Source organism: Oncorhynchus nerka, linkage group LG19, assembly GCF_034236695.1.
Source record: "Oncorhynchus nerka isolate Pitt River linkage group LG19, Oner_Uvic_2.0, whole genome shotgun sequence".
NCBI lineage: Eukaryota > Metazoa > Chordata > Actinopteri > Salmoniformes > Salmonidae > Oncorhynchus > Oncorhynchus nerka.
Window position 1 is genome coordinate 29,144,722 of NC_088414.1, and position 144,179 is coordinate 29,288,900.

Below are 144,179 nucleotides of genomic sequence, written 5' to 3' on the forward strand. Positions count from 1 at the left end.
TAAAAAGTATCCCAATGCCCCAGGGTAGTGGTTGGGGACACTGCCCTGTGTAGGGTGCTGTCTTTCCGATGGGATGTTAAATGGGTGTCCTGACTCTCTGAGGTCATTAAAGATCCCATGGCACTTATTGTAAGAGTAGGGGTGTTAACCCTGGTGTCCTGGCTAAATTCCCAATCTGGCCCTCAAACCATCACAGCCACCTAATAATCCCCAGTTTAAAATTGGCTCTTTCATCCCCCTCCTCTCCCCTGTAACTATTCCCCAGGTTGTTGCTGTAAATGAGAATGTGTTCTCAGTCAACTTACCTGGTAAAATAATGGATAAATGAAATTGTGACTGATGTGGTAAACTATGTAATCGGATGAATCCTGGAACATATTCCAGTCTGCGCTAGTGAAACAGTCTGACCACTTCCATATTGAGCGTGTCACTGGTATTTCCTGTTTGAGCGTTTGCTTGTAAGCAAGAATCATGAGTATAGAGTTATGGTCAGATTTGCCAAATGATCAACAACCTGTGTCAGTGCAGTGAGTATGAACTTTTTTTAACAATTTATTTCCCCATTTTTAATTTCCTTAAGTGTTCTTAAGTGCAAAAGGTTGCAAAATGTGTTGATAAGACATATTACATGTTGTTTTTCTCATTTCAGGTATGTAGTTTGTTAATTGAAGAACTGAGAAAAGATGGTTGTATGCAATATAATTCTAAATGACTGTTATTCATTCTCAGTGTGCCACTGTATCTTCATTGTCCTTCATTTACTGACAGTCATCTTTCCGTTCCTCAGGAAAACAATAAAAATGCTGGAAATTCTCTCACACGCATGCACACACAAAATATTCTGATTATTTTAAAAATGTGTTGTTTATTTTACAGAACAGTTGTGTGTAATACATTCAAAGAATAATACTCACAAATATATACAATGGCATATGCTGTACACAGTGCACACAGTAATAACGTCACTAGTGTAATACTTAGGCTAAGGTCATGCAAGACCAGATATGGTTATTGGCAGAGACTGGATTTACTCGTGCCTTGAATTGGAACTTTCCTATTATATACACCAAAGCTTTGTTCTCTAAAGTTTGGGCTCTAGACATTCAGGGACAAATTCATTATGGGAGAGTTATTATCATAAGGCTTTTTTCCCCTAACGGCAAAAAATATAAATTGATTCAGAGTATTAAAAAAAATACAATGCATGTTGATGTGCTTCACTGCTTATTATATCCAGAGAAAACAGGGCTTTGCAGTTTCATGATTGCCCAGTAGGGAGCGCTCACTCCATAAGCAAACATGGATAAGTGGGGCACATAAGAGTGTGTTCCTTATTAAAATGCTACGAAGGCAACATCAGGTTAAAGGAAAGAAGTGACATGGTTAAGTTTTGTTAGGATTATTTGAATAAGTCAATCTGCTTTTACATCAAGGCTCACTCCCTATTTGAATCAGGCATACACACACTCAAACTATGTTTATGAAACATGAACAGTGTAGTGAATAAAACATAATCAATCAGGTTCAGTTCTTCCCACAACTTCTTCTTCCCTTCACCCCTAAAAAGAGCAGAGTCAGGGATTTTCTAGCTTGACAGTTTCATAATTTGTCTTTTTTTCCATATGTTTATCCATTTTCAACATGCTCTGAAAAAACATACAAACTCACCTTTGAGCATTTGGTTCATCTATCCTTCGGTGGCGGTGGATTTTCAGGGGGTTTTATGTCTCCATTGGGCTCTTTCTTCTCAGGCTTGGTAGGGCTAATTTTAGGGCTCTTCTCTGGGGGTGGCCTTCTGGGCCGTCTCCTCTTGGGCTTTCGTGAGCGTGTAGAGACGGGCTGTGTTGGATCTAACAGGGGATCCAAATGTAATTTTCCACTAACTGCATCTGAGGACTCATCAATGTATGCCAGGTTCTCTCCAAAGTAGTCCAGAGGCTGGGAATACAGGGATTCTGGGAAGGCATTCTCCTTATCGACATCCTTCTCTTTTTCCTCTACTACCCGCTCATGCTGCGAGACCTCTGACCCTGTCGCAGATCCAGACTCTGACTCGTTGGATGAGTAAGAGTATGAGGACGATCCAGTCTCTGATTGACTGTTCAGCTGGCCATTCTCCATCACTCTGCCCCCCTTCCCAGGGGCCCCAGTCCCAGACACATGGCCTCGGCTGCGAGGGCCATGTCGACGCTTTCGTCGTCGTCGTTTGAAGGGGTCGTCTGGCATGTGGAAATCCACGGACATGTTCTGAATGTTCTGACCCCAGTCAGTGGTACGGGCTCTGAGCTCCTCCATCTGGGAAGAGAGAGGAAAGAGATCAAATCACTATTTAAAGAGAATCTAATGAAGTCACAACACACTTGAGAGTTTATAAGAGAGGAAGGGAGGATCATTGAGAAATGGAACAGGTGGCTATAGGTGACAAAGTGTAGAGTGCAGCCCATTTGCTTGTAGGTTGTACTCTCCCATTTTGGGCCCGATCAGTTTTTACACACCTCAGCCCTGGTCTTCTTGGACAGGACCCGAAGCCAGTTTGCAACCATGGACAGGATGGAAGCAAAGTAGGCCAGGCCCAGCAGGATCCAGAACCACACCAGGGGCTTGTACCAGTGGTCTTTACCACCATCTCCACTATCACCTGACAGAGATAAGCAATAGGATAGGTATAGATAGGGGTTTACAGGTGTAGACAATGGAGAATCAGCAACCTTACAGGTCTAAAGGTTAGTTTACACATGACAGATCTGCTGTTAAAATCCCCTAGAATCTAAGCCTGGGTGGGAACCAAATAAATAACCATTTAAGGTTCTAGATAGCATCTTTTTTTCTAAGAGTGTACAGTCTAATAAGCATGAACCAATCACGTCTCACTGGAGCAGACGAGCCTATTGTTGATTTTTGGTGGCATCATGTTTTAAAATGATCATACCAAGGATAATTTAGCTATTTGATTTTGAATTTTAGTACCCCTTTAGGTATAAAAAACATATTTGATGAAACATTGAATTTGGCCAAACTGTGATTAGCCCATAGAAACACATTGAATAACAGATTTAGACATGGAAAAACAGTCTCATCTTTCCATAGTGGGGTCATAATAGTTTTTAGGCCAAAACCGCTAAAGACGTTTTCGGGAGAAGACCGATTTTCGGGATGTCTCATGGTCTGCTCTGCCACCTTTCACCACAGATGCGGAAGGCCGACATCGGCGGATGAGGTGAATTAAGACGCAGCCCATGCAGAGAGATATCTCTAGATTAAACTGTTCTCCCGAGTGGCGTAGCGGTCTAAGGAACTGCATTGCAGTGTTAGAGGTGTCACTGCAGACCCTGGTTCGTTCCCAGGCTGTGCCACAACCGGCTGTGATTAGGGCGTCGCACAGTTGTCCAGGGTAGGGTTTGGCCGGGGGTTTTAGCCGTCATTGTAAATAAGAATGTGTTCTTAATTGACTTACCTGGTTAAATGTCATTTTAAAAACAGATTTTTATATGTTTTATTATGCTAATTAGATTTCAGCGGGGGCGCGGACATCGACTCTAGGGGTTTATTAAATTAATCTCACATTAGTGAACATTACAGACTGAGCTGCCGGAAAACTCTATGGGTTCAATAATTAAACTTTCATTCAATGATTAAATTATTCACAAAGAGTAAAATAAATGTCCAGTTTAATGAGTGACTGTATTTTATCACTCAGGCCTCCTAAACTACATCAATCTGGAGTAGCAGGTGTTTGTGTCTGTTAATGTGTCTCAACACTGAAAGAGAGAGTTTCAACACTGAAAAGAGTTTCAACAGGGAAAGAGTTTCAACAATGAAAAGAGAGTTTCAACAATGAAAAGAGAGTTTCAACAATGAAAAGAGAGTTTACATTTACATTTTACATTTAAGTCATTTAGCAGACGCTCTTATCCAGAGCGACTTACAAATTGGTGCATTCACCTTATGACATCCAGTGGAACAGTAGTGCATCTAAATCTTTTAAGGGGGAGGGGGGGTGAGAGGGATTACTTTATCCTATCCTAGGTATTCCTTAAAGAGGTGGGGTTTCAGTTTCAACAATGAAAAGAGAGTTTCAACTAGGAAAAGAGAGTTTCAACTAGGAAAAGAGAGTTTCAACTAGGAAAAGAGAGTTTCAACAATGAAAAGAGAGTTTCAACTAGGAAAAGAGAATTTCAACTAGGAAAAGAGAGTTTCAACTAGGAAAAGAGAGTTTCAACAATGAAAAGAGAGTTTCAACTAGGTAAAGAGAGTTCCAACTATGTAAAGAGAGTTTCAACTATGTAAAGAGAGTTTCAACTATGTAAAGAGAGTTTCAACAATGTAAAGAGAGTTTCAACAATGAAATGTGTGTTTTGACCTTTTGAGACAGATTCCTTGACCCAATCCTAAATGCAGTGGCGGAAGTACCTGCAACATAGTCTCCAAAACCCACTGTAGTCAGGGTGATGACAACAAAGTAGGACGCCTCCAGGAGAGTCCACTTCTCCACCTCCTGAAACACCAGCGTTGGCACTGCAACGAAGAGTGCTACCCCCAACAGGATGGAGAGTATGGCTGAGATGACTCGAACAATAGTAGGACTCACCTTCCATTTCTGAGAGGAGACAGCAAAACATGAACGAGAGGAAAGAAGGAAATGGAGGGACTGAAATACTGACAGGCCGAGAAAGACAGAGGAAACACATTCAACCAAATATTTAGTGTCTCACCGCTAAGAGAAATTCAATTTTGAGGATGGCCTTCCTCAGCCCGGTCCCCAGATGGTCTCCAACTCCAGCCAGCAGGATACCAAACAGAGGGATCCCCACCAGGGCATAAAAGATACAGAACAGCTGCCCCCCTTCTGTCTTTGGGGAGATGTTCCCAAAACCTGAGGATGATGGTTTGTAGAGCTTTAGGATTGGGATAGGTAGTGTCAGTGTGTAACAATGGATTAAACATAGGGGAGATCAGCCTGCTGATTTACCAATGGTGGTGACGATGGTCCCAGAGAAGAAAAAGGCGCTGGCCAGGTCCCATTGGCTGGTGAAGGTGGAGGAATTGCTGCTAGGATCCACACCCGCACCCACAGCATCTGCCACCTCCTGGGATGGGACAGTCAGAAAGTTAAAGTGATAAGAGAGAGAGAGAAGAGAAACAGTGATTGTAGTGTTTGGACCTGAATATTTCTGTATTTGCATTGTACAACTTGTTTACATGCTGCTGTGTGTTTTGTTGCTTACCTTACTTGCTACCTGCCAACTTTACGTTTCTTTATTTTTTATTACCATTTAGTTCCCTGAATTCCTATCAGCCCTTGTAGTCATTGCAGATAATATTCCAATTTTTGGTGACTTTAATATTCACATGGAAAAGTCCACAGACCCACTCCAAAAGGTTTTCGGAGCCATCATCGACTCAGTGGGTTTTGGACAACATGTCTCCGGACCTACTCACTGCTACAGTCAAACACTGTACCTAGTTTTACCCCGTGGAATAAATGTTGTGGATCTTAATGTTTTTCCTCATAATCCTGGACTATCGAACCACCATTTTATTACGTTTGCAATTGCAACAAATAATCTGCTCAGACCCCAACCAAGCATCACCAAAAGTCATGCTATAAATTCTCGGACAACCCAAAGATTCCTAGATGCCCCTCCAGACTCCCTCCACCTGCCCAAGGACGTCAGAATACAAAAATCAGTTAACCACCTAACTGAGGAACTTAATTTAACCTTGCGCAATACCCTAGATGCAGTCGCACCCCAAAAAACATTTGTCATAAGTAACTAGCTCCCTGGTATACAGAAAATATCTGAGCTCTGAAGCAAGCTTCCAAAAATTGGAACGGAAATGGCGCCACACCAAACTGGAAGTCTTCCGACTAGTTTGGAAAGACAGTACCGTGCAGTATCGAAGAGCCCTCACTGCTCCTCAATCGTCCTATTTTCCCAACTTAATTGAGGAAAATAAGAACAATCCAAAATGTATTTTTGATACTGTCACAAAGCTAACTAAAAAATAAGCATTCCCCAAGAGAGGATAGATTTCACTTCAGCAGTGATAAATTCATGAACTTTTTTGAGAAAAAAAAAAGATCATTAGAAAGCAAATTACGGACTCCTCTTTAAATCTGCACATTCCTCCACAGCTCAGTTGTCCTGAGTCTGCACAACTCTGCCAGGACATAGGATCAAGGGAGACACTCAAGATTTTAGTACTATATCTCTTGACACATTGATGTAAATAATCATGACCTCTAAACCTTCAAGCTGCATACTGGACCCTATTCCAACTGAACTACTGAAAGAGCTACTTCCTGTGCTTGGCCCTCTTATGTTGAACATAATAAATGGCTCTCTATCCACCGGATGTGAACCAAACTCACTAAAAGTGGCAGTAATAAAACCTCTCTTGAAAAAGCCAAACCTTGATCCAGAAAATATAAAAAACTATCGGCCTGTATCGAATCTCCCATTCCTCTCAAAAAAAAAAAGCTGTAGCGCAGCAACTCACTGCCTTCCTGAAGACAAACAATGTATACAAAACGCTTCAGTCTGGTTTTAGGCCCATCATAGCACTGACTGCACTTGTGAAGGTGATAAATTACCTTTTAATGGCGTCAGACCGAGGCACTGCATCTGTCCTCATGCTCCTAGACCTTCGTGCTGCTTTTGATACCATCGATCACAACATTCTTTTGGAGAGATTGGAAACCCAAATTGGTCTATAGGGACAAGTTCTGGCCTGGTTTAGATCTTATCTGTCGGAAAGATATCAGTTTCTCTCTGTGGATAATTTGTCCTCTGACAAATCAACTGTAAATGTTGGTGTTCCTCAAGGCTCCGTTTTAGGACCACTATTGTTTTCACTATATATTTTACCTCTTGGTGATGTCATTCGGAAACATAATGTTAACTTTCACTGCTATGCGCATGACACACAAGCTGTACATTTCGATGAAACATGGTTAAGCCCCAAAATTGCCCTCGCTAGAAGCATGTGTTTCAGACATAAGGAAGTAGATGTTGGCAAATGTTCTACTTTTAAACTCGGGCAAAACAGAGATGCTTGTTCTTAGGTCCCAAGAAACAAAGAGATCTTATGTTGAATCTGACAATTATTCTTGATGGTTGTACAGTCGTCTCAAATAAAACTGTGAAGGACCTCAGCGTTACTCTGGATCTTGATCTCTCTTTTGACGAATATGTCAAGACTGTTTCAAGGACAGCTTTTTTTCCATCTACGTAACATTGCAAAAATCTGAAACTTTCTGTCCAAAAACGATGCAGAAAAATTAATTCATGCTTTTGTCACTTCTAGGTTAGACTACTGCAATGCTCTACTTTCCGGCTACCCAGATACGGCACTAAATACATTTCAGTTAATGCTTACTTAACACGGCTGCTAGAATCTTGACTAGAACCAAAAAAAAGATCATATTACTCCAGTGCTAGCCTCTCTACACTGGTTTCCTGTTAAAGCAAGGGCTAATTTCAAGTTTTTACTGCTAACATTACATGGGCTTGCTCCTACCTATCTTTCCGATTTGGTCCTGCCGTACATACCTACACGTACGCTACGGTCCCAAGACGCAGGCCTCCTTAAGGGAGCTGGAGGCAGGGCTTTCTTCTATAGAGCTCCATTTTTATGGAATGGTCTGTCTATCCATATGAGAGACGCGGACTCGGTCTCAACCTTTAAGTATTTTATTGAAGACTCATCTCTTCAGTAGGTCCTATGATTGAGTGTAGTCTGGCCCAGGAGTGTGAAGGTGAACGGAAAGGCACTGGAGTAACGAACCGCCCTTGCTATCTCTGCCTGGCCGGTTCCCCTCTCTCCACTGGGATTCTCTGTCTCAAACCCTATTACAGGAGCTGAGTCACTGGCTTACTGGTACTCTTCCATGCTGTCCCTGGGAGAGGTGCGTCACTTGAATGGGTTGAGTCACTGGCGTGATCTTCCTGTCTGGGTTGGCGCCCACCCTTGGGTTGTGCCGTGCTGGAGATCTTCGTGGGCTATTCTCGGCCTTGTCTCAGGATGGTAAGTTGGTGGTTGAAGATATCTCTCTAGTGGTGTGGGGGCTGTGCTTTGGCAAAGTGGGTGGGGTTATATCCTGCCTGTTTGGCCCTATCTGGACGGGGCCACAGTGTCTCCCGACCCCTCCTGTCTTAGCCTCCAGTGTTTATGCTGCAGTAGTTTATGTGTTGGGGGGCTAGGGTCAGTCTGTTTTATCTGGAGTATTTATCCTGTCTTACCCGGTGTCCTGTGTGAATTTAAGTGAACTCTCTAATTCTCTCTCTTTCTTTCTCTCTTTCTCGCCTTTCTTTCTTTCTCTCTCTCAGAGGACCTGAGCCCTAGGACCATGCCTCAGGACTACCTAGCCTGATGACTCCTTGCTGTCCCCAGTCCACCTGGCCGTGCTGCTGCTCCAGTTTCAACTGTTCTGCTTGGGGCTATGGAACCCTGACCTGTTCACCGGACGTGCTACCTGTCCCAGACCTGCTGTTTTCAACTCTCTAGAGACAGCAGGAGTGGTAGAGATACTCTGAATGATCGGCTATGAAAAGCCAACTGATATTTACTCCTGAGGTGCTGACCTGTTGCACCCTCGACAACCACTGTGATTATTATTATTTGACCCTGCTGGTCATCTATGAACATTTGAACATCTTGGCCATGTTCTGTTATAATCTCCACCTGGCACATCCAGAAGAGTACTGGCCATCCCTCATAGCCTGGTTCCTCTCTAGGTTTCATCCTAGGTTCTGGCCTTTCTAGGGAGTTTTTCCTAGCCACCGTGCTTCTACACCTGCATTTGCTTGCTGTTTGGGGTTTTAGGCTGGGATTCCGTACAGCACTTTGTGACATCAGCTGAATTTAAATACATTTGATTGATTGATTGTACTGCAACCCAACTATAGAGGTCTCATTGGATTTCATGACCGTTGCCTTGGACACCCCGAAAGTCTAATATCCCAGTCATTCAGTCATTTTAACCTGTTTGTTCTGTAGGTGTGTGTTTAGCCTATGTAGGGTACCTCTATGAGGGCCTGCAGGATGTCTGGGCTGACGCAGGTGTAGTTCTCCAGGAAGGCTCTGCGTGTGTCCTGCAGCTGTATGTGCTGGCCCTCCTCATGGGGAGCCTCCAGGGCCTGGAACACCACAGCCCCCAGCACTAGGTAGAGCAGCACCCCCGTCAGGATACACAGGAGGGTGGAGCAGCGCATGCTTGCACCTTCGTTAAGCCCCAAAGAAGCACGCTTCTTCCCCCCGCTGCCAGTGCTGGAGCGCTCTGGGGCCCAGCTGCAGAACAAACAGACCAAACACAGACAGAAAGCCCATGAAAACAGATGTCACCCACATTAGCTAAACTGCAAGGTAATCATTAACCGGAAACTAAACGTAATACAGACTGTAGCCCCCACCATATTACTGACCGGAAACTAAGTAATAGAGACTGTAGCCCCCACCATATTACTGACCGGAAACTAAACGTAATACAGACTGTAGCCCCCACCATATTACTGACCGGAAACTAAGTAATACAGACTGTAGCCTCCACCATATTACTGACCGGAAACTAAACCTAATACAGACTGTAGCCCCCACCATATTACTGACCGGAAACTAAGTAATACAGACTGTAGCCCCCACCATATTACTGACCGGAAACTAAGTAATACAGACTGTAGCCCCCACCATATTACTGACCGGAAACTAAATGTAATACAGACTGTAGCCTCCACCATATTACTGACCGGAAACTAAGTAATACAGACTGTAGCCCCCACCATATTACTGACCGGAAACTAAACGTAATACAGACTGTAGCCCCCACCATATTACTGACCGGAAACTAAACCTAATACAGACTGTAGCCCCCACCATATTACTGACCGGAAACTAAAGTAATACAGACTGTAGCCCCCACCATATTACTGACCGGAAACTAAACCTAATACAGACTGTAGCCCCCACCATATTACTGACCGGAAACTAAACGTAATACAGACTGTAGCCCCCACCATATTACTGACCGGAAACTAAACGTAATACAGACTGTAGCCCCCACCATATTACTGACCGGAAACTAAACCTAATACAGACTGTAGCCCCCACCATATTACTGACCGGAAACTAAACGTAATACAGACTGTAGCCCCCACCATATTACTGACCGGAAACTAAACCTAATACAGACTGTAGCCCCCACCATATTACTGACCGGAAACTAAACCTAATACAGACTGTATCCCCCACCATATTACTGACCGGAAACTAAACCTAATACAGACTGTAGCCCCCACCATATTACTGACCGGAAACTAAGTAATACAGACTGTAGCCCCCACCATATTACTGACCGGAAACTAAACCTAATACAGACTGTATCCCCCACCATATTACTGACCGGAAACTAAACCTAATACAGACTGTAGCCTCCACCATATTACTGACCGGAAACTAAACCTAATACAGACTGTAGCCCCCACCATATTACTGACCGGAAACTAAAGTAATACAGACTGTAGCCCCCACCATATTACTGACCGGAAACTAAACCTAATACAGACTGTAGCCCCCACCATATTACTGACCGGAAACTAAACCTAATACAGACTGTAGCCCCCACCATATTACTGACCGGAAACTAAACGTAATACAGACTGTAGCCCCCACCATATTACTGACCGGAAACTAAAGTAATACAGACTGTAGCCCCCACCATATTACTGACCGGAAACTAAACCTAATACAGACTGTAGCCCCCACCATATTACTGACCGGAAACTAAAGTAATACAGACTGTAGCCCCCACCATATTACTGACCAGAAACTAAACCTAATACAGACTGTAGCCCCCACCATATTACTGACCGGAAACTAAACCTAATACAGACTGTATCCCCCACCATATTACTGACCGGAAACTAAACCTAATACAGACTGTAGCCCCCACCATATTACTGACCGGAAACTAAGTAATACAGACTGTAGCCCCCACCATATTACTGACCGGAAACTAAACCTAATACAGACTGTAGCCCCCACCATATTACTGACCGGAAACTAAACCTAATACAGACTGTAGCCTCCACCATATTACTGACCGGAAACTAAACCTAATACAGACTGTAGCCCCCACCATATTACTGACCGGAAACTAAAGTAATACAGACTGTAGCCCCCACCATATTACTGACCGGAAACTAAACCTAATACAGACTGTAGCCCCCACCATATTACTGACCGGAAACTAAACCTAATACAGACTGTAGCCCCCACCATATTACTGACCGGAAACTAAACGTAATACAGACTGTAGCCCCCACCATATTACTGACCGGAAACTAAAGTAATACAGACTGTAGCCCCCACCATATTACTGACCGGAAACTAAACCTAATACAGACTGTAGCCCCCACCATATTACTGACCGGAAACTAAACCTAATACAGACTGTAGCCCCCACCATATTACTGACCGGAAACCGAAAACATGTTGCTGATGGTTAGACTATATGTGTTGGCTGCACTCTTTAAAAAAAGGGTTTCAAAGGGGTTCTTCAGCTGTCCCCATAGGAGAACCCTTTTTGCTACCTGTAACCAAAAGGGGTTTTCAAAGGGTTCTCCCATGGGGACAGCCGAAGAACCATGTAAGGTTCTAGACAGCATCTTTTTTTCCAAGAGTGTCCTGTATAAAGTCTAATAAGCATGAAGCAATCATGTCTCACTGGAGCACACAAGCGTAGTGTTGTTTTTCGGTGGCATCATGGATGTGGTATGAGTTGAAACCAGGAATGGACTTGAATTCTACCAGAGATGTGTGTAAGTAAAGGATCGTTACTAACTACCACACTACTCTTCATCACTTGGTTACCTCTCTCTCTCCTTCTCTTCCTCCCTCTTCCTCCTCTTCCAGCTGCTCTTCCCTCTGCGGCTGAGGATGGAGATTCTGGACCCGTAGCTGCGGGGATGGCCGTCCTCCTCACAACCCGAAGGTGGGGACACTGGGTGGGTTTTACCAAGACGTTGGTGTTGAACAAAATAACCATTGTTATTGGACCACTAGTTACTGAAGAGATTACTCATTCATGTTTGACAACATTACAAATATCATATTAAAGGTTAGTTATTATGTATGAGATCAATCAACTTTGAACACGACAATTCCCTGTTGTTCAGAATGATTTGTTGTTTGTTTTCCATTGATGAGAGGTTCCCTGTGTGACAATGAAACATGTGGTTCAGCACTGCTACATGATGCTTTTGATTGTAAACGTAACGTCACCAAAACGACAGAAAATGAGCTGTCAACCAAAACCCTGTGTGAGAGAGAGAACATACAACAGATGCACATCTCTAATGGATCACATTGGGGAGAGAAAAAAATCATCAAGGTGATATAATGGTGGATGGAGCAAGATACACAAACATACAGAATGCAGAGTCAATAAACATTAAAAAAGGCTGTGTTCAAGACAACTCGCAAACTCTGAATCTCAGGTTAAAGTTAGATACGTTTTTGTGGCGTAGAGCTTCCTATTGGTTGACTCAGTTACTTTCCAAGTGGGAAATTATGACCTTATCTTTCTACAATGAACTTCCAAGTTCCGAGTCGTCTTGAACGCGGCAATAGACAAATAGAGGGGTGCTTCAGCCAGCAGAGTGGGTTAGAGCCCGAAAAAGGTGTGTGTGTGTATGTGTGTGTGTATGTGTCTGCACGTGCCTCCGGCCATGTCTGTCCATTAACACAGGGGAGAAACATTAGCAGGCTCGGCTGTGTGAAGAATTAATACCCCATGATTCTCAGGTCCCAGATGTGATGTGACTGAGCTGAATTACACATTCAGTGTAATGTCCTTTCCAAGCTGCTGAGTGATTGGGTAGTTTAGTCCTTGACACAGCTTTAGATTTTTAGTCAGCCCAGGTTCAAGACTGCAGGGACACACTAATGCTGTATATTTACATGTAGGTGTAATATTGTCTTCTGTCTGATTTTCTCTATTGACGTTGTGCAGTAGGCCTACACTGAATGTACTGTGAGTGTGTGACAGGTTACATCTGTGCTTTTTCTCTCTCATCTAAGATATAACATTGCTTTTGCAGTCAGCAAGTCCTCTGGGCCTTATTTAACCTGAGACCAATAACCTGTCACCCACACAGTGAAATTTACACTACTCAGCCAAACAACTTCAGCAGCTGCTCGGGATACACAAAAAAATGCATAGACAGACAAGCCTTTCATCCTAACGTGTAGCTATTTTGCACATGCTCTCAGATCAAAATAACTGCCCTTCAACCTCCCTTTTAGTCATGTGCATTAGCTGACATCAGTCACTAGTGACAGTCAAGTTATGTTTTTATAAAATTACAAAAGCTGTCAAAAAGGCCTTGTCGGTGCCACCAAACAATAATTTGAAACTTTAACAAGGTTTAATTTGAATTGTTCTTAATTACAATCTCTCCATTTTAACACAACTGCACAGTTATAGAAAACCATGAACAGATTTAATGCCTAACTGTCATATGAAGACGACATCCTTGAGATACCTATCACGCTCAAGTCATGGCCCTTCTAAGGTACAGATACTTCACACAACACAGTCAAAATGCCTGAGAATACATCCTTCCATTACACAGAATCAAGTTAATTTGGGGTACTTTATCTGTAACAATGAAACAATTGCAATGTTCATTATCTCATCCAATGGAAGCAGGATTTGTGGTCTCTCTAACACACAGGGGGGTGAAGCCTGTGGACATCTCTTACCTCAAAATGAACGATCTTAAAAATCCAGGATATCAGCAGCCATAGGAAGGGTCTCTTTCACACACTCACACTAGACGCTAGGAGAGTAAACGTGCACGAGCGTGCATGTGCATGAGCGCGTGGGAGAGGCTGTTGCTGAGTGTCCAAGAAATGAAAAGGTACTCCATCAAATTGACTTTGAAGAGAGAGAGCTAGGGAGAGAGGTGGAATCAGAGGGAGAGGTGGAATGAGTGAGAGAAAGGGAGCGGGAGAGATGGAGGGAGGGGTCAATGCAGATACACTGAGCTAGAATTAGCTTATTGCTTTTTTTTGTTTCCTCTACCCTGATTTGGATCACTCAGTTTCTTCAAGGCAATAAGTGGAGAGGAGGGTAGGGACTAACAGTGTCTCTTGTGGAAATCGGACACAGGCTTTTGGTGGCACCTTATTTGGTGAGGAAGGGCACCTGGAATAGGTGGAAAGGTATCAACAACATAAACCACATGGTTTCCATGTGTTTGATGCCGTTCCATTTGCTCCATTCCAGACATTATTATGAGCCGTCCTCCCCTCAGCAGCCTCCACTGGTATCGACATTGTGGTGTAGGCTACATCATGTATGTGTGATAATGAGCAATTCCACTATTCAGACATACAGTGTAACACTTTTTCATACTCCTACAATATACTGTAGTCGTGTAGCTCTCTCTATGGGTATGAGTAGCAGAGTATCAGTGTCTCAGTCTGACAGTGCCAGGATCAATTCCTCTAGTGGAGTTTACGAGGTCTGCTGGCGTTACACTGCCGACTCCGCAATGGGCAACAGGCTCCCCCTCCCTCTGCTACCCTCAGCAGAGCCCGTCAAAGAACCCAGCCGCACCCTGGAACTGCTGCTGCTGTGTGTGGTGTGTGGGCATTTGTGTGTGTGCAGCAGTAAGGTTGTGGTTATACTTCCCAGGGCTATGCAGTTGATGGGAGTGAGCTCCCAGAATATCCCAATCAAAGATGTGATGGGGGGGCAGGTAGCCTAGTGGTTAGAGAGGCCGGGCGGCAGGTAGCCTAGTGGTTAGAGTGGAGGGGGGGCAGGTAGCCTAGTGGTTAGAGAGGAGGGGCGGCAGGTAGCCTAGTGGTTAGAGAGGAGGGGCGGCAGGTAGCCTAGTGGTTAGAGAGGAGGGGCGGCAGGTAGCCTAGTGGTTAGAGAGGAGGGGCGGCAGGTAGCCTAGTGGTTAGAGAGGCGGGCCAGTAACAGGAGGATTGCCAGTTCAAATCCCAGGTCTGACGGAAAAAATCTGTTGAGAAGTGAGCTGGCAATTGGAGGGTTGCAAGGCACTTAACCCCACACAACAGCTCCCAATGTGGCAGCCCCCTGCACCTCTCCCAAAACCTTGATGTGTTTTTGGGTTAAAAGTGGAAGTTAAATTTTGGTTGGACCTTGTGTGCAATTGGCCAATAAAGTGATCTTAATTCTTACCACCCTCCTATCTTTCCTGTGTATATATCTTTTTCCATACTACTGCTTTCCTTCCTCTCTTCCTCTCCAAACCAACTTGAGAAGTGCAAGTTTATTTCTGCATCCACACAGCTAATGAAACATTTGAAATGTATGAGGTATGTATTTTGTACTACAGTTGGACTTTCTACACATACAGCTGCCAGGTAGCATATTAGGTATCTAGAATACCTTTAACTATTTTTCAGAACTATGCTGTATCAAATAGATGTTATTGCTATCGCAGCATCACACAGAATGGGTGAAATTTGTTGGACTTTCACAACCGCAAGGAGAGGGCATCAGGAATGGGACTGACACAATTTACCAAACATACAGTGGCTTCATCAACTTTATACACTTCAAATATGGACTTCTACGCATGACCAATGCTGTTTTATTATTCATGACAATACCAGACTGTTTTGGGGTGACAGCAACAACAAGAACACCATTGACATGCACTTTAATCACCATTAGCACTCTCTCTCTTTCTGTCTCTCTCTCACTGTTGGGTCAAATCAATGCCAATTAACTGATGATTGAGTGAACAAAATGTATTTGACTAATGAGGTGTTTAAATATTGAATTGGAATAAATGTTACTATATTTTGAGGGAATGAAAATTCTGTACTGTGTTCTCGTACACTCTTCCAAAAAAAGGTGTTATCTAGAACCTAAATAGGTTATTCGGCTGTCCCCATAGGAGAACCATTTGAATAACACTTTTTTGCTCCAGGTAGAATCCCTTTGGGTTTCATGTAGAACCCTTTTCACAGAGGGTTCTACACGGAACCGAAAATGGTTCTACCTGGAACCGAAAAGGGTTCTCCTATGGGGACAGCTGGATAACTCTTTTGGAGCCCTTTTCTAAGAGTGTACGATTCAAATCCTAAATTCCCTAATGGACTCTTAGCTTGGTCTCACTAACCAAAAAGACCCCTCTGATGAAATCTGGATGAAGCATGAGACACCTTCAGAGACTGTGTTCCTCAGAGTGGCCCTGTTTGTCAGAGAAGGAGTCTCTAAGATCAAAAAGCCCAGTTTGCAATTAACTGATGTACCTATACACTGTTAATTCTGGGCCTATTGCCATCATTGTCAGTGAGTATGAAATATATTAGTCCCCTACTCAGTTAAACAAGCTTTGACAGGAAAACATAAACTTTCTCCCTCTCTCACTGGCCAGATCAGCTTCCCGGTGCAGTCTCTTCCTTTGTCACTGTGTATACTGTAGTCATTTAATCAATGTACACTATGTTAAATGAAACCGTTTTAAGGCAAAATAAGCATAAATATAATACTTGCATGCAAATGATAAGACAGTCTATCAAGAAAATTCTTGGAAGTTATACCAATCTTTCTTCTATACTGTACTACTGGTGCACTGGCAGACAAGGATCATTTGATTAGCTATATACACCCACCAAAGGAACTTTGAGACACATTCAGCTTCGTCAATTCAATCTGTGAGAGAGCCTACAGATCCCCTTTGCTCACAAAAAAACTGAACTGAGTCCAACTGCTATGAAACAGGAGTCTTATTACTCAGAGGGCTGGGAGCCAGTAAATCAAGGCCAAGCACAGGCAGAGGCATACAGGAGATATACTGCATATACTGAGAATCTTGAAGTAAACATACAAGAGGAACTGATTACTCAGACAAGGAAACAGACAGGAATATACAATAATGAATAAAGTGCTGACAAGAATCAGAATATCTGGTCTGAGTGGAAACTGGACATTTGACGATGAAAGTACAGAAGAGGGAAGGGGTGAAACTAAAGTGTTAGAATTGTTAGAATTGCCTTGAGCCAACCGGTGGCCAGAAGACCATCAACCAATATAGACACCCTTCAATAAACTAGAGATTCAATGGTGTAGAAATAGTGATGTATTGCTGACAGATTTGTCACAGCCCCTGATTCATTTCAAGACATCAGCATGGAAATAATAACTGAATTGGAAGATAATTTTTTTTTCAATTAATTAAAAATGATTCTCAAAATGTCAATACTGTCAAACACCATTTTTGTTGTCATCAACACCATTGCAACTTACCTTGTAATTTCTACGAGGAAAAGATAAGAAAATGTAAAAGTCCTTACTTATGTTCCCTCAGAGATGACTGCAGGACTCAGATTCTCATTTGTTCTTCTCCTCCTTGGTTTCTTAGTATTCTCTGTCTTGGCAAGATGTTTACCTAAACAAAGACAAGTGAGACAAAGCAGCAAGAATACAGAGAGAGAGAGAGAGAGATGAAGAGAGAGTTGATCAGAGAGATAAGGGGCAGATATACAAGGGATGGGCAATGGAGTGAAAAACAAGCTTCATTGGGATGAAATGTCTACATTGATTTAACTGATGGCAAATTGACCGGCAATTACATGTGAAAAGGAGAGAGTGGGTGGTGGCGAGGGGAGAAACGAGGAAAGGGAGGGATGTGAGAAGTAAAGAAGAGGTGGATGATGACTTGACTTCCATCATGAGCACTTTTTTCAATTAGGGCCTTTTTACATCTAAGCCCCCTTTCTGCCATTTTTGATGATGCATGGACTTCTGGGTCTGGAAATGGATTTGTTTGCAAGCGTCTGCAATTTTGTCCCATTTAGTGGAAGACGGGCTTGCCACAGTGCACTGATAACAAGAAGTCAAATATTGTTACAAGGCGGCTTAGCAAAAAAGTACAACAACGTAGTAACTGCCGTGTAGGTTGGTCGTTTCATATAACTTGTGATAATGTTCTCACACATGTTCTCACACTCAGAGACTTAATTTCACCATTTCTATCAAATTGAAGCTTGCCAGTGACAATTGATTTAAAAACATTACAGTCAGTATCCAATAAATACATTTTACTATGGTTTTCTCATATTCCTCCAGTCCATACAGTGTTCAGTGCATGACATTACAGAATTGTGGCCATGTATGGTAGCTGACTGAGGCTGAAAGACGTTTCCCCATAGGTCCAACACACCACCTGCAAACCACCAGCACACTCTTATACTGTAATCGATATGCCTAGGAACTTTACACTTTAATCTAATCGCATCTTGTCCAGAAAGGCTTTTAAACAAGGGTAAGAGGGGAGAGAGAGAGAGAGAGAGAGAGAGAGAGAGAGCAAACGAGCCACTGTTGAATCAATTTACAGCGGCCAAGGCAGAAACCATCTGTTTGCGACCATGTGTGAGAGGCTGGGTATGCACAAGATCGGTATGACGCCATTTCACCCACAAAGCAATGGTTTTGTGGGGGTTTTAATAATCTCTGCCAAACACAGCGTGACTAGGAAATACATCTGCCCATGGTTCTCTTGGCGTGCTTCTCCGCTGTCCAGGATTCCACCTTCGCAAGCCTGTCCTACTCATGCCCTACTCATGCTACATGGTCGGCCCCGTGACAGCCCTGCCGTACCCCCGGGGCCGGGGTACGCCAGGAGACAGCCCACATCATCAGCAGAGAGAACAGCTGTTGAACGCATGATGTGCACACCCGGGGAAGGCACTTTGAGGCTGGGGAGCTGATCTGGGTCTTAAGCCCCCTGAGAAAGAAAGGACAATGCCCCAAGCTGGACAGTCACTGGTGGGGCCCTGCAGGTTCCTGGCGAGGATGGGAGAGGTGGTGTACTGGGTCCAGCTGTCTCCCGGGGGGAGAAAATTGACACTGCACCTGGACAGGTTAGCCCCATACAGACGGGCCTCTAACCCCAGGAAGCCCCACAACCCCTCCCTCCACACACACGTCCAGGCCCTGCAGACAGGGCTCGAGGTGGCCCACTCACCCAGTCTGTCCTGTGCCACTGCATGGTTCCCTAGAGCCACAGACTGTATCCCCCGTGCCCACATCGTTTCCCTCCATTTCTCTGCCTTCATCTCGTGCATCAGAGGGACAGCCCCCTACCACAGACTGTATCCCCCGTGCCCACATCGTTTCCCTCCATTTCTCTGCCTTCATCTCGTGCATCAGAGGGACAGCCCCCTACCACAGACTGAGCCCCCTGTGCCCACGAGTGGACACTCTGCCCCCATCACTCCTGCACAGACAAATGAGACCTCTGGTTCACTTCCGAGACTTTGTGTGTTCTGTTGTTTTTAATGTAGTCATGATTTGGCCTTAACCCTGTACATGTGGTGGTTTGGCTACTAAAATGTTATTTATTTCTATTCTAAAATCCCCCTAATAAATCAACTGGAGATGGCGACTGTGCTCCTGCTCAGACGGTGGCAGTTATTTCCAAACTGAATCAAGGCACGTTAAGCTGCCAGTGACAGGGGAAATGCTGATCACATCAATAAAGGGCTCACACAGAGTTCTATTAACAGCGGATTAGAATTTAGACACACGCTTCTGTACTCACTTAATAGAGGCTATCACAGGATAAAGTATACTGTCATACATTGTCTCCCATATTGGATCAGTCACTTATTCTTAGTTACTCCTGATTATTTATATTAATTGAACACTCACTTTAATTGGATCAACAAAATATAATGACTTGTCCCATCAACATAATTATGATTCTACTTATTTGTTTATGAATGTATTTCAAGATAGAACCATATTTTGATCTGTGGCCTTGTTTGTAAAATACATGTAATTTGGGTAAAACTGTTTGGAACTTTTACCTGTTTTGTTCTCCTGGCAAACATACCCTATCTACTCTGAACTATCAGCACACTGTGTTCACTTAACACTCTCCTCTAGTTTGCAACCTTTCCCTTTCTCCTCGGATGTTCTGCTGGACATATGTGTTCTCCTCCACATAGCCCACCACAGTCCCAGCCCAGCACTCCCCAGAGGAGCTGGTCGCCCACACCCTGGTGCTGGAGTTTGGAGCCCTGCTGAAACACACTGACCGTCTCCACCAAGAGAGGTTGACAGAAATATGCAGACATTTACTACAGCTGACTAGGACCGTACCCGAGGGAGACATACACTGTTACCCCTGGGAAACTAATGGAGCTCCAGGACCTTTGTCTGTAATGCAGTTATAAACAGTAATTAATGCAGAATGCAAAGCGCTATGTCTGCAGGAAACCATGCACAGCTCATCACCCATATAACACCATCTCTACCGTGAAGCTTTGTGGCAGCATCCTGCTATGGGGATGCTTTTCAGCAGCAGGGACTGGGAGACTGGTAAGGACAGAGGGAACGAGGAATGTAGCCAATAAGAGGTAAACCCTTGATGAGAACCTGCTTCAGAGTGCAAACGACCTTAGACTGGGGCGAAGATTTTACATTCCAACAGGATAATGACCCTAAGCATACAGCCAATGCAACGCTGGAATGGCATCAGAACAAGAAAGTGAAAGTCCTTGAGTGGCCCAGCCAGAGCCCAGACTTCAATTCCATTGAAAATCTGTGGAAAGACTTGAACATTGCTGTTCAACACCACTCCCCAACTAACTTAAGAGAGCTTGAGAAAATCTGTAAGGAAGAATGGAGAAAATCTCCAAATCCAGATGTGCAAAGCCGATAGACATGCCCAAGACGACTCAAAGCTGTAATCGCCGCCAAAGGTGCTTCTACAAAGTATTGACTCAGGGGTGTGAATACTTATATAAATGAGATATTTCTGTATTTCATTCTCAACAACATTTGGTAAAATGTCTGAAAACATGTTTTCACTTTGTCATTATGAGGTATTGTGTGTGTGGATGGCTGAGGGGGGAAAAAAACTGTTGTATTTAGGTTGTAACATATCAAAATGTGGAATAAGTCAAGGGGTGTGAATACTTCCTGAAGACACTGTATATGTTCTGTTTCTTAATGGAGGATTTCATTATTCTGAAAAACAAGGCTATGTAAATAAACTGTTCAGCTTCCAAAGAATGCAAACAAACTGTTTGACTAATTTAGAATGAACCCTAAACTTGACAACAATAAACCTATATGTCAGTGTTATGGTGGTGACTACACTAAAACAAACACATTCCTGTTGACAATGAAAAACAAAACTTTTACAATTATTTTTAATTTTTGCTTACACATTTGCAGTTTCTACAACAAAAGCTTATGATAAAATACAGAAATTAGGGGTATCAATAAAATTAGCAGTGACCTACAATACTTCCTCCAAGATATCCAGAGACAGAGGAGAGCAAATGTGTGAAACAGTTTAAAAAAATGTCCATTCCAATATTTCTGGGTTCCAGAATATTACCAGTTTGTATATTTGAATATTTTTTTGGTGTCTCCAAGTCATTCTCTTGAACAAAAAGGAGAGACATAACAAATTTGAATTACAATTAATTTACCTTTACAGATACCTCAGAGACATAGATAAAACAGAGATTTAGTCCCAGAAAATGTGTGAACATTGAACATTTATGGTGTGTGTGTGTGTGTGTGTATTAGGGGAGAGGCAGGGGGTGAAAAATGTAGAACATCTGTCTGTAAAACACCACTCATTTGGTGTTATGTGCAGACTCTGATTGAACATCATTTAAATAACCAGTTTATTGAAAATAATGTATCTTAATTCAAAGATATTCTATGGTAGCTGTAAAAGGCAAAGCAGTTGTGCACATACAGTTCAGTATCTGACTAGAGAAAATAAAAGCACCAGAAGTACTGGCAATGCTTCACTTACACAGTACATTCATCTATCTCAGGTCAACCACGGCAAGTTGACTATCATGATGGATGTCCTTTCATGTGCATGATATCATTGTGGGACACAATGCACGTACAGTTTAGGTTAAGAGTGGCCAAACATTTCCCATCAGCTTTCCTAACCATCAAAGAAGAGATTGAAGGTCAGAGGTCATTCACATGGCCTTATCAATCAGCCCTAACATCCTAACGGAGGTATTACTGCTGGCAGTGAGGTGCATTGTGAGGAGTAACGTCCCTCAGAGATTCAGCATACAGGTCTTTTAAGGCCAAATTAATCTACCAGTTTCCTATTCCGACTCAATTTCTCTTTGGATTGACCCTGTCCTTCAAGGAGTAGGAATGTTTTCTACAAATTACAGAAAGAACACATGAAGACAACAGAAGAGAGTTTCAATCCAACTGCAATAGTCTTCTATCGTGCATCATAGATTTAATCTATTTACTCCATTTAATGGATGGTAATAAGAATAATCATATTTTTCAACTTCTTTCTACCATACAGCTATTCATTATCAACATAACCACATCTTAGCATATGCAGAATTGTGTGTTAGTAGTGGTATTTTCTTTAAACCACAAGGAGAGAAAGTATGAAACATAAAGGAGAAACTGCTCTCCTCCAGCACAATCCCTCCCTCTCTCATCCTTAGCCAAGTGCCCCCCTGCTCCTCAAGCAAAGAAGACCACAAAGACGATGAAGAAGACTATGAGGACGAGGAAGATTTTGACCATGAGCCAGCGGTTGGATGAGACAGACTGAAAGTACTTGAGGATCTCGGAGTGTGCCATGTCCACGTTGAGCTGGGTGTCCTCCACATTGGCGTCAATTCTGCAGGAAAGAGGATGGGAAATGGGAGGTCAATGAGTGTCAGAGGTTTCATTAACCGGCTTACCACTGCATGCCCTGTCTGATCATTGCTGGATATGCAAGCTCAACAAAACATCAGAACAACAATGTTATATCAGGGGAAAAGCATCTTAACTAGTGGCTTGATCATCTCTGGCTCTCTCTTCATGTCTCCCTCACCTCTGCACTGTCTCCTCCTGCTCCTTCACCATGTGGGCCAGCTGCTGGAAGATGGAGCCCAGCTCTACGATGGTGGTCTCTATGTTCTGCATGGTGTCTGAACGGCTCTGGATGTACGAGTCCTATACAAACACACCATAAGAGTGACACCACTTAGAATGAATGCAAATTATTAAGCAACAAACAGTATTATTGATTGACACATGACTCCAGAAACAAGTCTCAGTCAATAAAAGCATTTGTATCGAATGAGGACACTGCGTCAAAGTGTGTTTTAAATGTCACTGTTATTGTCACAATCATTATAATGCTTCTCATCATCAAGAGGATTGGAGGTAATACCTGTTCATTGACAAGCTGCAGCTGTTGGCTGGCACGGAAGTCCATGTCTATAGAGACTTCAGCTGTCCTTTTAGAGTCATCCTGCATTAACAATGAGTTACCTGCAAGAGAGAGTGAGAGTGAGAGTGAGAGAGAGAGAAGGGAGGAGAGAGAGAGAGAGAAGGGAGGAGAGAGAGAGAGAGAGAGAGGAAGAGAAGGAGAGAGAGAAGGGAGGAGAGAGAGAGAGAGAGAGAGAGAGAGAAGGGAGGAGAGAGAGAAGGGGAAGAGAGAGAGAGAAGGGAAGAGAGAGAGAGAGAAGGGAGGAGAGAGAGAGAGAGAAGGGAGGAGAGAGAGAGAGAAGGGAGGAGAGAGAGAGAGAAGGGAGGAGAGAGAGAGAGAAGGGAGGAGAGAGAGAGAGAGAGAAGGAGGAGAGAGAGAGAGAGAAGGAGAGAGAGAGAGAGAGAGAGAGAGAGAGAAGGAGAGAGAGAGAGAAGGGGGAGAGGAGAGAGAGAGAGGGAGAGAGAGAGAGAGAGAGAGAAGGGGAGAGAGAGAGAGAGAGAGAGAGAGAGAAGGGGGGAGAGAGAGAGAGAGAGAGAGAAGGGAGGAGAGAGAGAGAGAGAGAGAAGGGGGGAGAGAGAGAGAGAGGTCAGGTTGTACTTTTTAGTGCTTGTTTTGTACTGTGGAGCTGATAATAGTTTATCTCACCGAAGTTGCTGGCATGTAGATGGGAGGAGGATACTGGGGCTTGAGAAAATTGATCTCTTCTACTCTTCTGCTCTTTGAGGTTCTGCAGAGGGAAAAGAGTGTGGGGGAGTTGAGAAGAAAATCTGTATAAAACGGTTTATAAATCAACAAATATACATGGAACATCCAATCAAAACTAGTCTGGTCAAAATATTTACTGTGAAAGATGCGTGTCTGTCTTACCTCTGTCCTGACCTCCAGCACCGACTTGAAGTCGTTTGACATTGATGCCAGTTTGGACTAGAACAGAAAAGGGCTGTTATAAAATGAACGCTACATGGAAAAGTGACATGCACTATTCTTCATTGGATAAAACCAATGGACATGAATGTCAGAGCATGGAAGTTACCTGGAGGGAGACAACGATGGTGTTGGAATGTGTCTGTAGGTGTTTGCCATTCTGACTCTGTCTGGAGCGCACAAGACCCTGCAGCTGTGCTATCTGTTTATTCAGACTGTTTATGTCCTGGACAAAGAAAAGAAAAAACAGACAGCTTGCTTTTACTTTCACATCCCAACGGTCATCTAATAAAGTGTTCCTGAACAGCATCCTGTACATATAAACTCTGTAGAGTAACAACAAAGTATAGCAGCTAAATCTACTATACATATCTCCTCACCTGTTTAACAATGTAGGTTAACTCCTCAATCTCCACAGCTTTGTCATCAAAAAGAGATTTCCTTTTGGCAACTAGACAAGATAAGAGTCAGTGAGTTCCAGATGCACAACCACATTGTGGACGCAAAAACTCAAAAAGTTGCTTCCTTACGTATTGTGAGTTTTTCCAGTTTGGCGAAAGTGTTACTCAAGTCCTTCCCAATCCTCCTGTTAAATAGAAAGAAACATAACAAACAGTTGAGTATAGGGATACCAATAGAAGGCTATACATAAAATGTATCTGTTCTCAAAATCATCTACTATTCTCATTCAATAACATGTTAATAACACAGTGTAATGCTCCTAACTTTGCCATGAGTGTAAAGTCACTGCGCTGTCTGACGGCACTGAGGGCTGGCTTGCTGGACTGGACCGCATTCTGAAGAAAACAGAAAGAATAAGGAACAATCAACCAACATTGATCAGTGTGCAAATGTCAAGCACAACTATTTTGGTGTGCCTGAATGTTATGATTCGACAGTTGGTGCTCGTTCAAAACATACAGTACCAGTCAAAAGTTTGGACACACCTATCTATCAAGGGTATTTCTTTATTTGTACTATTTTATACATTGTAGAATAATAATGAAGACATCAAAACTATGAAATAACACATATGGAATCATGCTGTTCACAAAAAAGTGTTAAACAAATATTTTAAATTCTTCAAAGTAGCCACCCTTAGCCTGGAAGATAGCTTTGCACACTCTTGGCATTCTCTCAACCAGCTTCACCTGGAATACTTTTCCAACAGTCTTGAAGGAGTTCCCACATATGCTGAACACTTGTTGGCTGCTATTCCTTCACTCTGCTGTGAAGTAAAACTCATCACAAACCATCTCAATTTGTTTGAGGATGGATGATTTTGGAGGCCAGGTCATCTGATGCAACACTCCATCACTCTCCTTCTTGGTAAAATAGCCCTTACACAGCCTGGAGGTGTGTTGGATCATTGTCCTGTTGAAAAACAGATGATAGTCCCACTAAGCACAAACCAGATGGGATGGCATATCGCTGCAGAATTCTGCAGTAGCCATGCTGGTTAAGTGTGCCTTGAATTCTAAATAGATCACAGACAGTGTCACCAGCAAAGCACACCCACACCATCACACCGCCTCCTCCATGCTTCACGGTAGGAACCACACATGCGGAGAGCATCCGTTCACCTAATCTGCGTCTCACAAAGACGAGGCGGTTGGAACTAAAAAACTCAAATTTGGACTCATCGGACCAAAGGACAGATTTCCACCGGTCTAACGTCCATTGCTCAAGTTTCTTGGCCCAAGCAAGACTCTTCTTATTATTGGTGTCCTTTACTAGTGGTTTCTTTGCAGCAATTCGACCATGAAGGCCTGATTCACAGTCTCCTCTGAACAGTTGATGTTGAGATGTGTCTGTTACTTGAACTCTGTGAAGCATATATTTGGGCTGCAATTTCTGAGGCTGGTAACTCTAATGAACTTATTCTCTGCAGCAGAGGTAATTCTGGGTCTTCCTTTCCTGTGGCGGTCCTCATGAGAGCCAGTTTCATCATAGCGCTTGATGGTTTTTGCGACTGCACTTAAAGAAACTTTCAAAGTTCTTGACATGTTCCATATTGACTGACCTTCATGTCTTAGAGTAATGATGGACTGTTGTTTCTCTTTGCTTATTTGACCTGTTCTTGCCATAATATGGACTTGGTCTTTTACCAAATAGGGCTATCTTCTGTATATCCCCCTACCTTGTCACAACACAACTGATTGGCTCAAATACATTAAGAAGGAAAGAAATTCCACAAATTAACTTTTAACAAGACACACCTGTTGATTGAAATGCATTCCAGGTGACTATACCTCATGAAGCTGGTTGAGAGAATGCCAAGAGTGTACAATGCTGTCATCAAGGCAAAGCTGGCTACTTTGACAAATCTCAAATATATTTGGATTTGTTTAACACTTTTTTGGTTACTACAAAATTCCATGTGTGTTATTTCATAGTTTTGATGTCTTCACTATTATTCTACAATGCAGAAAATGGTAAAAATAAAGAAAAACCCTGGAAAGAGTAGTTATGTCCAAACTTTTGAGTGGTACTGTACATAACAGTAATAAATAAACATCTCTCTATGGTGCTAATCTGTCACATCTATTTTGGTAAAGCTAGTTAATACTAATTGAGAACATACATATTATTATTAAAAGACATACGGTCTCTCCATGTTGCTCACCTGTCTCCCCTGTAGTGACCTGCAGACTGACTGGAACTCATTGGTGCGGTCCCTGCCCGACATGTTGCTTATGTCCACCAGTGGGGCAGGTGGCGGTGGACTGGGGGCTGTGAGTTGTGGGTCCTGCAACTGGATCAGCGGTGACTGGGTCTGGGCAGGCCCTAGGTACACCCCTTCCTGGCTGTTCCTAGGACCGTGGCGACGACGCGTGTTCATGGATGCTCAGGCACATCACCTGAGAGGAAAACGGAGTCAGATTTCAGTACGAATAATGTTAAAGATCCATCAAAAACACTTGTGTACTCACAACATGACAAGCTCCTCAAAAACTGTCCCGGAAAGCCCTGGGTCTGAAATGAGACAGTAGCTACTAGGCAGACAACAAGGAGATTGTTTCACTTGAGTTCTTGAAGATAGAATAAACCCACAGACCAACTGGTGTGAATGTATACAGACACTCTGCAAAGAAAGCAAAAGAGACACATCCTCTTCAAGAACTTTCTGGGTTTGAGAGTAGCAATCAGTACACTGATAGACTAGTCTACTAGACTTTTTCAACTTCTAGACTTTTCTTCGTGTTCTCTTGTTTACTAAAAGATAAAAGAACAGAGTAGTCGATGAAAAATGTGATAACCAATGTTTGGGGTAAATAACTGTTAGGTAAAACCGTTTTTTTCTTAGCTACCACCAAATCCTGATTCCCAGAAAAAGCATCATGTAGTGTTACATAATGTGCCCGATTGTAACCCATAGCTAAATGCAATCATTACAATCAAGGGGTTTACTCACAACTCAACCAAGAATCTTCTGGTCAAGAAAATTGTGCTTGCTTAAAAAAAATCTACAAAACCCAGGATTGCAAAATGAACAATCCAACAAACCTATACTGGTTGAGGTACTAGCTGTTTATCCACTGAATGCCTTGCACATGTTTGATTGTTAGTTCATTCTTTATTTAATCTTTATTTAACCAGGTAGGCTAGTTGAGAACAAGTTCTCATCTACAACTGCAACCTGGCCAAGATAAAGCAAAGCAGTGCGACACAAACAACAACAGAGTTACACATGGAATAAACAGACATACAGTCAATAACACAATAGAAAAAGTATATATACAGTGTGTGCAAATTAGGTAAGATAAGGGAGGTAAGGCACTAAATAGGCCAAAGTGGCAAAATAATTACAATTTAGCAATTAAACACTGGAGTGATAGATGTGCAGAAGAAGAATGTGCAAGTAGAGATATTGGGGTGCAAAGGAGCTAAAAATTAATAATAAATAACAGTATGGGGATGAGGTAGTTGGGTGGGCTATTTACAGATAGGCTATGCACAGGTGCAGTGACCTGTGAGCTGCTCTGACAACTGGTGCTTAAAGTTAGTGAGGGAGATTTGAGTCTGCAGCTTCAGTGATTTTTGCAATTCGTTCCAGTCATTGGCAGCAGAGAACTGTAGAGAGAACAGGATCACATTCATTGGGCACAAACAAGAGATAAGTGGACTAGCATCCCTAACCAGAAGCAGACCAGAAAGGAGGAATTGGTTTTGGGGATACCTGCTGGAGCACGTGCTATGGGTGGGTGCTGCTATGGTGACCAGTGAGCTGAGAAAAGGTGTGGCTTTACCTAGCAAAGACTTCTAGATGACCTGGAGCCAGTGGGTCTGGCGACGAATATGTAGCGAGGGCCAGCCGACTAGAGCATACAGGTCGCAGTGGTGGGCAGTATATGGGGCTTTGGTGACAAAACAGATGCACATCTTCTTCTGCATCCAATTTGCTGAGTAGAGTGTTGGAGGCTATTTTGTAAATGACATCACCGAAGTCAAGGATCAGTAGGTTAGTCAGTTTTACGAGGGTATGTTTGGCAGCATGAGTGAAGTATGCTTTGTTGCGAAATAGGAAGCCGATTCTAGATTTAATTTTGGATTGGAGATGCTTCATGTGAGTCTGGAAGGATAGTTTACAGTCTAATCAGACACCTAGGTATTTGTAGTTGTCCACATATTCTAAGTCAGAACCGTCCAGAGTAGTGATGCGGGACAGGTGCTAATAATGTGTAATAATAAATAACAGTATGGGGATGAGCAGATGGGCTGTTTACAGATGGGCTGTGCACAGGTGCAGTGATCTGTGAGCTGCTCTGACAGCTGGTGCTTAAATCTAGTGAGGAGATATGAGTCTCCAGCTTCAGTGATTGGCCAAACAGTCCAAAATAGCTCAGGTTACTCTCAGAATCCAGTATTGTAATGAAACAAGCAGGGAGCGCGAACCCTCGAACTTCTAGCCCGAAGTCCAGCGCGCTATCGAATGTGCACCAAAAGTATGCTCAACTGGTAGAGTCGATATCCGCGCTTATAAACCCAGGGTCGTTACAGTATATTATATCGGACAAACGGCATCAATATTGATAAATAATGTTATACATATGTAGGAGAATATATGTAACACGCTAGCACTAACAGAAAATGGAATGGTTTTGTGGATGATGAGTGAACGGCAAATGGGCTAGTTCGTTTCACATGACCCGGTGCCCAGGGTGGGTGTAGATTTCACTTAAGGACCAATGGAATGGTTTAAAATGTTCCAACCCGTACACCCGAGGCAATCGGGCCATGCAAAACGAATACGCCCAATAGTCATAACAAGCCTGCTGCTATTAGTAGCTAGCGTTCTGTCTTCCAAAGCTGAATAAGCTTAACGTTAGCTATAAAACATTGGCACGACAAAAACAGAGTAGATACATGACTAAGCAAGTGTTATCAGGATATCTTTTCGAGACATAATCAAGTTTCAAATACCAACAATCTCTTACCGGTAAATAAATAATCTTTATTTGATCACTCCACTGCCTACGAAGGAACTGGTCCTTCCGCTAAACGCTGACGTCAGCGCCACGTATACGTCTAGTTTAGCGCATTACGTTGTAAGGGTGCCCAGTTGGACAAATTCAGACCAGTCCATTCATCATGCATGTCTTTGCTGTAGATCCCAAATAGAGAACAGAGAATAGCCCTTATGAGAATTCAACCTAAAATCATACATGTGATCAAATAATTATGTACTAGTTTGGATATTTTTTTCACATTATCAAATGGATGTAACCAGGACCGTTTGCAGCTTGAATGGCTCTGCTCATTTGTGTGAAATGTCAGTGTGATGTTGTCTGTGTATAGACTGGTCACAGGTCGAAGAGGTGATGAACACCAGAGAAAAATGAATGTAAATGTAAATGTAAAAAGGGGCCGAAATAAGGCTTGTTCGACATTGCAGGCAACAGCCAATTGACTGGCCTACAAATCACATTGCATCATAAATAACTACTTATTGCAATCACATTGTATTGATCACATACACATTTAACAGATGTTATTGCGGGTGTAGCGAAATGCTTGTGTTTCTAGCTTACAACAGATTTGTCGCTCAGTCAGCTACCATTTACCCACAATGCATCATGGATTTGATGGTCAAGAACACGGCTAGTCTTGAAAATGGACTTGTTCCACATTGCAGACAACTGCCGACTGACCTACAAAGAACCTTGAATCATAAATAACTGCTCATAATTTGATCAATAAGTCAATTTATGAACAACTATACATTACGCTTATGATCCTCTTGAGCAGGGCCATTGACAAAGAGGGAAGGGAAATTACTGCTTTTATTGGACAGCAGACCAAATCCTCCAGAGAAGAATATGCACATGATACTAATCAACAAAACAGCAATGACACTTAGAATTTTATTGATAATTGTAGGGGAGAAGCATATGGTTTACTTCATTACACCGAAAGAAATATTGGAAAACATTTGTATATACATTAAGTGGAGTTCCACCCAGGTTCTAAACATCAGCAGGTGTGTTTGTGTGCAATCACAAGTTCTTGATCTTAAGAGGTTAAGGATCTTTTTTTCCTATTTTCACCTAAAATGACATACCCAAATCTAACCGCCTGTAGCAAGGATATGCATTTTCTTGCTACCATTTGAAAGGAAACACTGAAGTTTGTGGAAATGTGAAAGGAATGTAGGAGAAAAACACATTAGATCTGGTAAAATACAATATATTTTATATACTGTATTTTTTGTACCATCATCTTTGAAAATGCAAGAGAAAGGCCATCATTTAACCAGCCCAGGTGTCATCTGGATATTGGCCACTAGATGGCAGTGTATGTGCAAAGTTTTAGTCTGATTCAATGAACCATTGCATTTCTGTTCAAAATGTTGTATCAAGACTGCCCAAATGTGCCTAATATGTTTATTAATAACCATGTTCAAAACTGTGCAATCGCCTCAGACAATAGCATGGTATTCTTTCACTGAAATAGCTACTGTAAATTGGACAGTGCAGTTAGATTAACAAGAATTTAAGCTTTCTGCCAATATCAGATATGTCTATGTCCTGGGAAATGTTTGTTACTTACAACCTCATGCTAATCGCATTAGCCTACGTTAGCTCAACCGTCCCGCAGGGGATCCACCAATCCTGAACAAGTTTTAATGATCAATAGGAAATCAAGGCATTCAGACAGCATCCCTTTAGAATCTAAAATCCTGACAATAATTCCTTCGTACAACAGGCCAGCTCATCCAAAGACCTAATTATGAGGCCTCCTTAAAAACATTAGCCTACTATCGCAACCCTTAAGCAAAGATAGTGTAAAAAATAACTGCAAGGTGAAGTAATTTTAAAATCTTGTTTTAAAAGAAAGCAAACAAAAAACAACCCAAACAGTTGTAAAAACATATTACTACTTCAATGAAATGGTTGATGAAAGCCTGGTATGGTTACCACAGTTGTTTAAGATTTAATACCCGTCTGTCCATTACACACAGAGGATGAACATAATGGTCAATATATTGTCTTGTCATATCAGAAGAAAAGAAAGCTATAGAATGCAGGTTATACATTTCACTAATAACGTTGCTGGTGAAGTTTTTGCTTTTCTGCAGAACAGATTTTGGGACTTTAACCCAAGGTTTATGGTCATCCAAGTATTCAACATCATTCTTCTCCCAATATGCTGTTGTAATGGCAAGAAAACCAAAAGATATCAGTTCCCAAACTGATCAGAACAGCTTGATCATGCTTTCTCTGGATTTCCCAACTCCAACCCATTTCACTGCAAATAAAATCAAATTCACGGTGAATATATCATCAATTATCAAAACAAGGTTGGTTTTCAGTAAGGCTGCTTAATCACCATAAATACTTGTTTCTTGACTAACCTGGCACTTGCAAGAAGTCCTCGATGAAGCGGATGTAGCTCTGTGCCTGAGGGGGCAGCTCCTCAAAGCACCGCACATCCTCAGTGCTGCAGCACCATCCAGGTAGTGTCTCATACTTCACTGACACCCGCATCAGCATGTCCATATTGGCTACAGTGGGAAAGACAGGGAATAAGATGGGAGTCAGCATGCAGGGCAAGCCAAATCAAATGTGTAAGGGTCAAGTGAACAGAGCAACTGTATAAAATAAGTCCCCCTAGACAGGGAGAAACTTACCAGGAAAACTGGGAAGGGATTCGTCATCTACAGTGTAGGACACACCCACTTTGATCTCTGGCAGCGTGTCGAGGACGTCAAGCTTGGTCAGAGCGATGCTGTCGGAGAGAAACAGTGGTGTCAAACACAGTTATGCAATAAATAGACAGCAACTGAACATAGTGGAGGCATACACAAGTACAACAGACTGAACACGGTGATCCAATAATTACAATGCATACAGTTTGGAACACATCCAGAAAGAAGGACAAGCAGGAGGCGAGACCGAGCCTTACGCAGTGAAGCCGTTGACCATGTGGGCGTATCTGACAAGGATCAAGTCAAGCCAGCCACAGCGGCGCCGCCGGCCCGTCGTCACACCAAACTCCCTCCCTCTGGACTGCAACAAGTTGCCAATCTCCTGGACCACAATCAACACAGCAGTCAGATCTGGGATTCACTATAAACTGAATGTAAATATGAAGTACTAGAAGAGACGGTTCCTAGACAGTAAGTTTACACCCCTACAAATTCATACTATATGACTTAAGACAATTCTGCAAAACACTATCCACTCACATTGTCCTGCTCAGTGGGGAAAGCTCCAACGCCCACCCGGGTGGTGTAGGCCTTGACCACACCATACACTCTCCCCACATAGGACGGGGGCACACCCAGGCCAGTGCACACCCCCCCAGCAGTGCAGTTAGAGGATGTCACAAACGGGTAGGTGCCTGAAAAAGACAAATGATTTGATTTCCTTCAAATTATATTCCAATGGCCATTACTAAATAGCATAATAATTTACCCCCCTCAAACCCTTCTGTTCTCACCAAAGTCAATATCCAAGAGGGCTGCATTGGCTCCCTCCACCAGAATCTTCTTACTGGGACCAGTGAGGGCCTTGTGCATGAAGTACACCCCATCGGTGACAAGGGGCCGCAACCTCTCAGCATACACCTGGAAAAGGTGGAGGAGGAGAAAAAAATAAATAAAAAAATCAGTGACCACCTACCTACATAGAGAAACATCTCAGTATCTTAAGTTTTCTAGCTCCCCCTGAAAGACTAACAAGAGCTGTTCTGCATGGAATCAGCTCAATTGAGACAGTAATTGTCTGTAGAGAGAACAGGATCACATTCATTGTGCACAAACAAGAGGTAAGTGGACTAGCATCCCTAACCAGAAGCAGACAAGAAAATACTCATCCAGAAGCGGTGCTCCAAATGGTCAGGGACTTTATCCGCAGGCAAACTTAAATCCGTTTGACCTAACTTCTACCTGTATATCACGTGTCACATTTTTAAAAAACATTTTTATAATAACTCTAGACCACGTTTACTCCACACACAGAAGCATAAAGCTCTCCCTCCATTTGGCAAATCTGACCATAATTATATCCTCCCGATTCCTGCTAACAAGCAAAGGTAGGAAGTACCAGCGACTCACTCAATACGAAAGTGGTCAGATGACTACAGGACTGTTTTGCTAGCAGACTGGAATATGTTCTGGGATTCATCCAATGGCATTGAGGAGTATACCACAGTCACTGGCTTCATCAATAAGTGCATCGACGACGTCATCCCCACAGTGACAGTAAGTACATATCCCAACCAGAAGCCATGGATTTACAGGCAACATCCGTACCGAGCTAAAGGCTAGAGTTGCCGCTTTCAAGGAGCGGGACACTAATCCAGACACTTAAAATAAATCCTGCTATGCCCTCATACAAACCATCAAACAGGCAAACCGTCAATAAAGGACTAATATTGAATCCTACTACACCGGCTCTGACGCTCGCCAGCTTCCCAGTGACGCGAGCAAACCACACAAGCTATATTCATTTTAAGCATTACCAGGGTGTGTACTCACAGCAACTATCTCCCTGACCAAAGCTAATACCTACATGTTTCAAGCAGACCACCATAGTACATGTCACCAAGAATGCAAAGGTAACCTGCCGAAATGACTACCGCCCCGTAGAACTCACGTCAGTCACCATGAAGTGCTCTGAAAGGCTGGTCATGGCTCACATCAACACCAGCATCCCAGAAACCCTAGACCCACACCAATTTGCATACCGCCTAAACCAATCCACAGACGACGCAATCTCAATCGCACTCCACACTGCCCATTCCCACCTGGACAAAAGGAACACCTGTGTGAGAATGCTGTTCATTGACTACAGCTCAGCGTTCAACACCATAGTGCCCACAAAGCTCATCACTAAGCTAAGGACCCTGGAACTAAACAGGAGGTCAAGAGAGCTGGCAGTGTGGTGCCCGAACAACAACCTCTCCCTCAACGTGATCCAGACAAAGGAGATGATTGTGGACTACAGGAAAAGGAGGGTCATGTCCACATCACCAACAAACTACCATGGTCCAAAGACAGTCGTGTTGTCGTGCCATCTTCACCTTTTCTCCCCTCATGAGACGGAAAATATTTGGCATGGATCCTCAAAAAGTCCTACAACTGCACCATCAAGAGCATCCTGACCAGTTGCATCATCCCCTCATACGGCAACTGCTCGGCATCCGATGGTAAGACGCTAGAGTTTAGTGCGTATGGACCAATACATCACTGGGGCCAAGCTTCCTGCCATCCAGGACCTATACACTAGGCGGTGTCAGAGGAAGGCACAATTTTTTGGGTCAAAGACTCCAGCCACCGTAGTCATAGACTGTTCTCTTTGCTACCACACAGCAAGCTGTACCGGAACGCCAAGTCTAGGTCCAAAAGGCCCATTAATAGCATCTACCTCCAAGCCATAAGACTGCTGAACAATGAATAAAACGGCCACCCGGACTATTTACATTGACCACCCCCCCCTTTGTTTTAACACTGCTGCTTCTCGCTGTTTATCTATGCATAGTCACTTTACCCCTACCTACATATTACCTTGACTAACCTGCACATTGACTTGGTAACCCCTGCATATAGCCTCGTAATTATATCATCTTAAATGTTACTTTCAACTCTATATACTCAATATTTTCTTAACTATTTCTTGAACTGCATTGTTGGTTAAGGGCGTGTAAGTAGGCATTTCACGTTAACATTTGATTTGACTGCAACCTGGGCAGGTGATTTATGGCTCAGAACAAAGATTTTTTTTAAATGTTTTAATTAAGCTAGGTATAATACACACACACTACCGTTCAAAAGTTTGGGGTCACATAGAAATGTCCTCTTTTTGAAAGAAAAGCTTTTTTTGTCGATTAAAATAACAGCAACTTGATCAGAAACACAGTGTAGACATTGTTAATGTTGTAAGTGACTATTGTAGCCGGAAACAGACAATTTATTTTTAATGGAATATCTACATAGGCCCATTATCAGCAACCATCACTTCTGTGTTCCAATGGCAAGTTGTGTTAGCTAATCCAAGTGTATCATTTTAAAAGGCTACTTGATCATTAGAAAACCCTTTTACAATTATGTTAGCACAGCTGAAAGGCCAGCATCCCCGGAGTCGCATCTTCACTGTTGAAGTTGAGACTGGTACTATTTAATGAAGCTGCCAGTTGAGGACTTGTGAGGCATCAGTTTCTCAAACTAGACACTAGTGTACTTGTCCTCTTGCTCAGTTGTGCACCAGGGCCTCCCACTACTCCTCTTTCTATTCTGGTTAAAGCCAGTTTGCGCTCTTCTGTGAAGGGGGCAGTATGAGATCTTCAGTTTCTAGCATGGAATAGCCTTCATTTCTCAGAACAAGAATAGACTGACGATTTTCAGAAGGGCTTTGTTTCTGGCTATTTTGAGCCTGTAATCGAACCCAGGACAGTTTTATTGCTTCTTTAATCAGAACAAGTTTTCAGCTGTGCTAACATAATTGCAAAAGGGTTTTCTAATGATCAAATAGCCTTTTAAAATGATACACTTGGATTAGCTAACAATGTGCCATTGGAACACAGGAGTGATGGTTGCTGATAATGGGCATCTGTAAGCCTACGTAGATATTCCATTAAAAAAAATAAAAAGCCGTTTCCAGTTACAATAGTCATTTACAACATTAACAGTGTCTACCCTGTATTTCTGATCAATTTGATGTTATTTTAATGGACAACTTTTTTGCTTTTCTTTAAAAAACAAGGTCACTTCTAAGTGACCCCAAACCTTTGAATCGTAGTGTATATTGGGACATTAAAGCAGTGTTCTTTTCACCTTCAGTTGTTGCAGCTCATTGTCAATGTCAACATTTAGGTCGGGGTACATAGTCAGGAATTGCCCTGCCAACACACGGAACCTGTGGACGAAGAAATGCCATCAGCTACCAATCAACATCAACTTTTTTAGTGATCATTAAAATCATTAAGGTTCAAAAGTGTATTTCAGGTAAATTACATGCATTCTTACAAACAATAATTTTGGTACTAACTTCTCCGCAAAGACAGTGAAATCAGACACAAGGTCACAGACTCGCAGTCCATTGCGAGCAGCTTTGGAAGAATAGGCAGGTCCAATGCCCTTTTTGGTGGTTCCCAAACTGGAAAACAATCAATCAAAATCAGAAGAATGGACATTCAGGAATGCCATAGCATTAATGAACACTGCCTTTGCAGTAGCCCTAAAAGGCTACCATGACTTCAATATTTTGTTGTTGTTGCTACAACCACTTTCACCACATAGTAAAATGAAGAACAGGGCGTCGTCTTCAAAGAGTCTCAGATAAGCGCTCCAAATTGGAGACGCTTCATGAACACAGTCACCATCACTTCCTCATACAATAAAACCCACGCACTTGTTTCCCGCCTGTAGCTGTCTCTGTTGTTCCTGGATCCCATCAACAGCTTGGTGGAAGTTGAACACTAAAAGCAGATACACAAAAAAAAAAAACATACATTCATAGAATTGCAAGACACTAGACCAAAGACATGTAAATCAAACAGCCATGTCTTACCAATGTGTGCACGGTCAGATATCTTTAACCGCGTCTCCCATCCTTGCAGTCCTGGACAATGACAAATACAAATAGCAGGTCAAGTGTCATCAGTGGAATCCACTTCCTTCATCCTTTTTATCACCATCATCTTTCCTGCAGGCCTCTTCAATTGCCAATACTCACCGTTGCCTTTCTGCAGGTTCTTTTCAGCCTCCTCGAAGAGGCCAGGCAGGTGTATCACAACCCCGTTCCCTGTGGATGAGCAGTTCAGTTACGGATGGTTTGAACAGGAAACCAAACCAATGAAAACATCGTGGAGGCTGAAGTGTAAGAGGGTCAACTCACCAATAAATGAGACAGCCTTCTTGTTGAGCACTCCACTGGGCAGCAAGTGGAAGTCGTACTCCACAGAGTCCACCACCACTGTGTGGCCTGCGTTGTTGCCTCCCTGAAAGAGACAACATTTACATGAACAACAAGAGAAGGAGCAGAAATTGAGTAACTACCTGTTAACTGGAAAAGCTTTGTTTCAACAGCTATAAAACTTCAGTTTATTACAAAATACAGACACGTTTGTGTAGTTAACAGGAGATACCGGTTTATTACTCACCAGTTAAAACTAGTCGAATGAAACCAATGTAGGCAGTATTTTACCAGGGGAGCCGACAAAAGACATTTAGCGAACTGCAATTGTTACTGTAGGGTGGGGATAATTTGTGGAACTTTCCAACAGGAATCTGTCCAAAACTTTAACAAGGATGCCAACAAACAGCACATAAAGTAGGATGATCAATTCACCTAGCTAAATAGATGCCGAATAGGCATCAACTCACCACATAGCTTATACTTAAAGCTTGTCCATAGGCTACCAGAGTGATACGTTTTTCAATCACCACGTTTTATTCGGAAAAATGTAACAAATTTACCCACTCCCTACCTGGTATCTTATTCTGCCCACTATACAACTTTGTATGCGTTGTTTGTTGGCAACCTTATTATTTACGAAGTTTTTGCAACAGATTCCGGTTGAAACGTCCCAAACTTTACCCACTCGTTACTGTAGCTAGATAACCCATTTGTTGTTGTGGGTTGTTACCCACTACCACCAGATAAGATGCTTAGCTAGCAATGCTAACGTTCGCATGATAAATTGCTAAATAGCTAAAGTTATCTAGTAAGCACATTTCCTAAATATTATATACACTAACTAGAATTGGTTTTGCCTAGCCAACGCAGCAGAACGACTGGCGTACTTTTGTCAAGTTCAAAATGCCTTGTTTGCTAGCTAGTTAGAGTAGCTACGTACCTGACACCGGCAGACTAAATCCGCGTCCAGTGCTAGCAGGTCAACCACTTTCCCCTTTCCCTCGTCTCCCCATTGCGCACCGAGGACCACGGTTACTTTATTCCGAGGTTCCTTCGGAATCCGCAGGGACTCGACCTGTCCACTCTCCCGATGTCGCTTGAAAGATGGCTCTCCGTTCATGGAGGCCGTTTCTTGGCCATTACACATTGTGCTATCTGCTGCCATGAGCCTTGCTTAAATCCGGAGGATAAAAATAGCGGGAAACAAGGTTGCCAGGTTTGGTTAAAAAAAAGTGCGTATTGTCCATACAAAACCCACCCACAAGCCCTGAAAACTAGCCCCTTTCTCGTAGTAATAGGGGAGTTTGACACATTAAACCTAATAAACCCCTTTTCCATAACATAATACAGCGAATTAAGAATTAATATCTACTTAACTTGTAACGACGAAATGATCAAAATTCAGTTTTCCATCAAAATAATATTGCGAGCTACCGTGACATAATACATTAATTTGAATATGTTGCAAGACAAAATATAATTCGCCTTTATTAAACTCGCCAGATAAATCGACATGTATTGATGTAAAATTAACTCGTTTGAACGCTGTTATTATAAATAAATCCATTTTGGCATGTACATAACTACATCAGATTTACAGGTAACATTGCTTTTTTTGTTGGAATTTCAATCACCGAACGTATATTAATAATATGGATATGACTATGATCACGAATGATAACTTACAATTGTATTAACTAAACAAACACAGCCATTAATAGTTGGCACAAATTGATTTGCAATGACTCACACAGCCATTAATAGTTGGCACAAATTGATTTGCAATGACTCCAGAGATAACATCATTTCAACATATGTATTGTGGCAAATGGTAGGATAAGGCCACATTAGCATATAAATTAATAGGCTAGGCTACTTGCAGGCCAACATATCCAAATCAAATTTTGTCACATGCGCAGAACACAACAGGTGTAGGTAGACCTTACAGTGAAATGCTTACTTACAAGCCCTTAACCAACAATGCAATAACAACAAAAAATACCTACAAAAAGTAAGAATAAGAAATAAAAGTTACAAATGACTAAAGAGTGGCAGTAAAATAACAATAGAGAGGCTATGTACAGGGGGTACAGAGTTAATGTGCAGGGGCACCGGTTAGTTTAGGTAATATGTACATGTAGATAGAGTTATTAAAGTGACAGCGTAAAAGGGGTGGGGCAATGCAAATAGTCTGGGTAGCCATTTGACTAGATGTTCAGGAGTCTTATGGCTTGGGGGTAGAAGCTGTTTAGAAGCCTCTTGGACCTAGACTTGGCACTCCGGTACCGCTTGCCATGTGGTAGGCAATCCGGTACCGCTTGCCATGTGGTAGCAGAGAGAACAGTCTATGACTAAGGTGGCTGGAGTCTTTGACAATTTTTAGGGCCTTCTTCTGACACGCCTAGTATAGAGGTCCTGGATGGCAGGAAGCTTGACCCTCTGTAGTGCCTTGCGGTCGGAGGCCGAGCAATTGCCATACCAGGCACTGATACAGCCAGTCAGGATGCTCTCGATGGTGCAGCTGTGGAACCTTTTGAGGATTTGAAGACCCATGCCAAATCTTTTCAATCTCCTGAGGGGGAAGAGGGGGCGGCCTGTCAGGAAGTCCAGGATCCAGTTGCAGAGGGACGTTTTTAGTCACAGGGTCTTTAGCTTAGTGATGAGCTTTGAGGGCACTATAGTGTTGAACGCTGAGCTGTAGTCAATGAATAGCATTCTCACATAGGTGTTCCTTTTGTCCAGGTGGGAAAGGGCAGTGTGACGTGCAATATAGATTGCATCATCTGTGGATCTGTTAGGGCAGTATGCAAATTGGAGTGGGTCTAGGGTTTCTTGGATAATGGTGTTGATGTGAGCCATGACCAGCCTTTCAAAGCACTTCAAGGCGACAGACGTGAGTGCTCTAACGCACATGTATCATACTCCACATTTAATGTCAGTTTCATTGTGGACTTTTCTCCACAACAGAAGCATGCGAGGGAGTTCCATAACTTCCATTTCAAATGTCCACTTGCGCAGCGCTAGAACAGAGCATGCCTAAAACCCATCGCTTGGTACGATTTTCCATAAGATTTTCCATAAGTAAATTCGACATTAGAATGCAAAACACCTCCGACCGAATTCATCTAATGCGCTTACATTTGTATTCCAGTAATGTCAGGTTATGTCTTGATTGTGTTTATGGGAAAAGGTTTGGAAATAGGTGTTTCCATAATGTCAATCTAAATAACTTACCTTCGCGTGCTTTATTGTTGTCTCAACCTTGTTGCCCTATGTGCTGTTCTCTGTGCCCAATAATGTTTGTGCTGCTGTCATGTTGTGTTGCTACCATGTTATTTAAGTTGTTGTTGTTGTTTATGTAGTGTTGTGGTGTCTGTCTTGTCGTAATGTGTGTTTTGTTTGGAATCCCAGTCCCCATCCCCGCAGGAGGCCTTTTGGTAGGCCGTTATTGTAAATAAGAAATTGTTCTTAACTGACTTGCATAGATAAATACATCAAATAAAACCTACAACTGGTAAGCGTGCTTCTGTCTTCAGCTGCCTGCTGTAGTGCTCTCTTAACACCACACCCCTCCGGACCTCTGAGGTCATGGCTAAAAGGCTTCGGCCCTCCTCACTCAATCAGAAACTGCCTGACAGTCAGCAGCAGCAGATCATATTGAAATACATTTTTTGAAATGCAATGGCGGCCGCGGTGTAACCTAGAAGGAGCCCAAAACAGCGCAACCTATACAGACCAATTTTCTGGAACCTATATGGCAACTCTGGCGGGAAAGGAAGTGAAACAGGCACTTGTCTAGTGGTGCACGGGTCAACTGTTTGTTCACCCGCCTGCAATTGCTTATAAAAACCCAGCCCCAACCGCTTTATTCATAAAGAAAAATGTTTTTTTTTAAATCCTCAGCAATGTACACACAATACCTCACAATGACAAAGCGAATAAAGGGTCTTTTGAAATATTTACAGCAGTTTTTTTTTTTTTTTTTACATTTGCAAAAAAACATACCTTAGTATTCAGACCATTTGCCATAAGATTCAGGTGCATCCTGTTTCTATTGATTATCTTTGAGATGTTTCTACAACTTGATTGGAGTCAACCTGTGAAAAATTCAATTGGTTGGACATGATTTGGAAAGGTACAAACCTGTCTATATGAAGTCGAAGGAATTGTCCGTAGAGCTCCGAGACAGGAGTTTGTCGAGGCATAGATCTGGGGAAGTGTACCAAAAAATATTTGTAGCATTGAAGGTCCCCAAGAACACAGTGGCCTCCATCATTCCTAAATGGAAGTTTGGAACCACCAAGACTATTCCTAGAGCTGACCACCCGGCCAAACTGAGCAATCAGGGGAGAAGGTCAGGGAGGTGACCAGGAACCTGATGGTCACTCTGAGAGAGCTCTAGAGTTCCTCTGTGGAGATGGGATAACCTTCCAGAAGGACAACCATCTCTGTAGCACTCCACCAATCAGGCCTTTATGGTAGAGTGGCCAGATGGAAGGCACTCCTCAGTAAAAGGCACATGATAGCCAGCTTAGAGTTTGTGAAAAGGCATCTAAAGACTCTCAGACCATGAGAAACAAGATTTTCTGGTCTGATGAAACCAAGATTCTACTCTTTGGCCTGAATGCCAAGCGTCACGTCTGGAGGAAACCTGGCACCATTCCTATGGTGAAGCATGGTGGTGGCAGCATCATGCTGAGGGGATGTTTTTCAGTGGCAGGAACTGGGAGACTGGATCGACGCAAAGAGGAACATCCTTGATGAAAACCTGCTCCAGAGCACGCTGGACCTCGACCCTAAGCACACAGCCAAGACAACACAGGAGTGGCTTCGAGACAAGTCTCTGAATGTCCTTGAGTGGTCCAGCCAGAGCCTGGACTTGAACCTGATCAAACATTTCTAGAGAGATCTGAAAATAGCAGTGCAGCGACGCTCCCCATCCAACCTGACAGAGCTTGAGAGGATCTGCAGAGAAGAATGGGAGAAACTCAAACCCAAATAGAGGTGTGCCAAGCTTGTAGCGTCATACCCAAGAAGAGGCTGTAATCCCTGCTAAACGCTGTGTCTCAGCGTGGTAGCATAGTACCGATGACCCCACGGCTTCCCTGTTCCATCTATTGCTGTTCACTGGACCTTATGATCACTTGGCTACATAGCTGATGCCTGCTGGACTGTTCGAGCTTTTAATTTTAAAAATGAATCTCTCCAGAAATAAGTCTCTCACTGTTGCCGCCTGCTATCGACCCCCCTCCGCTCCCAGCTGTGACCTGGACACCATTTGTGAATTGATCACCCCTCATCTAGCTTCAGAGTTCGTTATGTTAGATGACCTAAACTGGGATATGCTTAACACCCCGGCCGTCCTACAATCTAAGCTAGATGTCCTCAATCTCACACAAATCATCAAGGAACCCACCAAGTACAACCCTTAATCCGTAAACATGGGCACCCACATAGACATTATCCTGATCAACTTGCCCTCCAAATACACCTCCGCTGTTTTCAATCAGGATCTCAGCGATTACTGCCTCATTGCCTGTATCCGCTATGGGTCCGCGGTCAAACGACCACCCCTCATCACTGTCAAACGCTCCCTAAAACACTTCTGCGAGCAGGCCTTTCTAATCGACCTGGCCCGGGTATCCTGGAAGGATATTGACCTCATCCCATCAGTCAAGGATGCCTGGTCATTCTTTAAAAGTAATTTCCTCACCATCTTAAATAAGCATGCCCCTTTCAAAAAATGTAGAACTAATAACAGATATAGCCCTTTGGCTAACTCCAAAAAGTTTTGGCACACTTTAAAGTCCATGGAGAATAATAGCACCTCCTCCCAGCTGCTCACTGCACTGAGGCTAGGTAACACTGTCACCACTGATAAATCCACAATAATCGAGAATTTCAAGAAGCATTTCTCTACGGCTGGCCATGCTTTCCTCCTGTCTACCCCAACCCCCGCCAACAGCTCCGCACTCCCCGCAGCTACTTGCCCAAGCCTCCCCAGCTTCTCCTTCACCCAAATCCAGATCGCAGATGTTCTGAAAGAGCTGCAAAACCTGTACCCGTAAAAATCAGCTGGGCAAGACAATCTGGACCAATCGAGACCCCTCCCACAGCCCCCCCCCCTCCGGAAGAAAATAAGTAAAAATAATGAATTCCCTTCCCCACCCCCAAGAACCCCCCAATGCAACAACCAAGAGAACTAAAGAGAAAAAAGAAAAAGACAGAAGAAAACAGCAAACAACAATGCAAAAAAAAAATATATATATATATTTTTTTAAACAAAGGACATCAAGGGCTTCTGAAATCATAACAGCAATGCCAACTGTTTGTGTGCATGTCTGGCACTATTACATGCATGTGTGTGTTCTTGTATGTGTTTATTTGAATGAGAGAGTGTGTATATGCATGTGTACAAACACTTGCACGGCATCAGCCTCAGGCAAACTAGCATTAGTCGTAAAAACACTTTCACCTAGTGTCATTCAAATGTACTTTTATGTTTTATGGTGACTTTTTTTCCCCCTAACTCCCCTCCCACTTGTCTCCAATTCCACATACCAACCCTCAGCTTCCCTCAGCCCATCCCATCTATCTCTGCTGGCCACCCTCTTCGTGTTCCTACGCAACACATATCTTTCAACTATGCTATGATGTTTAACGTACAATTTCAATCTAATCTACAGATTGCGTCTCAAAGATAAATACTTTTACTAAGAGTATTAGTAATTCACCGACCCGGTCTTTCCAGATCTCCTAACAGTACTATTTCTAGCGTCAATTTTAGATCAATGCTATGCATTTTCAGCCATTCCTGAACCTGAGACCAGAAACAGGCTACCTGAGGGCAATACCAAAATAAATGGTCTATTGATTCTGTATCCTCACAACAAAATCTGCAGAGCTTCAATGATTTTATGCCCCAAATATTCAACATTTTGTTGGTGGTAAGAATTCAATATAATAATTTTAGCTGAAAAGCACGAAGTCTTGAATCTTGCGTTGTTTTATATATCAACTCATAAACCGATTCTATTGTACAGGGTGTATCAAAAACCTCTTCCCAACTATTTTGCAATCTGTATGGCACAGTTGTCAACATCTTGGTCCTCAAATGAAACTGGTCTACTTTCCTATTTATGCTATTTTTATTCCTCTGCTAGTTTTGATTCTTTATATTGGGCAGACAGACCTGCTCCCTACCTCCTCCCGCTGCTACCCGCCTCCTCCATTTTTGGGGCAATGCTGTAATCAATTGGTTGTACTCTTGGATTGAGCAGACCTCTCCGTACAATTCTGATAACTCCATGAAAGACATAACTCTACCATTCCAATTTACAATATCATTTAAGAACAAAATACCCTTTTCAAACATCTTTCCCATAAATATAGGTATTTTATAAACCAGCACATTTGAGTTCAGCCATAATTTGTTCTATCTTTTCAGGGGGATGAAATTGAAATTGTAGCCAGCTCTGCAATGCTTGTTTGAAAAAGACAGATACTTTGAAAAAAGTATAATTTTCAGTTAATCGAAAATGAGACATGGCCATCTGCACAAAGGGTGAGCTTTTCTTGTTAATCTACTTGAGAACCATTTAAGGTTCAAATAAAACTTTTGAATGAGTGAAGCTTTTAGAAAGAGGTTTAGTGCTTTTATATTTAAGAATCTCAACCCACCCAATTCATATTCATTATAATAGATAGGCTCATTTTATTTTGTCTGGTTTAGCGTCCCAGATAAAGCGAAATATATTTTGCTCATATGATTTGAAAAACTAATCATCAGGAGTAGGCAGCGCCATAAGTAAGTGAGTAAACTGAGATATGACTAAGGAGTTGAATCAGGGCAATTTTTCCATAAATAGACAGGTATTTACCTCTAAGGTTGCAGGATCTTGTCTATTTTTACAAGTTATCTATTTAAATTCATTGTGGAGAGCTTATTTATATCTTTTGTGATATGAATACTGAGTATGTCTACTTCACCATCAGCCCATTTTATAGGTAAGCTGCAGGGTAATGTAAAAGTTGTATTGGATCCTTAAAAAATACATAATATTGTACACTTATCATAATTAGGTTTTAGTCCAGAGAGTACAGAAAAGTTTAGATCTTTAATGAGACATTGCAGGGATCTAGCTTGCGGACTTAACATAAAACTTGAGTCATCGGCATACATGGACTCCTTTGTTTTAAAGCCTTGGATTTCTAATCCTCTGTTGTTATTGGATCTGATTTTAATAACTAGCATTTCGATGGCCATAACGAATAGATATGGTGACAGTGGACACCCTTGTTTAACTCCTCTTGACAATTCAAAACTCTGAGAAGTATCCGGTATTTACTATTTTACACCTGGGGTTGCTATACATTATTTTTACCCATTTTATAAGAGAATTGCCGAAATTGAAAAAATCCAGGCATTTATAAATAAAATCCAGTCTTTCTTTATCAAATGCCTTTTCAAAGTCCGCTATAAATACCATTCCTGGCTTCTTATGTTTCATGATGTTCTATTATTTCTAGTAGTGGTCGTATATTATCTCCAATGTATCGTCCATGTAAAAAAACTGATCAGGATGAACAATACCTGGTAAAACTCTTTTAATTCTGGGTGCTATGCATTTTGCTAGTATTTTTGCATCACAACATTGAAGTGTAAGGGGCATCCAGTGTTTTAGATAGACTGGGTCTTTATATTTGCCATCTGGGTCTTGTTCTAATACTAGAGAAATCAGACCTTCCTGCAGAGTACCTGACAGACTACCTTTTCTATGAGTAGTTAAAACAAATATTTGTATGCCATCAAGCCCTGGGGTTTTTCCAGACTGAAAGGATTTAATAGCCTCAAAAAGTTCTTCCTCTGTAATTTGGCCTTCTCACTGATCTTTCTGTACATTTGTTAATTTTCCATTTTTTATATTATTTGGAAAGAATTCCTTACCGTAATCTTCATTCAGTGGGAGAGGATGAGATGGAAAAGAGAACATCTGCCTAAAATAATTATCTTCCTCTTTTAAAATCTAATTCGTAGAATCATAGATGATCAGTAACGAGTTTCTGCAAATTATTTTTGTTAGATTCAGGAATAATTTTGTGCATTTTTCTCCATATTCCATCCAGTTTGCTTTATTTTTGTAATAGATTACATTAGATGGTCCTTGAATAATTTCAAGTTCTTTTTGTATCTCTGTAGTATCGTTTTTGCCATCTACCTGTACTATTAGTTCATGGATTTCCTTTGATAGTCTTGTTTCTTTAGCCAGAAACTGCTTTTTTAAATTATTGATGAATATTGAATTGAATGACCCCTGAAGGTACATTTATTTAATCAATTTTAGAATAAGGCTGTAACCTAACAAAGTGGAAAAAGTCAAGGGGTCTGAATACTTTCCGAAGGCACTGTATATGACACGTATTAATGCCAAAATAACATGCAAAACAGGCAACAAAAAACAAGTGTCTTTTATCTAAACAGGTGGGGCTCAAAACAGGTGGCTCTGCCCCACCTGCCCTGAATGACTGATTGCCACTGGTATTGATACACCATCCAAAGTATTTTTAATATAATTAATAACAATTCTCAAATGGATTTTGAATGTCTGCTTTAAAAAAAATGTTTTACCTATCTACCAACAGGTGCCCTTCTTTGTGAGGGATTGGGAAACCTCCCTGGTCTTTGTGGTTGAATCTATTATTGCACGTAAAGTGAGTCCACAGAAATTATGCGACTTGTTAAGCAAATTTTTCCTCCTGAACTTATTTAGGCTTGCCATATTAAAGGGGTTGACTCAAGAAATATCAGGTTTTCGTTTTAAATTTTTTTTTTTTTAATGCATAATTATTTTCAAATAAATACAATGTTATTGGTCACATACACATGGTTAGCAGATGTTAATGCAAGTGTGGTGAAATGCTTGTTACTGCATAGTTTCTTAAGGACCTGAAGCGAGGTGCCCATCTCTGTCGGCGCCATATTTTGCCCCATAAAGGGAGGGTGTATTGCCCCACTAACGCCCCCTTTCTAAATATGTTTTTATTGAATAACAGAGAATTCTGCTAACTTATTTCCCTTCAAATATGTTTGCCTACGGATAGCCAGTATGCACAAAGCTTTTTTTCCTGTCAGAAAAAAATGACTTTTCCCTTAAGGTTAGTTTCCATTTTAACCATCTGAACAGTAGGCTACAGTTCCCTTGACGTGCCTTAGGCCCTTTTGAAGTCCCCGTCTTGTGAATAATTTTTATAGCATCTCACATTTTATTTTTTATTTTACTAGGCAAGTCAGTTAAGAACAAATTCTTATTACGGCCTAGGAACAGTGGGTTAACTGCCTGTTCAGGGGCAGAACGACAGATTTGTACCTTGTCAGCTCGGGGATTTGAACTTGCAACCTTTCGGATACTAGTCCAACGCTCTAACCACTAGGCTACCCTGCCGCCCCATAACATAGCCTATCATCCTCTTTTACCACTTCACCAAATCTTTCCCAAACATTACTTTTATAACAAATTCTTATTTACAAAGGACGGCCGACCCATATGACGAAATTGTGACGTTTTTGTTATATTTGGACTTCGGTGAGTGTTCTGTTCTGACTGGGCAAGTCAGTTAAACTAATTATTATTTACAATGACGGCCTACCCTGGCCAAAACGTAACTTGGGCCAATTGTGCGTTGCCCTATGGGACTCCCAATCACAGGCGGTTGTGATATGGAATATAACCAGGGTCTGGAGTGACGGCTCTAGCACTGAGATGCAGTGCCTTAGACCGCTGCACCACTCATGAGCCAAGTCTACGCCTCTTCATCAGTGATTTGTCAACAGCAGGGATTATTCAGTAAAGTATTTTTCATTCAATGAGAGACAATGACAATACAATATAAATAACAGAATTATATTATGACAGGGAGATGGATAACGGTTCCAAAATGGCAGCATCCATGGAATTGTTGCTCGAATCTGAAAGTGCGGCAAGTGAAGTGTGTGACAATGAATGGAGAACAAGCAAAAGTTGTAGAAGACAAGGACCGGTACAATAATGAATTTCGTATTGCGTTTTTTTAGACGAGGTTCATTTGGGAAATTGTACTATCGAGGACTGTGAAGAGAGCAGTGGGAAAGGTGGGTTCAATCAAGGTGACTAGAAGCGGCCTTGTTTAGGTTAATTGTGTCGATGAAGAACAGAAGAATCTGCACTGGATCTGGCAAAATTGCCCACATCAGAAGTAACATGTATTGATCTTCAGACCAGGGTGCCTGCCAAAGTTGTTATAGCTGGAGTCTCGTTAGATAAAGATGACTAATACATTATTCAGAAAATCCCAGGTGTGGTCAGTGCACCTTATGGTAAATGGAAGAAAGGAGAAGCGCCTATAGATACTGTTTGAGGAAACCACCTGAACAGAGACAATGTGTTCAAACCACTACAGTGTGGGAATTGTAAAGGTTATGGTCACGTGTGAAACGTTTGCAGACGGCAGAAGTATGGTATTGAAGAATCTCTGAATAGAACATGTTGCCACTGTGCTGGGATTCATACTCTGGACTTCCTTGAGTGCCCTGTTAGGGTGAAAGGGGTTGAGGTGTCAAGGATCAGGGCTGTACAGCAGATCTTCAATGTGGAGACGGTGAAGAGAGTTGAAAGGGCAAGAGGCCTTTGAAGATATGGCGGTGGATGCATTGCAACCAGTTGCTGATGTTTTAAATCAATCAAGCGAACTGTCCAAGAAGGTGGACAGATCTGCAGCTGATACGTTTTTGGTGCTCCAAGACTTCACAGCAGAAGCACTGCATGGACTATTGTCGCTAGGAAATGTTCCGCCCTCACAGAAGACTTCTGAGCATGTGTAGGATCTGATTAGAAAATGTTGTTTTTTTTACAAAAAAAGCAGGTAGATTTTGTTAATTTAAAATACATTTGTATATTTACATTCCCCCCCCACACTATTTCCTTTTCGGAATCCTTATTATCCACCCGCACAGTAGGTTGTGGATTGCACATCCAATTATTTGCAAATGCCATTACACTATAGAAGAGACACGTCTTCGTGCACATTTTTTTCATTAAAATACAGCACTAAACATCTTAGTTTGATGTAAAATTGAACAACTAAGACATCTTCCAAATTAGTAACAGATTTCGGTTACCTTGGAAGTGTATACTGGCTACGGTGTATCAAAATGGACAAACTGTACTATTGTCGCTTTTTTAAGTTAAGGTCAAGGGAGTATGCAAACAAACTTGTTCGGTTAGCCGCCAGCTGAACTGAAGCATGCTGACGCTGTCAAACCGTGCATCACTACAAGCTAACATTGGCTGCATGAGCTCACATGTTCCCACTGAACATTTGGCAAAATTAAAGCATATTTGTACAAATAGTGTATTTTACTAATGCATTTGAACAGTTAGTACATTTTCAAATAGTTAATAAGGACTACAGCACTGGAATGAACAAGGACAATTTTAGCAATGTTTTATCCAGTCATTTCAAAACAGACAAAGTCTATGAAAAACAAAATGTATTATAATACAATTTTATTTCAAAATAGACTAAAAACAATGTACATATGAACATTTAAGAGCTGTAAAGTTGAGGCACTTCTACAAAAACGTCTACAGCGCCTGTCATTAAAGGCTAACCAAAGATGTGACTGCCAGGGATCAAAATGGGATTTTGAAGCTAGTCTGTCCCCTAAAATCAGATAATTGGTTTTCCATAAATATATTTGATCAGACATTTTGTTAATTCATACTGTATGCCCAACTAGATCTGGACAATATCAGAAAAAAAATCCATATGATAAATTGACTGAAAAATGGCTAAATGTAGCTTAAATGTCACATATTTCATAATTTGACAAAATATGGTTTACAGGAGACAGCTGTTAAAGACACCAGGAGCTAGGAAATGTTGTCCAAGACAAACGTTTGTCTGTGATCTAATAAATCTACAAGTCCGTGACAATATGAGGCACAACAATCTGAACTTATTAGTCAATTAATGAGAAGTTCAGATAATGTAAGGTTGATGTACCATCTGCATGTCAGTTGAGTCTACACAAGAGAACAAAGCAGAAGTGTTTGGCATGCTGGGAAGAACACTAATACCTTGTCTATTGTTATCATTCATTATGGGGTGACCAATATTTGCCCTGCCAACAGGTAGCCCTATATTTGTACTTCTGCAACTCTGGTCTTCAGACTTTAAAGCCACAATTCCTTTGAGGACTCCAGTGTTTTACCCAAAAGGCTCAGACTTTTCTCTTTCCATGGGTGCCTGTGCTTCTGCAACTCTTGTTTTCAGACTCAAAGAACACTTTGCTTTATAATGGCTTTAGAAAAGCTAAACATACACATTGTTTTGATTAGAAATTATATATTTTGATTAAATGTTTGTAAGTAGAATAAACAATAGACTAAACTCGAACTTAATGGAAGACAAGGATTAAATACAATTTTCCCCAGCATATATTTGTTTTGAGCGTCCCTTGTTTCTTTAATCGTTTGATTTGTTGAGTGACCTGTATAAGTATACAAACCCTCTTATACGAGACATTTTTTATCAAAGGAATAAATTGAATTCACTTTTGGACATGGCCCAATGAGAAAAATTTAAATGTGATTGTACTGTGAGCACAAATGACATCAAAGGCCTTATGATAAGGATGAGAAATATAAGTAATAATAAAGATCAGGGATTCACAGGTGATGAATAAGTTAAACATGTTTATTTCTCTTTCTATTTTTGAATGGACTATGCCAATTGTCATATACAGGCTAACATTACTTTAACCCCAACACCACAATTTGTCACATTCCCATACCCCACAACACCTTATCTAGGCGGTTTGCTATCAAACACCCACTTAACAGTCACATTTACCCTGGCCAAAAATACTAACCCTTTCCCTTTTAGCTCATCCCATCCACCCACCCAGCTCTCCCAAACACCTCTAAGCACCATTCTACTTGTTCAGGCCTATTCCAATGCCATATATGACAGATTTCCAATTCTACAGTCCCCTTTTGGAGGGGGGGATAAGGTGTTCTGGCAGGTCAGTGGGAAGCTCGTGACCCTCAAGCTTCACCTTGATCAAGTGATTGGCAAGGGAAAACTCTTCGTCGTCCAGGAAACCGTCCTTGTCTACGTCAGCCAGCTTCCAGATCTTTCCCAGCACTGTGTTGGGCAGCTTGGACTTCACCATTTCCTTCTTGGCCATGGCACCAGACACTTTGCCGTTGACAGGAGACAGGGTGTAGAAGATCTCATCGTAGGTGGGTTTGTCTCGTGCCACTACCCACTCCAGCTCATCAATGCCCTCGCCTGCACCCTCGCCGTAGCCATGGCCGAAGGGCCCATTCATGGTGCCCTCGAAGGCACCACCTTGGACTGACTGGCTGGGCATGGCTGCCTCCTCCTGGCGGACGAGGGTCATGAGTTTGGCGATGTCATTGGCTAGCATGTCCTCAACGGCCTCCAGCAGCTTGGGCTTCACCACCTGGAACTTACTGAAGTCCTGGTTTGCCAAGATCTCCTGTGTGTTCATAAAGTTGAAGAGGTCAGGGGAATTCTAGTCAAGTAAAAAGGTATCTGCAATGCTCATCACTACTACCGCTATCATTACTTACATGGCCACTTTGGTTAACAGAAGTACTACCTCCACTAGAAAAATAATGCATATTTATGTACCTGCATCTTAGCTAGTTTGGGGAAGTCTCCAGGTGAGATCTGGTGCTCTTTCTCAATCCTCGTGTAGATCTCCCCCAGGTTGGCGATCAGCTCCTTCTTCTTATTATCCTTCCCAAACATATTGGGCATCTCCTTCTTTAGAGAGCTGATAATGTAAGCGTGGACCTGGAGGGAGGGAAGACTAAATCACATCTGGACCACTGATCAATTGATTTCAGCACAATGAGGATGATACAATAATGCAGTATAGTAATTGCTTTCTGAGATTAATGTTACTGTTAACAAGCCCCAACATTTGAGACCTAGGTCTCACCTTGGCGAGGCGAGCCCGCTTGATGAGGTCATTGAGCTTCCTCAGAGCAGCATTCCGAGGCAGCCCCTGAATATCCTTGAAAAGGTCCTGTTCCTCAGCCTCAAAAAGCTTCCGGTTGTCTGGGACCAGGAGCGGCTGAGCCCAAAAAGAACCGATATACACCCGGATCACCTCTGGAGTGCCAACAATTTTACCAAGAGACCACATGAGGGCGCCATAGACCCTCATCAGCTGCTGCGTACCAATCTGGTCAGCCTTGTTCAGAACCACCCGCATCTTATCCTCATGGTTCTTCAGGGCGCGGATCACCTCAGAGAATTCATCTGAGATGTCCAGCTTGTGGGCGTCGAAGAGCAGGATGATGCGGTCAACGCGTTCTGCAAACCACTCCAGCACTGCAGCAAAGTCATAGCCTGAAGAGAGGAAAGAGAATTGTTCAAATAAAAAAGGGGTGTGAAATCTTCAAAACATCAATGTGAACTAAATCCTTTTATCAAAAAGGTTATGATTTAAATCATATGAAAATTGTGTGAGACGCGTTCAAACAAATTCCAGTCCAATAAGTTTATGGCATCTGATTATGTAAGGAGTGGAAATATTCACATAAATCAACACCAATTTGATTTCAATTGGTGTGAGCTGCTCCTAGTAGTCCATGGGCCACCCACCAAAAAAAGGCTTCGGAAAAGGCATTCTGTGACCCAGGAAACATCATTACGTAGATCAAAGTTGTAAGTTTAACATCAATAGTTTTAGATCTTTAATCAAAATTATATGATCCAATATGTTAACTATATACAGTGATTTTCTGAACAACATTTTGGGGGGTGACCGTTAGACTAGACCATAGTAAGAGTGTGGTTGTTTCTCTATGCAAATCAAACTCAGATTCCAGCTTATCCTGTCTCCATGGTCTCTCTCCACACAGCAACAGACACCCCCCAGCTACAGAGCCAAAAACAGGTATATTTCACAATGAGACACAAAATGTGTTTTTCCTGTGCCAGGAAAACCTTAACCAAACACCCTCCATCTTCCTCTTCTCAGTGTGACACCGACACTGACCCTTCACCCATGACCTTCTGAGCATAGAAATGGATAAAGCAGAATCCAGTTCATTGTACGTGACACACCTAGTAAAGCCTTATGAAATTGATGTGATGCAAACGAATTTGGGCCTCACATTTCACCCTCATGTTCTAAAAGATCGGCATCAGGTCTTATTCATAGTTGTTTTCTGGAGCACAATGTTGAACACTAGGTCTAGCCTACATAAAACACAACAAAAATATAAAACATGCAACAATTTAGATTTACAGTTCATAAGGAAATGAGTCAATTGAAATACATTAGGCCCCAATCTATGGATTTCACATGACCGGGACTGGATACAGATATGCATTGGATGGTTGATTGTGGCATGTGTAATGCTGTCCCACTCCTCTTCAATGGCTGTGCGAAGTTGTTGGATATTTGTGGGAACTGGAACAGGTTGTTGTCCACGTCAATCCAGAGCATACCAAACATGCTCAACGGATGACAACTGGTGAGTATGCTGGCCATGGCAGAACTGGGACGACTTCAGCTTCCAGGAATTGTGAGAAGATCCTTGTGCCGTATAATTTTATGCTGAAACATGAGAGTTGATGGCGGCAGATGGATGGCACAACAATGGGCCTCAGGATCTCATCATGGTATCTCTGTGCATTCAAATCGCCATCGATAAAATACAATTGTGTTCATTGTCCGTAGCTAATGCCTGCCCATACCATAATCCCACCATGGGGAACTCTGTTCACAACGTTGACATCAGCAAACCGCTCTTCCACACAACGCCATACACAGCTCTGGTGGACATTCCTGCAGTCAGTACTCCAATCGCACACACACACACAACACGAGACATCAGTGGCATTGTTGTGCGTGACAAAATTGCACATTTTAGTGGCCTTTGTCCCCGGCACAAGGTACACCTATGTAATTTGGTTTAATCATCTGCCACACCTGTCAGGTGGATGGATTATCTTGGCAAAGGAGAAATGCTCACTAACAGGGATGTAAACATTTGAGATAAGGTTTTTGTGCATATGGAAAGATTCTGGGATATTTTATTTCAGCTCATGAAACCAACACATTACATGTTGCATTTATATTTTTATTAAGTGTGTAATTAATATACATCTCACTCCAAATAGAAAATGTTTAAGCATTGGTTTACAAACATTCAAAAGGAAATAAGAAATTCTTGGTTCTGAATGAGAACAGACGCTTTATACATTAATTTGTCCCATCATACTTGACATTCACACTTATCTTTTAAATGAACGAAAGTCCATTCTATTCACTCCATTTCTACGACAGGTTTGACTTCGCCCCACACAATATCCTCCCCTGAATGACAAACAGGAAAGAGCCTTTGGCGCATTAATTGTGCAGCGGAGAGACACTGGGACCACAAAGAGACCTCTTCCTCACCTCTGTTTAGAACAGTTATTTATTTGTTCATTCTGAATTGAACTAGAGGGCAGCAGGGCACTGACTCTGCCTTGACACGCTGTGCTGGAGACTTAAAAAAAACTGTTTAAAGGGAAAGGCCACTATTACTATCAACGTCCACAGTTTTTAAAATGTGCTTGGGAAGGACAATGCAGAGAACAGTCTGACTCAGCGTTCCATTTGAGCAGCGAGAAACAGCTGTCTTCAACCGATCATTGTTTCTCTCGCACATACATTAAAGAGATCCATTATAAAATGGTGCAGAGCTGTTCTTTTATATGCAATAGCTAGGCTACTTAAAGCCTAGTAAAAAGTAATTGATTAAATCACATTTCTGCTGATTAAACCAGAAGAGAAGCCTGTAAGGCGTCGACCTGTGTACGTAGAGCCCGATCTTCCTCTGTCGAAGGATTGGTGCTCGACTAATATCACTTTACCTAATTGTTGTGTCTATAGATTTGTTCAATGTTGTGTTAGTATGTATGTACAGTTGAAGTCAAAGTCTACACACACACACACACACACACACTAGCCAAATACATGTAAACTCAGTTTCACAATTGCTGACATTGAATCATAGTAAAGATTCCCCATCTTAGGTCAGTTAGGATCACCACATTATTTTAAGAATGTGAAATGTCAGAATAAGAGAGAATGATTAGTTTCAGCTTTTCTATCTTTCATGACATTCCCAGTGGGCCAGATGTTTACATGCACTCAATTAGTATTTGGTAGCATTGCCTTTAAATTGTTGAACTTAGGTCAAACATTTCAGGTAGCCTTCCACAAGCTTCCCACAATAAGTTGGGTGAATTTTGGCCCATTTCTCCTGACAGAGCCAGTTGTAACGGAGTCTGGTTTGTAGGCCTCCTTGCACACACACACACACGTTTTCAGTTCTGCCCACAGATTTTCTATGGGATTGAGGTCAGGGCTTTGTGATGGCCACTCCAATACCTAGACTGTTGTCCTTAAGCCATTTTTCCACAACTTTAAAAGTATGCTTGGGGTCATTGTTCATCTGGAAGACTCTTTGCAACCAACCTTTAACTTTAACTGATGTCCGGAGATGTTGCATCAAAATATCCACAATTTTCCTGCTTCATGATGCCATCTATTTTGTGAAGTGCACCAGTCCCTCCTGCAGCAAAGCACCCCCACAACATGACATTGTACTTGTACCGTGAAGCACGGGGGTGGCCATCTTTGTCCCCATGTGCAGTTGCAAACAGTAATATGGCTTTTTTATGGCGTTTTTGGAGCAGTGGCTTCTTCCTTGCTGAGCGGCCTTTCAGGTTATGTCGCTATAGGACTCGTTTTGCTGTGTATATAGATACTTTTGTTCCTGTTTCCTCCAGCATCTTCACAAGATCCTTTGCCGTTGTTCTAGGATTGATTTGCACTTTTCGCACCAAAGTACATTCATCTGTAGGAGACAGAACGCGTCTCCTTCCTGAGCAGTATGACGGCTGCGTGGTCCCATGGTGTTTATACTGCCGCACTATTGTTTGTACAGATGAATGTGGTACCTTCAGGCATTTGGAAATTGCACCCAAGGATGAACCAGACCGGCCTTGGCTGATTTCTTTAGATTTTCCCATGATGTCAAGCAAGAGGCACAGAGTTGGAAGGTAGGCCTTGAAATACATCCACAGGTACATCAGATGTTTCTAAAGTCATGAGTTATTTTTCTGGAATTTCCCAAACTGTTTAACTTGTTATGGCTGCAATCCCCCTATCGGGTTAAGTGTCATGAACATCCGCTGAATAGCATAGCGCTACATACAATAAATATTACTATAAATATTTATATTCATGAAATCACAAGTGCAATATAGGAAAACACAGCTTAGCCTTTTGTTAATCCACCGGTCGTGTCAGATTTTGAAATTATGCTTTACAGCGAAAGCAATCCAAGTGTTTGTGTAAGTTTACCGATCGCACGATAAAACATTAAGTACACTTCTCATCAGGTAGCTCGGTCACGAAAATCAGAAAATTAATCAAATTAATTATTTACCTTTGATGATCTTCGGCTGTTTTCACTCACGAGACTCCCAGTTACACAAATGTTCCGTTTGTTCCATAAAGATGATTTTTATATCCAAAATACCGCCGTTTGTTTGTTGCGTTATGTTCTGAAATCCACAGGAATGAGAGGTCACGACAACGCAGACAAATTCCAAATAGTTTCAATTATGTCCACAGAAACATGTCAAACGTTTTTTTATAATCAATCCTCAGGTTGTTTTTAAAATATATAATCGATAATATATCAACCGCAAATGTCTTTCACAGTAGGAGGGTGGAAAACAATGGCTGTCCAAATTCTGTTGCGTAAGCAAAACTCATGTGACGACTTGACGCGATGTTATCGTTCTGGCTCATTTGTCAAAATAAAAGCCTGAAACTATGTCTGAAAACTGTTGACACCTTGAGGAAGCGATAGGAAAATGAATCTGGTTCATATCCCTTTAAATCCAGCAAAGGGAGGCTATGGAACATGGAGTTTTCAAAATAGAAGCCACTTCCTGTTTTGGTTTTCCTCAGTTCTGTTATACACAGACAATATTTTGACAGTTTTGGAAACTTTAGAGTGATTTCTATCCAATACTAATACTAATAATAATATGCATATATTAGCAACTGAGACTGAGGAGCTGGCCATTTACAATGGGCACCTTTTCATCCAAGCTACTCAATACTGCCCCTGCATCCATGTGAAGTTAAAGGCACAGTCAACGTAGTGTATGTAAACTTCTGACCCAATGGAATTGTGATACAGTGAATTTATAAGTGAAATAATCTGTCTAAACAATTGTTGGAAAAATGACTTAGGACATTACTTTGTGCATGACACAGACTTGCCAAAACTATAGTTTGTTCACAAAAAAATTTGTGGAGTGGTTGAAAAATTAGTTTTAATGACTCCAACCTAAGTGTAAGTAAACTTCCGACTTCAACTGTATGTATGGATGTAAGTTGTTTTGTCAGAGCCAAGAGTCAATTAAACAGTACAGTAGTTTGTTAGGATTGTTATTCACTAGGATAATAAGCACAGTAAGTAATAAGTTGGCTTTAGTGAATCACAGGAAATTATTCTTCCGTCAGTCTGGGTTTTGTGTCAACGTCAGCAGGATGTGTGATCTCTGGACCGATCCAATGAGGGCGTTACCTGGCAAAGTCCACGAGAACAGCTCCACTTATCTCTACTCCCTTTAAGGAGGGATGTACTGGTAATAAAGTCAGGGATGTCAAATCTACACCGAGAAGATCAAAAAGCACAGCAGGTCACAATTCTTCATTTAACCTGAAGGTTAATTGTTGCCACACCACATTGTAACTGAACAATCAATCTCTGGTGAAATAAAGTTGAACACTTCAAGGTGAGCTCAATCACAAGAGAGAAAGAACATTCTGAATATTCAACCTTACCTCTTACCAGCCAATCAACTGTATGTCAGGCCCACCCAAAGTCTGTTTCAAACAATGGCATTATTTATCATCTTATTAACTTTTCTGCCTGATACAGATAGTCAGGGTCAATTCTGCTTGTCTTGCAATAACTAAAAGAGTTGAATTGCCCCCAACCTTGGAGCCAATTATTGGTGGAGGTGAAAGTGAACCTAAATGGAAAGAATTTCTCAGTTGTGATTTCCAGCAGCACAGTTAGCTAATCATCCAACATCAGTGCCAAACCTCTAATGCCCTTGTGGCTGAATGGAAGCAAGTACCCACTGCAATGTTCCAACATCTAGTGGAAAGTCTTCCCAGAAGAGCGGAGGCTGTTATAGCAGCAAAGGGGGGACCTTGGATGTACACATAGCTAACAATAATATGCATGTCAAGCTCTCCTGGCTGAAATTAGTGGAGAGAACTACTGGCACACAGCTTAGACACTCATGCATACCCCACAAGTCATGCCACCAGAGGCCTCTTCAAAGTCCAGAGCAGACTATGGTAGGTGCACAGTACTACATGGAACTCTGTTCCACATCAAGTAACTCAAAGCAGTAAAATGAGAGATATATAATGTATATATATTTTTTAAATATATATTTTAAACACCTTAAGGAACAGGGACTGTGAAGCAACACATATTGGGCACACACTTAATGTTGTGAATGTATTGTAATGTTTTAAAACATTTATAACTGCCGTAAATTTTTCTGGACCCTAGGAAGAGTAGTTGCTGCCTTGGTAGCAGCTAACGGGGATCCATAATAAATACAAATACCAACTCCATATTAATGCCCATGAATTTGGAATGAGATGTTCGACGAGCAGGTGTCCACATAGCAGATACACTAATTGCCAAAAATATCAGCAACTATCTGCTATGAACGCACGCATGGAGTTGAGAACAATACCAAACTAGGGGAGATAATTTCTCATTTCAAAATCATGTAATAATAGAGAATGTGGCACTGCCTAGGGTGAGAACTACCACTGTATGCTGAGCTGGTGGAGAATGTCTGCGTCATACCTATATGAAGCATAAGTTAGAAATTTGAGACAATCCTTGCAGGGCTCAGAAAGAGACATACTCAGCTGTCTGTCCGATAGGCGCATACAAACAGGCATGCTGCTAGGCACCTACACAGCTTACTCAAAATACTGTCCAGATAGACATCCACACATTCATAACCTATTGTCAGTGCATTCCATCAGTTTGGCTTAGATATTAACTGTGTAAATCATGTCTGAACTTAATAAACCATGCAAGTGAAACCTGATCCATGTGGGGGGGGGGGGGGGGAGAAAGAATGCTTTCAAAGACTGACAGTTAACCACCCCCTGCCTGGCATCACTTCCTACTATGTGGTCCTACTGACGTGTACTTGCTGGTCATGAGGTCATGAACACCGCTAGCCTTGTCATGAGTTACATTACTGGTTATTTAGTACATGGTAGTCCAACAGCTCAACTCCTTCACCCCTGACAATAGGCAGGGTCATTATCAATGTCCTGGTGGATAGAACAGGAGACTGGGTAGTATAACATCTAATAACTATCTCCTCTGTGTCCCCTTGGGAAATGGCTAGCTTTTCACACTAATGGGAGTCATAAGCATGGCATCCCCTCTCCAGTTAATAGAAAGGCTTGGAACAGAGGAAGGATCTAGGAATATGTTCATGGAATGGAAATTAGAATTCCACAATAGAATGGATAATTACTTATTTGTTGGCACAGGGCCTGTTTTTGATGGAACATGTTGTTATCCTGTATGGCCTGAGGTCAAATGATTCATTGTGGGATGTGAGTGTGTGAATGTATGCATTCGTTCAACAAACTAAAAAAACTGAGCTTAATACATTTCAGAAATATAAAAGAAACAGGCATAGCGTGGTGGACATGAACACTTTCTCCTTTAAGGTTAAGGAACCAGCCACGTTGCATAAGCTGTTTGTTGTCACTGGTTAACCACATGGGTTCAAATCTCTTCCAACTCACTTGCTGACAGCAGACACAGCAACCCCTTTATTACCAGCCTTAATTTGCCAGGAATTGTCTAAGCGTGAGAGAGAATGCCCGTGACACCCGAAACCGGGAGAAACCTTGGGAGTCACCGAGGAGGACCTTGAGCATGTATACAGTAAATAATGAACGGTCTGTCTAAGTGAACCTTGCAGGACATGCTAGAGTGGCAAGGACATCACCCAATTCACCTGCCGTACCTTCACAGATACAGTAGTAACCTAGATTCACTACTGTAACCCTGACGCAAAATAGCAGTGTCCTTATTTGGAAAAGTCCTCACTCTAGCACCCTAAAAGAAAAGGTAGCTAAATAGCCTACTCTTTTTTTCCATATAGCCTAGTCAAGAAGGCCATAGTATTATGATTAACAGAATTGTAAAGCAGCCGTGGAGCTGAACTAGTGGAAGACTTGAGATTATTAACTGCCCTTGCCAGGTTTGAGCCAGGGCAAATGAGACAAGTATCACTTTGAGGCAGATAAAACAGTTATTTTTTGTTGTTGTAGTGTGTTAAGTGAGATGTAGGCATTGGTATGAGGATGAAAAAGGAAATTCATCAGTACCACAATGCCTACTCTCCACCATAATAACAAGTTAACTAATGTAAAACGCATATGGGTTAAGAACTTTTGAGAAAGCACACAGTTTGAAAGATATGGCAAATAGAAATTAAACCGGATGGACATCAGAAATAAATGGGAGAGGAAGGACAGGAGTACAGCAAAAAAATAGAGCTACTGTAAAATACCTCCAGGCTGTGTAAGGGCTATTTGACCAAGGCGAGTGATGAGTGCTCCATCAGATACCCTGGCCTCCAGTCACCTGACCTCAACACAATTGAGATAGTTTGGGATGAGTTGGACAGCAGAGCTTGAATGAAAAGCAGACAAGTCCTCAGCATGTGAGAATTCCTTCAAGACTGTAGGAAAATTATTCCAGGTGAAGCTGGTTGAGAGAATGCCAAGGGTGTGCAAAGCTGTCATGAAGGCAAAGGGTGGCTATTTTGAAGAATCTCAAATATATTTAGAGTTGTTCAACACTTTTTGGGTACTACATGATTCACTATGTGTCATTTCATAGTTTTGATGTCTTCACTATTATTCTACAATGTAGAAAATAGTAAAAAATTAAGAAAAACCCAAGTGTCCAAACTTGACTGGTACTGTAAATTTAAAATAAGTCCCATCTAGAAAATAAATCACTATTCTCCTTGGTAACCCGGTATTTCCCAGAAACCCGGAAGTGTCATTCAAAATAATTATAAAACATAAATGTCTGGAATTGATTAGAGCTTTGATCAGCATGAAAATTCAAAACTTGATTCTACTTGAGCCTGATGAGCCATTTACAGTTGAAGTCAGAGGTTAACATTATGACCATCGAGGTTCGAGCCACTCCACAAATGTCTTGTTAACAAACTATAGTTTTGGCAAGTCGGTTAGGACATCTACTTTGTGCATGACACTAAATTGACTGTGCCTTTAAACAGCTTAGAAAATTCCAGAAAATGACATCATGTCTTTAGAAGCTTCTGATAGACATCATTTGAGTCACTTGGAGGTGTACCGTACCTGTGGATGTATTTCAAGGCCTACCTTCAAACTCAGTGCCTCTTTGCATGACATCATGGGAAAAATCAAAAGAAATCAGCCAAGACCTCAGAAAAAAACAAAACAATTGTAAACCCCCACAAGTCTGGTTCAGCCTTGGGAGCGATTTCCAAAATGCCTAATAAAGGTACCACGTTCATCTGTACAAACAATAGTGCACAAGTATAAACACCATAGGACCACGCAGCCGTCATACCGCTCAGGAAGGAGACGCATTGTCTCCTAGTGATTAACATACTTGTACAAAAGTGCAAATCAATCCCAGAACAACAGCAAAGGACCTTGTGAAGATGTTGGAAGAAACGGGCACAAAGGTATCTCTATCCACAGTAAAACGAGTCCTATATCGAACTAACCTGAAAGGCCGCTCAGCAAGGAAGAAGCCACTGCTCCAAAAGCGCCATAAAAAAGCCAGACTACGGTTTGCTACTGCACATGAGGACAAAGACCGTACTTTTTGGAGAAATGTCCTCTGGTCTGATGAAACAAAAATAGAACTGTTTGGCTATAATGACCATCGTTATGGTCGGAGGAAAAAGGGAGAGGATTGCAAGCCGAAGAACACCATCCCAACCGTGAAGCATGGGGGTGGAAGCATCATGTTGTGGGGGTGCTTTGCTGCAGGAGGGACTGGTGCACTTCATAAAATAGATGGCATCATGAGGGAGGACATTTATGTGGATATATTGAAGCAACATCAAGACATCAGTCAGGAAGTTAAACTTTGGTCGCAAATGGGTCTCCAAATGTACAATGACCCCAAGCACACTTCCAAAGTTGTGGCAAAATGGCTTAAGGACAACAAAGTCTAGGTATTGGAGTGGCCATCACAAAGCCCTGACCTCAATCCTATAGAACATTTGTGGGCAGAACTGAAAAGGTGTGTGCGAGCAAGGAGGCCAACAGGAGGAATGGGCCAAAATTCACCTAACTTATTGTGGGAAGCTTGTGGAAGGCTACCAGAAATGTTTGACCTAAGTTAAACAATTTAAGGGCAATGCTACCAAATACTAATTGAGTATGTAAACTAACCCACTGGGAATGTGATGGAAATAATTAAATACACGAGCCCAAGCCCAAATTATTGTGCCATTATCCAATACATGGCCAAAATGATATAAGCTACTGCGCATTACGCACAAAAAAAGCCAATAGATGTAGCTAGCTACACTACATGACCAAAGGTATTGTGGACACATGCTCATCAACAGTCTTGTTAAAAATCATGGGCATTAATATAGAGTTGGTCCCCCTTTGCTGCTACAATTGCCTCCACTCTCCTGGGAAGGCTTTCCACAAGATGTTGGAATATTGCTGCGGGGACTTGCTTCCATTCAGCCATAAGAGCATTAGTGAGGTCGGGCACTGATGTTGGGTAATTAGGCCTGGCTCGCAGTCGGCATTACACTTCATCCCAAAGGTGTTCGACGGGGTTGAGTTCCGGGCGCTGTGCAGGCCAGTCAAGTTTTTCCACACTGATCTTGGCAAACCATTTCTGTGTGGAACTTGCTTTGTGCACGGGGGCATTGTCATGCTGAAACAGGAAAGGGCCTTTCCCAAACTGTTACAGAATCATCTAGAATATTGTATGCTGTAGCATTACGATTTCCCTTCACTGGAACTAAGGGGCTACGCGCTTCATTCAGCACTTGGAAGCCCCGTTATGTGAGCTTGTGAGGCCTACCAGTTTGCAGCTCAGCCGTTGTTGCTCCTAGATATTTCCACTTGACAATAACAGCATTTAGTTACCCGGGGCAGCTCTAGCAGGGCAGAAATTTTACAAGCTGGCATCCTATGACGGTGCCACATTGAAAGTCAGAGCTCTTCATTAAGGACACTCCACTGGCAATGTTTATCTATAGAAATTGCAAAGCTGTGTGTTATATTGTATACACCGGTCAGCAACAGGTATGGCTGAATGAATGAATATATATATGCACTCTTGGGTAAAAAAATGAAACTAGCTCCAGTAGGCTAATCTGAGTGTGAACTATTATAGGGACTGGAATTACACACATGGTTCAAACTATGACAAAGCAGAAGAGACCATGCGATTCTGGTGAAGCACGAGGCCTACAAAGTCACAAGTATAGGTTAGCAAAATTGAAATATAATAGGGCCTAATTGTATAATTAGTAGGCTGACGCACACACATAATATTTCCCCTAACGTTTTTAGCCTTCCTCGTTCTCTCCATTGTTGCTTCATTCATTCATTCCTGCTTCCAGAAGTTAAATATGTTTGTCCTCATCTTAATTCGAATGACATCCTTGAATAATATAGGACTAGAACTAGATGCAGAAGACTCACTTCTTTTCAGGAAGATTGAATGGTTATGAGTCTAAATAAATAACTGCTATAGCCTACCGCCATCACGGGTTCACTCCTTTTAACGTACCTGAGTTTTATTGGGCTGCTGTATTTACCATTAGGGAAAAAAAGAGCTTGTGTCCCTCTTCGAATGGTCTATTGGTGTAAGAAAAATCATGTCCAGCAAGCTAGTCTAGATTTTCTGCATGGGACTCCGAGAGCTAAGGAGCATTTGTTAAAGAGGCCAGCAGAGCACAGGTGCTTGCACAAGAGAGGATATAAGTTAAGCTTATTATGCATAACCCGTAATTAAATAAAGCTAATACTGCATTGAATTCATTACTGGAAAGGGGTAGGCTAGAACATTTGGAAAGTATTCCGACCCCTTGACATTCCACATTGTTACGTTACAGCCTTATTCTAAAATGGTTTAAATTTACACACAATACCCCATAATGACAAAACATAAAAAGGTTTAGAAATGTTTGCTAATTTATTAAAAACGGGGGTGCAACTCAATATTACGTTTTTTTATTTTGTTGGCTCAGTGTATATTTAAGCATTAAGCACAGAGGGGTGTGGTATATGGCTGTTCCAATACACAACGCAACGCAGAGTGCCTGGATACTGACATTAGCCATAGTATATTGGCCATATCCCACAAACCCCGGAAGTGCCTTATTGCTTTTATAAACTGGTTACCAAGGCAATTAGAATAGTAAAAAGTAATTTGTCATTCCCGTGGTCTGATACACCACGACTTTCAGACAATCATTGAGGGTTTGAACCACCCAATTTATAAACATTTGAATAGCAGGACACTAAAGTTACTCCACTGAAGAATTAGTCTGTTTGAGTAGGTTTGAATCCTAAGCAACCTGCATACACGTTGTTTGAAGTACAATAGACCAACAAAGCTGTTGTAGGAAGTCAAAGCTGTGTGCTGGAAAACCTTGGTAGAGCATGGGTGGAGTAGGCATTGTGGTGCTCATGTGAATTTCCTATTTTGTTTAAGACGGATGAGTACTTCTCACTTTAAAAATTGTTTTGAATATCAATGGTTTTTACATCGGAAGGTGATTCCATTATAACACAGCAATACATAAGTAAAAATACACAATGACAAATGGCAACAGAAATAGTGTAGTAATTCATATTTATGTAATATTAAAATAACTGATTTTGCAGAGGGATGCGAAAAACCAGAAATCCATTTCAGCCAATATGGAGTTAACTGGAAAAAAAGACAAATTGAGCAAGCTCCTGGAAAATAAAAATAATCAATATGTAGCCTATCCATCAACCATTTACATACATTATTGACAGTCACATTAGGTGGCTCTGAGAGCAAGGCATGAAGTGGCACAAACCGCTCTGTGTTCTGCGCCAGCAGAGTGCCTGTGCTACTTCTCCCCATGACATCCTAGTCACCCCACTCGATGGAAACGACTTGGGATACACCTAGGGGACGGCACCGGTGTGGCAGATGCACAGATTTGGTCATCCAAAAGGTTTCCCGGGACAACGGTGGTCTTCTCTGATATCGCACAGCGTAGGAGCTGGATGTTCCAGAAGATAAACTAGTGCAGAGAGGGCCTTGTGCTCCATCAATCAGCTGGTGTACGCATTTCAGGGAACACAATCCACCACCCTGCCACAAAGCAGTGTGTCCCTGGGATGTACCGTAGGGGTGGAGTGCATCTGGGAATTCTTTATACTTCTATTGGTCATTTAAGCTAGGACTCCGGTACACAGACGGGAGCACTACAGTAAAGTAGATGGTAATTCACCATAATGTTGGATGCCAACTGCCGATAAACTCCACAGAAGAAAAGGCGGGGGCAACAACGCTGGTTGGTAGCTAGCTAGGGCAACAGTAGACACTGTTGGTAAGACACGCACACTAGTACACACACACACACAACAGTCCCTGTCCATTGCAACTCAGCAATGCTCTGAAGAGCCACCTAATAAGCGTGTGTCTGTGCGCACAAGTTGGGACCGGGGTGTCAAAACTATACACGAAAGAGAAATGGTTAAAACCCTGCCTATTTCTACCATTTCACATCTTAAAATCTGATTTTAAACCTAACCACACAGGTTACCTTATGCCTAGCCCCAACCATAAATTAAAACCAAAGAGCTAATATTTATGAATTTTTACAACCCATTTTGACTTTGTGGCTGTGGTAACCCTTCAGATTCCATGGCTGTAATGTTAACGCTTACAGGCTGACTACACCGCTCGCGTTGCATGTGCGAGTGTTGCAAAATAAAATGTAGAAATCTATGTTATTCAATTATTGCGCGCGCCAATAAGCGTCTGCAATGCCAAGGGCTAAATTAGAAGTTAGTTCTGACGCATATTGCGCCGTAAATCCTACCTCTCCCATCTCCTCATTGGTTTATAGAAGCAGGTACCCACTGAAAGACGAACGAGGTCTTTCAGTGGCAGTAATGCACCTAATTTGTGAAAGTTGCCAATTGCATTATAAAGTCAAGAGAAGAAAAGGCCTGGAAAAGGAGATGACTAGAAACGAGTCAGTTGACCGTTTTAGGTGTGAATTAATTGTCGGATTAGAGGGCCTTGTGAATTTCAGGTAAAATAACAACTCAATGTTTATGTCCCAGGACAAATTAGCTAACAACAGCAAGCTAGCTGGCTAAATTGCCATACATGTTTAATGCTTCGACCTGTCCCCAGATTAATTTAATTGGTTCAGAGTTTGTTTTGATATTTTAACCTGCGTGTCGTGATCGCGTTTGGTGTGGGGGGACAAAATACATTTATGCACGATAGCGCACACGCGCAGTCTGTCTGGGTTCCGTGTTATGCTGCATTTAGACGAAGGACGCAAAAAAAAAACATACCAGTCGGCATGGCGGAACAAGAAAGCATGAAAAACTGACGCCAAAAGCAAGCCAGTATGCATTGCTATGGTTATTTCAGTAAACAAACCAGTCAACATCCGGTAGAAAACAACACTATGGCAGACAGCAAAGTGGAAATATTTGAACTCCGCCTACCATGGTGGCTGACCTCAAAGGCATTTACCATTGTGCTCGCATTGAAAACAATGATATCCGGTTTGCCGTCTACCATCTAAAACGCTACAAACCCTGTCATGAACGCATTATCTTGACACTAGTTAAAACAGACAGTCTGGTGATGACAGGACACTTGTTCTTCATTCACTCAGTACTGATTGAACTTTAACCATTGCATGCATAATGCTTGGCAGTTTTCCAAAGTTGCGCATTGACTAGGAACTTTACTTAGCTAGCTGTGATTTGTTTGTGGAAGAATGCGGGATAGCTATATTGTGCCGGTGCATGAGCCGTCCATTCAGCTAACATTACAGCCTTGGTGCTAGCTAACGTTACTGGCTAAAGTTAGTTGGCTAGCCAACTGGCAATATAAGCCAAGGACGTTTGCTATGCTTTTTGTGCTTATTACACGCAAGTGTCAAAGACCAACAGTTTACACAAAAGACTTCAGCCATGTGAAAAACCTGCCATAGCAAAATATAGTTAGATTCCTTTGAATGTAGCTTGCCTCTCATCCGACTGGTGTTAACTAGCTACTTGCACTGTTAATGCGCAACTCAATTGCTTAGGTCCAGTTTTAGAACTCAGATGTGTCTGAAAAGATGTTAGCATTGTCGGAAATGCTACAACAATTGCACATCGTTGGTGCTTATTGGACAGAAATGAGCATGTGAGTGACAAATTATAAATTTAATACAAACTGTTGCACCTACAAACATATTCAGTCTTAAAGGTGGAAAGTCTAATGGTGACTAAATGGATGCTGTAGCCTAGTTTTAAAATCAGACATCTGGAATTTCAGCTAGGTTTGGGCAAAGAAATAATGTCCAACAAAGCCATTCTGTTAACAGAGCTACTCAATGAAAATGAAAACAAAAGGATGAAAGGGAAAGTAGTTTGGAGTGGGATGAGAGAATTTGTGAAGGGAGATGGGCTGACAGCATTCAATTTGGACATGTGCCACAGTCACAGGGACAATGGGGAAGTGTACTGCAGTGACCCTGCATTGACTGTGGTGTGGGTTTCCTATGAGTGTCTGTGTGGTGTGTGTGTGTGTGTTTCCTATGCGTGTTTCCTATGTGTGTTTTAGCCCGTGTCTGTGTAGTATGCATGTTATAAAGAGATAAGAGGATAGCTTGGGGAAAAACAACCAACAACCTCCTATTTTCCATCAGTGGCTAATGATTGTAGCAGAGCTTCCCCATTGTAGCCCCACTATTGCCTAATGAAAAATGTATTCTGACCACAATAACCACTCTGTTATTCAATTATAACCCCAGTTTCAATCCTGGTTCAATATACTGTCAGAATGTGAATTCAAATCCATTCTGGCCTGCCCAATTTTACTTCACCATGGTGCTCATGTGACTCGTGGGTACTGAGGTGTTCAATACTCTCTCCAGTAAGTGCATGAAAGCCCTGTTGCAATGTCCCAGTCCCCGACTCTCCCACCTAAAGTCAAGGACGGTACAGCACACCATGGTTCCACTTATTAATTCCACTGGACTTCAAACACTCATTCGATCTCCTGCCTTCAGCACTCCCAACATCAAAGTTAATTTAACATGACAAGTCTACTTTTATACCACCAATGTTTTAGTTAAAGACCAGCTATAAAAGCCTCCCCGTTTTCTCACCTACCTACCACTGCATCTCTTTTCTGTCCCCAGGAGGCTGTTTTACCCTGGGGTGACCATGCTAGCATCGCATGCTCTAGGGCACCCACAAGCCTCACAAGACTAGTCTGTTGCCCATCCCTGAAAGTGTGTGTAAAAACACATAACTAGAACTCAATGTATGCTTTGGATGAAGTCAAAAAGTTCCAGGCTCAACATTAAGTTAAACTAGCAACTCTTCCCGTCATCCTGGCCAGGAGTCAGTGTTTTGCCCTAACCATCCATCCTCCAGCCCTTTCCCTCTGAGGCTCCCACTGTTCCCTGGTCCCTGGTGGCCTTCCTCTGTCAGGACATTTATCTTGGAGTGGGATGGCACTCACACACATTGTCACTGTGTTCAACATGAGGGGGGCAGGGGCGTGGAGAGGTTCTGACATCCTCTCTTCTGCAACACACACACACTCCCAACAGGAAGTTAACACCGCTTAACACCCTACACTCTAAACAAAAAGATGAACAATTGTTTCCTGAACAAAACCACTAGGCTACATCTCCACCCAATGCACTTGCCCTAGGACCATATATAGGAGGTAGTTGTCTTCTGAAGCAGATCACACACACAGGAATTCAGCCTAGAAAACAGAGTAGGCTGTTCTGCAGTAATATAAACAGGACGGCTAAAAATACACGCTGTGTTATGCTCTGGTAATGCAACTTATTCAATTTCATTCCTCTGCTTCACTGCGGGTGTGTCCGAAATGCCTACAGTATGAATCTGCATTCTCAAGGGCACAAAAAAAAAAAAAAACGAATCATGAGACAGAATATGGAGAGATAAGATGGAGAGCAGGAGAGGAAATGAACAAGGGAGAGGAATAAAGGACAGTCATTGAGAGGGGGCAGAGAGAAGAAAGATGGGGAAGTAAGAGACTGAAAAATAGGAGGTAAAGCACCAACCTCTGCTGAGCCTCTGCTTCTCTCCAGACAGGATTCCTGGGGTGTCGATGATGCTGATGCTCTCCAATACAGCGTTGGGCATCTGAGCACACACAAACCTGGGAGAAAGATAGAGCGTTGATATGTAGTAGGGCAGACCCCATTTAGTCGAATGGTTGATTGTTTGGTCGACCGGCATTTCTTCAGTCGAGCAGTTGCAATAATTTTTTGCTAAAATCATGGTGTACCTGACACCTGTTTGATTGGTGCCTGTCTGATTGGTCTAATCCATTGTGAATGCTGTGGGGCTGGCACATTAGTGATGTGATCTATTAGTCTAAGACATGCTACTGAAATTGTATATAGTTATATCATGTAAGAACGGTGCAACAAATAAAAATGATATTATTCTATAACAAATGCGCTTTCTCCCGCATTGGATAGTGGTAGCTGTCCACGGTTCTGAAACATAATTGCGCTGTTCAATTGGCACCTTCCTAGACCATGCTGCTATGTGCATAATAGCTAAGTAAACAAGCATATTGGTGTTGAGAACCATGCGGGGGAGGTACCAACAAAGAGTTAGGAGACGAGAAAACAGCCCTTCCATTAATTGTATAAGAACAGTGAGAGGAAACCAACTTGTCTATAATCAATACCCTAAAATGTTAAGTGCCTTATATATACACAGTGCATTCAGAAAGTATTCAGACCTTGACTTTTTCCACATTTTGTTACGTTACAGCCTTATTCTAAAATGGATTGAATTGTTCCCCACTAACATACACACAATACCCCATAATGACAAAGAAAAAAACAAGTTTATGCATTTTTTCAAAAATATTTAAAATTAAATATCACATTTACATAAGTATTGAGACCCTTTACTCAGTACTTTGTTGAAGCACCTTTGGCAGCGATTACAGCCTCGAGTCTCATTGGGTACGACGCTACAAGCTTGGCACACATGTATTTGGGGAGTTTCTCCCATTCTTCTCTGCAGATCCTCTCAAGCTCTCCACAGAGTAATAGTAGAGCTCTGTCAGAGTGACCATCAGGTTCTTGGTCACCTCCCTGACCAAGGCCCTTCTCCCCCGATGGCCCAGTTTGGCTGGGTGGCCAGCTCTAGGAAGAGACTTGGTGGTTCCAAACTTCTTCCATTTAAGAATGGAGGCCGTGTTCTTGGGGACCTTCAATGCTGCAGAAATGTTTTGGTACCCTTCCCCTGTTCTGTGCCGCAACATAATCTTCTCTCAGAGCTCTACGCACAACTCCTTCGACCTCATGGCTTGGTTTTTGCTCTGACATGCACTGTCAACTGTGGGACCTTATATAGACAGGTGTGATCCTTTCCAAATCATGTACAATCATTTGAATTTACCACAGGTGGACTCCAATCAAGTTGTAGAAACATTAAGGACGATCAATGGAAACAGGATGCACCGGAGCTCAATTTCGAGTCACATAGCATAGGGTCTGAATACATATGTAAATGTGTTTTATATTTTTAATACATTTGCAAAAATTTCCAAAAACCTGTTTTTGCTTAGTCATTATGTGGTGGTGTGTGGATTGATGAGGGGAGAAGAAAAACAATTTAAAGCCCGTTTGAGTGTTTGTTTAATAACCTACTGATTCCGTGAGCACCAAGCCTCACAACACGTCGTATAAACAATTTCACAAATTTGTCTGTTATTATTATTATTGTCAATCGTTATAATAAGTAATGTCATTATCATTAGCAGGCTTAGTATAGCAGCCTTGAATAATCACCATTGAGCTGTAGAGCGCATCCTGTTTAATTTTAATACCGTAACTTAGGCCTATATTTAAATACTTATATAGGCTACTGTATCAATCAATTATTTGTTAATGTCATCACACGAGTCAGTTTCAAATGCAATCAAGCATTTTAGTTAAAAAAAATAAAGCAACCATTAAATAATTAACGTAAACAATAAATAGGCCTAAACCGTTGCACTTCAGAAATTTAATTCACAAATGAATGCAACTTTTTTCTGTAATATAGGCTTTACAAAAATTATAGTAATCTAACAGCACCTGTTTGGCATGCAGTGCATGCTCCTGACCTTTTTTTAATCTCCGGTATTTTCCACAACTAGTCAAATTTATTCCACACATCTGAATTCCCCTCTACCTCCTGAGCAACCAATAGTTTAGTTGATCCAGTTTTCCCCATTCACATTACCAACACATTTGATCTAATTTATGCTTATAAATTCAGATGACAAGTAAATTACTGGAACTGAGCTTTGATGCAAACCTACATCCTCCGACATCTTACAAGACAATAGATGAGGAGCTGTATCTGAGCTGTCCAGCTCCTCTAGAAATAGACTGACTATTGTTTTTGGAGACCCTCCAAATCAAGGCACAAAACCATATGCTACACTCAATACAACGAGCACACACACACACGTTCTGTCCACTCTGTTATAAAACTATTTAGAGAGAGAGCTCAACAAAATCATTCGTGGAAATGTTGGGCAGCTACCTAGGCCTTAACACCGGATAACAATAAACACATGACTCCTGCATGATTATTTGAACACCATGTACTTGAAGTAGCTTTAATTTTTCATCCACCCCCAGAGGCAGTCAGTACATTTAGTTGGCAATCTAGACATTTACTAGACAGACTTCTCTACCCGCTGTCAGGCAATTCAAATGTAGTAGAGTCGTGTGACGGGCCTTCAGTGGAGTGATATAGTGAACCTGTACATGAGTTCATTTTCTTAGAAGTGAAAGTAATGGCAAAAAGCAGAGCATACTGGAAAAAGTGATTTTCGCTTTCCTCTCCCTTCAATGTGACAGAGTGGCAGGAATTCCCTTATTGTGGCAGAGGTCTTTTCTTTCTAACCCCTTACCTCATCTGATCATGGTTAAAGTTTCCTTAGTGTATCTGGATGCGTGTGCATAACTCCTGACTAAACCACTCCATGTCGCTCACACAGCCACCATCATCCAATCCTAAAACATACTTGCCGGTTACAGTCATAAAATTAAATAACATAAAAAATGTAAAAAACACTAACCCCTCAATTGCAACCCTCCACATATCACTCAGCCAGAGGCAGCCCTTATCTTCACAACACACCCACCCTTCCTGGATGTTTCCCTTAGATTTTCCCCAGACCCATCGATGTTTGGTATCTTCCTCAGAGTCTCCGCTCCCTCAATTTTTTTCCCACATCTACTCTCATCCCGAATTCCTGGAGTTCCCTTGGCTCGGTTGCCAACGAACATGGTCTGTGTGTAAGCTGCAAACTCAAAAACAGAAAGGGGGCTCTGGGAGGCATTGACAGCAACAGCATACACCACCCTGACAGGTTCATCATGCATCTGGAGTACTGTTAAGGGGTTTAGGGGTTGAGAGAGGCAGCAGAGAGGGGCTGGCTAGAACAGCAAGGTTATGGATGACAGTGCTGTGCATGATTGCCAAGAGAGAAAGGAAACATTAAGAGTCAGAATGTGCTGCCTATTGTTTGAAGGAGAAACGGCTGATTCAGTACCCGAGTTCTTTCTGCCAAGGCAAAGCTGAAGTAAGGGACTGACTGGCCTTTCTGCTCAGAAAGCATGACCAGTCTACAGACACAGAAAGAGTTTAAGAACCCCTGCACTAAAATAGTGAATTAACGAGCCAAATGTTTCAGGGCAGGGGGTGACAGTCGCATAGAGCCAAGTATAAACTCAGCTGGTAAGTACCGCTATTGTAGCTTTTTATCAGCGCTTCTCCAGGAGAGCCTCACCCCTCCTTCTTACTGTTATAACCCCAGTCACCACTCCCTCCACATGACGACATTCAATACAGAGGATCCCATTCCTCAAGTGGCAGGCTAGTGTCAACTTGGGTCACACCCAAGGGAAAAGCACAACTGATTGAAAATAGAGGTGTTCTGAACACAGTGCTAAAAAAACACTGACACGTGAAATGACACATCCACCTCAACTTTCAAAGGCAATTTTAAGTAGGGGGGGGGGGGGTTGCATAGTCTTTGTTCTCACATTTCAAAATCCATAAGTGTGTGTAAGTATTTTATATATAAAAAATATTTTACACAAAGCAAAACACAAGCCTACATGTCAAATACAGCATCTGCTTTTCAACTGCCACCCAAAACGTTATTTTCCATATGCACTACTGGAATGCAGGATAAAGTGATGCACACAGTGCATGTTGTCACAAAATGTAGCTACAGTAGCACAGCTCAATGTGTAACCTAACTAATATATTTAATTATGTGAGAAAATGGAGGTGGGTCTTATTCTGTTGACATGATGATAAATGCTTGACAACCCTTCGACAGAAAAATATTCTCATCATGTAGACTAGCCTACCCACTGTATCTGCAAGCTGTTGGCTAGAGCACAAGTGCCAAGGCCAGTCCAGAGTAGGCACATTTGTCATTTAACGCAACGGTTTGTGACAAAACTATCGGTAGAGGGGAGTCAAGTGCAAGTGTTGGTTCAGGAACGTGATTTATTCTATTATCGTTTTGGTGGAAACGCACCACTGGTGGGAAAATACAAATGTTCTATATGTGGATTTTTTAATAATCACCTGAAAATCTGTCACCAAATGGATGGAAACCTAGCTATAATCCATTTGAGTTGACATTCATGTTTTTTTATGTTGAATAAATGAATGCGAAAAGGTGTATTTCCTAATCTAGACGTACTCCATAAATTAGCGCACACTACAAGTAGTATGACACCAAGATGTTGTCTATCATATACGGTTCACATATGATAAAGGTGTTGTATTCGGCGCATGTGACAAATACAATTTGAATGTATAGGTCTAAAATGGGCTACTTCCATCATGATTTCCTCAAAAATGGTTTGTGATACAAATGTTAAAATGCATGTCAAACATAGAAACCTCATGGGAGGAACTGTGAGGACTGTTGGAACAATCCGAGATTCCAAAAATATTTTCCGCTCCCACTGGCATGGAATCGCCAAAGACTGTTGCAAGTGTAATGATTCACAGAGCAATGGTCATGATTTGGCATAGTTTTAGTAAAGCAAAAGGTCCATACCACTGACAATCCACTAAAGATTATGAGTATGTTTCTGACATCAGTTATACATTAAATAAAACAATGGTTGGTCAGGATACAACATTGTAGAATTGGTGTGTAAATTACAAATTTATAAATGCCTTTTTAATGACTTGTTGCAGTTTCCCAGGAGGATAGATTACATATTTATTGGCTATTAACATGTCTTATCATGCCTTTTTTTCAAGTACTACTCTACCCTGTCTGTCCAGGTATTCTGCATGAATGTGGAAATCAATGTAACAATGAAAGCAGCACCAGTTAATAATTGATCGAACCCGACAGCCGCTTCCGCAGCTTGTACCAGGACAGAGGCTGTGTCAATGGCAATACAATTATCATACTTACAATACGTACAGTGTAATTAATAGATCACACATTTTCTCAGAGTAAGGGTAATAGTCTAGCTACTATCAGAGTTGATTCTCATTTCTTACATAAGCTATGACATTTCTTGTATTCATGTACAGAAGTTGATTGCAAGGTGATGTCAAAACAGGATGGACCTATTGACCACACCCCATTTCACTTTTTAAGAGACGACCTTAATATTTGTCATACTCCCATGACAGCTGTGTGGGAGCATTATGAAAGCATAGATTAGGGGGGGGTAGTAAACTTGTTAACTTGATCAGTCTCAGTCCAAGGACATGGGCTGAGCAGAAGTGGCTCTTAAACGTTCAACACAAACACACAGCCACTCCCCTGCATACTGTCACACACTGAACCGAGGATAATAATTAATAAAATACCAAATATGAATTAATGGAGTGAAAAAGAAAGTTGCATGATTATTCGATGATCCTCGGGCAAATATGAGAATCAATAGAGAAGAGCTAGCTAACGTTAGCTATCCACCAACAGTGCTAGTTCAGGCCATCTTTTTAATTCCCTGGCTGGGGGATTCATAAAATATTCCCAGTTTGCTGTCCATATAAGCTAGTATTTCGCTAAGTAGTTACACTGGACTGGGACTCACCTGTTAAGAAAAGCATTGCCAAAAGCGTTGAGTTTTCTGAAGGGTTTCTTGGGGTCAACTACTAGTGCGTTGCCTGGGATCAGCCCCTCCTGCTCTCCATGCATGACCGCTATGAAGGAGTCGGTGGTCGGTTCGGGCCCTATCCGCATGCCGGGGAAATCTTGCTCCATTAGATGCCGGATAAAGGTGGTTTTACCTGTAGAGTATTGGCCAACCAAGAGCACCATAGGCTTGTTGTCAAAGTCGGCATCTTCCAAAGCGGGTGAATGGAAATCGTGGAAGCGGTAGGTGTCTTCCAATGGAAAGAGTTTGGTCCTGTACAGTTTTTTCAGCCCTTCAGAGACATTTTGGAATAGTTCTGGGTCCTTCTTACCATCCCTTTTAAACATGGTGCCCAAATTCGAAAATATTGCAGATGTACTTGTTATCTCAATGCAACGGTAGATGTTCAATAAGGTAGTTGTTGATATCGCTGGATAACGGTGCGGTGTCTCTCCCCGATGAGGTAGAAAGTTTGAATTAGTAAATGTACTAGCCAGCCAGCCGGTTAGCTTTCTACGTGTCTTAAATAGATAGCTAGCTCAGTGTCTCCTCTTCACTCAAAATAATGTGTTAACGGTCTGAGGGGTTCGGCTAGCTACCACAGTTTGTGCAAATTAACAGACGGTTTAACAGTTCGAAGCTATTTAGTTTTACAATAGATTAATGAAGCTATCAAACACGTTTGCTCTAACTCTGGAACTCAAACCGCAAGGCTAGCAGCAGACCAAGAAACCGTCTCTTGTCAGACAACCGTGCTTCTCCAGTCAGGTCTCAAGCCCTCCCTAGTGGAACGTCAGAAAGCGTGTAACAGTGAGGGGATTCGATTAATATTGCCATGGTAGGCGTGTTTTGCACAGGGTGAAAATTGATTGCATTCGTTTTGGAAAAGGGATAACCCCCGGGCGTGAGCCAGGTGCCCCGTTCAAAGCCCACGGCGAAGTCGGCTCAAAACAAAAGTGATGTCATTATGCACGATGAGTAATGATTAGAATTCTGTGTTTTAACATGCAAACGTGATTGCTTTTGAATAAAACGCTTTATCTGCCTTCCCAATGAAGACTAGTTTTAAAATTCAAGCATATATTTTATGTAAAAGAGATGTATATTTCTGGCCAATGCACCATGCTGCCTCGTTGACAACATGGCCGAGCGGTGCAGATTACTGTTAGATTTGATAAGGACACTCCTCCCTCACCACTTTTGCCCGTTCACCTCACTGGCCATAGACCGGTGTCTTGCGGCTCAGCATAATTGAATCGCTTCAGTATGGCGCCTGTATAGCAGAGTAAAAGGCAAAGCGAGGGGTATAATTGTGCCCAAAACCTGTCTTCTCCAGCAGTTGGCGTTTTTTCCACTCACCTAGCGATGAGTTTTTGTATGGAGGTCAACGAGAGTGTCGAATTTGGTTAACGAAAATGGAATGGCTTATTTGCAACGTGTGGTTTATTTGATCGAATAGAAGTTATAAGTAGGACTGATATAAGTAGCACGGACACGTGACATTCTGGCAACTTTCTAAAAAAAAAACGTTATATCGTGGCGCAGTGGTCTAAGGCACTGCATCTCTGTGCTAGATTTGATTTGATTTGATTTAGAGGTGTCATTACAGACCCTGGTTCGATCCTGGTATAACAACTGGCCATGATTGGGAGACCCAACGGGCAGTGCACAATTGGCCCAGCTTCGTTCGGGTTAGGGTTTGGCCAGGGTAGGCTGTCATTGTAGATAAGAATTTGTTCTTAACTGACTTCCCTAGTTAAATACATGTTCAAAATAAATGTCAGAGTGTATCTGCCCTCTCATTGGCTAGAATGGTCCCACCTGATCTTGCTTCCTCCCAATGCCTTCCATTTTTGAAGATATTTATTTTAATCCTTAGAGCAGCCACTAGAGCATTTGATCAATATGATGGATCATCTTTGATAGGGCTCACCAGTCCTAAAAAACACAAATGAGTTATCTCTGGTTTGTTCATCCATTCCTATGGGGAAAATCTCAAAACCATTATTGACACCCCTCTCAGCCCACTGCAATTTGCCTACAGAACTAACAGGTCTAATGGAGGACGCTATCAGCATGGGCCAACACTACATTCTCAAACACCTCAATAACCCAAAAACGTATGCAAGGATATTGTTTGTGGACTTTAGCTCTGCATTTACAGTTTTTTTCTGAATGCTTAAACACTAACAGTGATTCTTGAAGCACTATCTCTGAAACCATTAACACTTGTAGCCAATGCAATTACCAAGTGTGCCAAACTGAATGCATGTTCTCTGCTTTACACTCAGTTTGCAATTTAATAACACACTTCTTGCAAAACTGTAAACATTGGTCTCTACATTGCAACACTATTTCGCCAATTGCCTTCCCACATTGACAGGTGAAAACACTTTCAGATAATGAGTTCACTTACAAATCAGAGCTTGAGCACTAAAAATAGGCAACAGGTAAACATTTGGTTTGGACAACAATGGAGGCCAATATTGGCCAGAGAGTAAGAGGGGTGAGAACTAGAGGAGGACAAGGAAGACTAGGATGAGGAGGTGAAGAAGTAAGAGGAGGAAGAGGTGAAGTGGGAGAAGGAGAGCACGGGGAAGAGGAAGGCGTTTCAGGAATACAATAACTGATGAAATCCGAGCGACTGTGGTTGACCATGTTGTCAACCAAGGGATGAGCATGAGAGAGGCTGAGCAACGGGTTCAACCAAATCTGAGCCGCTATAAGGAGAGGATGGGGAAGGGGAGTCAGGAACACAATAACTGATTAAATCTGAGCGACTGTGGTTGACCATGTTTTCAACCATGGGATGAACATGAGGGAGGCTGGGCAACGGGTTCAAGCAAATCGGAGCCCCTATGCTGTTGCAGGTATCATTCTGATATTTCGAAATGAGAACCGATAAGTAACTGTAAGTGCTGTAGTCTTACTGGTACAGTAATATGTACTGTACTTTCATAATGAGAAGGATCTATCAATAAAACCATTCAAATGTTTTTAATTAACTGCAAGAAAACCAGTATCTGGTGGAATAGGTTGACTGTTCACCCCAGAGCAGGAGACCCACATTTTAAATATGGTCTTTGCAAATAACTGCATCAGACTCAGAGAACTGCAGGACCACATAATGGCAGATAACACCATATTCCAAAACGTCAACAGAGTGAGTCTCTATGCACTGTCTCGTCTACTGAAACTCAATAGAATTAGGATGAAGCAGCTGTACTGTACAGAATTCCTTTCGAAAGAAACTCAGACCGTGTAAAACAACTGAGATGAATATGTGCAGGTAAGTTATACTATCCTACCATTGTACTGGATCTGGAAGTGTATGGTGCTACATCATATTGACTGATCCCTGTCTTTTCTTACTGTGCTACATTGTTTTGTCTTGTCTCTTTCAGAGAGACATGGAGCTAGAAGCAGATGCAGTGCATCATCAGCTAATATATGTGGACGAGGCAGGTTTCAACCTTGCAAAAACAAGGGGCCATTATCATCGGACACCGTGCCATCATCAACGTCCCGGGACAACGTGGTGGCAACATAACAATGTGTGCGGCTATTAGTCAAAACGGTGTCCTTCACCATCATGCAGTTCTAGGCCCATACAACACTGCACACATTATCACATTTCTGGACACCCTCAACAACAGACTAACCCCTAATGACCAGGGGCCAGAGCAGCCCAGGTATGTTATCATTTGGGACAATGTTAGTTTCCACCGGGCTGCTGGGGTCCGCAATTGGTTCACAGGTCACTTTTCATCGCACTCAATCTCCCCCATAATCTCCGTTCTTGAATCCTATTGAAGAATTCTTCTCTGCATGGCGTTGGAAGGTGTATGATCGCCAGCCCCATCAACGCATATCCCTTCTACAGGCAATGGAGGAGGCTTGTGGAGACATCGATCAGGGGTGATGTCAGGCCTGGATACGACCAGACCCACAAAGAAGGCGAGATGTAGCCTCATTTTTTTTCTGTTCTTTTTTTTTTCTAGCACAAATGTTTTTGTTTTCTCCTACTGCGCTTTTGTTGTTTGAGGAGTGTTAGAACATTTAAAAAAAAACTTTTCCCCCTTATTTGTGTTGATAGTGTGTTATGTTCGGAATACACATCAATACTTTATACATTTGGATACCTGTGTGTATGTGTGTTTACTACATGAATGACAAAACTTTCTTGCAAACTGCTATGCCCTGCACACAGAAAAAGCCAAGTGTTTTTCATTTATACTTTCAGTGTGTAGTTTTTTGTGCTTATTCAAATTATGGTTTGTGTGGATTGTATTGACACAAAAACAAAAACTTTTTAAAGTTTGAAGAGTTTTGCAAGAATTGTTTGCTTTTGCTGGTTTAGTGAAAGGGTTTGTGGTTAGTGTGTAGAGTTTTTCAAAAATAGCCTATAGTTTCAAAGATCGTGCCTAAGCAATCAGAAAAAACTAATACCATCATCCCAGAACTGCTACAAAACAAATTCTCCCAGCTGAACGTGTCCAGCTCCATCTGTCAGTGGATCAGACTTCCTGTCCAACAGGACACAACACGTGAAGCTGGGAAAAGACCTTTCGTACTCTTTATCCCTCAGCACCAATGCACCACAGGGATGCGTGCTCTCACCTCTACGATACTCACTCAGCGCCAATGACTCCACCTCCAACAACGCATCGGTCAAACTACTGAAGTTTGCAGATGACACTACTCTGGCCAGTCTCATCACCGACAGCGATGAGTCCTTGTAACCTAGAGAGGTCTACCGGTTAGTGGCCTGGTGCAGTTACAATAACCTGGAACTTAAAACAGAAAAAAACATGGAAATGGTGGTTGACTACAATAAACGCCTCCACCCCCCCCCCCACCCCCCGAGATTGATGGCTCAGCTGTTAGCACTGTATATCAACCATATACCCACTGTATATCAACCGTAAACCCACTGTACATTTGTATATCTGCTCTCTCTTTATAGCTCTATGCTCACTCTACCTAGTTGTATATAATGTACAGTGCCTTGCGAAAGTATTCGGCCCCCTTGAACTTTGCGACCTTTTGCCACATTTCAGGCTTCAAACATAAAGATATAAAACTGTATTTTTTTTGAAGAATCAACAACAAGTGGGACACAATCATGAAGTGGAACGACATTTATTGGATATTTCAAACTTTTTTAACAAATCAAAAACTGAAAAATTGGGCGTGCAAAATTATTCAGCCCCTTTACTTTCAGTGCAGCAAACTCTCTCCAGAAGTTCAGTGAGGATCTCTGAATGATCCAATGTTGACCTAAATGACTAATGATGATAAATACAATCCACCTGTGTGTAATCAAGTCTCTGTATAAATGCACCTGCACTGTGATAGTCTCAGAGGTCCGTTAAAAGCGCAGAGAGCATCATGAAGAACAAGGAACACACCAGGCAGGTCCGAGATACTGTTGTGAAGAAGTTTAAACCCGGATTTGGATACAAAAAGATTTCCCAAGCTTTAAACATCCCAAGGAGCACTGTGCAAGCGATAATATTGAAATGGAAGGAGTATCAGACCACTGCAAATCTACCAAGACCTGGCTGTCCCTCTAAACTTTCAGCTCATACAAGGAGAAGACTGATCAGAGATGCAGCCAAGAGGCCCATGATCACTCTGGATGAACTGCAGAGATCTACAGCTGAGGTGGGAGACTCTGTCCATAGGACAACAATCAGTCGTATATTGCACAAATCTGGCCTTTATGGAAGAGTGGCAAGAAGAAAGCCATTTCTTAAAGATATCCATAAAAAGTGTCGTTTAAAGTTTGCCACAAGCCACCTGGGAGACACACCAAACATGTGGAAGAAGGTGCTCTGGTCAGATGAAACCAAAATTGAACTTTTTGCCAACAATGCAAAACGTTATGTTTGGCGTAAAAGCAACACAGCTCATCACCCTGAACACACCATCCCCACTGTCAAACATGGTGGTGGCAGCATCATGGTTTGGGCCTGCTTTTCTTCAGCAGGGACTGGGAAGATGGTTGAAATTGATGGGAAGATGGATGGAGCCAAATACAGGACCATTCTGGAAGAAAACCTGATGGAGTCTGCAAAAGACCTGAGACTGGGACGGAGATTTGTCTTCCAACAAGACAATGATCCAAAACATAAAGCAAAATCTACAATGGAATGGTTCAAAAATAAACATATCCAGGTGTTAGAATGGCCAAGTCAAAGTCCAGACCTGAATCCAATCGAGAATCTGTGGAAAGAACTGAAAACTGCTGTTCACAAATGCTCTCCATCCAACCTCACTGAGCTCGAGCTGTTTTGCAAGGAGGAATGGGAAAATATTTCAGTCTCTCGATGTGCAAAACTGATAGAGACATACCCCAAGCGACTTACAGCTGTAATCGCAGCAAAAGGTGGCGCTACAAAGTATTAACTTAAGGGGGCTGAATAATTTTGCACGCCCAATATTTCAGTTTTTGATTTGTTAAAAAAGTTTGAAATATCCAATAAATGTCTTTCCACTTCATGATTGTGTCCCACTCGTTGTTGATTCTTCACAAAAAAATACAGTTTTATATCTTTATGTTTGAAGCCTGAAATGTGGCAAAACATTTACATTTACATTTAAGTCATTTAGCAGACGCTCTTATCCAGAGCGACTTACAAATTGGTGCTTTCACCTTATGACATCCAGTGGAACAGCCACTTTACAATAGTGCATCTAGGTCTTTTAAGGGGGGGGGGGGAGAAGGATTACTTTATCCTATCCTAGGTATTCCTTAAAGAGGTGGGGTTTCAGGTGTCTCCGGAAGGTGGTGATTGACTCCGCTGTCCTGGCGTCGTGAGGGAGTGTGTTCCACCATTGGGGGGCCAGAGCAGCGAACAGTTTTGACTGGGCTGAGCGGGAACTGTACTTCCTCAGTGGTAGGGAGGCGAGCAGGCCAGAGGTGGATGAACGCAGTGCCCTTGTTTGGGTGTAGGGCCTGATCAGAGCCTGGAGGTAGTGAGGTGCCGTTCCCCTCACAGCTCCGTAGGCAAGCACCATGGTCTTGTAGCGGATGCGAGCTTCAACTGGAAGCCAGTGGAGAGAGCGGAGGAGCGGGGTGACGTGAGAGAACTTGGGAAGGTTGAACACCAGACGGGCTGCGGCGTTCTGGATGAGTTGTAGGGGTTTAATGGCACAGGCAGGAGCCCAGCCAACAGCGAGTTGCAGTAATCCAGACGGGAGATGACAAGTGCCTGGATTAGGACCTGCGCCGCTTCCTGTGTGAGGCAGGGTCGTACTCTGCGGATGTTGTAGAGCATGAACCTACAGGAACGGGCCACCGCCTTGATGTTATTTGAGAACGACAGGGTGTTGTCCAGGATCACGCCAAGGTTCTTAGCGCTCTGGGACGAGGACACAATGGAGTTGTCAACCGTGATGGCGAGATCATGGAACGGGCAGTCCTTCCCGGGAGGAAGAGTAGCTCCGTCTTGCCGAGGTTCAGCTTGAGGTGATGATCCGTCATCCACACTGATATGTCTGCCAGACATGCAGAGATGCGATTCGCCACCTGGTCGTCAGAAGGGGGAAAGGAGAAGATTAATTGTGTGTCGTCTGCATAGCAATGATAGGAGAGACCATGTGAGGTTATGACAGAGCCAAGTGACTTGGTGTATAGCGAGAATAGGAGAGGGCCTAGAACAGAGCCCTGGGGGACACCAGTGGTGAGAGCACGTGGTGAGGAGACGGATTCTCGCCACGCCACCTGGTAGGAGCGACCTGTCAGGTAGGACGCAATCCAAGCGTGGGCCGCGCCGGAGATGCCCAACTCGGAGAGGGTGGAGAGGAGGATCTGATGGTTCACAGTATCGAAGGCAGCCGATAGGTCTAGAAGGATGAGAGCAGAGGAGAGAGAGTTAGCTTTAGCAGTGCGGAGCGCCTCCGTGATACAGAGAAGAGCAGTCTCAGTTGAATGACTAGTCTTGAAACCTGACTGATTTGGATCAAGAAGGTCATTCTGAGAGAGATAGCGGGAGAGCTGGCCAAGGACGGCACGTTCAAGAGTTTTGGAGAGAAAAGAAAGAAGGGATACTGGTCTGTAGTTGTTGACATCGGAGGGATCGAGTGTAGGTTTTTTCAGAAGGGGTGCAACTCTCGCTCTCTTGAAGACGGGAGGGACGTAGCCAGCGGTCAGGGATGAGTTGATGAGCGAGGTGAGGTAAGGGAGAAGGTCACCGGAGATGGTCTGGAGAAGAGAGGAGGGGATAGGGTCAAGCGGGCAGGTTGTTGGGCGGCCGGCCGTCACAAGACGCGAGATGTCATCTGGAGAGAGAGGGGAGAAAGAGGTCAGAGCACAGGGTAGGGCAGTGTGAGCAGAACCAGCGGTGTCGTTTGACTTAGCAAACGAGGATCGGATGTCGTCGACCTTCTTTTCAAAATGGTTGACGAAGTCATCTGCAGAGAGGGAGGAGGGGGGGAGGGGAGGAGGATTCAAGAGGGAGGAGAAGGTGGCAAAGAGCTTCCTAGGGTTAGAGGCAGATGCTTGGAATTTAGAGTGGTAGAAAGTGGCTTTAGCAGCAGAGACAGAGGAGGAAAATGTAGAGAGGAGGGAGTGAAAGGATGCCAGGTCCGCAGGGAGGCGAGTTTTCCTCCATTTCCGCTCGGCTGCCCGGAGCCCTGTTCTGTGAGCTCGCAATGAGTCGTCGAGCCACGGAGCGGGAGGGGAGGACCGAGCCGGCCTGGAGGATAGGGGGCATAGAGAGTCAAAGGATGCAGAAAGGGAGGAGAGGAGGGTTGAGGAGGCAGAATCAGGAGATAGGTTGGAGAAGGTTTGAGCAGAGGGAAGAGATGATAGGATGGAAGAGGAGAGAGTAGCGGGGGAGAGAGAGCGAAGGTTGGGACGGCGCGATACCATCCGAGTAGGGGCAGTGTGGGAAGTGTTGGATGAGAGCGAGAGGGAAAAGGATACAAGGTAGTGGTCGGAGACTTGGAGGGGAGTTGCAATGAGGTTAGTGGAGGAACAGCATCTAGTAAAGATGAGGTCGAGCGTATTGCCTGCCTTGTGAGTAGGGGGGAAGGTGAGAGGGTGAGGTCAAAAGAGGAGAGGAGTGGAAAGAAGGAGGCAGAGAGGAATGAGTCAAAGGTAGACGTGGGGAGGTTAAAGTCGCCCAGAACTGTGAGAGGTGAGCCGTCCTCAGGAAAGGAGCTTATCAAGGCATCAAGCTCATTGATGAACTCTCCGAGGGAACCTGGAGGGCGATAAATGATAAGGATGTTAAGCTTGAAAGGGCTGGTAACTGTGACAGCATGGAATTCAAAGGAGGCGATAGACAGATGGGTAAGGGGAGAAAGAGAGAATGACCACTTGGGAGAGATGAGGATCCCGGTGCCACCACCCCGCTGACCAGAAGCTCTCGGGGTGTGCGAGAGCACGTGGGCGGACGAAGAGAGAGCAGTAGGAGTAAGCGGTGTTGTCTGTGGTGATCCATGTTTCCGTCAGAGCCAAGAAGTCGAGGGACTGGAGGGAGGCATAGGCTGAGATGAACTCTGCCTTGTTGGCCGCAGATCGGCAGTTCCAGAGGCTACCGGAGACCTGGAACTCCACATGGGTCGTGCGCGCTGGGACCACCAGATTAGGGTGGCTGCGGCCATGCGGTGTGGAGCGTTTGTATGGTCTGTGCAGAGAGGAGAGAACAGGGATAGACAGACACATAGTTGACAGGCTAGAGAAGAGGCTATGCTAATGCAGAGGAGATTGGAATGACAAGTGGACTACACGTCTCGAATGTTCAGAAAGTTAAGCTTACGTAGCAAGAATCTAATTGACTAAAATGATTAAAATGATAGAGTACTGCTGGGGTAGGCTAGCTGCGTTGTTGACACTACCCTAATCAAGTCGTACCGTTGAGTGTGAAGTTTCTACAGTGCTGCTTATCGGGAGCTAGCTGGCTAGCTAGCAGTGTTGGTTACGTTACGTTGCGTTAGGAGAACGACAATAGCTGGCTAGCTAACCTAGAAAATCGCTCTAGACTACACAATTATCTTTGAAACAAAGACGGCTATGTAGCTAGCTATGTAGCTAGCTACGATCAAACAAATCACACCGTTGGGACTGTAATGAAATGGTCGCAAAATGGTCGACAAAAGGTCGCAAAGTTCAAGGGGGCCGAATACTTTCGCAAGGCACTGTATGTAATCTTTGTTTAAACTCCGTTGTCTGTATTCTGTAAATGTTGTCTGTCACTAGCAACACCATATCACCAAGTAAACTTCTGAGTATGTGTAAATGTACTTGGTGAATAAAGGTGATTCTTAAATGAATGAGGAAAGAATAGCATTTTTGGATAGATGTCAAAAATAAATTCTGAGGTTAACACATGCTTAGGAGATCTTATAGGTTTTGTTCTATGAGATATGTGCTTTTTTAAATTAAATAAATGCTTCAAATTTCACAAAACGTGACGTGACGTTAGCTGATGATTATCTAATGGAATAAAACATAACATCTCATAAGCCTGTGTTTACCACAGACCTTGTCTTTTGCCGTTCATCCAAAAACTCCATTCATGGCAGTTAGTGCCTACAAAAAGACGTCATTACTATTTCTCTCTATTAGTATTGTGTCACTACATGCATTATGTCATTACATGCATACTACCTAGCTAGACAACACTAACTAAATAAAAAGACCCCTCTCTACAAGTCTGAAGAGCACATGCTTTATGAATTTGCAAGAGAAACCCCAAACATTTTGGCCTCACATCAGGGCAGATAATAATAGACGGTTTGTATTCACATTTATTAAATGGAAGCAGTATAGCCTAAAACAAGGAAGGAGCTATATAATGACAAACTGTAACGGCATTCAGAGGTGGAAGAAGGATCAGACCAAAACGCAGCGTGGTAAGTGTTCATATTGATTTATTCAAAACACAACTGAACACTGGAACAAAATAATAAACGTGAAATATACAAAACCAAAACAGTACAGTGTGGCCCAAACACTCACACGAAAACAAACACCCACAAACCAAAAGTGAAACCCAGGCTACCTAAGTATGATTCTCAATCAGAGACAACTAACGACACCTGCCTCTGATTGAGAACCATCCTGGGCCTAACACAAAAATCAACATAGAAAAACAAACATAGACTGCCCAACTCACGCCCTAACCATACTAAAACAAAGAATAAAATAACAGAACTATGGTCACAACGTGACACAAACCCTGAATTGAAAAAATATATATTAAATCCCAGGAGACAAAAGTACATTTAGGAAATTATTTAGGCTAGTGTTACATTTTCCCAAAGATATTGTGTATTTTTTTCCACTGCTTATGTTATTGTGTGCTTCTCATACTTTAGCAACATTTTTGTGTGACCCGACTGGTCGATACACAAACACTCCCTAGATAAATGTGTATGTACTTTTTGTAACAATGGTTCTATTGAAACTGAAATTCATGCCTTGTTTTACTGTGGGTTATACAACAAAATTAGGGAAGTTCTTTTTTGTCAGCTGTCAAGCCAAAATAAAGATTTGAATAGTAACAATAATGTAAATGCCTGTGCCAAAGCCTGCCATTTTGTCCTCCAACAGAGACGTTTCTTTATAAGTGCCTAATTGTTCTTTATGCATACTGGTTGAAAAACAGATTTAATGACTCCAACCTAACTGTATGTAAACTTCCGACTTCAACTGTACATCAAGGTACTCTCCGCAGGTCTCTGGAGTTATAGGCAAACTCGTGGAAAACAGAAAGGAAAACGCTGCACACTGCTGCTCATGGTCCCGGTGATATTTATTTACAACAATGTTTCGACCTTTATGTCTTCATCAGGCATCCATATCCCAGGTGGGGTGGAAGGTCCTATATATATATATATATAATATGGGGCAGTACTCAGTGACATCACTTCCTGAAACAGGAGGTAAAAAATGTAGAACATAGTTTCACAATATTAACATTCAATGTATCAAAATATATGATCATCCGCAGGGAACGTGATCAATATTTACAGTAATATACATACACATACAATATTCAATTAGGATTAAAAAAACACAATTTAGAAATATTGAAACGATAAAAATGGTTTCAAGTCAAACTCCTCGTTAAGGCCAAGAGGAGATTCCCAGTTTCCTCTCATTGTGTTCAGCCTCCAATGGATCCAGAAAGATGTCCCTGGTACAAAATGAGCAAGAATTTGTTTTTCACCTGTCCATTGTCTGCAGTGCTCCCTGTGTGACATCTTCAGACAAGGACATTTCTAAATAACATTTGATGGAAGACTTTATGAATAATTAAACAATATCTACATTTTAAATAGAACTATAACTAATCAAAACTCTGTTTTATTATATCTGATTAATAATATTGTCTAAGGAAGGGATTGTGGAGCATGAGGGGTAATTAAATAAAATAAATACCATTCCAGCCAGAGGACTGGAATTGTGGGTTTTGTAAGGAATAAACTTTTGAACTGTCTGGGAGAAAGGCAGTGTGTGTTTTCTTAGGTTTTCCATTAGCTGGAACCTATGACGTTTAATCTCATTTATTTTGTATATAAACTGTTGTCATATTTTTAAACTGTTGTTGGTTACATGGCAGCGCGCTCAGAGAATAAATACCATTATCTAATTTTTATAAGACTGGTCTCTGTCTATTTTATGCAAATAGGAATCTTACAAATTCTTATGAAATAGACTGAGTGATTTAATTCATGTACAATTATAGGAATTATGAAATTCCAGTGACAGGTAATCAGGCCAATGATCTTAAATCTTTGTCCTGTGTGTGTGTGTGTGTGGGGGGGTGCATTGAGCACATTGGCCACATTTGTAATTACCCTCCTTGTCCAAAAAAGTTTCCCTTTTCTCTGGTGGGTAATTAGATTTAACCACAATATCTCTCACGTTTGGGGGTCTTCTAAAAACCATACGTGGGGGATATTTAAAAATGGGTTTCAATTGTGGGTCAGTATCAATAATGTACTAGTGCTTCCGGATAATGTCCTTAAATGCCTTCCCCAATGGTGAGTATTGGGTGAAGCATGATGGTACATGTTCTGCTTTTTCTTTGACTTTTGGTTGAAGGCTTTCCAACTGTGTTAGTCCTTCAAAATGATCATTGGCATGTTTTACCCAATTGTCTTTGTACCCCGTGTCATGACGTTGCCCTCTTTGGGTATAGCAAGCCCCATCCCCCTCTCCCTGCCTCCCCCTTGCTTCCTTCAACTAGGCTGCTGTGGTCAGAGAGAGGTCATAAATTCCTGAGAAGACCCTGCCACATGGCCACAGTATAAGAGGCAGAGTAAATTTTCATAGCACAAAGGAAAGAAAGGAATTTCTTCCACCTCACAGAACTTGAGGTACGTATACATTCAAATTGGTTGTGTGTGTGTTCCCATTTGAAGAGGCTACAGAGCGCCTCCGGTAGTGGTCTTTAGTGTCCGAGCAATGAGTGATAAATTCCAGATTTAGTCCGTTACGGTACTACTTCTGTCAGTCAATATTAATTCATAGAGCCAGTAAGGTTCGGAATTAGAAGATAGAACTTCGGGGTTCGAGCCAAAGTATTTAGCTGCCTACCGCACTACACCAGTGTGGACAGACTACAGGCATATCCATATTATGTACCGTGTCGCTCCGGTCAACATAACGCTAGCAAAGTATGCCGAATGGTTTAATGTGAGACGTCACTAGTAAACCCACCCTTTCCATGGTAAAAGGGACCCTATTTGGTGCTTAGAACATGATTTAGCTGGCACGAGAGGCTAAACTAACAGAGAGGGAACATTTTTCACTTCCTGTGTTCTGTTTAAATTCCTCCGCCTTGCGCGACGGAAGTCCCGCCCTTTGTACATCTGTTTGATTTCATCATTCTGCATCACTGGTGGTGAAGAATCTCAAGTACATCTTTTAAAAGAAGTGTTGGAATCACGTTAAAATAATCCAGCAATCTCAATTGCTTGGGTCTCATTCAATTTATTTATTTAAATTGTTGGACATACCTTTCTAGGTTCTTCCAATTAAATGAGACACCTTAAACTTTGCAATAGTAACCTAGATGAACCAACTTCCCAGGTGAATTTAAAGTTTAATTCCCAGATTTCCTATTCAGGTTTGATTATTCAGTCAATTTGATCAATCAGTAAAATCTGCTTCTGCAAAGCACAATCAATCAGTCCCACCTCCAGCGGGAATCGCATATGGCTTTGGCCTGAGGGGAAAGTGTACCATAGTGTACCATAGTGGTAAATGCTCACTATACCTTATCCAACTTATTAGTTCCACCACCCACACATGCAATGACATCTCCTGGTTTCAATGATGTTTCTAGAGACAATATCTCTCTCTTCATCACTCAATACCTAAGTTTACCTCCACTGTATTCACATCCTACCATACCTTTGTCTGTACATTATACCTTGATGCTATTTTATCGCCCCCAGAAACCTCCTTTTACTCTCTGTTCCAGACGTTCTAGACGACCAATTCTTATTGCTTTTAGCCGCACCCTTATTCTTCTCCTCCTATGTTCCTCTGGCGATGTAGAGGTGAATCCAGGCCCTGCAGTGCCTAGCTCCACTCCTATTCCCCAGGCGCTCTCTTTTGATGACTTCTGTAACCGTAATAGCCTTGGTTTCATGCATGTTAACATTAGAAGACTCCTCCCTAAGTTTGTTCTATTCACTGCTTTAGCACACTCTGCCAACCCGGATGTTCTAGCTGTGTCTGAATCCTGGCTTAGGAAGACCACCAAAAATTCAGAAATTTTAATTCCAAACTACAACATTTTCAGACAAGATAGAACTGCCAAAGGGGGCGGTGTTGCAATCTACTGCAAAGATAGCCTGCAGAGTTCTGTCCTACTATCCAGGTCTGTACCCAAACAATTTGAACTTCTACTTTTAAAAATCCACCTCTCTAAAAACAAGTCTCTCACCGTTGCCGCCTGCTATAGACCACCCTCTTCCCCCAGCTGTGCTCTGGACACCATATGTGAACTGATTGCCCCCCATCTATCTTCAGAGCTCGTGCTGCTAGGCGACCTAAACTGGAACATGCTTAACACCCCAGCCATCCTACAATCTAAACTTGATGCCCTCAATCTCACACATATTATCAATGAACCTACCAGGTACCCCCCCAAAGCCTTAAACACGGGCACCCTCATAGATATCATCCTTACCAACTTCCCCTCTAAATACACCTCTGCTGTCTTCAACCAAGATCTCAGCGATCACTGCCTCATTGCCTGCATCCGTAATGGGTCAGCGGTCAAACGACCTCCACTCATCACTGTAAAACGCTCCCTGAAACACTTCAGCGAGCAGGCCTTTCTAATCGACCTGGCCGGGGTATCCTGGAAAGATATTGATCTCATCCTGTCAGTAGAGGATGCCTGGATATTTTTTTTAAATGCCTTCCTAACCATCTTAAATAAACATGCCCCATTCAAGAAATTTAGAACCAGGAACAGATATAGCCCTTGGTTCTCCCCAGACCTGACTGCGCTTAACCAACACAAAAACATCCTATGGCGTTCTGCATTAGCATTGAACAGCCCCCGTGATATGCAGCTGTTCAGGGAAGCTAGAAACCGTTATACACAGGCAGTTAGAAAAGCCAAGGCTAGCTTTTTCAAGCAGAAATTTGCTTCCTGCAACACTAACTCAAAAAAGTTCTGGGACACTGTAAAGTCCATGGAGAATAAGAACACCTCCTCCCAGCTGCCCACTGCACTGAAGATAGGAAACACTGTCACCACTGATAAATCCACCATAATTGAGAATTTCAATAAGCATTTTTCTACGGCTGGCCATGCTTTCCACCTGGCTACTCCTACCCCGGTCAACAGCACTGCACCCCCAACAGCAACTCGCCCAAGCCTTCCCCATTTCTCCTTCTCCCAAATCCATTCAGCTGATGTTCTGAAAGAGCTGAAAAATCTGGACCCCTACAAATCAGCCGGGCTAGACAATCTGGACCCTTTCTTTCTAAAATTATCTGCCGAAATTGTTGCCACCCCTATTACTAGCCTGTTCAACCTCTCTTTCGTGTCGTCTGAGATTCCCAAAGATTGGAAAGCAGCTGCGGTCATCCCCCTCTTCAAAGGGGGGGACACTCTTGACCCAAACTGCTACAGACCTATATCTATCCTACCAACCCTTTCTAAGGTCTTCGAAAGCCAAGTCAAGAAACAGATTACCGACCATTTCGAATCTCACCATACCTTCTATGCTATGCAATCTGGTTTCAGAGCTGGTCATGGGTGCACCTCAGCCACGCTCAAGGTCCTAAACGATATCTTAACCGCCATCGATAAGAAACATTACTGTGCAGCCGTATTCATTGATCTGGCCAAGGCTTTCGACTCTGTCAATCACCACATCCTCATCGGCAGACTCGACAGCCTTGGTTTCTCAAATGATTGCCTCGCCTGGTTCACCAACTACTTCTCTGATAGAGTTTAGTGTGTCAAATCGGAGGGTCTGCTGTCCGGACCTCTGGCAGTCTCTATGGGGGTGCCACAGGGTTCAATTCTTGGACCGACTCTCTTCTCTGTATACATCAATGAGGTCACTCTTGCTGCTGGTGAGTCTCTGATCCACCTCTACGCAGACGACACCATTCTGTATACTTCCGGCCTTTCTTTGGACACTGTGTTAACAACCCTCCAGGCAAGCTTCAATGCCATACAACTCTCCTTCCTTGGCCTCCAATTGCTCTTAAATACAAGTAAAACTAAATGCATGCTCTTCAACCGATCGCTACCTGCACCTACCCGCCTGTCCAACATCACTACTCTGGACGGCTCTGACTTAGAATACGTGGACAACTACAAATACTTAGGTGTCTGGTTAGACTGTAAACTCTCCTTCCAGACCCATATCAAACATCTCCAATCCAAAGTTAAATCTAGAATTAGCTTCCTATTTCGCAACAAAGCATCCTTCACTCATGCTGCCAAACATACCCTTGTAAAACTGACCATCCTACCAATCCTCGACTTTGGCAATGTCATTCACAAAATAGCCTCCAATACCCTACTCAACAAATTGGATGCAGTCTATCACAGTGCAATCCGTTTTGTCACCAAAGCCCCATATACTACCCACCATTGCGACCTGTACGCTCTCATTGGCTGGCCCTCGCTTCATACTCGTCGCCAAACCCACTGGCTCCATGTCATCTACAAGACCCTGCTAGATAAAGTCCCCCCTTATCTCAGCTCGCTGGTCACCATAGCATCTCCCACCTGTAGCACACGCTCCAGCAGGTATATCTCTCTAGTCACCCCCAAAACCAATTCTTTCTTTGGCCGCCTCTCCTTCCAGTTCTCTGCTGCCAATGACTGGAACGAACTACAAAAATCTCTGAAAATGGAAACACTTATCTCCCTCACTAGCTTTAAGCACCAACTGTCAGAGCATCTTATAGATTACTGCACCTGTACATAGCCCACCTATAATTTAGCCCAAACAACTACCTCTTTCCCAACTGTATTTAATTAATTTATTTATTTTGCTCCTTTGCACCCCATTATTTTTATTTCTACTTTGCACATTCTTCCATTGCAAAACTACCATTCCAGTGTTTTACTTGCTATATTGTATTTACTTTGCCACCATGGCCTTTTTTGCCTTTACCTCCCTTCTCACCTCATTTGCTCACATTGTATATAGACTTGTTTATACTGTATTATTGACTGTATGTTTGTTTTACTCCATGTGTAACTCTGTGTCGTTGTATCTGTCGAACTGCTTTGCTTTATCTTGGCCAGGTCGCAATTGTAAATGAGAACTTGTTCTCAACTTGCCTACCTGGTTAAATAAAGGTGAAATAAAAAAATAAATAAAAAATTATCTTTATGATAATCCAGCAATCGTAATCTCAATTGCTTGGGTATTATCGTCTCATTGATTAATTTATTTAAATTGTCGAACATACTACGTTCTTCCAGTTAAATGAGACACTTTAAGCTTTGCAATAGTAACCTAGATGAACCAACTTCCCAGGTTAATTTAAAGTTTAATTCCCAGATAGCCTATACAGGTATGATTAATCATTATCATTGATTAATTCAATTTACTTTGGCAAATTCATTCACGTCCAACTTCCACAGTACTGTCCAGTACCGATGGTTCATTAACGTCTATAAATAGATTAAAATCGTCTTTGCAGCTCCCAATATATTAAAAAACCAAACTTTGGAAAATTAGGAAAAACTATTTTTCCTTTCAAATGTTCTAATAATGAGCAAGCTATCAGAGGGGGTAGTCCCCACTCACCCGCTAATTAGTGAACCTCCACCCGCAAATGGATTGATCTCTGACCTCAGCAGCGATACCAACCCTAATTATGCCATTAGTGGAAAAGCAGACAACAACGCTTTCCAAAACCAACCATCGGCACAGGCCTCATAAAGGTTCTCTCCAGTCTAGCCCTGATGTCTTTCCAAAACCAACCATCGGCACAGGCCTCGTAAAGGTTCTCTCCAGTCTAGCCCTGATGTCTTTCCAAAACCAACCATCGGCACAGGCCTCGTAAAGGTTCTCTCCAGTCTAGCCCTGATGTCTTTCCAAAACCAACCATCGGCACAGGCCTCATAAAGGTTCTCTCCAGTCTAGCCCTGATGTCTTTCCAAAACCAACCATCGGCACAGGCCTCATAAAGGTTCTCTCCAGTCTAGCCCTGATGTCTTTCCAAAACCAACCATCGGCACAGGCCTCGTAAAGGTTCTCTCCAGTCTAGCCCTGATGTCTTGCCACCCGAGATTGTCATCTGTCCAATACCGCAGTGCACAGCTGAAGCACGAGCAGGCAATGGTAGACATAAAGGGACAGGTGGAGAGAACCGGGAAACCAATGACAAATGCAGAAAAGGGAAACATTCTGCTAGCTATGGAACTGCGCTTGAAAACTGAACAATTAAATGTAATTGCAAAAACGTATGACGATGAACAAGCACAAGCTCTTCAACAAAATCGTCTTCTACAGGAACAAAATCATATGCTACAGGAACACCTCGATTTAGCCAAAACTAAATACGATGACGTTCACGCCAAACTAGATACATCTGAAGAGTTATCTACAAACAGGAGCGCTCAACTTGATAACATGCATGCAGCTTTGTTGAACGTTACTCAAAGTAACACGGTTCTACTCAAAACACTGCAGACCACAGACGATCAGTTAATGAACACAATGACAAGTTGAATGACAAATCAGCAGAACTCATTGAAGTCGCTGACTAAATGAATGATGAGAGAACTCAGGTGATGAAGATGGAAATATTGATTTCCAAGCAAGCGGAGGAAATCTCATCACTAAATCTCTCGCTCCGTACTCAAGACCTCTATCTGCAAACCATGACAGATAAGTTTGAGATCGAAAGGAGCAAGTGTGTCACTCACGTGTCCAAAATCAGTACTCTAAGCGCTCAAGTGGACTCTGCAATGCAGCAGAATACCACCCCATCTGGAGGAAGTCCAGAATGGTCACGCTCTACCTTGCCTCCCTCATGTGTGCCTCAGTCTTCTCCTCTTGGCCATTCGGCACTGAGTAATATTGCACCTCTTGGCCAACAACAACAACAAGGCTTGGCTTCTCCTCTTTGCCTTTCGGCCCCAATCTTTCCACAGGATGAAGCCAACCCTTCCACTACGGGATGAACTAAAGCGAGAACAATTTGAGAAAAGGATAAAAGATAAGTCACAAGGACTAGACGAGGAATTACCGGACACCAGGTCCGCAGGAATTAACACCCATAGCAAGGACATTAAAGTTAAAATTTCTCCTGCTCTCATTCAAGACCCTATCCAGGGCTCGCTTGATCAAGAAACAAGCCCCTGGGCTTTGTCTATCGACTCTGATACAAAGGTTGCAAAGAAAAAGGTCAAACACTTAATTAAAGCCGAGCCCACTCAAAAAGTTAATCTGCTTCCACCTTGAACAGAAATGGCACATCACGTCGTTGCGAACGACCACTCCACTTTGTGGGGAATATGTCCACTAACCACGAATCTAAACGGCCATACCTGGAAACAGTCCTGGAGGACTGCTTAACTTGTCATGCGCTAATTGATTTGGGTGAGACAATATCACTCATCTCTCAAACATTGTTTGATGGACCTCAAAAGGGCTTTGAAGCCAACTAAACGTTGGTTAAAAGTGGAACGATGCGACACTACACTTCGAGGGGTCACACAGACTACCTGGTCTCTCACATTGAGAGTCATGCTGAAACTACACTTCAAGGACGTATCGCTCGTTCACCCTGTGTATGTTACCAGCCTCGAAAATGTAACCCTGCTACTTGGAGCAGACTTGATAGATCGGTTACTGCCATTGATGGATTGGAAAACCAACCAGGTATGGTCACAGGCCACCGTGCCTTCTACACTGACCACACTGACTTCCCCTAACGCTAGCTGCAATGCAGTCATTCACGAGGGGTATCTGTCGAAGGCACCCCTTGGGAAAAATACATTTAGAAACCTCTTGGGGCAGAATCCGATCCAAGGAGATATTACGATATCTCGACACATTCCATCAGCCAACCTGATTGACCATTCTTTTCATGATTTCGAGCCAGCTGTCTCTGTGAATACGCAACTTCCCTCCTCCTTGCAGTCATGCAATACGGTAGTTGAGATTGACTCCTCTTGCCCTTCGGTAGTTGAGATTGACTCCTCTTGCCCTTCGGACACTTCCGCAAGCACCGCTTTGTTGGGGACTGTCACCCCTTACAATGATACTAATGGCGTCAGTCCAGCAACTGACCTGATGACTCCCACTGGTGAAACACTTTGCGATATCACAGACAGATATCCTCATCTCAGTTCGCAGGTACTGAAGAGGTTGCAACACGCGGACGCAGTGGTGACTGACATGCCTCGACAGCCACTTAGCGTTTTGAAGCACAAACACCAGGAGATTTGGTTGAAAGGTTATAGCCATTCTCATAACGCGGCCGCTGACAACTCGTACATAGGGTCCGACCTTTTCGTTTGCGCCTCGGACACCAACACCACCCGCTGGTGGGGGGGTCCGAAGACACAAAGGGGGGAATAGTAGCCCAGACCCATGATGAGCCTCATCGAGGCCGGTGGGGGGGTCGAGACTACGGACAACACCGTACGAGGCCGCCAGAGCATAAATCAAATCTAGTTGTAAACTACCCTATGAGAACAGTGAGGAGCAGACAGGCCCCTAGACGGGGATTATCTTAGAACACATCTAAGATGGTACTGAGGTGTACCACACTGGTCGTAAAGGAAGTCCAGTGGACTTGTCCACCTCCAAAACAAATGGCAGCAATAATCATTCCTTGCCATGTGTAGGTTCAACTACAATACAACTAGTAAAATGTTCCAATCATGTGTTCCGGTAGTATAATATTTCAGAATAAATCGGTAGGATCCCTTTAAGCACCAGTACCAATACCAGCGACAGCCAGTCTAGCTACAATCAGTAAGAAGGTTAGAGACCTAACCAATCAAATTACCCTTAACAATAGCGACATAGGAGTCACTCAGAGTGCAACACGTGGAAGGGAATCTCCAGTGCATTCTTGCAATGTTTAACACACGTCACTAATAAATAGAATCCTCCATTCAGGAAGAAAATTATTAGAAGGCATTAACCATGATCACACCACGTACGACTGGTCCAATACTTAAAGAGTACTTCCGTCGTGAGGTTAGCTCCTCCGTGGATGACATAGCTATGAAATAGACTTCATACCAATCGCCACTACAATAGTGGAAGACACAGTGACTTGTAGTAAAAACTATTACAGACTCCCTCGACACAAATTCTGACGGACCTCCAGGCATGGATCTGAAAATTATCTGACTACGTCAGACTCATTCTGAACAAGTTGTAATCTGCCAGGATACTTGGTTTTCTTCCCTTGACATGCGCGCTTGTGTAAGCATAAACGCACATGCACAACGGAACATCCAATTAGGATTTATGCAAGGATCACTTAAGGGTCCAAGCAAAATACCAGCCTTAGTAAAGTTCAACATTTACTTCTAGGCCTTTGACTCTACAGCACTCACCAGTTTTCTTTCCAGAAGTCCATAGGTCATCCCTGTAGACTGCCCAAAACTAGTGCCTTACAGCTGTAAACTTATCATATAGTTATCAACTTAGGATAGTGCCTAAGCAACACACCAAGTAGGAAAACCCTAGATATGGCATTAGAGAAAATGCCATGATAGTCATTTTGCCAGAACATTGGACGTATATAGAATACAGTCCAATTAGATAATTTTTGTGTGAGAACTATATTTTGTATATCTTTTGTTTATGCTTTCATTCCTTTTCGGTTCAGTTCCTTTGACACTTAGGAAGTGATAGAGCCATTAACAAAGACCCCATACAACCATCACTTAGTGCCACAACGCCGCTCATTGGGGAATGAATGTAATTATATATATTTCCTGAGTGTGTGTGCGTTGTTAACATCTGCCTAAGTTACTGCCCAGATCTTCCAGTCTGGACGACGACCAGATGACGGGTCCGGAACTGCGACCCCAAATCCGGACACCGACAGCCCATCCTTGTGGCGGCATGCCCCGCTGTCAGGGAGCCGACCAAGGTAAACCACCAGAGGGGGGGGGGGGGGGCGCAACGGCGATCACCAACCAGGACATCCTGCTACCCTGGAAGCTACTTTGCAGCTTCTAGGGAACCTACTAAGGTAAATCACTAGAAGGGACCGCAACGGCGATCACCAACCGGACATCAACTGCCATCCTTGTGGTGGACTGCTCCGCTTTCAGAGAAGCCTACAAAGTTCAACCACCAGAGGGGACTGCAACGATGATCTACAAACAGGACATCACGTGTTCATGATTTTATGATGATTTGTAACTTGCAGGACAAACAAGATCCAAACCACCAGGGGGGGTATGTCATGATGTTGCCCTCTTTGGGTATAGCAAGCCCCATCCCCCTCTCCCTGCCTCCCCCTTGCCTCCTTCAACTAGGCTGCTGTGGTCAGAGAGAGGTCGTAAATTCCTGAGAAGACCCTGCCACATGGCCACATAGTATAAGAGGCAGAGTACATTTTCATAGAGTACAAAGGAATTTCTTCCACCTCACAGAACTTGAGGTACGAACAAATTTCATGTTCCGGAGAAAGTATAAAAGATCGGTGAAGAATCCAGCTACGAAATGGTCCATTTGTTACAACTTGGGGAAGCTCATGGGTGTAGCCACATTACCATAACGCTGTTTATATAATAGCCTCAGATATGAGGTTTACATCTAATTGTTGTATAAGATGAATGAGTGAGTATGATACTGTTTGTAAAATTGTGTAATATGATTTTGGACTGTTTAATGAAGGAAAATACAATTCCCTTTTGATTTGAAGTAAATCAGAGAACCGCCCCTGAGCCCAGTTAGGGTCAGGCATCCTGGGACAGCCCCTTTTCTGCAATTTCGAATAAAACCCAACTTTGAGAAATGATCACCAGGCCATGTTTTTCTCCATTAGGAGAGGACGAAGGTTGTAGACCATTTCTGAATCTTTTAACCATACCACGTGGTTAAACTCTTAGACTATCGATACCGACAGAATAAGAACAAGTTTTTGATAAGGAAGTGGATGGCTGCAAACTTTCTACTTTTAAACTCGGACAAAACAGAGATGCTTGTTCTAGGTCCCAAGAAACAAAGAGATCTTCTGTTGAATCTGACAATTAATCTTAATGGTTGTACAGTCGTCTCAAATAAAACTGTGAAGGACCTCGGCGTTACTCTGGACCCTGATCTCTCTTTTGAAGAACATATCAAGACCATTTCAAGGACAGCTTTTTTCCATCTACGTAACATCTACGTAACATTGCAAAAATCTGAAACTTTCTGTCCAAAAATGATGCAGAAAAATTAATCCATGCTTTTGTCACTTCTAGGTTAGACTACTGCAATGCTCTACTTTCCGGCTACCCGGATAAAGCACTAAATACATTTTTCAGTTAGTGCTAAATACGGCTGCTAGAATCCTGACTAGAACTAAAAAAATGGATCATATTACTCCAGTGCTAGCCTCCCTACACTGGCTTCCTGTCAAGGCAAGGGCTGATTTCAAGGTTTTACTGCTAACCTACAAAGCATTACATGGGGTTGCTCCTACCTATCTCTCTGATTTGGTCCTGCCGTACATACCTACACGTACGCTACGGTCACAAGACGCAGGCCTCCTAATTGTCCCTAGAATTTCTAAGCAAACAGCTAGAGGCAGGGCTTTCTCCTATAGAGCTCAATTTTTATGGAATGGTCTGCCTACCCATGTAAGAGACGCAAACTCGGTCTCAACCTTTAAGTCTTTACTGAAGACTCATCTCTTCAGTGGGTCATATGATTGAGTGTAGTCTGGCCCAGGAGTGGGAAGGTGAACGGAAAGGCTCTGGAGCAATGAACCGCCCTTGCTGTCTCTGCCTGGCCGGTTCCCCTCTTTCCACTGGGATTCTCTGCCTCTAACCCTGTTACAGGGGCTGAGTCACTGGCTTACTGGGGCTCTTTCATACCGTCCCTGGGAGGGGTGTGTCACTTGAGTGGGTTGAGTCACTGATGTGGTCTTCCTGTCTGGGTTGGCGCCCCATGCTGGTCATTTATGAACATTTGAACATCTTGGCCATGTTCTGTTATAATCTCCACCCGGCACAGCCAGAAGAGGACTGGCCACCCCACATAGCCTGGTTCCTCTCTAGGTTTCTTTCTAGGTTTTGGCCTTTCTAGGGAGTTTTTCCTAGCCACCGTGCTTCTACCCCTGCATTGCTTGCTGTTTGGGGTTTTAGGCTGGGTTTCTGTACAGCACTTTGAGATATCAGCTGATGTACGAAGGGCTATATAAATACATTTGATTTGATTTTGATATGATATTAATTACTAGTCTGCAGCTAGGAATTCAGTATCATTGAACGCGAAGAACGACAACCGCCGAAACATCCATTCTATAACAAATGAATGAATATCACTCTGAACTATCCCCTCTAACCAAGGCAGAGAGAGAGAGAGGAGAGAGAGAGAGAGAGAGAGAGAGAGAGAGAGGGGACGAAACTCTCCAACAGAAACAAACTTTTCAACAAAGATCCCGACGACACACTGAGCGTAAATATATATATTGATTGCAATTGTTCCCGAATGAGTTAGCATTTATGTGCAAAGGATTAGCATTTCAATTGTTAGAATTATCAACTTTGTAGTGTCTCATCTCAGTTGACCCCCACATCCACTGTACAGCACTTTGAGATATCAGCTGATGTACGAAGGGCTATATAAATACATTTGATTTGATTTGATTTTGATTTTGTCTAACAAGCCGTGATGCCGGTTTAGCCCACTAGGGCACATTCCCCTATCATTTCTTGTAACCACATTTACCTTGTTTGTTTGTTTATGCATTTCTGTGAATTACTTAGTTAGTAATAAATAAATGATTTAAGACAATTGATGTATGGATGACTCATAGTGAAGACTGGGTTCGTGCAGATAACCAACAATTTACGATGTTTGGAATGAGACTAACGTGAGGTAAAGTAAATAATTCATTAATCAGAAGACTATGGATCAGATATGAAAATATCTGAAAGGTTATATTAGGAAATGATAACCTTGTAATCTGAATATTTTTCCTTGGTGCCCCGATTACAGTTCCATGATTAATCAGTTGATCGCGTAATACTAATTGCAGAGAATCTGTTTCCTATAGAGATCTGTAGAGAGGGAGGTTTTGTCCTTAATAACCATCACATCAGGAAAACTGATTTGTGATAGGTCATAGTTAATGGTGAAGTGAAGGTGTTCATTCATAGAGTTTAGCATGGAATTCCAAAAGTTCTTCCTGGGTGCCTGTACAGATCACGAAAATGTCCTCCACATATCTCAGAATTAGGAGAATATTGGAGAGAAAAGGGTTAAGGTCTGAAATCAGCACCACCTGTTTTCAAACATTTCTAGATACAGGTTCGCATAATTGGGAGCCCTAGTGCTCCCCATCTCTGTCCCTTTAGTCTGGAAGAAGAAGTCTCCTCTGAAGAGAAAATAGTTGGAGGTTAGTACCAGTTCAGCCATGTCCACAATGCAATTGGTGCTGGGAAGAGCATTAGGGGGACGTTCATTGAGGTAGAACATGAGGGCCTCTAGGCCGCCCTGATCGGGGATGTTTGTATATAGACTGGTAACATCAAAAGTACACAGAATAGAATTTTCAGGTATATGGTCCACAGATTTATACAAATTAATAAAATCAATAGAGTCTCTAGTGTATGTAGGGAGGGAGATCGCCCCGGGTTTCACAAAATGGTCTACAAAGGTAGAGATATTCTCTGTCAAAGATTAGATTAGAAGGGTCATTTGGGAGTCTTTTGTCAAATTCATCATCAGAATTTCCTTTTCATAGTCTGCTGCATTTAGTATCACTATTGCACCTCCTTTGTCAGCAGGTTTTATAATGATACTGGAGTCATTTTTTCAGTTCCATAAGAGATTATTTCTCTGCTTTGGACATATTGTGGAAAACCTTGTATTGTTTTTTCTTAGCCAGGAGATGATGTACATCTTTCTCAACTAGGCGGAAATATGTTTCAAGTGAGGGATTTCTTTTGGGTGCTAAAAATGTGCTTTTCCTCTTAAAATATGTATTTTTCCTTATTCATGTCCTCAGGGTGAGAGTCAGGTTCATTGTCATTCAGGTTATCAATGGGGAAAACATTGTTTCCTGTCTGGTTATTAATATCGTTCAATAGATTAACATTGGCAGGTGCATAGGGAGCAACCCCATTACCAAAAAACTCAGTCAATCTCAAACTGCAGAAAACGTTTGAAAGTCTATAAATGTATCAAAGTCCTTGGCCTGTGTTGGGACAGATGATAATCCCTTACCTAGGGCAGATGAACATGTATAAGAAATAGACCTGTTTGGCAAGTTTATTACAGGAAACTTCTTCAAAGGGAATCTTTCTGGATCCATAGGCTAAATAAATATAACCTGGGAACATGAGCAGCAGTGTGCTGTGTTTTCCTTTCTGTTTTCTATGCATGATAGATGACCCCTGTACCATGTTTGACTATGATCGTTTTTAGTGTCTCAAAACTCAATTTCAGTGTTCTACAATGTGGTCAAAAAAAATATGGATTTTGTATTATTGTATCACTCTGACAGTGACACTTATATTTTTCTAACTCTACTTAGTCAGTCCTCTTTCTTCATGGAGTTTACTGTTTGAGGTCAAACTATTGACACTGTTGACATATCACACACACACAAAATATATTTCTTATTAAGTGCACTATGAAACTCCTCTGACTGGTAATATCACTGTGAGATTCCTGAAGTGACTCATCCAGGGACCGCAATGTGAAAATTAAGTTCATGACGTTTTCCCAGCACAAAGGTGATTTCATATAAACTGAAGAGACCTTAGGAAGATTAGTAGAGCTAAGTGATAAGGTAAGATTGGGGAAAAGGTGTGGGAGTGGAGAGTCTGGGAATATTTTTGCTTTCACTTTTAAAAGCCCCTCCCTTGCAGGTTTATGTTAAAACACCCCTCATCCTGTGGCAACACTCAGGAATACTAAGCTTCTACCAGACTAGACAACGTCTGTACAATTCTTGAATTTATAGAGACATTTTTTTCACTTACTCTCATGCACTTATAACAGGTATTATAAACTGGGTGGTTTGAGCCCTGAATGCTGATTGGCTGACAGCCGTGGTATATCAGACCGTATACCAAGGGTATGACAAAACATTTATTTTTACTGCTGTAATTACTTTGGTAATCAGTTTATAAGGCACCTCGGGGGTTTGTGGTATATGGCCAATATACCACGGCTAAGGGCTGTATCCGAGTGCTCCGTGTTGCGTCGTACTTAAGAACAGCCCTTAGCTGTGATTATTGGCCATATACCACACCCTCTCGGACCGTATTGCTTAATTATATTATTTAAACAATCAGAGAGTGTTTTCAATCTTTATTTCCAAGGTTGGCAACAAAGCAATCGTATTGTCTTCAAATAACTTGCAAATGTATCCTATACAGAATATTATCAGAGGTTTCACAAATACATCATAGGTTTGTGACAATTTATCAAACATATCAATGAGTTCATTTGCTCCATCTAAACCCCTGTGTGTGCTCAGTAGGATAGACACAGCAGTGGCCTACAGAACTGACAGGCAGTTGTGTTGCAGACACTGGCTGTCAATTCATAGGTCATCACCATGCATCCCATGTATCCCTACTCTGAATTCAAACCAAAGTTTGGAGGGCATACATATCTTCACATGATGTTGTCATTGAAAACAAGGAGCCCATATCTCTTGAATGATCTAGAGACTGTTCTTAATAATACAAATAAAAAAATACATGACAATGTGGTGAAAGCAGATATAACTGAGTTCAACCGAAAGAGGAGAAACATCAGAACAGCCATAATAAATAAGGACTGTGATATTCTAAACATTGATTCCATGTCAGAGCTGGCTAGAGGGTGACTCTCTGCAGGTAACAGCATCTCCACTGGAACACAGACAACTTCCACATGGAGTTGCTGTTACAGCCAGCAAGCACCAGATTTGTCCAAAAGCTGTTCATAGCACACTATGCCTCCTACAGGATAACAATATTACTGCATTCATGCAACATTTAGCTCGTCCCATATATTGAGGTCACACCTTCAGTTGTTTCTGGTGGGCGTATGATATCTCACTTTGAAATACCTGAAACAGAAGTACATATAAGGTCAATTACAGGGAATTTACGTGGGGTTAAGGCAGGACTCTGACTTAGTCATTCGGTACTGGTACATGTGAGGAGCCTGCAATTGCAACTGACTTTGACCTGTCATTCCCCCTCTACCATCTTTATGACCGGCTATAGTCAACATCATAGCACACAAAGGCCAAGGCCTGTCTAGATAACAGGGTTTTATGGTGGCTGTCAACATAAGGGTGCATTGAGGATTGTGAACACAAGTTGAACATAATGGGTGTGTCTGGCTTCTCAATAACTATGTTCCCTTTTTAATCCTACTTTTACTTCACCATCAAATGTATTTCGTGTTTGGTATACTGATCATTTATTCCTGTTTATTGTTACTCATTTCTTTATTTTATTTCTCTCCCCTATCATGCTCAGCATTCCCTCTCCTGCTCTGATACCTCTGAAGACTTTTCCTCGTAGTAAACCTCTCTATCTTGGGAAAAACAAAACAATAAAGCAATTAAAAAACAGTGACACTGACCCTGACGCCCCTGTCTGACTCATCGCACTTGTTGTCAGGCACACTCTCAAACACTGCCTTTTTCCTATTTTCTATCTCTCATCCATTTATCATTGTGTGTTGGCCGTGTGGCTCAGTTGGTAGAGCATGTTTCTTACAATGCTGAATGTCATGGGTTTGGTGAAAAATCTGTCAATGTGCCCTTGAGCAAAGCACTTAACCCTAGTTGCTCTGGATAAGAGTGTCTGTTAAATGACCAAAATGTCAAAATGGCTGTAGGTAGCTTTGGATAAAAGCATCTGCTAAACGGCCTACATTCTTCTTATTTTTATTTTTATTTCACAAGGTAGGCCAGTTGAGAACAAGTTCTCATTTACAACTGCAACCTGGCCAGGATAAAGCAAAGCAGTGCGACACAAACAACACAGAGTTACACAAGGGATAACCAAACGTACAGTCAATAACACAATAGAAAAGTCTATATACAGTGTGTGCAAATGTAGTAAGATTAGTGAGGTAAGGCAATAAATAGGCCATAGTGGCGAAATAATTACAATTTGGCAATTAAACACTGGAGTGATAGATGTCCAGAAGATGAATGTGCAAGTAGAGATACTGGGGTGCAAAGGAGCAAAAAAAGAAATAACAATATGGGGATGAGGTAGTTGGGTGGGCTATTTACAGATGGGCTATGTACAGGTGCAATGATCGGTAAGCTGCTCTGACAGCTGATGCTTAAAGTTAGTGAGGGAAATATAGGACTCCAGCTTCAGTGATTTTTGCAATTCGTTCCAGTTATTGGCAGCAGAGAACTGGAAGGAAAGGCGGCCAAAGGAGGAGTTGGCTTTGGGGATGAGCAGTGAAATATACCTACTGGAGTTTGTGCTACGGGCAGGTGCTGCTATGGTGACCAGTGAGCTGAGATAAGGCGGAGCTTTGCCTAGCAAAGACTTATAGATCACCTGGAGCCAGTGGGTTTGGCGACGAATATGAAGCGAGGGCCAGCCAACGAGAGCATACAGGTCGCAGTGGTGGGCAGTATATGGGGCTTTGGTGACAAAATGGATGGCACTGTGATAGACTACATCCAATTTGCTGAGTAGAGTGTAGGAGGCTATTTTGTAAATGACATCGCCGAAGTCAAGGATCGGTAGGATAGTCAGTTTAACGAAGGTATGTTTGGCGGCATGAGTGAAGGAGCCTTTGGTGTGAAATAGGAAGTCAATTCTAGATTTAATTTTGGATTGGAGATGCTTAATGTGAGTATGGAAGGTGAGTTTACAGTCTAACCAGACACCTAGGTATTTGTAGTTGTCCACATATTCTAGGTCAGAACCGTCCAGAGTAGTGATGCTAGATGGGCGGGCGAGTGCGGGCAGCGATCGGTTGAAGAGCATGCATTTAGTTTAACTTGCATTTAAGAGCATTTGGAGGCCACGGAAGGAGAGTTGTATGGCATTGAAGCTCGTCTGTAGGTTTGTTAACACAGTGTCCAAAGAAGGACCAGAAGTATACAGAATGGTGTCGTCTGCATAGAGGTGGATCAGAGAATCACCAGCAGCAAGAGCGACTCTTCTTCTAATATATTAACAACTTTGTCAATTGGTCTTCATTTTTAAACACTGGCCCCTCTGAAACGGCACACTATATCAACAGTAACAAACACAAGGAGCCTGGCCTTCTCATACTAAATACAACAATTTCCCTAATAATGAATAACCATATTCCATGTTTGTCATGGGTTTGTACAGCAGAAGAAAGTAGAATTCTTTGGAAGGGATATCCCACTAGACACCCACTGCTTGAATCAACATTTAACCATTTAATTTCAATGAAATTAAGTTGAACTAATGTGGAATAGAAGTTAAATTGGTGTCTGTGCCCAGTGGGATGTTAAGGTTTTCACAGTACTCAAGCATGTTTATTTGAATTCAAACACTGCTGACCTACTTATTTTGCCTTGGTTAACAACAAAAAACACTAAGCAAAAGCTTAGGGTTAGTTCAAATGCTTTAAAATACATATAATGTATTACATGCCATTCTCCTGTACTCTCTGTCTCTCTCACACACACACACACACACACACACACACACACACACACACACACACACACACACACACACACACACACACACACATCGAATGACAGAAATATAATTAAATATGTATATCTCAAAATACTCTCTGGTTGTAAGGAACTGATTTTAAACCATCTGCTTTCCCTGAAACTGCTCTACTCCAGCTGTCACTGTATAAAACAGTGGAATGTCAAATGATGTTTGTAGGCCTATGTGGCGAAACTTATTCAAACAGCCTCTTGTTAGGACAGGCGTTTAGCCTTTGAAACTGGAAGTAGAAAAATCAAGTACTGAGGTTTGTAAGATAATAACGTTGTGTTTTCCATTTTAAAGCAAAGACTGATATTGAGAGTTTATCTTACGAACAAAGGTTAGCATGGGATGGGTTGACACCTTTTGTGGATGGATACATAGGAATCTCAGTTTCAAGCCTTTACAGGTCCAATGCAGACATTTTTATCTCAATATCAAATCATTTCTGGGTTATAATTAAGAACCTTACTGTGATGGTTTTCTTATTAAAATGGTCAAAAGGAAACAAAAATAGCTTCTTAGCAAAGAGCAATTTCTCAAGCAAGAATTTAGCTAGGACTGTCTGAGAGTGGTCTGAGTGGAGAGGGGAAAACTAGCTGTTATTGGCAGAGAGATTTGGAACTCTCTTTTATTGGTCTATTAACAAATTGGCCAAAACGCCATCCTTACAAAACAGGCTGAAATTTTAGCCGGTCTTTTCAAACAGCTCTTACATTTAAAGAGCATTATCATAATTTTTACTTTCACAGTATTATTCCAACATAATAATGTGGAAATACATATGAAACACAGGATAATCACGTTTTTGACTGAACTAGGCCTTAAGATTATTCTTATCCTATCTAACATGTCTTGTAAATGTACAGTTGTAGGACATTTAAGTCCTGAATATGAGCTAACACATTCACACAGACAAACATCATACAAGCGCAGTACTCACCTTCAGATGCAGCCGAGCCTGGCCCGGTGACTTTCATAGCACGAGGCCAAAGGTTAGGGAGCGTCAGCTTTTGGGGGGTGCAAGGTTAGAAAGGCAGAAATAAGGAAAGAGCGGTCTAATGTAGCAGAAAAGTCTGATAGAAGGCAAAGCAGTGATGAACATATACACAGACAGCCTCACTAAGAGGAGAGGTAGAAAGGATAAGGAGTTTAGGGTGCATTTGTCAGCAATGCAATGGCATAGAGGGTGGCCAGTTTAAGAGACATCAGGAGTGGGAGCCAAGTTAATTATTACACTCCCAGTCAATATTTAACAGTCTCAATGCCCTGCCCCTCAATCCAACATCCTGATTCCACAGACTCACACTCAAGGTAGGGCTACAGAGAAACACACTCGTAGTTCTCGTTTGTACCATTCACAAACACACAGTCAACACACAAAAACTGTGCCAATGACAGCAGAGCACACATTGTAAAACGCATTTGTAAATCCACCATTCCATTTGTCATTACCACTGAATGTATGATTATTTGACCTCAACGTGACTTCCCATAAATGAACTTGATCTCATTGGCTCGTCAGTGTGAGCTCCATGTTATGTGGCAGCACTGATTTATCATTAAACCCCTACTAAAGTATACAACTGAGTGGAACTCTGCACCTTGATCAATGTCAGATTTCTCCACCAACTCTGAATCAGTGCTCTGAGCGAAAATATAAATTGTTTCAATGAAAAAACACTGGTGTGGTTGGCTAACATGGTGGGGATTGTGTGGTTGGATAAACTTTTGTTCTAGTTTGTGTTTTTTGGAGTCACTAGACTAGAGTCAGAAACATCCCAAACTATTCAGTGGTCGACAAGCTGGCTGCATTTTGTCAAAAAGGATTGTTACATACTGTGAAAGAAATGCAAAAGGGGTGAAACAAATTCATGCACACACACACACACACACACACGCTTGTTTTACTATTCTTGTGGGGACCAAACAATTGATTCCCATTCAAAATCCTATTTTCGCTAACCCCTAACCCTAACCCAAAACCTAATCCTCAACCTAACCCCAACTCCTAACCCTACCCTAATCCTAATTCTAACCCTAAACCTAACTCCTAATCTAAAATAGCCTTTTTCCTCGTGGGGACCGGCGAAATGTCCGAACTTCTGGTCCCCACAAGGATAGTAAGACTAAAAATACACACACACACGCACGCAAGCAAGCACGCACACACACACACACACTGGCTCTTAATTACTGGAGTAAGCAAAGATGAAACTCAGTGAGATCATGAGGTAATAGTGCAGGGGAAGCACAAGACTCTGGACTCTAAACACTGAACAAGGGAAACAGATTTTATAATAGCATAATAAAAATGCTTTTGAAGAGTGTTAATGATTGTTAAAAACAGGGTTAAAGGGTACACGTCTTTTATCAGTGCAGAGATATAAAACATATCTAAAGTTACGGCTATATTTTACTTCATTTCTAAGAGCACAGACCTTTTACAATTCAATTCAGCAAAATCCTCTGGTTTCTCAGCTCCTACTTAATCCAACAGGTCATTGCTGTAAAATGTCATCTATTCTCAAAGTGTGAATGTCTACTGAGAACTGAGAGATGGTTGTAATGAAAACTTCCCACGGCATCGTTTTTCGTCATGTATAAAAAAAGACGGATCCCTGCTTAGACGAGCAGAAAGAAAATACTAAATAAGCTCCACACCATTGATATGAGGAAACTGAAAACATGAATCTCACAAGCCCACAGTCTGTGTTGAGGCCCCCTCCCCTCCAAATAGGTTTCGTAATACTAAAACATTCCCTCCTCCACCCTATGAGGTCTTAGGATCAAGTACATCATCTGGCCAGTTTAGCAACAATCTTTTCCTTTTTTGTGCCATTTGCACCTAAACTACTTACCCTTTCTAACTTGTCCTTATTGCGGTCTATTGACAATCAGGTGACAAACGTCATTCCCATTTTATTAAGACACATGACATGTTGCAAAATACCGTGTGGATGTGTTATTTCCCTGAGAGAACATGACTTCTCTTCAGGGTATTATTTATTTTGGGACCAAAAAAAAGTATTTATCCTTGAATGTCATTTTTGAACTGAAAGTAAATGCTGAGCAGCAATTTATTTGCAACTGACAAATAAAGAGAAAAGTCTTCTTTCTTTGAAGTTGTTTCCTCCTTGATTCAGACTGGTCTTATCGGGAGTTAAGGAATGGGTGTGTCAGTGTACAGAGTCCAGTCTCAGAATGAGTCCAACACAGGTATCTTATCTAGCACACACTGCTCTCCATGAAACTAGAGAAACGTGGTGCTGTCTTCAATACACCCACAAGGTCACAAGCAACTCTTAAATCCCAGCAGGTCAATTTGAAGACATAATAAAACCTAATGAAACTCACACTGCAATAATGTACTTTGTCAACCACAGTGATAAGTTACACAAGTGATTGTTCAATCATGGTTATAACTAATCCATTCAACCAACACTTATCGTTACACCAAGGTTTATCATACCTTGATTCCGTAAATGTAAGATAGGCTTATCTCTTGAATAAGGTAGCAATTAAATTGAATCATTCATTAGACCCTTACCCCCTAGGCTTAGAAACATCAATTTCCACAGAACACACCACTGCTGGTTAAAATCCAAACAATTAACAGAGACATATTTACTCAAACTGACCAACACAAATGATAAAACATTTCTGGGCTAACTTCACAGCTTTAAAGAGCAACTGCCCCTAAAAAGGTACTTCCAATTTTGAAATCGGCCTATGTGGCATTGATGAGTCAGAAACATTTATACTAGTGTCAAAATTTACTCGTGTAAATATAATAATTTTGGTCATGAAGTCAGTCTCTTCCAAAACAGAGATTTGTGAGATAGGAAAAGATGGTTTGTCACAGAATGAAGGTTACCGTGACACTTTTCCTTTGGTTGTGTTTATTTTAATCCTGCCCACAGCACCCAAGTAATCATCAATTCTGAGCGCAGCTGCACACGACCCGATCATAATGCCCATGGTCCATTTGGTTAAATTAACCAAAGTATTTTTGCTTTGATAGTCGATATCCCTATGGATCTAGTTAAGGAGCATCAGTCAATTACACAATGTACATGGGACAACATGTATATGTCAATAGCTCTTAAAATTAAACTAAAAATGATATACAAATAATTAAAGAGACAACTAAAATATGTACAACATGAAAACATTGTCCAAATTATTGACCGTTCCTAACGACCCCGAGATCGGCTATCCAATTTCAAACCAACTTTGCCACGGTCACACACCAGCCGGTTGAAGCTAATTGGCGAATAATGGCTAGCATTAGCTAGCCTAGGCGACTTCAAGACAAGACCTGGTTGGACTGTTTCAGGTTATCTAGGAGGGTGAGTGACTAACTATGTACTTAGCAGAGTGAATGTACAAACGCTCACCACTCACGAACACACATTAAACCACACCCCCTTGGCTTCTGTCACGGCGGTTGCAATTCTTAATTTCTAAGCCAAGAAAAGAGGTCATATCGGGGAAGTTCAGCCCCCCTTTAAAAAGACACCCATCGTGCTGAGTGATTTTCCTAATCAGTACACTCTACTCCATTCCAGCAGACACCAAAACAGAAGCAAGCCAACCAATGGTACCAGACGCCATCGTTCTTTTTATTAGGGGCGTTGCACTCTCGCTGTCACACATACTTACAAGAACCAATCCTGTTCAGAGTTCTGAGATATTGGAATAGCCCTGGGGATATTGTACATACAATACACTTATTTTGTGTGCCAAAAATAATATATATTATTTATGTTAGCTACATTTCAAGGAAGTTGGTATTGAAGGGCATGCAAACAACTCCAGAGTGAGTTTAGTTTTAATAGGAAAACTACAGCCATTTCAGTACAGACTCAACAGGAAAAGAGTCTGTACATCCGCAACACAGACTTTTGGCAGACCTCTAGAGCTTCTGCGTTTCTCATAGAGCACAGCCCTTTCCTTAAGCTCTCCACTGCAGGTCATTTGACCACTTTTCTTTTCTTCGTAGTCTTCTCTACACCTGTAACTACGGCTTCCTCTTCGTCTGTTGCTCGCTTCTTAGCCTGGTCATTTATCATCTCCATAGTGTCCCACACCTCATCCACTTCACCTCCCTCTTCTTTCACTTCCTCCACATCTCCGGTTACTGCTGAACTGCTCAGCTGAAATGGAGGACGGAGAGACTGTAAACACACTACAGTATATTGTTGCAGCAAAATCACATGTTCACAGCAAAAGTATAATTCATAGCACTTTAAATTCTCCCCTACCTCTAGATCTTTGCTGGACAGAAGCACACAGTTGAGTCGTGACTTCAGATACACCTGCAAGGGAGACCGAGAGAGAGAGAACATCTTGAAGACAAATATTAAAAACAACTCTAGGATGCTTCCCCAATGATGGTTTGTGTAGCTAGCTTCAGGTGTACTGAGAGTGTAAGAGAAAGATGTGTGTTTGTGTGTACCTTGTGCTGTAGGGAGCGGTCCTCCAGGCTGTGTACTCTCAGAAAGCGATCCAAACCACAGGTAGCCACCAGAGGGAGAGAGGGGTGGCACTGCAGCCCCCGCACTCCTCCTGCCAGCCCCTTCAAACACCCACGCACCAGACCTGCAGCGAATGGAGAGGAGAGGAGGCGGCAGGGTTATACAACCAACAGACTGTAGTCAAGAAGAGGATCTCACGCAACATGCACACATAAAAAGCTCCATCCCTACATAACTATCAGAAGATAATAATTCTGATCATTACAGGCAAAGAACAATAAAGCTAAACAGATGCTTCAAAGAGAAAATACAGCAAAATGCCGCTCTAATGTAGTACAGTGAAAAATAAATTCATGGGCAAAATGATAGAGGCTATCATGGAAATGTTCTGATGCAGATGGCTAAGAAAATGCACAATCATGTCAACAAGCAGACATCCTTTGCTTCATTCACCTTTCCGCAAATCTAAGATGGCGAGTTCTCCATGCGTGTTACCCACTACAACACTGTCTTGGTTGGCAGGGAGGGAGAGGGCTGTGAGGGGGTACTCCCCAAAATGAGCCTCCAGAACCGGACGCCTCTGGGGAGAGGCTGGGTCATACACTCGCACCTAACAGAGAGAGAACAAACATATGAGTAAAAATAGAGGTCTTTTGTAACGTCCTTAGATAAATGAGGCAAAGAGACGTGATCCAAGTCATTCATCCTGGTACCTGAACTTGACCAATATGAATTAAAATCTTTACAGATAAGGGACTATTAAAACCATTAAGAGTCCCTTTTCACACTACTGAGCAAACTGCAGCTGGACGTATCATTTGAGGACTTTGCTCTGGGTCAGTGGCTGGGAACATCAGCAGACCAGTCTACTAGTCCAGACTAGTCTAAGAGCAGGGCTTGTACAGGAAGAGACAGACAGACCTGGTGGTGACCAGTGCAGGTGACGATCTTGTCGGAGTCTGGGATGAAGGACATGTCTCTGACCCACTCTGGCACTCGCATGTCCAGCCAGTCATTACGTACCTGCAACATCAAAAACACAGCACTGTGTTAATGCAAAAATCACCTAAAAATAATAACATACTATGTAGTCATTCCCACTGTAATTCCTTGACATGTAGTTGTTAACGCTCTTACATTCTTGGAGGTGAAAATGGGTGTTTCAGGCCTCTCCAGATCCCAGACCTTTAGGCCATTCTCCTTCCCACCTGTGGCCACTTGGTTGCGCTGTGAGGGATTCTGTCGCATCCGACAAACATTCGTCCCTGCATTTATCTCAACCTGGATATAGGGACAGAGGTTATGTTCAAGGAACTGGCAGTGCACAAAAAGGCAGACAGTGAACCTTGTTCATTAATAAGTATCCATCAGCAATGTAACAACCCTTAGGGGGCCCAAGTGGTATTCTGGCAGTGTCACTCACTGTGTCTGTGCTGCCCTCCTTCCAGACCCTCAGCAGTCCTGTCTCCACACACGTGATCAGAGCACTGCATAGACACACAGGGAGTGTGTAGTCCAATGTCAACATCAGGGGTGTATTCATTATTCTCAGACCGTAGCAAAACATTTGGCTTGTTGCAAAACGTTTTGCAATGGAAACCGTTTACTGTAGGAAACAAACGGAAGCAAACAAAACGGGGAGGGACCATTTGTCCAATAGAAACTCTAGTTTTAGTTGCAAAACATTATGTTTATGGCAAATGATTTCTGTTACAGAATGTTGAAACAGACCAAACGTTTTACTACAGCTTGCGACAAATGAATACACCCCAGTATCCTCAACACATGACCACGGAGCTGCTGGTGTGTACGGTTTTGTTATGACTATGTCTTCATCTACAAGACTATACCTGTCCGTGACAGCAATTCCTGTGAACCTGCCCTGGGTGCTCTCCCCACACTGTCTGGTCTCAGTGAAGATGCCCTTCTCTGTGCTAAATGTCTTCACTGTGCCATTCACAGACCCCACCAGTACCTAGAACAGAGACACTCCGGTAAATAACAGAATGGCACAATACTCATGAGGCAAACTTTCAGACCTACATCCACTCATAGCCAACACAACGACCAACAGATCAGACATCATCAAGGGCTCCATTACTTTCTAGAGCCCCTACACACACCTCAGTCTCATGTTCATCTCCCCAGCCTAGGACACACACTTCCTGGTCCCGGCTCAGGCAGCTCATCTCACAGAAGTTGAAAGCCTGTTTTTTGGATAGGCTCACTCCTAATGAAACAGACAGACAGAGTAAGTGATAGACATTTAAATATCCTGAAGATGAGCATCATTCCCAAACCAATCTGTGTTGGATTGGGTAATGCACTCTCAAGCTAGCTACAGCTAGCTAGCAAACACGTGGGGTGGTTAGCTAGCTCTAACAAACCAGCACACAAGCACAACATGGCTAAGTTGACTGATATACATCATTTTTACCTTTTAATATCCCTGTTTCCGATCCAACCCATACTGAGCACACTTGACTTTTGTCTGCCATGAAAAAGAACGAAAAGATTGTCAAGAAAACAATTTTTTTAACACGTTAATGGTGTGTCCAGAATGTCCTCCGTAGGGATACACTAGTCACCGTACTTCTGTTCCCGACCAAAATGATCTTATATAAAATTTCCAGGAGATGGTGCTCTTGAGTTTTACATTGTACATCACTGCATCTATCCAAAATCCACCGCCACTATTGCAGACAAAGTATTATGATATTTACAGTATCACTCAGACTGATAGATGAGGGCCATACACAGAAGCAACCCACAAGACACCAAAGGAGAACATTCATTTTTTTTTACATTATGTAAGATTCACTGACTTAATTTTCAAAAGGGTATTTTTTCTGACGCTATTGGTGTTTTTCAAATGTTCAAGTTTGTAATAATTAGAGTGGCACTCAGGAGTGAGGTAGAGCAGGGGACAGGCAGAGGAGAAGGAAGAGAAGAGAAAATTGGACTTCAGGTCACCCTGGAGGATTTACCAGAGATTAGCTATTGGCATGGATTTAGTGGGTGACAAAAGAGGGGACAGGGATAGGGATTAGGGGAAAACAGCATGGGCACTTTAATATCCAAAGCCAAAGAACTGTGGGAATTAAAAAGTTGTAGAAATCCTCCAAAGAGAATAAGAGTACCAGAGAGACTGGCAGGGTAGCAGGGTAGAAAGGGATGAGAGCGAAAACAGCAGGACCACAGAAGATAGAGGTAGCTTTGAGAAAACAGAGAAGGGGAGGGAAAGAAAGTAAGAGAAATAATCATATACTTAAAAGAAAGAGAGAGAGCCTTTTCATCTTTCTGGAAATTACAGAAGAATAGGAGACACAGCATCATGACACAATGAGAGGGGAAGAGGGAGAGACAGAGAGAGAGCAGGAGAGAGTGAGAGAGAGAGATAGAGAGGGAGTGATAAAGAGAGTGATAGAGAGAGAAGAAAGAGAAAGCGATAGAGAGAGAAAAAGGGAGCAGAGGGAAGGGTAGATAGAGACAAACAAGGGAAGTCGACAAAAAAAATATTTGGAGCTTCCCCTGCCCCCTCAACCATCTCTGGGGAACAAGGGAATACGGCAACGGTTCAAAGCCAGGGAGAGAGGGACCGAGAGAGAAAGAGAGAGAGAAAGAGGGAGGGAGGGAGAGACTGTTGAATGCACTTGGCCGGTATATTCTAGGGTGATCCAAATCTTGCTTTATCAGACCGTCTGAGAGAGAGAAGAAGACGAGACTGAGGAGGACAGAACATGAGGGAGAGTCTTTCTCGGTCTGTTTTCAAAATCGTTCCATTCTTTTTTAGAGAAAGAGAAGAGAAAACATAAGGGGGAGCTTTGGAGAGAGAAAATCGAAAGAGGATGGAGGGGGACAAGAGAAAGGGGGGAATTAATGAACTTAGAGACTTCTAAGGGCTGTGGAGATGTTTTTCCTTTCTTAAGAAAAAAGACGTGTACCCAAATAAGAGCAAAAAATGTTTTAACATCTAAACATAGTTGATTCTCTAAATGCTGTTTTTCCACCCTGCAAGTGAGCACTGAAAAGCATATGCGTGAAGAAATCTGATGGACGCGACTGAGATAGATAGAGAAAGGCAAGGCAGAGAATTCTGACATGGTGTCGACCCAAATTGACAGAGTGGGAAGAGGAAGGAGTTGGATATTCAGTGATAGACGCATCTACCACCAAACACAGGTACACTCTGATCAATATTAAGATCAGTCAAAATATCCATCGTCATCATCACAGATGATCATTATCCTGATACATCCATCGTTCATCAGTCTTTATTGATTTGAGACCTCAGTGTGGAGTGTAGTATTCTATCATATTGCTGTTTATTTATATTCTACTCTATACATTACAGCACCATTTATCAAATCATTGCAAGCTATTGTTATCAAATTGATCATTTGATTGTAAGCTGGTGATCTTTGCTCATTTTGTTATTATAAATTATCACTAATAACTGTCATCGTAAGAATATTTATGGGGCACATGTATGAATTGCTGTTATTGTATGAAAAACAAAATATCCTTTCTCTTTACATTAATGGACAATTATTATATGCCTACAAAACAGTCCTTTCTTTCTTGACAGCATATCTGCTCCGTTTAAAAACATTGAAATATCAGAATATACCCAAATCAAAATCTCTTTTGAATAATCTCTAATACCAATTACAACTATAAATGTTTGTAGTTAAAATGTAAATAAATAAATATATTTGCCTATTACAGATGTGCGCTAACAATTATATTGTTCTTGAAATATGTGCCATCATGATTTTTTTCTAAGCAACTGAAATAATAATAATAAGCCACAACACTGCAAACGTCTGCTATTTTGACCACAAGCCATACTGTCTCTCACCAATAATCATTCCTCTCTTTACTTTACATACAGTCCAGTGTGTCAGGTAGTCACTTACTAGCTGTGTCACTGTGAGCAAGGTGTGTGGATATTGTGCAAAGTGGAGGTTACTGGAAGGGGGAGGGGACCGACACATAAAGGGCACAAAACCCCTGTCTAGAATCAGAGGAGGCTGGGACCAGAGGAAAGAGCATTACTCAGCTGTAGCTGTTCTCCATGAACAACTGTGCCTGTCGACCGCTTTGCAAATTGTATGTGTGACAGAGAAGAAAATATTTTGCACAGACTCATGAAAAGGAAAGAGGAACTCAAGCAGAAGGAGCAACCTAGATAAGCAGAAATAGAGAGACCACAGCTGATAGACTAGAGAGTGGAGCAGGGATTTTTTCCTCCAACACAGTACTTCAGCTCCTCACCTGGACAATTCGGGCTCTCAATACAACGTAAGAGGGAAGGGAGTCAGAGAGTCAAGGGCAGGGAGTGGAAGAACAGACAAAAACCTCCTGAGGAAGGAGAGATAGTCATCAATAGAGAGAGAGAGGAGGGGAAGTTCCCCCTCTCTCGACCCAACTCGTTGTCAGGCTGGCTGACACAGCCATGGCGTTCACCTTCGCGGCCTTCTGCTACATGCTCACCTTAGTGCTGTGTGCCGCACTCATCTTCTTCGTCATCTGGCAGGTGAGTTGAGCTCACACACACACACTCACCTTAATCATGTTTATAAACTCGGGGTGATGGCGGTTAAACCATGTTTCAGCAATATTCTCTTGTTTGCTTTGTGACTCATACCTGAAATAAAGAATTGGTTGGTCTGAGAAATATCTATAGTTCTGGGTGAAGACTACTTAACGTAATAGTAGTATGAGACAATGCAATAACTGAAGTCTAGCCATTGGTTGGTGTGAATGTGTGCCCACGTGCCCATCTGTGACTCACTATTTATTTGATTAATATCAGTACTGGAAGTGTCTCTCTCTCTCTCTGTTGTTATAATAAGCACATGTACAGTGCCTTCAGAAAGTATTCAGACCCCTTGACCATTTCCAGATTTTGTTACCTTACGGCCTTATTCTAAAATGGATTAAATATTTTTTCCCTTCATCAATCTACACACAATACCCAATAATGACAAAGCAAAAACAAACCCTTTACTCAGTACTTTGTTGAAGCACCTTTGGCAGTGATTACAACCTCGAGTCTTCTTGGGATGACACAACAAGCTTGGCACACCTGTATTTGGGGAGTTTCTCCCATGCTTCTCTGCAGATCCTCTCAAGCTCTGTCAGGTTGGAGGGGGATCATTGCTGCACAGCAATTTTCAGGTCTCTCCAAAGATGTTCAATCGGGTTCAAGTTCAGACATCTGTCCCGATGCCACTCCTGCATTGTCTTGACAGTGTGCTTAGGGTCGTTGTCCTGTTGGAGGAAGGTGAACCTTTGCCCCTCCCAGTCTGAGGTCCTGAGCGCTCTGGAGCAGGTTTTCATCAAGGATCTCTTTGTATTTTGCTCCGTTCATCTTTGCCTTGATCCTGACTAGTTAGGTTTCCTCCAGACATGTGCCAGGTTTCCTCCAGATGTGATACTTGGTATTTAGGCCAAATAGTTCAATCTTGGTTTCATCAGACCAGAGAATCTTGTTTTTCATGATCTTAGAGTCTTTAGGTGCCTTTTGGCAAACTCCAAGCGGGTTGTCATGTGCCTTTTACTGAGGAGTGGAGTGCTGCAGAGATGGTCGTCCTTATGGGAGGTTCTCCTATCTCCACAGAGGAACTTTAGAGCTCTGTCAGACTGACCACCAGGTTCTTGACTCTTCTCCCCCGATTGCTCACTTTGGCCGGGCGGCCAGCTCTAGAAAAGTCTTGGTGGTTCCAAAGAATGATGGAGGCCACTGTGTTCTTTGGGACATTTAATGCTGCAGAACTGTTTTAGGTACCCTTCTCCAGATCTGTGCCTCGACACAATCCTGTCTCAGTGCTCTACTTACAGTTCCTTTGACCTCAAGGCTTGGTTTTTGCTCTGACATGCACTGTCAACTGTGTGACCTTACATAGACAGGTGTGTACCTTTCCAAATCATGTCCAATCAATAGAATTACCACAGGTGGACTACAATCAAGTTGTAGAAACATCTCAAAGATGATCAATGGAAACAGGATGCACCTGAACTCAATTTCGAGCCTCATAGCAAAGGTCCTGCATACTTATGTAAATAATGTATTTCTTTTTTAGTTTTTTATAAATTAGCAAAAACATTTTTAAAAATCGGTTTTCGCTTTGTTATTATGGGGTATTGTGTGTAGATTGCTGAGGATTATTATTTTTAAAATCCATTTTAAAATAAGTCTGTAACGTAACAAAATGTGGACATTTATTTATTTAACTAGGCAAGTCAGTTAAGAAAAAAATCTTATTTATAATGCCAAACCCGGACAACGCTCCTTTCTAGGGAATTTTTCCTAGCCACCGTGCTTCTACATCTGCATTGCTTGCTGTTTGGGGTTTTAGGCTGGGTTTTTGTACAGCACTTTGTGACATCAGCTGATGTAAGATGGGCTTTATAAATAAATTTGATTGATTGATTGTGCACCGCCCTATGGGACTCCCAATCACGGCCAGATGTGATACAGCCTGGATTCAAACCAGAGACTGTAGTGACGCCTCTTGCATTGACATGCAGTGTCTTAGACCGCTGCGCCACTCGGGAGCCCAAAGTTTAGGGGTCTGAGTACTTTCCGATGGCACTGTATGGCACCATAAACAGGAAGTTTATTAATATGAGCTAGTGAAAAGGAATTTAAATTTGAGTAGGAATGGGGAGACAATTAGATGGAGGGCGAGAGAGATATATGTGCATTAATGCAACCTTCATCATAAGGACCAGCCTACTGACAGCAGAATTATGATAGGAATTTGTACAGGCGTCACTGGAGACTTCTTCACAATCAGTATTCTACATGTCTAAAGCCTCAGACACAGACTGCACAAAGGCCAGAGCTCATCTCTCTCAGCTATAGCCTTCTGTCGAGGGAGACATTGTTCATTTGAAATTCAACACAGCATTATCAGATCATTACAAACGACTGGTTTGAAATTACTGTAAGTATTGACTACTAAATTGACTAGTGGGTGAGACTGCACTGCATGTGAGTCAGTCAATGTGTGTGTGTTTGTGTTTGTGGGAGAGATGCGTGTGTATGTACCTGTGTGAGAGAAGGGGAAGGTAAAAGGTGGGATAGAGTGTGTGTATGCGTCAGCAACGAACCATGTTATTGAGAATGCTTATCAAACTATCATTTTGTTCCACCCCTTACCCCCATCTGCCTCCATCCATGGTTTGCGACCCCCATCTCTGTGTGTCTTTCAACCAATGAGATGGCTTGTTCACTTCTATAGTAACCATGGTGCCCGCTAAGGGGCTCATCAGATCACTATGGAAACTGTATCTGTTTACTACGAAGAGGAGCGTGAAACAGAGAATAGGGGGTTGTGCTATCCGGGATCCTTGGGACATCCCTACCCTAACCTTAACCCCTACCCTAACCATAACCCGTATCTAACCCTAACGCTTACCTTAACCATTTTACATTTCAACTTCAAAGGGGTAGGGACGTTCCAAGGATCCCGGATAGCACGGGCCGAAAAGAGGGAGTGGTTTAGATCTATTAGGTGGAAAGGTGTTGTTGAAAGTAAAATACAGATGTGGAGCGTTACATTGGTTTCTGAAAGGGAAAGATGGATGTCACAGGGAGAGAGGAATGTTGAGAGGCAGAGAGGGATGCTTAGATGGAGATCTAAGAAACAGAGAGAAACAGAGAGAGACTAAGGATTTGAAAGATATAAAAGGATGAATGGAGGTATGGGAATTGCAAACTTAATGCGGCAATCAGCAGTTGACACAATAACAGAAGAACTCCCGCCCCTCATTTGGTAAAAAGCTGAGGTATGGAGCTGGAAATATGTAGCTATGGATGCAAGGACTGACCAAAATTATAGCTTTAACCATGTTGTGAGGCCATATAGTGTTTGTTTACATTGACATTGTTTAAAAACATTGGAGTAAAACAAGCTTATATTTTGGGCTCTGATGGGGTATGACAGTTGAGCTAAACTCACGAGGCATTATAAATTATATTCTTCAAGAATCAATGTGTACATATCATAAATTTACAAGTCCAAAATGTTTCTGGCAACTGCCGATTACCTCTTTAAGATGATAAGAAATCTTGTGAAAAGAGGCTAAAAGGGATATGATTGGAATTTATCGAGAATAAAGCATTGTGAATGTGAAAGAAAACACCATCCATTTACATTCAATATTAATGTATCTTTATCCAATGCAAATGACAGAAAATGTAACCGTATACACTGTACATGTGTTTTTAGATTATTGCGTTTGATGAGCTGTGCACAGACTTCAAGAACCCAATCGATCAGAGCAACCCCACCAGAGCGGTAAGGCCCCCTGCTTTATGAAAGGGAGGGGAGTTCTGTGAAGTGTGACCCAGTTCTATGAGCCCATCTACAGTCACGGCCACTCAGCTGTGAAGAGTAGAGCACTATAGACAGACAGGCAGACAGACAGACACACATAGACTATGGCAATTTATTCAAATAGAAAAACCTTTATTTATTTATCTATTTATTTATCATGTGTGAAGCATTTACTCAATGTAACGTTGCTTCTATTTTGCCAGTGATATTTGTGCTGAGGGTTCCTTCATCTAAAATAGCTACACAATAACGTTCTGTATCTGACTCTCCATATCTGACACTCCATATCTGACTCTCCATATCTGACTCTCCATATCTGACTCCCTATATCTGACTCCCCATATCTGACTCTCCATATCTGACTCCCCATATCTGACTCCCCATATCTGACTCTCCATATCTGACTCCCCATTTCTGACTCTCCATATCTGACTCCCCATATCTGACTCCCCATATGTGACTCTCCATATCTGACTCCCCATATCTGACTCCCCATATCTGACTCCCCATATCTGACTCTCCATATCTGACTCTCCATTTCTGACTCTCCATTTCTGACTCTCCATATCTGACTCTCCGTATCTGACTCTCCATATCTGACTCTCCATATCTGACTCTCCATATCTGACTCCCCATATCTGACTCCCCATATCTGACTCCAAATATCTGACTCTCCATATCTGACTCTCCTTTCTCTCTGTTCACTTTTCAGAGGGAAAGAATTCTGAATATTGAAAGAATATGCAACCTGCTGCGGAAGGTCAGTAAGTGGCTCCAAGGCACGCACACACACACACACACACACACACACACACACACACACACACACACACACACACACACACACCTTGTGGGAGAGAAGATCTACGCATCTATTTACAGGACTGAGACGGATTGATTCACATCTTCCCTTCCTGCCTGTAGCCCACCTTCTCATTCTCTCTCTTACTCTCAGACACTCACACACACACACACACACACACACACACACACACACACACACACACACACACACACACACACACACACACACACACACACACACTATAATTACCTGGCTTTCTATACCGCCACCACTCTCTAATTTTCTTTGTCAGTGTTAATGGACAAGCTGTAGAGTCGATGAGGAGAGATTGAAGGAGGGAACACCTGGAGGCCAGCAGGCTTTTATGAAAATCATAACTGATCCCTGCCACTCTCATTCCATATGAAAATCATAACTGATCCCTACCACTCTCATTCCATATGAAAATCATAACTGATCCCTGCCACAATCATTCCATATGAAAATCATAACTGATCCCTACCACTCTCATTCCATATGAAAATCATAACTGATCCCTGCCACTCTCATTCCATATGAAAATCATAACTGATCCCTACCACTCTCATTCCATATGAAAATCATAACTGATCCCTGCCACTCTCATTCCATATGAAAATCATAACTGATCCCTACCACTCTCATTCCATATGAAAATCATAACTGATCCCTGCCACAATCATTCCATATGAAAATCATAACTGATCCCTACCACTCTCATTCCATATGAAAATCATAACTGATCCCTGCCACTCTCATTCCATATGAAAATCATAACTGATCCCTACCACTCTCATTCCATATGAAAATCATAACTGATCCCTGCCACAATCATTCCATATGAAAATCATAACTGATCCCTGCCACTCTCATTCCATATGAAAATCATAACTGATCCCTACCACTCTCATTCCATATGGAAATCATAACTGATCCCTGCCACTCTCATTCCATATGAAAATCATAACTGATCCCTACCACTCTCATTCCATATGAAAATCATAACTGATCCCTACCACTCTCATTCCATATGAAAATCATAACTGATCCCTGCCACTCTCATTCCATATGAAAATCATAACTGATCCCTGCCACTCTCATTCCATATGAAAATCATAACTGATCCCTGCCACAATCATTCCATATGAAAATCATAACTGATCCCTACCACTCTCATTCCATATGAAAATCATAACTGATCCCTACCACTCTCATTCCATATGAAAATCATAACTGATCCCTCCTCATTCCATATGAAAATCATAACTGATCCCTACCACTCTCATTCCATATGAAAATCATAACTGATCCCTACCACTCTCATTCCATATGAAAATCATAAATCATGAAAATCATAACTGATCCCTGCCACTCTCATTCCATATGAAAATCATAACCGATCCCTACCACTCTCATTCCATATGAAAATCATAACCGATCCCTGCCACTCTCATTCCATATGAAAATCATAACTGATCCCTACCACTCTCATTCCATATGAAAATCATAACTGATCCCTGCCACTCTCATTCCATATGAAAATCATAACTGATCCCTACCACTCTCATTCCATATGAAAATCATAACTGATCCCTGCCACTCTCATTCCATATGAAAATCATAACTGATCCCTGCCACAATCATTCCATATGAAAATCATAACTGATCCCTACCACTCTCATTCCATATGAAAATCATAACTGATCCCTGCCACAATCATTCCATATGAAAATCATAACTGATCCCTACCACTCTCATTCCATATGAAAATCATAACTGATCCCTGCCACTCTCATTCCATATGAAAATCATAACTGATCCCTACCACTCTCATTCCATATGAAAATCATAACTGATCCCTGCCACAATCATTCCATATGAAAATCATAACTGATCCCTGCCACTCTCATTCCATATGAAAATCATAACTGATCCCTACCACTCTCATTCCATATGAAAATCATAACTGATCCCTGCCACTCTCATTCCATATGAAAATCATAACTGATCCCTGCCACAATCATTCCATATGAAAATCATAACTGATCCCTGCCACTCTCATTCCATATGAAAATCATAACTGATCCCTACCACTCTCATTCCATATGAAAATCATAACTGATCCCTGCCACTCTCATTCCATATGAAAATCATAACTGATCCCTACCACTCTCATTCCATATGAAAATCATAACTGATCCCTACCACTCTCATTCCATATGAAAATCATAACTGATCCCTGCCACTCTCATTCCATATGAAAATCATAACTGATCCCTACCACTCTCATTCCATATGAAAATCATAACTGATCCCTGCCACTCTCATTCCATATGAAAATCATAACTGATCCCTGCCACAATCATTCCATATGAAAATCATAACTGATCCCTACCACTCTCATTCCATATGAAAATCATAACTGATCCCTGCCACAATCATTCCATATGAAAATCATAACTGATCCCTACCACTCTCATTCCATATGAAAATCATAACTGATCCCAGCCACTCTCATTCCATATGAAAATCATAACTGATCCCTGCCACTCTCATTCCATATGAAAATCATAACTGATCCCTGCCACAATCATTCCATATGAAAATCATAACTGATCCCTACCACTCTCATTCCATATGAAAATCATAACTGATCCCTGCCACAATCATTCCATATGAAAATCATAACTGATCCCTACCACTCTCATTCCATATGAAAATCATAACTGATCCCTGCCACAATCATTCCATATGAAAATCATAACTGATCCCTACCACTCTCATTCCATATGAAAATCATAACTGATCCCTGCCACTCTCATTCCATATGAAAATCATAACTGATCCCTGCCACTCTCATTCCATATGAAAATCATAACTGATCCCTGCCACAATCATTCCATATGAAAATCATAACTGATCCCTGCCACTCTCATTCCATATGAAAATCATAACTGATCCCTGCCACTCTCATTCCATATGAAAATCATAACTGATCCCTGCCACTCTCATTCCATATGAAAATCATAACTGATCCCTGCCACAATCATTCCATATGAAAATCATAACTGATCCCTGCCACTCTCATTCCATATGAAAATCATAACTGATCCCTACCACTCTCATTCCATATGAAAATCATAACTGATCCCTGCCACTCTCATTCCATATGAAAATCATAACTGATCCCTGCCACAATCATTCCATATGAAAATCATAACTGATCCCTCCATATGCCACTCTCATTCCATATGAAAATCATAACTGATCCTGCCACTCTCATTCCATATGAAAATCATAACTGATCCCTGCCACTCTCATTCCATATGAAAATCATAACTGATCCCTGCCACAATCATTCCATATGAAAATCATAACTGATCCCTGCCACTCTCATTCCATATGAAAATCATAACTGATCCCTGCCACTCTCATTCCATATGAAAATCATAACTGATCACTGCCACTCTCATTCCATATGAAAATCATAACTGATCCCTGCCACAATCATTCCATATGAAAATCATAACTGATCCCTACCACTCTCATTCCATATGGAAATCATAACTGATCCCTGCCACTCTCATTCCATATGAAAATCATAACTGATCCCTACCACTCTCATTCCATATGAAAATCATAACTGATCCCTACCACTCTCATTCCATATGAAAATCATAACTGATCCCTGCCACTCTCATTCCATATGAAAATCATAACTGATCCCTGCCACAATCATTCCATATGAAAATCATAACTGATCCCTGCCACTCTCATTCCATATGAAAATCATAACTGATCCCTACCACTCTCATTCCATATGAAAATCATAACTGATCCCTGCCACTCTCATTCCATATGAAAATCATAACTGATCCCTACCACTCTCATTCCATATGAAAATCATAACTGATCCCTGCCACTCTCATTCCATATGAAAATCATAACTGATCCCTGCCACAATCATTCCATATGAAAATCATAACTGATCCCTACCACTCTCATTCCATATGAAAATCATAACTGATCCCTGCCACAATCATTCCATATGAAAATCATAACTGATCCCTACCACTCTCATTCCATATGAAAATCATAACTGATCCCTGCCACAATCATTCCATATGAAAATCATAACTGATCCCTACCACTCTCATTCCATATGAAAATCATAACTGATCCCTGCCACTCTCATTCCATATGAAAATCATAACTGATCCCTGCCACTCTCATTCCATATGAAAATCATAACTGATCCCTGAAAAAATCCACAATCATTCCATATGAAAATCATAACTGATCCCTGCCACTCTCATTCCATATGAAAATCATAACTGATCCCTGCCACAATCTCATTCCATATGAAAATCATAACTGATCCCTGCCACTCTCATTCCATATGAAAATCATAACTGATCCCTGCCACAATCATTCCATATGAAAATCACAACTGATCCCTACCACTCTCATTCCATATGAAAATCATAACTGATCCCTGCCACTCTCATTCCATATGAAAATCATAACTGATCCCTACCACTCTCATTCCATATGAAAATCATAACTGATCCCTGCCACTCTCATTCCATATGAAAATCATAACTGATCCCTGCCACAATCATTCCATATGAAAATCATAACTGATCCCTACCACTCTCATTCCATATGAAAATCATAACTGATCCCTGCCACAATCATTCCATATGAAAATCATAACTGATCCCTACCACTCTCATTCCATATGAAAATCATAACTGATCCCTGCCACAATCATTCCATATGAAAATCATAACTGATCCCTACCACTCTCATTCCATATGAAAATCATAACTGATCCCTGCCACTCTCATTCCATATGAAAATCATAACTGATCCCTGCCACTCTCATTCCATATGAAAATCATAACTGATCCCTGCCACAATCATTCCATATGAAAATCATAACTGATCCCTGCCACTCTCATTCCATATGAAAATCATAACTGATCCCTGCCACAATCCTTCCATATGAAAATCATAACTGATCCCTGCCACTCTCATTCCATATGAAAATCATAACTGATCCCTGCCACAATCATTCCATATGAAAATCACAACTGATCCCTACCACTCTCATTCCATATGAAAATCATAACTGATCCCTGCCACTCTCATTCCATATGAAAATCATAACTGATCCCTGCCACAATCATTCCATATGAAAATCATAACTGATCCCTAACACTCTCATTCCATATGAAAGTCATAACTGATCCCTACCACTCTCATTCCATATGAAAATCATAACTGATCCCTGCCACTCTCATTCCATATGAAAATCATAACTGATCCCTGCCACAATCATTCCATATGAAAATCATAACTGATCCCTGCCACTCTCATTCCATATGAAAATCATAACTGATCCCTACCACTCTCATTCCATATGAAAATCATAACTGATCCCTGCCACTCTCATTCCATATGAAAATCATAACTGATCCCTGCCACTCTCATTCCATATGAAAATCATAACTGATCCCTGCCACAATCATTCCATATGAAAATCATAACTGATCCCTGCCACAATCATTCCATATGAAAATCACAACTGATCCCTACCACTCTCATTCCATATGAAAATCATAACTGATCCCTGCCACTCTCATTCCATATGAAAATCATAACTGATCCCTGCCACAATCATTCCATATGAAAATCATAACTGATCCCTACCACTCTCATTCCATATGAAAATCATAACTGATCCCTACCACTCATTCCATATGAAAATCATAACTGATCCCTGCCACTCTCATTCCATATGAAAATCATAACTGATCCCTGCCACAATCATTCCATATGAAAATCATAACTGATCCCTGCCACTCTCATTCCATATGAAAATCATAACTGATCCCTACCACTCTCATTCCATATGAAAATCATAACTGATCCCTGCCACTCTCATTCCATATGAAAATCATAACTGATCCCTACCACTCTCATTCCATATGAAAATCATAACTGATCCCTGCCACTCTCATTCCATATGAAAATCATAACTGATCCCTGCCACAATCATTCCATATGAAAATCATAACTGATCCCTACCACTCTCATTCCATATGAAAATCATAACTGATCCCTGCCACTCTCATTCCACAATCATTCCATATGAAAATCATAACTGATCCCTACCACTCTCATTCCATATGAAAATCATAACTGATCCCTGCCACAATCATTCCATATGAAAATCATAACTGATCCCTACCACTCTCATTCCATATGAAAATCATAACTGATCCCTACCACTCTCATTCCATATGAAAATCATAACTGATCCCTGCCACAATCATTCCATATGAAAATCATAACTGATCCCTGCCACTCTCATTCCATATGAAAATCATAACTGATCCCTGCCACAATCATTCCATATGAAAAAATCATAACTGAAAATCCCTGATCCCTCTCATTCCTCTCATTCCATATGAAAATCATAACTGATCCCTGCCACAATCATTCCATATGAAAATCATAACTGATCCCTGCCACTCTCATTCCATATGAAAATCATAACTGATCCCTGCCACAATCATTCCATATGAAAATCATAACTGATCCCTGCCACTCTCATTCCATATGAAAATCATAACTGATCCCTGCCACAATCATTCCATATGAAAATCATAACTGATCCCTGCCACTCTCATTCCATATGAAAATCATAACTGATCCCTGAAAATCATAACACTCTCATTCCATATGAAAATCATAACTGATCCCTGCCACTCTAATTCCATATGAAAATCATAACTGATCCCTGCCACAATCATTCCATATGAAAATCATAACTGATCCCTGCCACTCTCATTCCATATGAAAATCATAACTGATCCCTACCACTCTCATTCCATATGAAAATCATAACTGATCCCTGCCACTCTCATTCCATATGAAAATCATAACTGATCCCTGCACAATCATTCCATATGAAAATCATAACTGATCCCTGCCACTCTCATTCCATATGAAAATCATAACTGATCCCTACCACTCTCATTCCATATGAAAATCATAACTGATCCCTGCCACTCATTCCATATGAAAATCATAACTGATCCCTACCACTCTCATTCCATATGAAAATCATAACTGATCCCTGCCACATTCATATGAAAATCATTCCATATGAAAATCATAACTGATCCCTGCCACTCTCATTCCATATGAAAATCATAACTGATCCCTGCCACAATCCTTCCATATGAAAATCATAACTGATCCCTGCCACTCTCATTCCATATGAAAATCATAACTGATCCCTGCCACAATCATTCCATATGAAAATCATAACTGATCCCTACCACTCTCATTCCATATGAAAATCATAACTGATCCCTGCCACTCTCATTCCATATGAAAATCATAACTGATCCCTGCCACAATCATTCCATATGAAAATCATAACTGATCCCTACCACTCTCATTCCATATGAAAATCATAACTGATCCCTACCACTCTCATTCCATATGAAAATCATAACTGATCCCTGCCACTCTCATTCCATATGAAAATCATAACTGATCCCTGCCACAATCATTCCATATGAAAATCATAACTGATCCCTGCCACTCTCATTCCATATGAAAATCATAACTGATCCCTACCACTCTCATTCCATATGAAAATCATAACTGATCCCTGCCACTCTCATTCCATATGAAAATCATAACTGATCCCTGCCACTCTCATTCCATATGAAAATCATAACTGATCCCTGCCACAATCATTCCATATGAAAATCATAACTGATCCCTGCCACAATCATTCCATATGAAAATCATAACTGATCCCTACCACTCTCATTCCATTCCATATGAAAATCATAACTGATCCCTGCCACTCTCATTCCATATGAAAATCATAACTGATCCCTGCCACAATCATTCCATATGAAAATCATAACTGATCCCTACCACTCTCATTCCATATGAAAATCATAACTGATCCCTACCACTCTCATTCCATATGAAAATCATAACTGATCCCTGCCACTCTCATTCCATATGAAAATCATAACTGATCCCTGCCACAATCATTCCATATGAAAATCATAACTGATCCCTGCCACTCTCATTCCATATGAAAATCATAACTGATCCCTACCACTCTCATTCCATATGAAAATCATAACTGATCCCTGCCACTCTCATTCCATATGAAAATCATAACTGATCCCTACCACTCTCATTCCATATGAAAATCATAACTGATCCCTGCCACTCTCATTCCATATGAAAATCATAACTGATCCCTGCCACAATCATTCCATATGAAAATCATAACTGATCCCTACCACTCTCATTCCATATGAAAATCATAACTGATCCCTGCCACAATCATTCCATATGAAAATCATAACTGATCCCTGCCACTCTCATTCCATATGAAAATCATAACTGATCCCTGCCACAATCATTCCATATGAAAATCATAACTGATCCCTGCCACTCTCATTCCATATGAAAATCATAACTGATCCCTGCCACTCTCATTCCATATGAAAATCATAACTGATCCCTGCCACTCTCATTCCATATGAAAATCATAACTGATCCCTGCCACAATCATTCCATATGAAAATCATAACTGATCCCTGCCACTCTCATTCCATATGAAAATCATAACTGATCCCTACCACTCTCATTCCATATGAAAATCATAACTGATCCCTGCCACTCTCATTCCATATGAAAATCATAACTGATCCCTACCACTCTCATTCCATATGAAAATCATAACTGATCCCTGCCACTCTCATTCCATATGAAAATCATAACTGATCCCTTCCACAATCATTCCATATGAAAATCATAACTGATCCCTGCCACTCTCATTCCATATGAAAATCATAACTGATCCCTACCACTCTCATTCCATATGAAAATCATAACTGATCCCTGCCACTCTCATTCCATATGAAAATCATAACTGATCCCTACCACTCTCATTCCATATGAAAATCATAACTGATCCCTGCCACAATCATTCCATATGAAAATCATAACTGATCCCTGCCACAATCATTCCATATGAAAATCATAACTGATCCCTACCACTCTCATTCCATATGAAAATCATAACTGATCCCTGCCACAATCATTCCATATGAAAATCATAACTGATCCCTATCCCTACCACTCTCATTCCATATGAAAATCATAACTGATCCCTGCCACTCTCATTCCATATGAAAATCATAACTGATCCCTGCCACTCTCATTCCATATGAAAATCATAACTGATCCCTGCCATAATCATTCCATATGAAAAAAATCATATGAAAATGATCTGATCCCTGCCACTCTCATTCCATATGAAAATCATAACTGATCCCTGCCACTCTCATTCCATATGAAAATCATAACTGATCCCTGCCACAATCATTCCATATGAAAATCATAACTGATCCCTACCACTCTCATTCCATATGAAAATCATAACTGATCCCTACCACTCTCATTCCATATGAAAATCATAACTGATCCCTGCCACAATCATTCCATATGAAAATCATAACTGATCCCTACCACTCTCATTCCATATGAAAATCATAACTGATCCCTGCCACTCTCATTCCATATGAAAATCATAACTGATCCCTGCCACTCTCATTCCATATGAAAATCATAACTGATCCCTGCCATAATCATTCCATATGAAAATCATAACTGATCCCTGCCACTCTCATTCCATATGAAAATCATAACTGATCCCTGCCACAATCATTCCATATGAAAATCATAACTGATCCCTGCCACTCTCATTCCATATGAAAATCATAACTGATCCCTGCCACAATCATTCCATATGAAAATCATAACTGATCCCTGCCACTCTCATTCCATATGAAAATCATAACTGATCCCTGCCACAATCATTCCATATGAAAATCATAACTGATCCCTGCCACTCTCATTCCATATGAAAATCATAACTGATCCCTGCCACTCTCATTCCATATGAAAATCATAACTGATCCCTGCCACTCTAATTCCATATGAAAATCATAACTGATCCCTGCCACAATCATTCCATATGAAAATCATAACTGATCCCTGCCACTCTCATTCCATATGAAAATCATAACTGATCCCTACCACTCTCATTCCATATGAAAATCATAACTGATCCCTGCCACTCTCATTCCATATGAAAATCATAACTGATCCCTACCACTCTCATTCCATATGAAAATCATAACTGATCCCTGCCACTCTCATTCCATATGAAAATCATAACTGATCCCTACCACTCTCATTCCATATGAAAATCATAACTGATCCCTGCCACAATCATTCCATATGAAAATCATAACTGATCCCTGCCACAATCATTCCATATGAAAATCATAACTGATCCCTACCACTCTCATTCCATATGAAAATCATAACTGATCCCTGCCACAATCATTCCATATGAAAATCATAACTGATCCCTACCACTCTCATTCCATATGAAAATCATAACTGATCCCTGCCACTCTCATTCCATATGAAAATCATAACTGATCCCTGCCACTCTCATTCCATATGAAAATCATAACTGATCCCTGCCATAATCATTCCATATGAAAATCATAACTGATCCCTGCCACTCTCATTCCATATGAAAATCATAACTGATCCCTGCCACAATCATTCCATATGAAAATCATAACTGATCCCTGCCACTCTCATTCCATATGAAAATCATAACTGATCCCTGCCACAATCATTCCATATGAAAATCATAACTGATCCCTGCCACTCTCATTCCATATGAAAATCATAACTGATCCCTGCCACAATCATTCCATATGAAAATCATAACTGATCCCTGCCACTCTCATTCCATATGAAAATCATAACTGATCCCTGCCACTCATTCATTCCATATGAAAATCATAACTGATCCCTGCCACTCTAATTCCATATGAAAATCATAACTGATCCCTGCCACAATCATTCCATATGAAAATCATAACTGATCCCTGCCACTCTCATTCCATATGAAAATCATAACTGATCCCTACCACTCTCATTCCATATGAAAATCATAACTGATCCCTGCCACTCTCATTCCATATGAAAATCATAACTGATCCCTACCACTCAATCATTCCATATGAAAATCATAACTGATCCCTGCCACTCTCATTCCATATGAAAATTCATAACTGATCCCTTCCACAATCATTCCATATGAAAATCATAACTGATCCCTGCCACTCTCATTCCATATGAAAATCATAACTGATCCCTACCACTCTCATTCCATATGAAAATCATAACTGATCCCTGCCACTCTCATTCCATATGAAAATCATAACTGATCCCTACCACTCTAATTCCATATGAAAATCATAACTGATCCCTGCCACAATCATTCTATATGAAAATCATAACTGATCCCTGCCACAATCATTCCATATGAAAATCATAACTGATCCCTACCACTCTCATTCCATATGAAAATCATAACTGATCCCTGCCACAATCATTCCATATGAAAATCATAACTGATCCCTACCACTCTCATTCCATATGAAAATCATAACTGATCCCTGCCACAATCATTCCATATGAAAATCATAACTGATCCCTGCCACTCTCATTCCATATGAAAATCATAACTGATCCCTGCCACTCTCATTCCATATGAAAATCATAACTGATCCCTGCCACTCTCATTCCATATGAAAATCATAACTGATCACTGCCACTCTCATTCCATATGAAAATCATAACTGATCCCTGCCACAATCATTCCATATGAAAATCATAACTGATCCCTACCACTCTCATTCCATATGGAAATCATAACTGATCCCTGCCACTCTCATTCCATATGAAAATCATAACTGATCCCTACCACTCAATCATTCCATATGAAAATCATAACTGATCCCTATTCCATATGAAAATCTCTCATTCCATATGAAAATCATAACTGATCCCTGCCACTCTCATTCCATATGAAAATCATAACTGATCCCTGCCACAATCATTCCATATGAAAATCATAACTGATCCCTGCCACTCTCATTCCATATGAAAATCATAACTGATCCCTACCACTCTCATTCCATATGAAAATCATAACTGATCCCTGCCACTCTCATTCCATATGAAAATCATAACTGATCCCTACCACTCTCATTCCATATGAAAATCATAACTGATCCCTGCCACTCTCATTCCATATGAAAATCATAACTGATCCCTGCCACAATCATTCCATATGAAAATCATAACTGATCCCTACCACTCTCATTCCATATGAAAATCATAACTGATCCCTGCCACAATCATTCCATATGAAAATCATAACTGATCCCTACCACTTTCTCATTCCATATGAAAATCATAACTGATCCCTGCCACAATCATTCCATATGAAAATCATAACTGATCCCTACCACTCTCATTCCATATGAAAATCATAACTGATCCCTGCCACTCTCATTCCATATGAAAATCATAACTGATCCCTGCCACTCTCATTCCATATGAAAATCATAACTGATCCCTGCCACTCTCATTCCATATGAAAATCATAACTGATCCCTGCCACTCTCATTCCATATGAAAATCATAACTGATCCCTGCCACTCTCATTCCATATGAAAATCATAACTGATCCCTGCCACTCTCATTCCATATGAAAATCATAACTGATCCCTGCCACAATCATTCCATATGAAAATCATAACTGATCCCTGCCACTCTCATTCCATATGAAAATCATAACTGATCCCTACCACTCTCATTCCATATGAAAATCATAACTGATCCCTGCCCACTCTCATTCCATATGAAAATCATAACTGATCCCTACCACTCTCATTCCATATGAAAATCATAACTGATCCCTGCCACTCTCATTCCATATGAAAAATCATAACTGATCCCTGCCACAATCATTCCATATGAAAATCATAACTGATCCCTACCACTCTCATTCCATATGAAAATCATAACTGATCCCTGCCCACAATCATTCCATATGAAAATCATAACTGATCCCTACCACTCTCATTCCATATGAAAATCATAACTGATCCCTGCCACAATCATTCCATATGAAAATCATAACTGATCCCTACCACTCTCATTCCATATGAAAATCATAACTGATCCCTGCCACTCTCATTCCATATGAAAATCATAACTGATCCCTGCCACTCTCATTCCATATGAAAATCATAACTGATCCCTGCCACAATCATTCCATATGAAAATCATAACTGATCCCTGCCACTCTCATTCCATATGAAAATCATAACTGATCCCTGCCACAACCTCATTCCATATGAAAATCATAACTGATCCCTGCCACTCTCATTCCATATGAAAATCATAACTGATCCCTGCCACAATCATTCCATATGAAAATCATAACTGATCCCTACCACTCTCATTCCATATGAAAATTCATAACTGATCCCTGCCACAATCATTCCATATGAAAATCATAACTGATCCCTGCCACAATCACATTCCACAATCATTCCATATGAAAATCATAACTGATCCCTACCACTCTCATTCCATATGAAAATCATAACTGATCCCTACCACTCTCATTCCATATGAAAATCATAACTGATCCCTGCCACTCTCATTCCATATGAAAATCATAACTGATCCCTGCCACAATCATTCCATATGAAAATCATAACTGATCCCTGCCACTCTCATTCCATATGAAAATCATAACTGATCCCTACCACTCATCATTCCATATGAAAATCATAACTGATCCCTGCCACAATCATTCCATATGAAAATCATAACTGATCCCTACCACTCTCATTCCATATGAAAATCATAACTGATCCCTGCCACAATCATTCCATATGAAAATCATAACTGATCCCTGCCACTCTCATTCCATATGAAAAATCATAACTGATCCCTGCCACAATCATTCCATATGAAAATCATAACTGATCCCTACCACTCTCATTCCATATGAAAATCATAACTGATCCCTGCCACAATCATTCCATATGAAAATCATAACTGATCCCTGCCACTCTCATTCCATATGAAAATCATAACTGATCCCTGAAAATCATAACTGATCCCTCATTCCATATGAAAATCATAACTGATCCCTGCCAATCATTCCATATGAAAATCATAACTGATCCCTCATTCCATATGAAAATCATAACTGATCCCTCATTCCATATGAAAATCATAACTGATCCCTGCCACTCTCATTCCATATGAAAATCATAACTGATCCCTGCCACAATCATTCCATATGAAAATCATAACTGATCCCTACCACTCTCATTCCATATGAAAATCATAACTGATCCCTGCCACAATCATTCCATATGAAAATCATAACTGATCCCTCATTCCATATGAAAATCACTGATCCCTCAATCATTCCATATGAAAATCATAACTGATCCCTGCCACAATCATTCCATATGAAAATCATAACTGATCCCTACCACTCTCATTCCATATGAAAATCATAACTGATCCCTGCCACTCTCATTCCATATGAAAATCATAACTGATCCCTGCCACAATCATTCCATATGAAAATCATAACTGATCCCTGCCACAATCATTCCATATGAAAATCATAACTGATCCCTGCCACTCTCATTCCATATGAAAATCATAACTGATCCCTGCCACAATCATTCCATATGAAAATCATAACTGATCCCTACCACTCTCATTCCATATGAAAATCATAACTGATCCCTGCCACAATCATTCCATATGAAAATCATAACTGATCCCTACCACTCTCATTCCATATGAAAATCATAACTGATCCCTGCCACAATCATTCCATATGAAAATCATAACTGATCCCTACCACTCTCATTCCATATGAAAATCATCCCTAACATTGAAAATCATAACTGATCCCTGCCACTCTCATTCCATATGAAAATCATAACTGATCCCTGCCACTCTCATTCCATATGAAAATCATAACTGATCCCTGCCACAATCATTCCATATGAAAATCATAACTGATCCCTGCCACTCTCATTCCATATGAAAATCATAACTGATCCCTACCACTCTCATTCCATATGAAAATCATAACTGATCCCTGCCACTCTCATTCCATATGAAAATCATAACTGATCCCTGCCACAATTCATTCCATATGAAAATCATAACTGATCCCTACCACTCTCATTCCATATGAAAATCATAACTGATCCCTGCCACAATCATTCCATATGAAAATCATAACTGATCCCTACCACTCTCATTCCATATGAAAATCATAACTGATCCCTGCCACAATCATTCCATATGAAAATCATAACTGATCCCTACCACTCTCATTCCATATGAAAATCATAACTGATCCCTGCCACTCTCATTCCATATGAAAATCATAACTGATCCCTGCCACTCTCATTCCATATGAAAATCATAACTGATCCTGCCACAATCATTCCATATGAAAATCATAACTGATCCCTGCCACTCTCATTCCATATGAAAATCATAACTGATCCCTGCCACAATCATTCCATATGAAAATCATATGAAAATTCCATATGAAAATCATAACTGATCCCTGCCACAATCATTCCATATGAAAATCATAACTGATCCCTACCACTCTCATTCCATATGAAAATCATAACTGATCCCTACCACTCTCATTCCATATGAAAATCATAACTGATCCCTGCCACAATCATTCCATATGAAAATCATAACTGATCCCTACCACTCTCATTCCATATGAAAATTCCATATGAAAACATGATCCCTGCCACTCTCATTCCATATGAAAATCATAACTGATCCCTACCACTCTCATTCCATATGAAAATCATAACTGATCCCTGCCACTCTCATTCCATATGAAAATCATAACTGATCCCTGCCACAATCATTCCATATGAAAATCATAACTGATCCCTACCACTCTCATTCCATATGAAAATCATAACTGATTCCATATGAAAATCATAACTGATCCCTGCCACAATCATTCCATATGAAAATCATAACTGATCCCTACCACTCTCATTCCATATGAAAATCATAACTGATCCCTGCCACTCTCATTCCATATGAAAATCATAATTCCATATGACTGATCCCTGCCACTCTCATTCCATATGAAAATCATAACTGATCCCTGCCACAATCATTCCATATGAAAATCATAACTGATCCCTGCCACTCTCATTCCATATGAAAATCATAACTGATCCCTACCACTCTCATTCCATATGAAAATCATAACTGATCCCTACCACTCTCATTCCATGAAAATGAAAATTCCATATGAAAATCATAACTGATCCCTGCCACAATCATTCCATATGAAAATCATAACTGATCCCTGCCACTCTCATTCCATATGAAAATCATAACTGATCCCTGCCACAATCATTCCATATGAAAATCATAACTGATCCCTGCCACTCTCATTCCATATGAAAATCATAACTGATCCCTACCACTCTCATTCCATATGAAAATCATAACTGATCCCTGCCACTCTCATTCCATATGAAAATCATAACTGATCCCTGCCACAATCATTCCATATGAAAATCATAACTGATCCCTGCCACTCTCATTCCATATGAAAATCATAACTGATCCCTGCCACAATCATTCCATATGAAAATCATAACTGATCCCTACCACTCTCATTCCATATGAAAATCATAACTGATCCCTGCCACAATCATTCCATATGAAAATCATAACTGATCCCTACCACTCTCATTCCATATGAAAATCATAACTGATCCCTACCACTCTCATTCCATATGAAAATCATAACTGATCCCTGCCATCTCATTCCATATGAAAACTAACTCATTCCATATGAAAATCACTGATCCCTGCCACTCATTCCATATGAAAATCATAACTGATCCCTACCACTCTCATTCCATATGAAAATCATAACTGATCCCTGCCACTCTCATTCCATATGAAAATCATAACTGATCCCTGCCACAATCATTCCATATGAAAATCATAACTGATCCCTACCACTCTCATTCCATATGAAAATCATAACTGATCCCTGCCACAATCATTCCATATGAAAATCATAACTGATCCCTACCACTCTCATTCCATATGAAAATCATAACTGAACTGATCCCTGAAAATCCACAATCATTCCATATGAAAATCATAACTGATCCCTACCACTCTCATTCCATATGAAAATCATAACTGATCCCTGCCCTGCCAATCATTCCATATGAAAATCATAACTGATCCCTACCACTCTCATTCCATATGAAAATCATAACTGATCCCTGAAAATCATAACTGACAATCATTCCATATGAAAATCATAACTGATCCCTGCCACTCTCATTCCATATGAAAATCATAACTGATCCCTGCCACAATCATTCCATATGAAAATCATAACTGATCCCTGCCACTCATTCCATTCCATATGAAAATCATAATCTGATCCCTGCCACAATCATTCCATATGAAAATCATAACTGATCCCTGCCACTCTCATTCCATATGAAAATCATAACTGATCCCTGCCACAATCATTCCATATGAAAATCATAACTGATCCTGAAAATCCACTCTCATTCCATATGAAAATCATAACTGATCCCTACCACTCTCATTCCATATGAAAATCATAAACTGATCCCTGAAAATCCACTCTCATTCCATATGAAAATCATAACTGATCCCTGCCACAATCATTCCATATGAAAATCATAACTGATCCCTGCCACTCTCATTCCATATGAAAATCATAACTGATCCCTACCACTCTCATTCCATATGAAAATCATAACTGATCCCTGCCACTCTCATTCCATATGAAAATCATAACTGATCCCTGAAAACCACTCTCATTCCATATGAAAATCATAACTGATCATTCCATATGAAAATCATAACATCCCTCTCATTCCATATGAAAATCATAACTGATCCCTGCCACAATCATTCCATATGAAAATCATAACTGATCCCTACCACTCTCATTCCATATGAAAATCATAACTGATCCCTGCCACAATCATTCCATATGAAAATCATAACTGATCCCTGCCACTCTCATTCCATATGAAAATCATAAATCCCTGATCATTCCTGAAAATCATAACACAATCATTCCATATGAAAATCATAACTGATCCCTGCCACTCTCATTCCATATGAAAATCATAACTGATCCCTGCCACTCTCATTCCATATGAAAATCATAACTGATCCCTGCCACTCTCATTCCATATGAAAATCATAACTGATCCCTGCCACAATCATTCCATATGAAAATTCATAACTGATCCCTGCCACTCTCATTCCATATGAAAATCATAACTGATCCCTGCCACAATCATTCCATATGAAAATCATAACTGATCCCTACCACTCTCATTCCATATGAAAATCATAACTGATCCCTGCCACTCTCATTCCATATGAAAATCATAACTGATCCCTGCCACTCTCATTCCATATGAAAATCATAACTGATCCCTGCCACAATCATTCCATATGAAAATCATAAATCCCTGCCATCATTCCATATGAAAATCCACTCTCATTCCATATGAAAATCATAACTGATCCCTGCCACTCTCATTCCATATGAAAATCATAACTGATCCCTACCACTCTCATTCCATATGAAAATCATAACTGATCCCTGCCACTCTCATTCCATATGAAAATCATAACTGATCCCTGCCACAATCATTCCATATGAAAATCATAACTGATCCCTACCACTCTCATTCCATATGAAAATCATAACTGATCCCTGCCACAATCATTCCATATGAAAATCATAACTGATCCCTACCACTCTCATTCCATATGAAAATCATAACTGATCCCTGCCACAATCATTCCATATGAAAATCATAACTGATCCCTACCACTCTCATTCCATATGAAAATCATAACTGATCCCTGCCACTCTCATTCCATATGAAAATCATAACTGATCCCTGCCATTCCATATGAAAATCATCTGATTCCATTCCATATGAAAATCATAACTGATCCCTGCCACAATCATTCCATATGAAAATCATAACTGATCCCTGCCACAATCATTCCATATGAAAATCATAACTGATCCCTACCACTCTCATTCCATATGAAAATCATAACTGATCCCTGCCACTCTCATTCCATATGAAAATCATAACTGATCCCTTCCATCAATCATTCCATATGAAAATCATAACTGATCCCTGATTCCATATGAAAATCCTGCCACTCTCATTCCATATGAAAATCATAACTATCCCTGATCATTCCATATGAAAATCATAACACAATCATTCCATATGAAAATCATAACTGATCCCTGCCACAATCATTCCATATGAAAATCAATCATTCCATATGAAAATCATAACTGAAAATCCCTGATCCCTGCCACTCTCATTCCATATGAAAATCATAACTGATCCCTGCCACAATCATTCCATATGAAAATCATAATCCCTGATCATTCCATATGAAAATCTAACCACTCTCATTCCATATGAAAATCATAACTGATCCCTGCCACAATCATTCCATATGAAAATCATAACTGATCCCTGCCACTCTCATTCCATATGAAAATCATAACTGATCCCTGCCACTCTCATTCCATATGAAAATCATAATCCCTGATCCCTGAAAATCCACAATCATTCCATATGAAAATCATAACTGATCCCTACCACTCTCATTCCATATGAAAATCATAACTGATCCCTGCCACAATCATTCCATATGAAAATCATAACTGATCCCTACCACATTCCATATGAAAATCATAACTGATCCCTGCCACTCTCATTCCATATTCCATTATATGAAAATCATAACTGATCCCTGCCACTCTCATTCCATATGAAAATCATAACTGATCCCTACCACTCTCATTCCATATGAAAATCATAACTGATCCCTACCACTCTCATTCCATATGAAAATCATAACTGATCCCTGCCACAATCATTCCATATGAAAATCATAACTGATCCCTGCCACTCTCATTCCATATGAAAATCTGATCCCTAATTCCATATGAAAATCATAACTGATCCCTACCACTCTCATTCCATATGAAAATCATAACTGATCCCTGCCACTCTCATTCCATATGAAAATCATAACTGATCCCTGCCACAATCATTCCATATGAAAATCATAACTGATCCCTGCCACTCTCATTCCATATGAAAATCATAACTGATTCCCTAGTCCCACTCTCATTCCATATGAAAATCATAACTGATCCCTGCCACTCTCATTCCATATGAAAATCATAACTGATCCCTGCCACAATCTTCCATTATATGAAAATCATAACTGATCCCTGCCACTCTCATTCCATATGAAAATCATAACTGATCCCTGAAAATCCACTCTCATTCCATATGAAAATCATAACTGATCCCTGATCCCACTCTCATTCCATATGAAAATCATAACTGATCCCTACCACTCTCATTCCATATGAAAATCATAACTGATCCCTGCCACTCTCATTCCATATGAAAATCATAACTGATCCCTGCCACAATCATTCCATATGAAAATCATAACTGATCCCTGCCACTCTCATTCCATATGAAAATCATAACTGATCCCTACCACTCTCATTCCATATGAAAATCATAACTGATCCCTGCCACTCTCATTCCATATGAAAATCATAACTGATCCCTGCCACAATCATTCCATATGAAAATCATAACTGATCCCTGAAAATCCACTCTCATTCCATATGAAAATCATAACTGATCCCTACCACTCTCATTCCATATGAAAATCATAACTGATCCCTGCCACAATCATTCCATATGAAAATCATAACTGATCCCTGCCACTCTCATTCCATATGAAAATCATAACTGATCCCTGCCACAATCATTCCATATGAAAATCATAACTGATCCCTGCCACTCTCATTCCATATGAAAATCATAACTGATCCCTGCCACAATCATTCCATATGAAAATCATAACTGATCCCTGCCACTCTCATTC

General features: G+C 41.6%; 6 protein-coding genes and 1 long non-coding RNA gene across 8 annotated transcripts in view; 1 reads left to right on the top strand and 6 right to left on the bottom strand.

Moving 5' to 3' along the window:
• Positions 1 to 869: 869 nt before the first annotated feature.
• On the bottom strand, positions 870 to 12,041 carry LOC115147037 (potassium channel subfamily K member 4-like). The gene is made up of 8 exons (XM_029689029.2): positions 11,869 to 12,041; positions 9,027 to 9,291; positions 4,970 to 5,087; positions 4,713 to 4,873; positions 4,411 to 4,597; positions 2,496 to 2,638; positions 1,669 to 2,295; positions 870 to 1,559 (listed from the first exon to the last, which is right to left on the bottom strand). The coding sequence occupies exons 2-7, from the start codon at positions 9,213 to 9,215 to the stop codon at positions 1,684 to 1,686; spliced, it is 1,410 nt and encodes a 469-aa protein (XP_029544889.1). The 5' UTR covers positions 9,216 to 9,291; positions 11,869 to 12,041; the 3' UTR covers positions 870 to 1,559; positions 1,669 to 1,683.
• Positions 12,042 to 21,190: 9,149 nt separating this feature from the next.
• LOC115101333 (syntaxin-5-like) lies at positions 21,191 to 29,723 on the bottom strand. Of its 2 annotated transcripts, none has more exons than XM_029620737.2 (11): positions 29,621 to 29,723; positions 26,809 to 27,043; positions 24,909 to 24,979; positions 24,713 to 24,768; positions 24,563 to 24,633; positions 24,292 to 24,408; positions 24,126 to 24,182; positions 23,904 to 23,985; positions 23,220 to 23,320; positions 22,878 to 22,999; positions 21,191 to 22,679 (listed from the first exon to the last, which is right to left on the bottom strand). In XM_029620737.2, the coding sequence occupies exons 2-11, from the start codon at positions 27,022 to 27,024 to the stop codon at positions 22,520 to 22,522; spliced, it is 1,053 nt and encodes a 350-aa protein (XP_029476597.1). In that variant the 5' UTR covers positions 27,025 to 27,043; positions 29,621 to 29,723; the 3' UTR covers positions 21,191 to 22,519. The 2 variants fall into 2 exon arrangements, with proteins under 2 accessions (XP_029476597.1, XP_029476596.1); XM_029620736.2 differs by having other exon boundaries at positions 26,809 to 27,046; positions 29,621 to 29,714.
• An 810-nt stretch (positions 29,724 to 30,533) lies between these two features.
• LOC115101334 (adenylosuccinate synthetase isozyme 2-like) lies at positions 30,534 to 38,747 on the bottom strand. Its single transcript, XM_029620738.2, has 13 exons — positions 38,484 to 38,747; positions 37,523 to 37,625; positions 37,361 to 37,429; positions 37,196 to 37,246; positions 37,037 to 37,103; positions 36,674 to 36,781; positions 36,460 to 36,541; positions 33,126 to 33,252; positions 32,872 to 33,026; positions 32,589 to 32,713; positions 32,314 to 32,411; positions 32,038 to 32,187; positions 30,534 to 31,931 (listed from the first exon to the last, which is right to left on the bottom strand). Exons 1-13 carry the CDS (start codon positions 38,706 to 38,708, stop codon positions 31,879 to 31,881), a joined length of 1,413 nt encoding a protein of 470 aa, XP_029476598.1. The 5' UTR covers positions 38,709 to 38,747; the 3' UTR covers positions 30,534 to 31,878.
• An 11,321-nt stretch (positions 38,748 to 50,068) lies between these two features.
• LOC115101335 (EH domain-containing protein 1-like) lies at positions 50,069 to 76,690 on the bottom strand. Its single transcript, XM_029620739.2, has 5 exons — positions 76,112 to 76,690; positions 70,070 to 70,167; positions 52,554 to 52,966; positions 52,241 to 52,405; positions 50,069 to 52,085 (listed from the first exon to the last, which is right to left on the bottom strand). Exons 1-5 carry the CDS (start codon positions 76,498 to 76,500, stop codon positions 51,564 to 51,566), a joined length of 1,587 nt encoding a protein of 528 aa, XP_029476599.1. The 5' UTR covers positions 76,501 to 76,690; the 3' UTR covers positions 50,069 to 51,563.
• A 27,414-nt stretch (positions 76,691 to 104,104) lies between these two features.
• Positions 104,105 to 108,688, bottom strand: LOC115147038 (uncharacterized). Its single transcript, XR_003866258.2, has 2 exons — positions 108,425 to 108,688; positions 104,105 to 104,867 (listed from the first exon to the last, which is right to left on the bottom strand). It is a non-coding gene; the product is annotated as an uncharacterized LOC115147038 (long non-coding RNA).
• Positions 108,689 to 112,085: 3,397 nt separating this feature from the next.
• Positions 112,086 to 115,551, bottom strand: wdr74 (WD repeat domain 74). The gene is made up of 10 exons (XM_029620740.2): positions 115,399 to 115,551; positions 115,085 to 115,191; positions 114,812 to 114,936; positions 114,385 to 114,448; positions 114,099 to 114,242; positions 113,883 to 113,984; positions 113,415 to 113,571; positions 112,943 to 113,085; positions 112,749 to 112,802; positions 112,086 to 112,640 (listed from the first exon to the last, which is right to left on the bottom strand). The coding sequence occupies exons 1-10, from the start codon at positions 115,457 to 115,459 to the stop codon at positions 112,458 to 112,460; spliced, it is 1,140 nt and encodes a 379-aa protein (XP_029476600.1). The 5' UTR covers positions 115,460 to 115,551; the 3' UTR covers positions 112,086 to 112,457.
• Positions 115,552 to 117,862: 2,311 nt separating this feature from the next.
• cnih2 (cornichon family AMPA receptor auxiliary protein 2) overlaps positions 117,863 to 144,179 on the top strand; it is a 48,569-nt gene continuing 22,252 nt past the window's right edge. Inside the window, exons 1-3 of the mRNA XM_029620741.2 lie at positions 117,863 to 118,500; positions 122,204 to 122,272; positions 123,024 to 123,071. Coding sequence (XP_029476601.1) covers positions 118,420 to 118,500; positions 122,204 to 122,272; positions 123,024 to 123,071 — 198 coding nt within the window. The 5' untranslated portion in view covers positions 117,863 to 118,419. The remainder of the gene's footprint in view (positions 118,501 to 122,203; positions 122,273 to 123,023; positions 123,072 to 144,179) is intronic.

What these genes read in the sequence shown, in the direction of transcription:
- LOC115147037 (XM_029689029.2), bottom strand. Translation starts at nt 9,215, where the DNA reads ATGCGCTGCTCCACCCTCCTGTGTATCCTGACGGGGGTGCTGCTCTAC. An exon ending in TCCTGCAGGCCCTCATAGAG is followed by an intron (nt 5,088 to 9,026) that starts GTACCCTACATA and finishes GTCCCATCCCAG; the next exon opens with GAGGTGGCAGATGCTGTGGG. An exon ending in AAATTGAATTTCTCTTAGCG is followed by an intron (nt 4,598 to 4,712) that starts GTGAGACACTAA and finishes GTCTCCTCTCAG; the next exon opens with AAATGGAAGGTGAGTCCTAC.
- wdr74 (XM_029620740.2), bottom strand. Translation starts at nt 115,459, where the DNA reads ATGGCAGACAAAAGTCAAGTGTGCTCAGTATGGGTTGGATCGGAAACA. An exon ending in CCATTTTCACCTCCAAGAAT is followed by an intron (nt 113,985 to 114,098) that starts GTAAGAGCGTTA and finishes TTGATGTTGCAG; the next exon opens with GTACGTAATGACTGGCTGGA. An exon ending in CATCTTAGATTTGCGGAAAG is followed by an intron (nt 113,086 to 113,414) that starts GTGAATGAAGCA and finishes CATTCGCTGCAG; the next exon opens with GTCTGGTGCGTGGGTGTTTG.
- LOC115101335 (XM_029620739.2), bottom strand. Translation starts at nt 76,500, where the DNA reads ATGTTTAAAAGGGATGGTAAGAAGGACCCAGAACTATTCCAAAATGTC. An exon ending in AGCGGGCTCGCCTCGCCAAG is followed by an intron (nt 52,406 to 52,553) that starts GTGAGACCTAGG and finishes CCCTCCCTCCAG; the next exon opens with GTCCACGCTTACATTATCAG. An exon ending in CCAAACTAGCTAAGATGCAG is followed by an intron (nt 52,086 to 52,240) that starts GTACATAAATAT and finishes ATGAACACACAG; the next exon opens with GAGATCTTGGCAAACCAGGA.
- LOC115101333 (XM_029620737.2), bottom strand. Translation starts at nt 27,024, where the DNA reads ATGAACACGCGTCGTCGCCACGGTCCTAGGAACAGCCAGGAAGGGGTG. An exon ending in CCATCGTTGTCTCCCTCCAG is followed by an intron (nt 24,183 to 24,291) that starts GTAACTTCCATG and finishes TTTCTGTTCTAG; the next exon opens with TCCAAACTGGCATCAATGTC. An exon ending in CAGGAGGAGACAGTGCAGAG is followed by an intron (nt 22,680 to 22,877) that starts GTGAGGGAGACA and finishes TCTTTCCTGCAG; the next exon opens with AATTGACGCCAATGTGGAGG.
- LOC115101334 (XM_029620738.2), bottom strand. Translation starts at nt 38,708, where the DNA reads ATGGCAGCAGATAGCACAATGTGTAATGGCCAAGAAACGGCCTCCATG. An exon ending in ATTTAGTCTGCCGGTGTCAG is followed by an intron (nt 37,626 to 38,483) that starts GTACGTAGCTAC and finishes TGTCTCTTTCAG; the next exon opens with GGAGGCAACAACGCAGGCCA. An exon ending in GAAGGCTGTCTCATTTATTG is followed by an intron (nt 37,430 to 37,522) that starts GTGAGTTGACCC and finishes GCTCATCCACAG; the next exon opens with GGAACGGGGTTGTGATACAC.